This window comes from Acinonyx jubatus, chromosome C1, assembly GCF_027475565.1.
Source record: "Acinonyx jubatus isolate Ajub_Pintada_27869175 chromosome C1, VMU_Ajub_asm_v1.0, whole genome shotgun sequence".
NCBI lineage: Eukaryota > Metazoa > Chordata > Mammalia > Carnivora > Felidae > Acinonyx > Acinonyx jubatus.
Window position 1 is genome coordinate 161919654 of NC_069381.1, and position 135379 is coordinate 162055032.

At 40.9% G+C, this 135379-nt stretch overlaps 1 long non-coding RNA gene across 1 annotated transcript; it reads left to right on the forward strand.

The window, feature by feature from the left end:
• The first annotated feature begins 19233 nt into the window (after nt 1-19233).
• Nucleotides 19234-112317, forward strand: LOC106988871 (uncharacterized). The gene is made up of 4 exons (XR_001432411.3): nt 19234-19689; nt 21353-21442; nt 101218-101437; nt 112067-112317. It is a non-coding gene; the product is annotated as an uncharacterized LOC106988871 (long non-coding RNA).
• Nucleotides 112318-135379: the final 23062 nt, after the last annotated feature.

Consider the following 135379-nt stretch of genomic DNA (forward strand, 5'->3'; position numbering starts at 1 on the left):
ACAGGATGGTTAGGGGCCTTGATACATACAGGCCTACAACACCAGCCAACAGTCGCTGCCATGATGGAGGGCACATTATGAACGGGTAGGAAATACATGGTTACTTTTATGGACTTCCTGACCTTTTTTCTGTGCCTCACCGTTTAGAACGTGGTTTCATGTGCATCTTCACAGCAATCCTGTGAAATAGGCAGAGAGGGTAGTGCTACTCTCCCAGTATGCAGGTGAAGAAGGAAAGGAGGTTGCAAAGAGGGGAAGTGAATTGCCAGAGGCCATCCAGCTGCTGAGTGGGAGTCCCACTAATTTCCTCAGATTCCCAGGCCTGTGTACATTTTACCAATCATTCTTTACAGAGTTACATTTTACTGGGCAGCGTCTGAAGTACCCAAAGCATTTTTAACAATGCGGCATATTTCCTAGTCACTGAATTGATAACTAATGCACTATTTTGACTCATTATTAAAAAGCATGAGAGTAGAAGTCTACGCCTTTGGAATTGGGATAAAGACTTGGTTGGCCACATCTCAGCAGTTGACCAGTGGTGTGCTAGTAAAGTGGCTCTGGGGGCAGGGGTGAGGGGTGGTTGGGTGAGTGTCTGGGAACAAATGTAGCATTTGCTCATTTCCATCATGTAAATACTCCCACTGTAGCCAATTTTAAGCCACCAACAGTTAAAGATCTACTTCCGGGAATTCCTGAATATTTAACAAAAGGCTCTTAGCCGGTGAGAAGCTAGCCCGCTGCTGACAGTGGTCTCTTCTGTCTTTTCTACTCTTATTTTTGGACCTAAGAAGCATCTTGAGAGAAAATTCTGGACCTGACTTGAAAATCTTGAGTCCAGTACTGTGGTTATGCTTTCCCTTCTTTATTTGTGCCTGTCCATTAGGATACAAATTCATATTCTGTATCTCATTGATTTTTTAAAAGTGGCTTGACTTTATCTGTCTGACATACACAAGCTGACTACATTATTGATAATTACTTCTCCTTTTTAATTCTTAAAGAACAATGTACTCGTGGATCTGAAAGTCAGACTTCTGGGACCGATAAGAAAGACGTGCTTTCATTTAAATGTTCTTCCTTTCCTCGTCACCAGCAACATTTCTATATAGGACTAATCCATTTGAGATCTCCACCTTTGCTGAATTTAATGTAGCTCAGTGTCAATGAATGTCTAATTCCGGGTTTCTGACTTTCTGGCGTTCCTTGCCTTACTGGCACTACCTTACCATGATTAAGTCAAAAGACCAGCTTTATTCACGTTGCTCTGAAAATCTGAAGTGCAAGGTATCCATTCAGTTTTATTTCTCCCTGGTGGGTACAGCTCTCATTGGCTACTAATGAGAATTACAAATGTGGCTTAAGGAGAAACTAGTGCCTTTGGACTTGAGGGGCTGGTTATTTAAAGATGTATGGCCATGGCACTTAAGGAAAATGATTTATCTGTTTTGTTTTGTCCTCCTATAAATCAAGAATACAGCACAGCATTAAACATTCCTCAATATTTATGCTAATATAAATTTGGGTTTACATACTTGACACTAATTCGGGAGGAACAGTGGTGTTAGAATAATGGCTACCTGCGACAGGGCACGGGTGTTCCTGAACGGCCACTTTAACTCTTTATTAGGCTGTGGATGTTCCCTTGTGGAGCAGACACGGCAGGTATTCCCCGTCTCAGGCACAGTTTCTCTGGTAGGTGCATTCTGACCATGCTTTCGGTTTTTCATTTGGTTTAGTTCGGGGCATTAGGTCAGCAACTGTATTTATAAATGTCTTACTAAGGAGTCATCCGGAACAGAGTGAAGCGACAGGACGAGCTCTGTGGGAACTCGGAACCCAGGAGGTTTGGCTGTGTCTGTACATCTTGGAACAGTCTATGGATCCGGCGAGCCAACACATACAGTGCAGACATTTCTAAGGACAGGTTTCATGTCCACTAACCTAAAATTCTTTCCTGTTGTTGTGTTGGCATCACCTGGAGGTGACTGACCCTCTCCAATTCCTCAACGCCTTTGTGCTTCAGTTTCCTCACAAGTAAAGCGGGAATACTCACAGGACTCGCCTGGGGAGGATTGCTGTGACAGCGGGCGACACCAGTGCAGCACATCGCACACGGCGTATGCATGCAGAGGTGGGCTCGACACAGGTCCTCGGGCTTGGCGCTCGCCACGTGCGGGTGGAATCCCGATTGTGTCTTTGCACTCTTGGTCCCACTGGAGTACTTGTGAAAGTCCATCGGACCCCAACAGTCACAGGCAATCTTCTGAGATGTTTTGTTAGAGCTTCCCCCAATTAGTCCGAAGGAGGAGCTGAGAGCCTGGCCGGGGGTCACTGCGCTGCGAGTGTCTTCAGTGCCTACCTGCCCTGTGTGAATCGGGCCAGTCTCCGATCCGCTGCCCGACTGGCCTTTGCGGAGAGAGCCCCGCAACTCTACTGTCCGCATTTCTTGGTGTCTGAGTGCATTTTTGATGTTACGTATCTGCATGCATCCCCCCAAATGCACACATTTAATTTGGTAATAGGTTTCCTTTGAAGATATAGCGGATGTGGACTGACCACCATATCGCCCATGAAAATTTGGGACTTCTTTGATTACTTTTGATGCAAAATACAATGAGAATTCAAGGCCTTATTATTATTCTTGCTAACCAGGAGACACGCCAGGTTTAAAGTCAGATTTGTTTCTGTGTTAATAATACATTTGTATTACCCTTCCTTGCAGTCCCCGTCTCTTCTCCTGCTATCTTCACTGTGAGTTTGCACTTGTCAAAATGAATAATATGCAGCATCAATTCAAACTCCACTTTTCCAGTGTGTTCAGCCGTAATAGTTTCACTTTGCCTTGATTCTGTTGATTGCTATTAAATCCTGGATTGCTTTAAATTCCGTGAGCTAGTCCTCAAAGTATCGCTTATAAATTGTGTGCATTTATTAGAATCTTGCTTAGAACAAAGAGCATCCAAGCTTCTGGAAACACTGCCTTCCACTTCTGCTCTCTGTGTAGAAGAGGCTATAGAAACACATTTTATCTTTTGAGAAACAAATTGTGCAAGAAGTGAATATAATACATTGTTGGAGGTGGGATTTTTGTTTGTCTTGTTTTATTCTTTTATTTTCTTTTTTATCTGGTGGAGGAATAAAATAATCCAAACCCAACACACTTTAGAGAAGAGTGTGGACTGGGGCCAAGATTCATAATAAATTTCTTTGCGTCCATCTGTACAATATTGATGTAAATGAGGTGTTAGTTGAATTTATTATGGGGCATTGTTCCTAGGTAATTCATCTGGGTTTCAAAAGCCAACCTCCAGCTCTTTTATTCTTAGAAGTATGGTTGGTATAGACTACATTTTAAGAAATCCTGTCAAATAAGAGTGTTGCAAATACCAAGTCTATTTTTTTCTGTTTTAGAGAGTTGGACCTGCTTCAAACAACAGCTCATCCAAAGTGGAGTTAAGTCAAGCTGAGTGAGTATGGTAAATAAAATGTAGTGCCTGTCAGGTGTTGGATAATCACACTCTGCAAGTATAGCTGTGTACTGGGTGCTGGGCATGTAGCCTTAGGAGGCATCGTCCTAAAAAAACACTATGTGGGAGGAAGAGAAGAACAATGAAGTTTGCCATGATGCTAATGAACTTTAAGCTTTAGGGTCCCTCATTGGTAAGCTGCTCCATCATCAGCTCCAAGACCCTGGGTAGGGTCCAGGTAATATGCTCACAGAGCTGCATGTTTTGTAAAGTTTGGACAAGTAAGATATTTAAATGCAATCGGTTAAGACCCCCGTCTTTGTCTACTCCGGCTTCCCCTCGATGCTTCCCCAGTCGGTAGCCAGTGTGCTTGGAATGGCCACCAGTAGTTTGGAGATGTAGTTGAGGGAAATTGGGTTGGGACAACATTTAGTTTGGGTTTCCTAAGATATACTTATGCAGCCTTCAGTCACTTCCACGTTTCGTTCAGTTATTGCTAACCACCCCAGTGGAGAAACTGTCCCAGAATACTTTTACTGCCCGCTGTACTGATTCATTCACTCAGCATCAGGACACAAAGATGCAGAGTCCAGAAGTCATATCACAGTATCAACATGCTTTACAAGGCGTGGCATTAAAAATAAGTGAGCGATGAAGGACACAAGAGGTTTGAAATCTATAGAACCGGAAACTAGTGTCATCAATGGCTAATGAAAATGAAAGTTCTTTTCTGTCAGGCATACACTCAGTGATGAACCATAGATCACTCTTCATAAAGCTATTGTTTGAGGTGAATTTTTGTGTCCCCCCACCCAAAATTCTTAAGTTGAAAACCTAGTGCTCAGTGTGATGGTATTAGGAAGTGGGGCCTTTGTGATATGATTAGGTCATGAGGGTGGAGCCCTCACAAATGGAATTAGTACTTTTATAAGAGACCTTGGAGAGCCTCCTTGCCTCTTCTGCTATGTGAGATGTGAGATCGCAGTGAGAAGATGTCCTCAGTGAAGAAGTGAGCTCTCACCAGACACTGAATCTGCCTTGATCTTGGACTTCCCAGCCTCCAGAACTAAGAGAAATAAATGTTCGTTTTTTAAGCTATTCAGTCCATGATATTTTTGTTTCAGCAGCTCTAATGGGCTAAGATACCCCCCAATTTATTTTTTCTTTTCTGACAAGAATGTGTGAAATAGAACTAATCATGATTCTTGTATTTGTGCAAACGTCTAGCCATATAATAAACAGAGATATGTCTGTGTGCAATGCTTATTGAATCCTAGCTATCAATAATAAAAAGTAAATTTAGTTCAACCAAGGTAGAGCAAAGATTGAAAAGTCTTTTTACCCTTTCTATAAAAAATATATCACAAAATCATTGCCATATAAAGAAGTTATCAAGACTGCAGCCAAATAATATAGGAAAAATATTATAGAGGTATGCCGGGCAATTAATTAATAAAAATATTGTGCTGTTTTTCTGGATTGTATGATGCATGTGGCATTGGCAAGTTAAAAATGTGTAATCTGTGGTGATTTCTTTTCTCCTTCTACATAAATACTCACTTTTATTTTGAATGTAATTAATTTGTGAGCAAGCATTGAATCTTTACTGACTCTTTGCATTGTTCAAGAAAATAGGTGGCTCAGTCAGTTGAGCACCTGACTTCAGCTCAGCTCATGATCTCACCGGTTCATGAGTTCGAGCCCTGCATTGGGCTGGCTGCTGTCACCCTGTCAGAGCAGAGTCCACTTTGGATCCTGTGTCCCCTTCTCTGATGCTCCACCACTCATGCTCTCTCTCTCTCTCTCTCTCTCTCTGAAAAAAAAAAATTAAAACAAAGAAAGAAGGCAGGGAAAGATAACTAAGACGTGGTCCTTTTTTGGCCAAATAAAGTGTGGCATGCGTATACTATAGGACCACATGCAGCCATTGAAAAGAACATGGTAGTTTTTAAAGGTACTATATGGAAAATCTCCATGTTTGAGTGTTAAGTGAAAAAAGCAAGGAGCAGAACAAGCATGTATGGTGTGCTGTTTCTAAAGAAGAGGAGGAGACATGCATGTTTGTATTCATATAGGCAAACTCTGGATGAATACACAAAACACTGGTATTCTAGTCTTTAAAGATTGTTTTAATGACTGTAAGAATTCGAGTCCCCAGAAAATATGGATCCACCAGGCCCTGGCTATGTGATATAAGCATATTAATCTTACTTAAGGTGCATCATAGCTGGGCATAATAGAATATATTCATCCCTTTTCCTAAGGAGCAAACTGAGCCTCAAAGAGGTTAAATCACTTTCTTAAAGTGAATTGGCAAGGCCTGGATTCACACCCCGATTCACAAGTCTTTCATGCTATTGTGTGATTTCTTACTCAAGGCTGCCTTTGATGTTTTTGACAGGTCCCCTCTGAGCTTTCTCCTACAGCCCTCACAGGAGATTTTCCGTAACTTATGACCTCTCCCTCATTTTCAGCAAACATTTTGTTGTTGTATTTTATTTCACATGGCAAGTAGAAGTGAGAATTTCTCCAACCCTTCCCCTCCGTCTGCCCCCTTCTCCTCATCTCCTGTCCCCTCATCTTAAGGGGGTCAGGACACCCTTCTGACCCTCCCACAAGCTAAGGGTCCTCCTGACTCCACCCACTCACTCACCTCTGTCAGTCAGCCCCAAGACTTGCAGAATTCAGCTCCCAACACCTCTCACCCCCTGTCTCTCCTCCCTTCCCCTCTGCTCCATCATCAGCTCAGGCCCTCACCCTACCTGGCCTCCTTGGTCTTATTCTTCTTTAATCTGTTCCCAACTGTGCTGCCATCTGAACAGTAATCTGATCCTGTTACTCTCCTGTTGAAAACTGTTCGAATTATTCATTCATTCATCTGTCTGATGAATCCTTACTCAGATGCTACTCTGACTTAGGCAATGAGGATCAGCAGAGAACAGAAAAAAGTTCCTGCCTCATGGAGCTCACGTTCCAGTCAGGGCTGGGGGAGACAATACATAACATAAGTAAGTTAATATATATGTGTGAGTATAAAATACAGAAATATCTATGTCATAGAGTGATAAATGTTAGGGAGGACAATCAGCAGAATAAGGGTGGTAAGAAAGGGTGGGGGGGAAGGGAGTTTGGCATCTTATACATAGTCTGGCTTTGGAAGACCTCACTGCTAAACAAAATTTGAGCAGGAATTTGAATCAAGTGAGGGTAGCAAGCCACGTGTGTATGCAGAAGGTCATTGTAGGTGAGGAAACGTTGGGAAAGAACATGGCAAGGAGGGAAATGTAGAGAAATGGCAAGGAGGGTAGAATAGTGTTGCCCAGTGAGAGGGGGGCACGGAGTAATGGCATGGTGTTGGTGTAACATCACCGAGGGCCTTTGGGCCACTGAGATTACTCTGGTTTTTAGTCTGAGTGGTCAGGAGAGCTGCGGGGGGGTTTTGAGCAGAGGCATGATATGATCTAAGTTATAGTTAGCAAGATCACTCTGGGTGGTGTGCTGAGAAGATTTTGGTGGGGCAAGAGTGGAAGCAGAAACAATCAGGAGGCCATCAAAATGGAGGCAAGAGACGACGGTGGCTTAGACCGGATAGTGAGAAGTGGACAGATGCTGGATATCTTTTGCATGGTTCTCCGTATCCTTTAAGAGCAAATGCTGCCTGCGCACCATTTTATACAAGGTTCTTCATGATCTGCCTGCCCTGTACCCCTCAGGTGCCCCAGGGCTTTGCACCCGGAGTTGCCGGCTACTTTCTTCAAGGTGCACACAAGTGACTCCTCCATTATGCCCCTTCTTCCTCCAAATCTAGGGTGACTATTCCCCCAGCTCCCTGTGCTTAGCTCCACCCCCCTGTGTCACAACTGTCTCTTTAGTGATCTGTTTCCCTTCCCCACAGTGGACTGGGAGCCTATCGAGAGAAGGAACAGTGCTGTTCACCACCATCCCTGCCTTTTTAAACCAGTGCTTGGCACATAAGAGGTGCCCAATAAATACTGTGTCATAGGTGAATATGTTCATTAACCTGGTTTGGCTTTAACTTTCTAATTCCCCAAGGAATAGCCCTCGAGCAGGCTCTCTCTGTGTAGGGACATACAGGGACAAAAGCCCTGGTAGGACTTACCTTTAGAACCTGCCACTTCGGGGAGCTTCTGGAGTAAGGCAGGGTTTAAGCAAATAAATTTTAAAGAATTAACCGTACAGGCAAAAGGAGCGAAGAGTTGGTTAAAAGAGCAAAAATAAAAAGAGTTACTATTTATAGAGTACCTACTGTGAGTCATAGCCTCTCCTAGTCTACAGAATCAGAGACTACAGTGGAGACTTATGGGGCACCGTGAAGCCAGTTGCCTGTGATAAGAACTCACCCATCCTGAATGGGCAGCGGTGACAATGACATTTGAGAAAGAATGTGGAAAACGGTAGAAAGAGGTGGGGGCCCTTTGCCCGTGCTCCGTGTCACCATATGCAGGCACTACAAAAGCACCCCATTCTTGGCCGACATGACTGCTGAGTGTCCTGAGTGGAGTTCACTTCTGTTAGTCTTCTCCTCAGGGTTTGTATCTCCTTGCCTCGAACGCTTCATCTGCATTGCCTCCTCCCTGGAGCACCTTTTTCTCTAGCTGCTGCTACTATAATTAGCTTCACGCTGGCCAGATCAGACAGCGCCTCACCTCAGCTACACCGCAGACACCTTGCTTCCTGCCCCCGCAGACATCTTGCTTCCTGCCCCGAGGCCCTTTTAACAACCGCGGGGAGAGAGATGCCTGCGGAAACCTGTTCGTGAGCACACAACCTGGAAGTGCCAGAGGGCAAGGCCTCACAGGCAGCTCCTGTTACGGGAGCTGGCCCAGGCAGGTTAATTCTTAGGTACATTCTTGCGGTTTCTCTGAAGGTCCTGGTGAGGGTGAGCTCCAGTCACCCACAGGATTGACCAACTGGACAACATAAACTTTCCTCGGCTTTCCCTCCTGTCTTATTGCCTGCAGGGTCTCACTCCTGTTTCCTGGGTTTGCGTCTCCACCAAAAGCAACCCACTACCTTAGGCTCTGCTTGGAAGTGGCAGCTTGGGGTAAAAGGTTGATGGGGAATCCTGGCTCGGAAACCCATGCTTAGTACTATTCAGTCATCTGGCCATTAGGGCTCCATCTTGAAGCCGCATGACACATCAGCAGACAAAATTCAGAAAAGCCACAGGGCAGAGAAAGCAAAATCATCAGAATGGCTGCCCCAGCACCTTCTGTAACAGCATTTGTTTTCACTAGATATTCTAAAAGTTACCTTCCAGCATCAATAGGTCAATCCATTCCTTTTTTCTGTAATATGGACACAGACCCCACTGAGACCACCTTTTCTCAGAAACAAATGACCTCAAGCTGAGGATCCCTGTAAGGTGATCTGCCACCTTATTACCTGATAAATGGCCTTTCACGTGAAGATATCACGGATTCTGCCACCAAGAATATTTTTAAAAAGAAATATTTCTCACTGTGAAATATCCTGTGAAGGCAGTTATCACAATTTTGCTATGAGCTGTTATAGCAAACAACTGTTTTAGAGTTGATGCAGCATTATTTTGTCCAGGCTTTTCATTTCTTAATTATTCAAATGAGGAGGGTTCCAATAGTATTAGTACTGTGTTTCTAAAATGTAGTATTTTCTCATAGGAATTTTCCTAGGGGTCAGGAATCAGGAAAACATCTTCGAGTTTTGTATAAGATGGCTTTGTGTAAACAAAAAGAGAGATTCCAGAACTCACAAATACAAGACTGCCTTATTATCTCGGTGTGTCCCTTTCATTAAAAAAAGCACACAGGAGCAAAAGTTACCATAACGTCAAAATGTTCATTAATGTTATTCATTTATTTATAAAATTAGCCATCACCTAAAGGCGTCTTTCCCATTTCATGCTAGACTTGCCAATTCCTTTGACAAAATAATATAAATCTACTGCAAAGTGAAGTTGCAAGTCTTGTAAAAGATGCGGGATTTTGTGAAGTTGATACAACGATGTTGACAATTGTGTGAATCACACACAAAGCTACTGACAGATGGGAATGGAAGAAATAGAAAAATTAGCTGTAAGTAAAAGGGAAAAAATCAAGAGGAATGTTGATGGGGTAGTAATTCATCAGAGATGTTTGAAAATCAAATGAGTCAGAGGGCCCCTGAGAAAATAATGAAGTTCTAAAATATTTTACTATTTTTACGAGAGTAATGAATATCACAATGTGGTATTATACTATCATAAATTTGGTAGAAAAATCATGTGAAGAAAATCCCCCGTGTGTTTCATTCTTGGTTCTAAAAAGTAATTTATGCAATTATAACTCCCAACTTAAAATATGATGAAGTTAACCTCTTTTAATAATTTTTAGTTTTGTTTTTCAAAGTCAAGTCTCATTCAAACCTTACCCAGGCTCTGACATTTTTAGTTTCTGCCTTAAATGGATTCACTTGAAGATTTTCCCCATTACAAATGATTCGGTGTGTTAAATCATAGAAGCTTGGATCAGGTGTTTCAGAACGTGGAAAGCATTTTTGAGTAACCGCCTGCCTCTATATTCTGACTTTGCAGTTGAACATCTGAGAAATTGGATGACACAGCTGATGATTAGGGGCGTGGCAGGCAGAGAGGAAGGGACAGGGTTCTAAGACTCACGACACCCATACCGTTTCCTTACACTACGCATGTGCGACTTTGTCCAAACCACCTCGCTCCTCCGCATCTCAGATTAATCATACTTGACACGTGATGGCTGAGAAAAGGTGCCATCAAAAATTTAAATATGGTCAGTTACCCTTGATCATTTGGGTTTCTGGATTAGGATACAAGTGCAGATAATTGAAAATAAAAACTATGAAGGCTTAGAAATATTTTAGCTCTGTTCTGTTTAAAATACATGACTTATCTTCAAAATTACACTATACTTAATTTTTACTCTGAACATTTTGAAATGGCTTTTGGCCAAAAGCATTAAAAGTCTGACTCAATAATTTCAAACAACAGATAGCTCAGAAAGCATTTATGTTTAGCTTTCCAACACTTTAGAGAATATTTCTGGTGGTGAATTAATCTTTTTAAAATATATTTAATTTGGGGAAAATGTTAAAATTAGTTTATCTTTCTTGAGTACAAATCACTAATAAGGGGTGGCTGAGGAAGTCAGTTTTAAATTAAAATTTTGTCTTAGATGATCTACCCAGCCAAGACTTTGCACATGGATGTTATGAGTTGCTTGTATTCCAAATTGTAAACCCATTTGTTTTCCAGAAACTTCTCAGGTGCTTAGTAAAATAGTGTGAGGTTTTCCCAAATTTAACATTTTTAAGACATCAAGAAAATCCTCAAAATCTAGAAAGAAAATTTTAGACCATCAATAAGTAAAAAATACTTATTATCAATAGGGAATACAAATGGAAAAGAACTCATCTTGTTATTAAATTCATTATCCTTCATTCCCTCCCCTCTTTCCTTCCTGAAATTACAGCTGGTAAACAGATGGTAGGCACAAAAGTTGCAGAAATAAGCAGACACACACACACACACACACACACACACACACACACACACATCCCCTCAATGGGGGGACCTATTTGTTGGCGTGACCAGTGAGGACTTCCGGCTGAGGGAGACCCAGTTGTCAGGCCTTAGTCAGAGCGCTTGTGGAGAGGGAAGTGTTGAAGATATATTAGCTCTGCACCTGTGTCTCCCAGCAAAAGACCTTGGTAAGTCACACATTCTAAGTCCCAGCATAGTGGAGGCTTCTTTCAATTCCTATGTCCTTGAATTTTTCTTCAGGTTCCTGGGAGGCAGAAAAGCCTGAATCGTTTGGAGCAGGAGGGTGACGGGATCAAATTTGAAAGACTGCTCTGGCAGCAGTGAGGTGAACAGACTCTGCAGGGGAGTGGGTGGGAGTGGGTGGGGAGAGATGGAAGAGGGAGGGCGTAGGGGTGGAGAGGAAACAGGGAGACTAATAGCTGCCTTTGGCAGTGGTTGAGGTGAGGGGGATAGAACCTGGGCTAGAGAAGTGCCCAAATTCCAGAAAAATGGAGCTGAATCAATAGGACATGGTGAATTGGCAGTAGGAGGCAGAGGGAGGCATCAGGGAAAACTCCCCAGCTTCTGGTTTAAACCTTTGCTTGGGTGGTGGAGTCATATGCAGAAATGAGAAGGTTGAAATCGGTGGAAATTTGTAGGAGAAGATCAAGAGATCCATTTTGGACATGTCAAGTGTGAGATACCAGTAGAACATTCAGGTAAAAGTGTCAGATAGGCCACTCAGAGCTCAGAAGAGAGGTGTGGAGTGCTGGAGGGTACTTCGTGTCGTTCAAAGCACCGATACACGTTTAATCTCATTTGATCATATAACAGTCCCTTTATGAAATCAACAGAGCAGCCATTGTTATCCTATTATTTCGCAGACGGGAAAATTGAAATAAAAAGATGTTCATAGACTTGGCCAAATTCATGTCCCCAAATTCCGGAGGCATCCTCTGAGACATGATCTTTTGGTCCTGTTCTTCCATCTCTAAGTTTATCAAGATTTTTAGTCTGATTTAAGGCTTCTTTTCTAGTTTTTTATAGGCGGAGCAAGAAGCAAGTTTTTCTCCCTTTGCAGACAGTCCCAGACTCCACAAGTATTAATAGGGTGCAAGTTAAGTTTATTGCTGTCTCTTGTCTTGAGGTCCAGTGAGAAAAGAAAGAGGATGATCGCTGGCTCAAAAGGGGACTTCAGGGCCATGGATTCCATCAATCCAGACCGAGGGGACACAGCAGAAATGGTGGCAGACGTATAGACTGTGGGCTTTAAAGAAAGCCGGTCCTTCTGTGTCCAATGTAGTGACAGCTGTACCATCCATTGGGTCCCAGAAGAGACAACAGCAGACCCATAGACTAAGAGCCTGTTCTGCTGCTGTAGGTAGTTCTAGAGAAGTCTCAGGCTCTCCCTCTTATACGGTAGCCCAATGTGGTCCTGACTTACTGAGTGTCAGGGCATCCAAGAGTTCAACCACTCAGGCACAAAAACCCACCAGTTCTTTTAAGACATCTAGCTAAAAGCCAGTCACATTCAAACTTATCTTTGGTGCTTATAAGACACCTCTGTTATGATCAAGGTGCAATAGCTTCAACTTTTGACGGAAAATCATATGACAAAAGAGAGTCTCATGAAAAACACTGTTTGCTAAGTGAACCCTATGTCCCCAGGGAGGTGCATGTGGCAGAAATAGTACTAAGGCTTCAGATCCCTTTGCCTGTTGTCTCTGGCCAAAGCCCCTCTAGCTTTAACAATTATTTTTTCTGTGCATATTTGAACATTCCCTCCTCCTTTCAGCTCCAACATACCTTTTTCTCCTTTTATTAACTTGACATTAAACATGTCTCCTCTCAGCTGCTACACACACTCTGTTTTCAGTAGAAGGTGAACGTGGTTGCACTTTGGGTTCATCTAACATCTTGAACTATTTTTCAGATGTTGTGGGTAAAGCCAAACCCTAAATAACTTTAGCTGAACACTTTCCCCTTAATTTCTAGCCTCAAATGTATTTAAAGGCAAATATATTCCACATGTTTCTGATTTCATTTATCCCTAATTCCTCAAGAGGTTGAGACACGGTTAAGGTTCCAGAAGCCTCGTGAACCTTCTTTCCCCCACTCAGTCAAATGCATCTTTCTCAGGCTTAGAAGTCCACTTTGAACCAAGGGTCAGTGACTTGTCACAGTTTTCTTCTGAAATAGGTTTACTTTGGAAATTATGGTCCAAAAAATGTCCACAGTTTTCTTCCTATCTCCAATTTTCCAAGTCTTCTTTGGTCTATGTATTTAGGGCATTAAGAACTGCACACACATGCAAGATTTACTTTTGACTTAATCTTTCAGATTTTACTTAGTTTCCCCTCTGGGTCCAGTGCTGAGAGAGGGGCTGGGGGATGTGGATTATAATAAAATTAATTTTGAACAAGATGCTTTCACAATGTCTGGACAGTCGAGGGAGGTATCTGTGGATAGAGGACAGGTGTGAGGACAAGAGGACAAGTGAGAGGTCCTGAGACCAAGTGGCTCCAGGGGATCAGGGAGAGAGGGGGAGGAGTCTAAGGGGAGAGTGCTGGCCACACCAAGGGTTGGGAAGGATGGGGAATAAAACCTAGGAGACTGGTATAGTGGGAGCAGGAGTCCTGGCTCCCCAGATAGGAGCAACTGTCTTTTGAGATTACAGGTTACTGTGGCAATAGGAGGGGTCCACTGATGGAAGTCATTTTTCACCTATCAGCTGATTTCCCAGCAAAGCAAAAAGCAGGCAGAGAATTTCTTCAGAACTCACATCCCCATAGGTCACTTGGGACTTGGGACATGCACTGCAAAAAAGTTAGACGAATTAGGTTTCTCTTTCAAAAAGATATTCCTGAAAGAATAAGCAAACTCAAGCAATAGCACTACATGCTCTAATGAGTCAGGTGGCAGCTATTTCAAACACACAAACACTTAAGAAACTTGGGGCGGTGGGGGGACTGAGGAAATTCCAGGAAAGAAAAGGAGAAGCCCTTGAAAATAGGTGGGGTTCATTTCCTCCATGCATAGAGTTTTTCCCAACCGTTGCCTCAAGGCTCAGTGTTTCTGGTATTAATAATTCACAGGAAAAGGTAATGAAGTCACCCCAGCCGACTCAGGAATGGAGGTGATTTAGAGCCTGAATGAAGCCTGTACCTTACAGGGAGTTTCCCCTCTGGCGTTGTTATACTTTCCCCTAAAACACCCTATTGCATTTGTTCTGACTCAGGTGTGGTTTCATCGATGATACAGAATATATTAACGTTTTGCAAAAGAATTACCACCTCAAGCTTGGGACAGCTGCTTATAGATCAATTCCATTTCCACAGCCAATTTCTGTTGAGCGTGATTATCTGAAGGCAGCTCTTGGCCCATGTATACAATTAGCAGGGTGAAATGAAGATTTAATCACTCAGGGTTCAGTTGTTTAGTTTTCAGTATACCTACAATTCCAACTAATCATTCTAATGCACCCTACTTGGAAGGGACCAGTGTACGTGGGACCTGTTCTCATGGACATGATTCAGGTACTTGAGGGCCAGAGATGGTGTCCTTCTATAGGGAGTGACTCAGGCAATGTGAGAAGTCAGGGCTGTGGCCGTCTTACCCAGAGTGGCCCTGACATAGTGAGTGTGGACTTGGAGCCATTGTTATTATTATTATTATTATTTCTAATGTTTACTTTTGAGAGAGAGAGAGAGAGAGAGAGAGTGAGCGGAGAGGGGCAAAGAGAAGGAGACGCAGAATCTGAAGCAGGTTCCAGGCTCTGAGCTGTCAGCCCAGAGCCCGATGGGGGACTCGAACTCATGAACCACAAGATCGTGACCTGAGCCGAAGTCAGATGCTTAACTGACTGAGCCACCCAGGTGCCCCAGCATTATTAAAATTCTATATCTCTCTGTCCTTACCCTGGTCCCATATGGTAGAAAGAAGGGAACCAAGACCAAAGACCAGGCCCCCTGGCCAAATCAATGAAGTGAGTTCATGACCGGAAGGGATGAACGCTGTCAGCCCCTGCCTCTAGCATGCTGCTTATTTCACTGCCTTAGCCCCTTGCTTTGGGTCCTGATGTTCCCCGAGAAAACCTGCTGGCCTACCTTTGCGGTAACAGAGCCATCTTAGTAGAGGGTGACTGCTTTCTCCCATTTGCCCCCAACAATGACAGCACCCTGTGACAGCAAACAGAGACGCCCCCTCCCTCCCTGCCTCCCTGAGTCCCATGGCTGTAGAGCGGCCGGGGCTGACTCTGCTAAAGCCCATGCGGCCTCTGGGTAATGTTACGTGACTTATACATATTTTATTATGTTTGGCTGTTGGTGATGTTTAGATGAAAATTATTTCCAGATTATAATGAAGGCCGCCCTCTATTAAAGGAGTGTGGTTAGATCACTGACCATATTAACATCCTCAAAATTGGGAACTATATATCAAAGCATTGAGGAAGCAGGGGTTTCAAAGGTTGGGGGCGACACGGGGAATCCAACAACCCACATGTAGTGTTCTTGGCTCAAAAGAACTGCTGAACCTTGGAAAAGATTTATACCACATTTATTATGATGCTGCAGCATCACCAAGGATATAAACCAGTCATTGGCACTCTCTCAAAGAACACATCATTGTAACTCGTTATAACAATACTGCTGTGATATGTGCTCGTAATATTTATAAAGGCTAAGCTATGAAAACAGTACATGCCAACTGTCAGCAGTGATGTATCATTTAAAAAAAAAGAGAACGTACACGACATAATGGTTTAAATGAACTCTGTAAAAATATGCTGCTCTGCTGAAGCCGTTTGGCCGACTGGACCTCCGGTGTCAAGCACTGCTTTCCAGGATTCGCTGCAGCTTGGCCTCCGGGAGCTTTCTCCTCTTCCTGTAGCTATTTTCAGAAATTCTGCAGTGTTCTTAGCAAACCTTCCCCCCTCCAGTATCTGGTTCCTTAGTGCCTAGCAGAGTGCTCTGCTAAGAATGCTTGCAATTGACATCTGTGGGCTGATTTCATTTTTATGCAAATGCGGGATACTTGTTGGCCAGTCAGAAGGTGGGGCAGATGCTTTTGCTTCCTTGTGCAAAGAAAAGTGATTGAGGCCGGCTCGAAGGGGCAGTCACGTGGTCTGGCTGATGCTGTGGCTCCTGACTTTGGGCCTGCTGGTAAGATACTCATCGAGCTTTTCAGAAACCAGTGTGATGTGAGGAGCCAACAATTTCCCGGTGAGGTGGCTACTGCTCCACAGCGGCAACCACGGGAGCAAGGAAGAGAAGGGACATTTAATAGTCCACCTGGGAACTAACTATGGGGGATTGGCTTCTGAGGGGTGGGTAAGGCGCTTAGTCCACAGATTATTCTATTTGGTAAAAAGCCAACATAGTTGGTAAAATCCCTCCCACCACTGCAGAAAGGAGAGGGGGGGGTGCTTTGTAAAATCTGAGCTCAGAACGTGTCGGCACAGAGCTTCTTGTAATTAGTTGATCAGCAAAAAATGCGGAAGAAGACCATCCCCTAATGGTGAAGAAGGTGAACAAGACTGATATTGTTTCCTTTGACTAGTATGTGCTAGAGGGCCCAGATATGGAGGTAGTTAAGATACCAAGCATAGGAAAAACTCTAACTGGAGCTTTACATGCATGTATGAACACATGCATATATATGTAAATGATCTATTTAGAGAGCTATCCATAGTGCAGGTTTATTTGTCTCAGCTAAAACTTTGTTCTTTGTCTTAGCCATAAAAGTCTTGAGTCAAAAACAACCTATGGTATTTTGAAGAAGCAATACTTAAATGATTTGGGATCAATCAACACTTACAGTCAAAATACTTTGTCCAGAATTATTAGCTGCTCTTCTGGAATGATGACAGACCCTCTCCTGCTTTACAGAGCCACTAGCCTTAGGTGCACCAGTCACACAAATGAGATGCAAATGTACCTAGAAGGGCGGTGAGGTAAGAGGATGGAGGAAGGGGGAACAGACTGAGTGGGACCATGAGGCCCTGCAATCGGGTGGGGCTATGGTCCACGTGAGAACCTGGCAGGACTGGGACGGAAACCACTTATGGAGGTGGTCGACCTAGGAGATCAGAGAGCTCAGAGAACATATTTCACAGGCTTGTTCTGGAGGTTTTAGCTATGGTGATGGCCTTGCTGGCTTCTGGCTGATTAGAATGCAATGACCTGGTGACCCCTAGCTTCAGCAAGGTACCATTCCATTACAGAATTCCTAGAGAAATTTCCACTCCTGCGAGAGGCTTCTCAGCAGGGAAGGAAGCTGGGATTCGCGCTTTGAGGACTCTGCAAGTTAAGACGTTGTCTGGGAATGTCATGTCACTCCGGAGAAAGAAGGGCCCAGTTTCTCACGAAGCAATCATTCCTGGAAGCTGACTTGCTTTATCCATGCTCTATCAATCTGCCACCTTTGAGGAGACCTAAATCTAGTCCAAACATTTTTATAATGCTATTTGATAGTTTCAAACCAAGTCATATTTTATCAGACCCACATTGTCATAGTTCCAACAGAGAGGCTAAAGAACTGCCCTCTAAACATGAAGTTTAAAAAAACCTGTGTTCCTCATTAGCCACAGACTTTAAATTTCATCACTGGAACCTTCTCAACTTAGACAAACATTAGGTGAAACAGCCTTAATCGCGGACATTCTCACAACTGTTAAAATTTGATGTGCGTAACTGAGAAGTGGTCTTGCCACAAAGTTGGGTTTGTGTCTGTCCGTTGTCCTCAAACTCCAAAACTAACACAACAGTGAAAAGAGGACAAAATACGAACAAAAAAATTAGAGGCTCAGAAAAATCAGCTACATCCTGGCAGGGTTTGTTACTGGAAAACCCAAGGATTCTAAAGTCTAAGAGCCTCTTCTTAGTGCAGGAAAATGGTTTCCTCTTGAACAGCAAATGATCTCACCCCATAGTTCTCCCTGGTTGATTTCCATGCTGGGTCTCAGAGGTGACATTGCCTTCTCACTTAGGGAGCATTAACTGTTTTAGATGTGACCTCATGTAACAGTGAATTATCAACATTAGAAATACAACATTTGGAAATGGAGATTCAGGTGGATTAAATGCTGTGTTACTTCACTCTCGTCCTTTAAAAATTTGTACTTCGTGTTCTTCACCCCATGATTGCATCGTATGTTTAAATAAGGAACGTTCCTCTGCAAATTCCTGAACAGAGATACCTGTTCTAATTTTGGAACTGGAAGGTACCTTGATCCAATCCTTCAATTTTACGAATGAGGAAAAGAAGACCAAGTAACGCACCCATGCTCGTATGAAAGAAATGGTTTGTTTTAGGAGTTAAGGGGCTCAACGTAGGTAAAATGAAATGAACTAACCAAGTACCTGCACCATTTCCTACTGTTCCCTGAATGGAGTTTACAACTCAAAGCTAGTGTTTAAAACCCCGAGTGACCAGACTCCTATTGCTTCTCCCCCACTTCCAGACTAAGGGAAGTAGGGCTGAAAATGTTCTTGGTGACCTTTATTCCCAGGGTCACGGTCAGTCTTCCCCTCTTTGGTGTCATCAGCAAATGTCCAGAATTGGCTCTGACTGTAGAAGGACACAGGCTTTACAATTCTATAGGAATACTGGGCAGTCTGGCTGAAACGGAGAGGAAGAAAGCATGACAAGTGAAGAAAGTGGCCATGGTCCCAGGAACTTGCTCAGCGTTGCTAGCTGGGGAAAAAACTGTGTTCTTATCACTTTTCCCAAGCCTTTGATCACGGAATCTCTTCTGGGATAGCCTGACACTCCACAGATAAGCTATTGCAACCCTCTGAGGGAAGTGTTGGCTCCTTTCCCCAGGAAGGAGGATCCCTGGGAAGACCAGCGCCTGCCTATCTGTCACGTTAGTTATACCTACAGACCCATCTGTCTGCTGCTGAAATGAGTGGCTCACTCTTCCTTACCAGTCCACAACTACCCAACGGCAGGGACCCTCTGAAGGACAGTGCCTCTCCCAGGGGACTGCGTTCAGCTTAGACTTGCTGCGTTGAGCTGCCCTTTCTCCCTCCTCTTGCTCTCTAGTTCTATTGTCTCTCTCTCTCTCTCTCTCCCCCTACCCCCCACCCACCCGCACACACGCTGCCCCACCCCCTCTATAACCCCCTCTCGCTCGCGCTCTCCCCAGGCTTTGTTTGGCGTCCCCCGCCCGCTCCGTCTGCACCCCCGGTGTGTCCCCGTCCCCATCCCCTACGCGCGCAGGGGGACGCCGCCGGCCAGGAGGGACGGGACCGCGTCGAAGGCCGGACGTGTGGGAGCACACGGAGGCGCCCAGCCCCAGACAGCGAGAGTGCCCGCCGAAAAAGCCCGAACGCGACTCGGACTGCCAAAGACGCGGGTCCTTCCCACCGCCGAGGGCCCGGGCGCGTCCCCCCGCCCTTCCCGGCAGCCGCCTGCGCTCCCCCGGCGCCGCGGCGCGAACAAAGGCCGGCGGGCTCGCGGCGCTCCCCCTGGCGGCGGCTCCTCCCGCGGCCCGGCGCGGCCTTCCAGGGCTTTCTCTGCCGCTCCGAGGACGCCGCGGCGACCCCCGCCGCCCAGACGTGCGCCGGGCGCTGCGTTTTCGCTCGCCGCCCTCCCAGACGGTGCCCGTTCTGACGTACTTGTAATCCAGTCAGAAAAGAAGCCATTCACGAGCCCACATAGTTTCCTCAGTGAGACAAAGAAGTGAGTGATTCCCGTCACTTAGGGGATGGGAAGGGGTTCAGAGTTCGCGCTTCCGTCCTTGCGTTTGGGCGCTGCCGGCGGAGGGGTCACTTTGTCATTTATTTGCTGGAGCTGGAAGCGGGGGCTCAAAGGAAACCCTTGAAGAATTTTTTTTTTTTTTTTTTTTTTTTTCTGGAAGGGTGTCAGAATCTACCGGATCGGGGCACGCATGCCACTTGTCAGAGCGGGCTGTGAGAGCCCGAGAAAGAGTCATGGGGAAAAAAAAAAAAAATCGAAACACCAAACAGAAAACCCCTCCCACCCGGTAACCCCTTTGAAAATGCTGACCGCTGTTACCAACGCCCCTGCGGAGGGTTCTCGTGGCTACAGAAGGGATGGCCCCGGGGACGGTTCAGAAACTGTCCCGAGCAGCCTGTGGGGGTCAGTCTCTGGGGGTATCGGAGGTGACCCCCCCCCCCCCCCCAAGTAACCACCGGCGGAGGAAGAGCAGAACCTCCCATCTGCGGGGTTCTGGCTTGTGAAAATGACTCCACTTGTTTTTGGGGAGGGGGGGTGGGTGGTGAACTTGAAAGTGTGCAGCCCAGATGGGAGGTTTAAGATCCCGCTCGGCCTGACACAGCTGTGGTCTCCAAGTTGCCTTTGGACTGAGCCGGGCCACACCCACAGCTGCAGCCAAGCAGTGCTATTTGAAACCCCCCCAGGGCCAACTGCTGTGAAAAGAACAGTTTATTACACAAAATAAAACAAAATGCCAGCTCATCTTTACAGTTTCACGGTCTGCCTTGGGGAGAAGAAAAGGAGTTTTAGTTTTCACCCCTTGTGCACCAAGTCTTGGGGCCAATTCTGGGAAGATCTGGAAAGTTCGCCCTTATGCTGTTGACTCACTGTCTGACCACGGGCCTGGCGTTTCACTCAACTGCTTCTCTTTTTTGGGAAACGAGGAGAATGACATTCGCCATTCACCTCGCCATTCGCCATTTACCTGGCCGGGATGCTATAAAGTGCCCTGACCAGGAGGCTAGACTCAGATGACAGGACTGATATTCGAACCGTTTTTCTCCGTCATTTCGAGCAAAGATAGCTGAGATTGGGCCAATTTATTTGCCCCAGTACTAACTTTAGGAAACCCATGCCACTGGACTCCTGTTTTTCAAGAGCAAGCTTTCAAAGAAACAGATGAACCTGCCTTTATAAAATTGAGATATTTGAAGCAAATATTAAAGTTTTTCTCCTCCGAATGCAACACAGATAAGAGACAGTGAAAGAATCTTGTCAAATGAAGCATCAGAACAATTGGACTAAAGATGAAAAGTTCTCTTCCCGTAATATTTCGCTAAGTGGGCTAACTGTTACTTATTTAGTGTTAAGAGGAAAACAGCCCCCTTGTCCCTTTATTATCTCTCAGGCCTCCACTATACCGAATTGGACTCTTTGAGCCTAGAAAAACTAGTTTGCACTCTACAATGGAGAATCCAGCCTGTGAGTGGGTATGAGAGCATTTCTATGGTACTCAAGAATCTGAGAGAAACATGAACTAAGTTGATCAACCAGATGTTTTGTCTACACAATACTAAGCATTAAGATGTTTCCCCTATACGTGGGTACTTGGTGTCATATAGATGAAACACTTGGATGGATAATTGAGTTTTTTTTCTTTGTTCAGATATTTATGATATGCTGAAACAGCTGAAGAAGCGTTCAGTTCAAAGCTTCAGAGGGAGGAAACAGAAACAGGAGAAACAGGAGACAAGAGGTAAATAAAAGCAAGGACCAGGACCTCCCTGGCTTCTGTGGGGTCACAGCCCTCTGGGTGCACAAGCAGAGGGCACTTTGTGTGAGGAAAGAGGCACTGCTTCCTAATGACAGCAACTCCATGCCAGAGCATGTGACTTTGCTGTCAGAGCATGGACTGGATTTCAGCTGCATTCTTCCCTCAGCTCTAGGCTTTTGTGCAGTGCACTAACCATGTAACTGTATTTTGTAGCCCTGCCAAGTCATCAAAAAGAGTAGGAAGGATGTTCAGTATTAAGGGCCAAGTGGACATGAAGAAAGAGGGATAGAGTTTTACTTTGCTCACAGGTTTTCCCAATGTGCACAATACAGAGGACACCCCTGCTAATGTCAGTTTTGGCCCAACCAGGAAAATATTTGCACACACCCCCCGCCCCCCGTTGTTGGTATGTGTGAATGTTTGTTTGTTTGTTTGTTTGTTTATTATTTTTAAGTTAAGGAAAGGCTTGCAGTTAATTCCAGCCATGTATTTACTGCCTTTTCTATGTGGTACCGTGTCTGTCAAGTTTTCACTTCCCTGGAATTTTAACTCCCATCTCCCTCCCCACCCCACTCTCATGTCTGTAACACAAATGCCTTTTTAAATTTTTGCTAGTTTAATTAGCGCATGAATTCATTTTGATTGATGAATTGATGTGGCTTATTGGCATGAAGATTTTCCTTCCCTCCCAGCACTGTGTGTAATAGAAACGGCTTGTGTGGGGGGTGACACCTGCTTTGATGCTGCAGGCATTCTGTTTGATGCGGAAAGGCCAGCCATTCAGCTGTGATTCTCTAGTCTCTGGGGAGATATTTTTTCATAGCTGTTGGTGGTGTGGGGGGAAGGTTGGTGGTGAGTAGGAGGAGAGAGTGGTGTGGAAAGTGATGGCTGAGAAACAACATAGCTAAGAATTTAATGTTTATATTTTATTGGGCTGATTTTGAAATAGTCATTGTTCACACCCTGGACCCAGGAGGAAAGGAGACCTTGACTTTCTGCCATCAGTAGTAAGGCATTGTGAATTAGCACAGCGAGTTGAAAATTTCCAAAGCCTCTTGCCAAAGAATTAAGCTGAAATTAGCACACAGTTGGTAACAATTTGATTTCTGGTCTCACTTTAATCAGTGAGGATTAATGGTTAAAATTTTTATTTCTAATCTCACTTTAGCCTGACTAACAAAAGCTGTCATTTTCATGAAAACTGCTAAATGAAGAGGGATTTATAAGCTCTCTGAGAGAATAAAAGCTAAAGTGCTAAGGCCCACTTTTCAGACCATAAAATTTTCAAATTCCCCCAATAGTCCCTCACATACTGCTAGAAGAGCTGGCTGCTGCTGGGCTCAGTGATGTTTATTGCTGGACAAAGGTGGTGGAAGAATTTGAGTGCATTCTTAATGGCTTCAGAACTCCAGATGGAATGCACTAATCTTCTTGGGGAAAATGAATATTACAGAGCAGAGTAGGAAGTAGGATTTGAATTGTAAAGATATATGTATACATATACATATACATATATATACATACATATATGTATATACATATACATATACATATACATATACATATACATATACATATACATCTTTTTCCTTTTCCTTTTCTCACCTGAGTAACACCTTTCTGTGACCTCCCCTGCCACTTGGGTTCACAGCACAGTTGTACAACTGGTGGAGTCTGTTCTCACTCTACCAAAATTTTCCCTGAGTCTCCTTTGAACAGTTTCTCATTGACTCCCATCCCCCTGGAGACCCGCGTTGTAGACCCTTGTTGAGACTTTACCCTGTTTTATCACCCCACTTTCCACGAAAACTGAGTGTTGTTACAAACGTTTATGCACTCATTTCTCACTTTTTCATTTTGAGGCTCTGCCCTCACATCCCGTTTGTGACACTGTACCCACATAGTGCCTTGTATGCTGAAGGCGTGCTCAAGTCAGAGTTCGAGGTGCAATGCTGGGATGCTGGGGAGAGGATTTTAGCATCACATGTGTAGTGGAGCAGACTCTTCAAGAGTCCCTTCCACCCCCCAGTTTGATGATACTAAAGCCTTACCAGAGGGGCAACTGGCTTCCTCACTCCTTTTCTCTAGTTTGATCAAAACCAAATATGAGCCTTTTCTCCAAGGTTTAATTATCTTCTGATAAATACGATCCTTAGTGACTGGGTTGCTCCCAATGATTATAATGTAGAACGAACAGCTCTTTAAACAATGGGCTGGGCAATAAGAATGAATTCTCCAACATGAAGCTCTAAGAACCATCAGCTCTCACAATTCTTTGTGGTTTTTTTCCCCCCAGCCATATTAATTCTAAAGTTCTCTTTTTATCAAAATGAGTCCAGTATTGGTTATTTTGGATGGCTTCCTCTACCTCTAATGAATTAACAAGCATCTGAGAATTTAAGTGGTGCCAGGAAACCTTGAAACACCACAGTCCTAGCTCATGGTGGCCTTAATCTTTCCAATGAGGCTTCTACTAAGTGGGATGCTGTCCAGCATTGTCAAGCAGTGCTGGATAGGGTGACCCACAGAGCTGCCTTCACAGTTTTCCCTCACCCACCTCAGGCCACACATGGTTCACCCTGCTAACTGTCAAGGTCATGGTCTTTACCACCTGTCCACTACGTGGTCTCCCTGTGGGAACACAGGTCTTAATCACTTGAGGAACTTGTCACATCCTCTGCCTCCCATCTTGCTTTGAGGGAACCCTTCTGTCCCCTGGATTGGGCCTCATCTACCTCCTCTAACTCTTGGGGTCCCTATCCATCTTGTACAATTGAACTCATCTTCTCTATGAACCTTGGACAAGAAAAACCTCCCTGTTCTTTGTTAATTCTTGCAGCAGAGAAAAAGCCACAACTGTGTTAACTTGTAGAGGATGAGGAGAAATTGGGTAGATTAGTGACACCCTTCATTTCTACTGAAATGAAATCTGTATCTATCTACCATCTATCTCCGTGTCTACATCTATATATTTAAGGTTGATTCAATATGGGACTGTAACTTCTTTGAAAAACACTATTCTAGTCCACCTTGTTCAATGGTACCATACATGTGTTGCCTGGGATTTCACGTGATTGTATGCAGCGGAAACTTGACTACAGTAGCTTAATACCAAACGCGGGTTCACTTTTCTTATGTAATAAGAAGTCTCAGGATAGGCAGTCCAGGGCTGGTGCTATTGCTCCCATGTCCTCACTTCCCATGCTTAGTGAGCTCCTTTCATCCATATAATTTAAAGTTGGCTGCTTCCAGACAGGAAGAAGGGAGTCAAGCAAAACCTTTCTCTTCATGAAGCTTTGTCTTTTTATTTAGGAATAGGAGTCTTTCCTGGGGACCTTGCCTCTATCTGTGACCAGATCCATGAACCCTAGTTATATGGGAAGCTGAGTAGATATGTTAATTTCCCAGCCCTTCTGGTAGAGGGCAGAGGAAATCGAGGGAGGACGTAAGGGATGGAGTGCGTACTGAGTAAGTCATTCTGTAGTACCTGTCAAAATGCATGACTTGTCCTACATTATTTTAAAAAAGAAAGAAAAATCACAATTTGTATCTGTGTGTGACTGTGACTACAAAGACACATGCCTACCCAAAGATTACAGTTGGTGTCATTTTTGAATTAAATGATGTCAGTGAAGATTGACAGCAGGTGTTAGGTCATAGTCAAGGCACAGATAGTTGGGAGGGGGTCCTTCAAGGAAGATAGCTACAGTCAAAACCACTGTTTACAAAGGTGGGAGAGAAATCAGAGCTCTAAGCTGCAGTGAGCCTTGTATATTGTCCTGGGCATCACAGTGGGGGAGTGGAATGGGGAAGTGCCAGTGGGAGAAAGAAGGGAGAACATCCATCATAAAGGCCCCTTGACCCTGGCTATATGCTGGAATCACTTGGGAAAACTGTTTTTAATTATGAACATTTTTTAAAGTATTTACTCTTGAGAGAGAGAGAGAGACAAGGAGAGCATAAGTGGGGAGGGTCAGAGAGAGGGAGACACAGAATTTGAAGCAGGCTCCAGGCTCTGAGCAGTCAGCACAGAGCCCCGACGTGGGGCTTGACTCACAAACTGCTAGATCATGACCTGAGCCGAAATCAGACGCTTAACCGACTGAACCACCCAGGTGGCCCAGGAAACTGTTGTTAAAAACTACTACCTCCTGGGACCCATCCCCAGAGATTCTGATTAAATTGGTCTAGGATGTGGTCTGGGGATTAAGATATTTCAAAGCTCCCCAGGTGAGATTCTGATACATAGCCAGGGTTGAAGCTCACCGTGCTGTATAATTCTGAAACACAGTACCTGGCCTGTCTTAGAATCATGCTTGCTCGGTCGGGCCTTGCCTGATGCCATAGCAAACAGTGAAGGATGAACCTGCCTGAAGGAACCCTGGATGCCTATGCTGCAGGGATGCTGTTGGGCATCAGCCTGCATCCTCTTCATGAGATGCCACAAGAAAAATGCTCCCAGGTCTGGTTCAGGAAATGTGATTCTCCTGTACATTTGGTTTGTTTCTGTCTTGTTGACATGCTGAATCTTATAAATGACTCTGTTTCCCTCTTTATTTTGGCTCTGAGGAAGCTTGGGAGCAACTCTATATTACCATATGGTCTACATTCCTCTCTGCTGATATCACTCTTGGAGTTGATATTTTCTCATTTAAAATTTTTATTTAGGCTCCTTCAATTTTCAGAAATCATTTCCTATTTCTCTAAGCTCTCTTCAAACTTTGGTAGAGTGGGGGCAAAGGATTAAAAATAAATAAATAAATTTTAAAAAGCCTAATCCCTCACCATCATCCAAGCAAAACTTTTTTAATCCTTCTACTTGCAATTTTTCCAACATTTGAATCTCTAAAATTTTACCTCTTTTCAAAGTTGTGCTTAAAATTTATTTTAATCTGGTTTCATCTGTATAAAACTGTTCTTAGTTGGAACTTGGGTGGTAGTATCCCAGAGAGTAATTTATTTCTGGGTCTTCACCCTCAACGAATGGCCTTAATTCTTTATGGGAGTACTTTGCTTTTGGAAATTAAAAATATTAAAATTTAGGGAATTGGACATTCTGTTTACACTAACAGAGCTACTCAGCAGATAGTGTAATAGGTGTTGTTAGAGAATGGCTGTATTTGTATTTTTGCCTCCCATAGTTTTTTTCCTGGGTTTATTTTTCCAGGAGTTGTTTTTAATGAAAAGGAAAGCAGGATATGACAAGGATAATGAAAAGGATAGCAGTCCACAGTGAGACAAAGAACCAGAAAGCAGTCCTTATTTCATTTCACAAAGACAGCAAGCACTTAAGCTTTGATTTTCACTGTTGTCCAATATCAGTTATTTGTTTACCAGACATGCTTTAGATAGCTACAGCCCATTTGTAAGTCACTTATTTTGTACATTATGGCCTAATGTCTGGCAAAGTGTTTCCAAGTTGCCTATTATCATAAAAGTTAAGAACTCTGACAGAGATATTAGGAATCATAATGATACAATATTTATGAGGCAAACTACCAGGTAATTTCTAGTGATGGAAAAATAGCTAGCAAGCATTTTCAAAATAAGTTTGCTATTAGTCAGCCATTGTTAACTCATGTATAGTTAGAAACAAATCAGATGTCCGGGATTAATTTCTAAGCCCTTGCTATGTATCTTTGGGGAGCACACTTAACCTTTCTGGATTCCAGAGCTCAAGGAGGACAGTTTAAATAACATGGGTATTTTAAGGTTCAACTAAGAAGACAGAGTATTGAACTCACTGTTTAGTATTCTGAATTAAAAAAGGATAATTAAGAACAGATGCCAGATTCCTCTGCTGTTGACTTAGATGCTAATATGAATATGGCCCTGAGGGGAGGTAGCCTTCCTTGAGCAGACCACAGGATCCCTTGCGTCTCTTACTTCTTTTTAAAGGCATTGGCTAGTAAGAAAGGACAGATGTGGGCAGAAGGGAGGCATTCTATCTTTTTCCCTCCCCACTTTCCAACCTCTCAGCTACCACCATTTATATGTATTTTGGGGAGGAGGGCACTAGGGGTGGAAAATTTGGTTCCTGCACTTCCTCCCCCAACTTTTTTTTTTATTCATAGAAGATTCTGGAAAGTAGAAATCTGTGATAGTAAACATTAGTTTTCAAAGTATGAAATCATGCTATGAAAATTGTAGAAGTCTCCAAAGTATAGCACGGACCATGGCCTTTGTGTAAATTAGATTCCTAGCTTTCAGGGCAGGGACTGTTTCTTGCAGAGTTTTGTCCACCCCTATCGTCATCTCTGGTAAGCCACAATATTTGTTCCAAGCACTGCAGCTTCCCGTTGCCTGAGAGTTCTGTCAAGAGGAAAAACGGTAATTGTTACACTGAAGTTATTGCATTTTTGTGACACTAGCAAAATGACTTGCCTTATAACCAAAAGTAAGAAGACAAAGAAACCCTTTAAATTCCAAAATCCTACCCAATTCCAAATAACATTTTTTTTCAACATCAGTCCTAGTAGTAATTTAGTAGCAAAATCTCTTTGAGATTTTTCCATTGCATTTTCCCCTACCATGTACCAAGGGAATGTAGAGAGACTTCAACTCAAGTAAAACAAGTCCTCTGCTCAGTCTCCATCCTCTTGCCTCTTACCTTGCCCACAGCTTCAGGTTTCTGGGTTTTCTATATTAAAGAGCCCAGGAGCTCAGAGTTTCCAGTGGTGAGGCTGCCTAGATGGATAAATGTGGATAGAACGCCCCTCTCTTCTTCCCCCTCCCTGCTAGGTTAATTCCGTCTTGGGGCACATGTTGCTTTGCTAGTCACCGAGACATGACCCAGCCCCTGGACAACCCAAGCCTAGTTTTGAACACATGGAACCAGAAGGGGGACAAGATGGCCACTTAGCTTCCCTGGCGTCATTAAGAAACACGCGGTATATATGGTGTGAGATTTGAAGTGTACTCTGGGAGAACTGCAGGCTGTGGGGTGGTTCCTAAAGAGAGGAAAATTACACCACCCTCTGAAACAGACAAATGATTTCTCTCGTGCAGATTATTTGCACAGGATGCTGCCTGGAAATCTCTGATGGCACGAGAGTAGCAACTGCTAATGGACGCATCCTAAAACCCATGGTCTCTTTGGATTTAGCTTTAATACCTTGGAGGTTTTTAGGTATAAAGAAGTGTCCTTTCTACGGCTGACAATGACCCCAACCACCAGTGTTGCTGGAGCATCTGAATCTATTTCCCAAGCACCATGGCATAGTAGTTATGAATTTGGGCTTGGAGCCAGATGTGGTAAAAATGTGAATCCTGGAACTGGGAGGTGGGGTCAAACTACACCAGAATGGGGAAGGAGCAGCTCCCCAAAGGAAAACTGAGGTTCCCAGAGAGGAAGGAGTAGCAGTTCTGGAATCGGTCAGTCTAGTTCTCTCATATTCTGGTGCTCTAAACTTGAACGTGTTATAGAGCCTCTGTACGCGTCAGCCACAACATAGGGTTAGTAATATCTTTTGGAGTGTGTTCTTGAAAGCACTCAATGAGATCAAATTGTCAAAATGTATATAAAGTACTTGGGACATAGCAGGCTCTCAAAAAAGGGCAATAGAAAAAAATAGATCTAGCCTATCTTTCTCTCTCTTCATATTAGACATTTTCTAAGGTTCTTTGGACTTAGTTCCCCCTTTCCATTTCTTTGAGCCACTGAGGTTTCCTAAACTCAACATAGAGAGCCCCTTCCAGTTATAGCTTTGAATCTGGCCAAGGAATGAAACAATTTTTTGTATGTGTTTATTGTTGTGGTTATGATTATTATTAATTTGCCATCAAAAGAAAGTGCATCCTTAATGAGTCAGTCTGCATCTGACTGCATCTCCGCATTTCCAAATCAAAGCCCTGAAATGTACAACTCAGCTTGCTGGGGAAGCCTTTAGAGTTTTGTTCGTGTAACTCATGCAAAAAAATGTTCTCCATGATCTGCCTCCCTAATAATTCTTGCGGGTTGAACTTATACTCCGATAGTTACATCTGGTTCTATAGTTAACAAATAGGTCAGAAGGAAAGGGAGGAGTGAAAAAACCATCCAGGCCCCCGTCCCTCGTTTTTTTCTCAGTGTGAAGTCATTTGCTTTTCTTTCTAACCCGTACCAAGTCCTCAGAAGTTGAGCCAGGCAGATGGTGAGGTTATAGCTTGGGCAAAATGTGTTCTAATGTTATCAGCTTTAAAGGAGCACATGGAGCAGAGAGGAAAGATGGTTTGTGGTATTTTTGTTTATTAAATTTGATGGTTGGATTATGACATTTATATTTATTAAATGTACAGAATCTCATCCATCACTGTTGACAGTCAGAACATGTCCTCTGCGGTTGGCATAGCTGTCTTTTCCTGCAAAGAGATCTAACATTTATTCTTATTTGGGAGACTCAGAAGAGGTGGAGAAGAAAGGAGATCCGCCCTTCAGTGCCACCACCCTGGGGAGATGGGAGTATGAGATAAGTGTTATTGTGTTTGATTCTGTCATGTTAAGACGCATTTTCCTTGTTTGGGTTGTGAGCCGGTTTTGATGGTGCTGTGGAGAAAACCTTTGGCAGCATGGGAGCAGCAGAGCCAGTGAGCCCAGTGCAGGAAAAATACATAGAAAGAGGGCTCTCAGCTTTGCCCCATTAAAATCCTGGCATCGGCAACAGTTGAAGAAAATGTCGCAATGGCTTTGTCTGGTGGCTAGAGCACTTTAGCAGCCAGGCATCTTCATTCCACTCTGGATTTTATTACCTACCAGATGTGGGCTTCTTGGATATTTTATTAGAGCACCAGGTGAGCTGATGAAAGGACAGCACTCCAACTGCCTTCCAAATGACTCCCGGTTCGCTTGAGTTTTGTTTACACGTAAGAGGAGACAGGAGCTGGCAAGGCTTAGAAACAAGAAGGCACTGTCACCCACACAGTTTCTCAGTAGGTCTTGAGGTGAAGGAGATGGTGTGCTGGCTTAAGGTTTACAGATCTTTTCCAGAGTATAACTTAAAGATATTTTTACAGCCAATGTGCAAATGAATGAGACACATGGGTTCAATCTCTTTAGCCACATATGAGTTCACAAATAAAAGGTTCATTTAGGTTTGAGCAATCCCAGTACATTTGGAAACCAGTTAACTCAACATGTTGACTGCACAGCCTGGAAATCATGAATTATAAGTATCTAAGATACTAACCTGGTGAAGAGATTAAGTCCTTTTCCTTTCTCCCTTCCCACCTCCCTGCCTCCCTTTTAGGAGTTCTAACTCTAATCAATAGTGTCCTAGTTGACATTTTCTAAAGCAGGCCCATGTGCAGTTGCTGTGTCTAAGAAAGATTTCAAGCAGTAGCAAGCACTTATGTAGGCTTCACACAGATTTTGACCGTCAGGTATTTCCCTTCTCTTCAGTTGATTTAGGACCTGGGAAAAGGTTTATAAGAGTACCATATACTAATCTCATTCTTTTTTCAACCAGGAAAGTAACTGTTCAGAAGTATTATAAGTCATTAGTAGAACATCTTTTGGGTACAGCTCTCGTCTATGCATTATGGGGGATATTAAACAAAGGTAAATGGCAGTTTATCTCTAGAGAGTTTAAACAAAACATACCAAAAGCCAGACCTCTACGAAGAAACATAATTTCCTGTTAGTGTGTATGTGGGTGTACACGCGCGCGTGCATGCGCGTGCACACATCTGATTACATAAGCAGACTGTAAACATTTCCAGGGGTGGGAGAGAGTGCAGGTCCTGGGTGTTAACAAGGCAAAGGTCATGAGTGCACTCCCCACATGGACCACTTGGCTCTGCTCCATCCCACTGCTACAGAGGGCCCCTCGGAGCGGGAGCTGCAATCCCTCTGACTATTCTGCAGTTCACGTGAGTGAAGCCAGAGTCCATTTATGGAGGGGGGTGGATACCCTAAGTCTTTTCTGTCTCTTTCTTGAATGAAAGCAATACTGTGCAAGATATGATTTTAATTGCACGTCCAGTATAATTCTAATCTGCTACTTGAACCAATGGAGTGAATATTTGTGAGCACATACTATTGCAACCTGTGTATGCATATATATTTTTTTCTCATTTGATTCTCACAACAAGTCTCTGAAGTAGGGGTTTAGCATCACCACTTAACTGCTAAAAGATCTTAAAGATCAGGTATGTAGTAGGTTGCTCAATAAATATGTGTCGAATGAATAGATGAATGAAACTCATATTAAAAATCTTGCTTTTGCTCATAGCTGTAGAGCAGGCAAGAGGCAATGGTAGGATTGCAGCGTAGTTCCTGTGGCTCCAAAGCTTGCTCTCATCTTGGCAGTGCACAGGAGAGATAGTGCTATTAGGTTACCGCACTGCCCAGGAAACAGAAGCACATCTGAGAAGATGTCTCCATCTCCCCACCTGAGTGTTGTGTTGAAGACGTAGCCATAGCTGTGGATCTCCCGGCAATTCCTTCTTCAACTGGAACCCTGGCTGTGGAATAACAATCAAGAGAGTACTGTGCTGGGAGCTGGTCTTCTTCTTGGAAAGACTTGCAGCAATGCCAGGTGAGGGGAAGGAGGTACTGAGGGCGTGGCGGCAGAGGTAAGCGTTGTGGACCCAGGAGCAATCCTGAAATCTTTGATCTGTGTTTGGCTCTGCTAGGGACTAGACTTCTGACAAGCAGATTTCAGGGTTCTGTAGGTTGAAACACAGCGATTCCACACTTGGGAGGGAACTGCTATTTTATTGCCCCAATTAACTGCTTTATTTGTTTATAAATTCTTCCCTTTTCTGTTTTATGATGCAGTTGTGGTGTGTTTAATGGAACTGCAAGATTAAGACTGGCAAGATGACTGCATGTTATGTTTCCAAAGCTAATAAATGGTTTGAATCCAGAATGTTTGTGGCCCTTTCCAAAAATATTTGGTTTCTCTAAAAAGCAACAGCTGTTGGGAAATGGATGGAAGTTTTTACTGTAGTGTGTATAGCATTTTATTTAATGCTTTTATTCCTGTGGGGAATTTGACTGCCTGATAGCAGATGAAACAACAGGGACTTAGCAAAATATAAAAATTCATGATGTTAAAAAGCAGCAAGTTGGATGTTAAATTTAAGAGTCACACAAGAAAACTAAGGATCTCTTTCTAAAAATACTTCTTGCTGAGTGGAAATTTTTGCTTCTGTGAGAATAAGTATACATTTAAAAAATTCATTTTCCACTAATATTTCTATCGTATTTTGTAGTTTACAAAGCACATATATATTTAAAATTTAGTTTTACTACAATTCTACTAAGCCGCTTAAGGATAATGATTTTCCTTTTTATAAATGATACAGGTAAGGCCTGGAAGGAAGAAGAAACTTGCCTAAAGTCAGGCAATTCACCAGCAGTATAACCAGGGTTAGATAGAATTTTGCAATGACTTGTTCAGGAATCTTTGTCATATTATTGCCTAATTATCAAGTAGTACCATTATAAAGTGAATGATATTTGGACAATGTCATCTGGCCAAGATATCATTGCTCCTCCAGATCTTGTGGCCCAGCTACAAACCCATCACTCCCCCTGCTCCCTTATCCCAGTGGTGGAAACATCAATTGGTGAAGTGTGGTCTTGTGCTCAAGTCTGGCAACCAGAGGTGGGGCCAGAAGAGCTCTCTTATGCCTGAGCTGCCCATGGGATTCAGGCACTATGTCCCACTAATACAACACATAGGGAACGGTTCGTCCCACACAAGAGAGAAAGTTAGATGCTGGATAGAGCAAAATGGAGTGATAGTGCACCTGCCCGATAGGGCAAGTACATACCAAATTGAACGAGGCAGACCAAAGTGATGAAAGACGTTTTTTGCTCTCTCCCCCTCTTCTTTCTTCCTTTCTTTTATTCTCCCCCAATTATCAACCAAAAGGATTATGAGAGAAAACTACAGGAAAAGAGTTTTCCAATTTTTGTGACCCAAAGAATCACTGGGGAGCTTAATGAACATGCAAACCCCAAGGCCACAGCCCTGAGATTTTGATTTCATAAATGTTTTTAACACTGGTCAAAAGCAGAGGTGGTTCCCTAAACTAAAATAGCTTGGATATTCTACAATGTCCATCCCATTGTTTTTTTTTTTTTTTTTTTCCCTTTCCAAGGTTTTGTTTAAATTCAAGTTAGTTAACATATAGTGTAATAATGGTTTCAGGAGTAGAATTTAGTGATACATCACTTACATGTAACAGTGCTCATCCCAACAAATGCTCTCCTTAATGCTTGTCACCCATTTAGCACTACCCCCACCTCTCCTCCAGCAACCCTCAGTTTGTTCTCTGTATTTAAGAGTCTCTTATGGTTTGTCTCCCTATCTTGTTTTTATCTTATTTTATTTTTCGTTTCCTTCTCCTATGTGCATCTGTTTTGTTTCTTAAATTCCACATATGAGTGAAATCATATGGTATTGCTTTTTTAAAGACAAACACAACAAGCTGGTGTCCTAAAGGCAATCACTCCTGACTTGGGCAAGCTGCTAAAATTGTAAGTCTGGAGTGGGGTTCAGCAATCTGAGTTTTTAACATGACCCGAGGTGATTATGACCCAGGTGGTCTACAGACTTCATTTTGAGAACCCCAACCTAATGAGTCAGAAGGTTCACATAAGGCAACTCTGCTTAATTGATAGCCAGACAAATAATTCAGCTCAGCTTTGACCCCTATTTCTGTGCTCTATTAAATGGGCTTAATCTCACCCCAGACTGGCAGGCTTTGCCTTCCCTTGTTGCTTCCTAGCTTCTGTAGGGAAGTAACCCCAGGCATCAACACCATCAGCTGCTGTGGCCCCCTGCCTTGGCCGCCAGTGGCATCGGTGACTCAGCAATGAGTCAGCTCAGGGGAATTGACAGATTCACTGTGCTCCGGTGGAGAGAACTGGACCCAAAGGAAAGAAGTTTAGTGCTTTGAGTTTTGTGTGTGAAACCTGCCACTCTGCCATGTGAGGGGTTGAAGGATAGGTGAGAATAAACAAAGAAGAGTAAGATAATGTAATTCTATCTTTCGTTACTTTATGATTTATGTAGAGTTCTCTGTCCTTCAGAGAGTTTCTAGAAAATGATGGATGTACAGTGAAAGGTCCTGGGCAAAAAAAAAAATTAGATGAAGAGCAGAAGAGGAATGGATGAAACCATAAGAGACAAGAAAGCATGCTTGGGTTTTCACAACATTGTGTGTCCTCTTGTGAGATTCACTGTGGCAGCTCGAGGTCCTGGTAATGCCCCCCAGCTCCCAAAAGAGGGAAATTATAATATCAGATAATGATAGATTGTCAAATGTACAGTGGGTCCCCTGAGTTGATTATGAAGTGTGAGTCCAGAACTGTTTGTTTTATAAATTTAAAATCCTGCAAAATTGTTATTATCATGGAAAATAAGCACCAACAGCTACCATATACAGGTAACCTGTGATACCACCCTCTGCTCCCAATTCTCTTGATTCATATTGTGCCTTCCAATGTTGTTTCTCTAAAAATTGTTCTAGTTCTTCTGGCATGAGATGGAAAGCAGAGGGCCAGGGGTCCAGGCCCTGTGCCCATCTCCTGGGCTTGACTGGCAACTTGCAGTGTGACCTTGAAAGACTCACTCAACATTTTTGGTTTCAGTTTCCTCATCTGTAAAAAGAAGTGGTTGAACTAGTAATTTCCATACCCCTTCTACATCTAACATTCTGGATTCCCTTAATATATTCAGGATACTTTCAAAAGAACTTGCTACCCTTTACACGAAAGACAGAATAAAAGGCCACTATTTAGAGCAAATGAGATCTTTATTAGACATGAGGAGAATTCTTCTAACAGTAAATGGGCTAATGGGTTTGCTCTCTGTATTAATTTGCTAGAGCTGTATAACAAAGTACCATAGACTGTGCAGACTGTATGGTTTAAAGAACAAATTTATTTTTTCATAATTCTGGAGCCTAAAAGTGTTAGTGGGGTGGTCCTTTCTGGTGCCTCTCTCCTTGGCTTGTAGATGGCTGTCTTCTTACTGTATCTTCACCTGGTCTTCCATCTCCGTGTATCTATTCTAATCTCACTTTCTTATAAGGATACTAGTTAGATTGGATTAGGGCCCACCCCAATGACCTCATTTTATCTTAATTGCCTTTTTTAAAGATCTCATCTTCAAATACAGTCACATTCTAGATACTGGGGCTGGGACTTCAGCATATGAATTTAGGGGAGCAAAATTAAGCCCATAATGGTTTCCAAACTGTGGGATCTTAAGGAGTATGGAGAACATTGCCTTCCTTGGCTGGCTTGGGTAAAGCCCTAGATTAGATGAACAAAGAGGAGGATTCGATGAACTCTTAAAGGTTTTTCCAATTCTAAGAATTTGTGACATTGTATAAAGCTCCTCAAAATCAACACCTCCTTACCAGGAGCATGAATTAAAAAGGGGGCACAAAGAGCAAGGCTGCAGGAAAATAAAATAAAACAGTGAATGATTTGTACTTCAGGGAAAGCAAAGATGGAAAAGAACTTTGAAGCATTTTCATTTGAGGCAGTTTCATTACATCATGAGGGCAGAGGTGCTTTATCACACAGCCATTATTGTTTGATCTGTACCTGTAGGTGAACTTTTAGAGAGAATAAGAGTCTATTTCTCATAAATCCCACTTGAAGCAAACACAAAAGCAGGATCCTGCTGAGGACAAAGGAAAAATTCATGATGCAATTGCGTGTATCCTCATGGGTACCTTTTATGGCTGAGAAGGGGGAAGAAGAATTCCTTTCCAACATCACTATGAAGGAATACTTACAGATTACTCTTTCTGATTATTTGGACAGTAAAAGCAAGTAATGAGTCTCACACCACAGATCTCTGGCTTTTATTGCTCCAGTAATCCATTTGTTTCCTTAGGTATGTTTCCAGCAGCACAGAGTACTGGAAAGAGAATAAATGCTTACTATGTTCTGGTGTTCAGGACTGCATCCAGGTCATTCCTCCCTATGGCTTCTTATGGCCAACAGTCCACCGATGATCAGCACCTTTGTTTTCCCATTGGGTGAAGATGTACATGGTATTCACAGTGAATTTCTCATTAGACTTTCGAGGTCAACTATCCTCATCTGCAGAAAATTATACATCTTCCTCAAGGAACTCTAACTACTCCCCAGTGAAAATGTATTTCTTTAATAAAAAAAATAGCCCGCTGTATCCAGCTTTAAACACACACACACACACACACACACACACACACACACACACACACACACACCAGAGTTTGGATGATTATCTTTGACATTTGCTTGTTTGAATATCATTAACTTTTCTGGAAACCATTTTTTAACCATACTTTCAGCTCACTCTAGTAAGGAGCCATGAGCTCTATATCAGTTTTCTATCACTGCTATAACAAATGGCCACAAATTTAGTAGCTTAAACAACCCAGATTTATTCTCTTACAATTTTATAGGTCAAAGGTCCAAATCAGGTCTCACTGGGCTTAAATCAAAGTGATGGTAGGGTTAGGGGAGAATCCTTGCCTTTTCCAGCTTCTAGTGGCTACCCACAATTCTTGGCTTATACCCTCTTTCTCCTTTTTTGAAGACAGAAAGGCTATATCTTTCTAACTCCTCTTCCATAATCACATCTGCCTCTGACTCTCTGATTTCCTCTTTTACTTGTAAGGGGACTGGGCCCACCTGGATAACCCAGGATACTTTCCCTATCTCAAGATCCTTAACCTTAATCATATCTGCAAAGTCCCTTGTGCCATGTGAGGTTACATAGTCACAGGTTCTGGAGTTTAGGATGTGGCTATCCTTGGAGGGCCATTATTCTGCTTACCACAGCCTCTGACCATTTTAGCTGTGCATTTCGACTTCTTCATTTGGAAAATCATGGGAAGGGATGCAATTTCAAGGCAGATTCTTCTTCTTGAACGACTCATTTTCCCTCTTCTATTTGCTCAAGGTGCAGTGATGTTTCAGATGATGGAAGGAGAGGGAGAGGGGCTTACACTTAGAGCCCCACCAGATAGGGTGTGGAGTCTGTCAGAGATCTTTTCCTGCCCATCCAAACATGCAAGCCAGTGGAAATCTTGATGTCACTTTAGTCATGACGTCTGATGTGAACCAAATATATATGTGTTTATATATGTATATTTTATGTATTTAGGCAAAGCCTTGCCTGAATCTCCTTGGCCCCCTGAAACTGGTCAGGTGTCTCTTGGGTCTCATATCACCCAGTCAGTACACCTCCATTAGAGTACTCATCCCACTCTATTGTATTTGCCTGTTTTCTCATCTGTTGAGCTGAGCAACTGGAGGGCAGGAACTCTTGAACTCCCTGTGCCTGGCACAAGGCCTGGCACATGAGAAGTTTAATAAGCATTTGTTGAATTCATGAAAACTCTACAAAAAAGTTCCTACTCAAGGTTTTTCAAGCCCAGCCTCTGAGGTAAGTGGGTGGCCTGGCAGACATATTAGAGATAGAGTAGAAATCTGAAGACAATTTGTTTTCCTAGAGTTTTAATATTGGATTAATTAAATTATAAAAATTCAGAATTGTTGTTGCTGCTGTTGTTGTTGTGAAACAATTAGGCAGACAAATTATATATATTCAACAATTAAATTTTCAACACAATATTAAAACTTACCAATGGTAAACCAGGGATGCAACATAGTGTTCAGGAAAGCACTGTAATCTAGGACTTAGAATACTTGAGTTCTGGTTAAATAAGTAGCTGTGTGATTTGGAGTAAGTCATTTGCTATCTCTGAGATCCTGTCCTTATCACTAAATGATTCTGTTTGACACTTAAGAGATACTGTCCTTATTGCTAAATGATTCTGTTTGACACTTAAGTGATGGCCAGGTGCTGAAATCCTGTCAGGGTCTCTTTTTTCTAATGTGATATGACTCAGTCTTTCCTAAAGTGTGGAATATGGAATGAGGACCACGAGGGGGGTGTAACATGATTTTATAGGTGCATGAATGAATATTTTAATTTTAACAACTGTTAATTGAATTCATTGAGCTGAATAAATGTACGAATTTATTGAGCTGAACACCGTAACATACAATTAGGAAATAGCATTGTTTTTATTCCCTTACTATCTTGCTGCTTGCTCTGTCAGATCTTTCTTGTGCTGCTGGATGATATTCTAGACTAATTTCATATTTTTTTTTTAAGTAGGCTTCATGCCCAGCATGGGCCCGATCAGGACTTGAACTCACAACCCTGAGATCAAGACCTGAGCTGAGATCAAGAGTTGGATGCTTAACTGACCGAGCCAACCAGGCACCCCTTATAACTTTTTAAATTCCTTTCAGATTAGTTTTTTCATTAAGAAAACAGTCTCATGCTCACGTCTTAAAAATTCCAGTCACACAAAAATACAAATTTCAGTCTCTCATCCAATTCAGAGTTTTTATGCTCCACCATCTGACCCTTGATCCTGAAGACTATTAGTAGGAAAAAGGAGTGATGTTTTATTTTGCTCACTTTGACTCTCAGATTCCAATTCACAACATTGCTCTGACTCCCAGAGCCAAGGCTAGAAGGAGGAGGAGGATTAGAGGAAAATAGAAAAACTGGCTTGTTTGGAGCTGTTGTAAGCTTGTGATCAGTGCCTTCCTAATGACAGAGGCCCAAGCTGGCCCCCACTGGGCATATTTTTGGAGATGTTTCCACCACCCTAATAAGACCATTCCTTGATGAGCTGATGGACTCTTTCTCCAACTTTGTCTGACACTCCTTTGGCTTCTGTCTTTTGGCAGTGTATCCCAATTAGCCTTTTTCCACTGGGGTTCTCTCACCTCAGCAGGTAGATCTTGGGCAGCAACCTTTCAAGAGAGCTCTAACTCCTGTACTTGGTGGCACATCAAACATGTGACTCATAGGCATTCACATATCTTGCTCTGTCTGTCATTGATAGAAGTGCAGTTTGCTCTGCTTGGCCCTCTCTCCTTGTACTGATGTTTGGGGCAGCACCAGCTAATCTCTTGCTTTCTGAATTCTTCAGTTTCTCCAAGTTCCAGGGAACACAATTTGGGGTTCTCCCAAGAATTTGCTAATGCTTTGGAGCTGCCCAAAGCTTGCATCCAGCTAAGGGTAAGAGGCCAGCCTGTATGTGTGACAAGTATCATCAGTCTCTATGAGTAGTTTTTTTGAAGCTCTGTTTCTTTGCTTAAAGTGGAGGGAAAGGAGCCTTGAGGAAAGAATCAAGATTCCATAACACTGTCTACTCTAATGGGGTATCTCCTCTTGATGAATCTTCAACCTTCTTTTGATAGTCTTAAAAAACCAGGTTGGCCACCTATTGACACCCTGCTTTAGATTGCTGGGGTCATTCTCATCAGTTTTTTAAAGCTTTGAAGCTTTAGCCAAAATTCTGAGGTGCCAGAAGATGTCCCCTTTTGTCATGTCTCTATTAAAAGTATATATAACTTATCAAACCTGTGATGTTGTAGACATTATTGTTGAGGATTAGAATAGTTACAAAAAATAAGAATCTTTAAGAAAAATTAAATAATTAATAGCATAAGTGGCTCACAGATATGGCAAAATCCATCATGGTTATATTCTTAAGCCATCATGTTAAGCAGGAGAAAGGCTGAGGCAGCACATTCTCTCTCTTTCCAGCCCAACTGTGACAAAAACAATGCTTATTCAGTATTAAGACCAAATTTTTACTCCATTGTAGCTAATCTATGATGGAACATTTCCTTTATCAAATTCATAGTCAGTCCCTCGAAGGTTCTGAGTAAAAGTGAGAAGATGCTAATTTCTAAGAGAGCAATTTGTTTACTCTGTCAGAGTCAGAAATTATTGTAAAGTACAAAATAAGTGCTAAAAAAAGCCCTCTATAAATAATTGAACTACAAAAGAAAATAATTGAATTTTTAAAAGTTTGATTTAAATGGTCTTTTTTCTTGATTACTTAAGATAGTATAAAGCGACATATTAAAAATATCAAGGAAAGATTTAAAAACCTAGATTTCCATGAAAAAGAGGCTTTGTAGGTGAAAGAGCACTGAATTTGGAATAAAAAAATTCCAACACTGCAATCTACCTACAGATAGTATGATCTTGAGAAGTCCCTTGACCTCCCTGAGCCATGTCTTTATGGAATCAGACCTCAACTCTACCCTGAATGTGCAAGGGTCAAGTAAGATAATGTATGTGAAACAGAGAACAATCTAGAGTCCAGTATAGTGCTTCATCAGTCAGTAGATGCTAGATATTAATTAAATTTTTTTTCATTTAAGTGTAACATACATACAATAAAATGTACCAGTTTTTAAAAAAAAAATTTTTTTTAACGTTTATTTATTTTTGAGACAGAGAGAGACAGAGCATGAACGGGGGAGGGGCAGAGAGAGAGGGAGACACAGAATCGGAAGAAGGCTCCAGGCTCTGAGCTGTCCGCACAGAGCCTGACGCGGGGCTCGAACTCACGGACCACGAGATCATGACCTGAGCCAAAGTCAGCCGCTTAACCGACTGAGCCACCCAGGCGCCCCAAAATGTACCAGTTTTAAGGTACAATTGATGTGTTTTGACAAATATATATCCTCATATGTCTGACACCACAATGATGTTATAGAACATTTCCATCACTCCCCAAATTCTGTTGTGCCATGTTAACATCACTTCCCTCCCATTAAATCCTTGCTTTACTCTTTTGTACAATTTTATATAAGTGGAGTCATGCAGTATGTAGTCTTTTGTGTCTGGATTCTTTCACTTGGCATAATTCTTTTAATATTCATTGATAATGTTGCCCATATCAGTAGTTCCTTTTTATTACTGAGTAGTATTCCATTATGCGGATATATAACATTTTGTTTATCAGTGGACCAGTTGGTAAGCATTTGGCTTATTTCCAGTTTCTGGCTATTATGAAGAAAGTTACAATAATCATTTAATTACAAGTCTTTGTATGGGTATGTTTTCATTTTTGTTGGGTAAATACCTAAAAAGTAGGATTGCTGGGTTGTATAATAAGTCTGTGTTTAATCTGACTAAGAAACGGCTACACTGCTCTGTAAAGTGGCTGCACCATTTTCCATTTCCACTATCCATGTATGAAATTTCTAGTTGTTTCATATCCTCAGCAATACTCAGTATTGTAGGTCACTGTAAATTTTTTTTAATATAGTGGCTGTGAAGTGATACCTGTTTTAATTTACATTTCCCTCTCGATGAATGATATTCAGCATCTTTTTTTGTATGACTATTTGTCATTTATATACCTTCTTCAATGAAGAGTCTGTTCAAATTTTTTGCCAATTTTTAAAATGGGACTGTTTTCTTACTATTGAGTTCTAAGAGTTCTTTTATATGTTCTGGATAAATGCCTCATTGAGAAACATGCTTGCAAATATTTTCTCCTGGTCTGTGGCTTGCCTTTTCATTTTCTTAACAGAGTCTTTTGAAGTGTAAAAGTTTTGGGTGGTTATCCCATAGAAATAGGATCGATTCCTGTCCACCAAATTTGATTTAGGTGTTGAGACCACGCCAGGAAGGTAGGAAAGGATTATTATGCAATTATGAGACTTTCTGGGGAGAGCAGGGCAGGCTCCTAAGGAGGAACAAAAATGGCTTGAGAGAGCAGGGAAAAGAGGCTGGTTTTGTTTGTACTGTGTTTAGGGAATGGCGCTGGAGTGAGGGTTCCTGTGCTTGAGAGGCAGGGCTTGCATGTTTTGAACTTCCTTTTGGCAACAAAGGTAGGAGCCCCTGGGCTTTCTTATCAGCTAGCCCAGATGTGGGGCAGAAGGAGAAGGTGGAATGGTGGGATTTGAAAGCTGTCAGCAGTCAAAATCAAACATCAAAATGGAGTCAGGCTCTTTATTACAGTTTAATTTTTTATGAAACTCAATTTATTGTAGTTTTTCTTCTGTGGTTCACTTATTTTTGTGCGTCTTCCTTAAGAAACATTTTCCTAATTCAAATTAAAATGTTTTCCCTATATTTTCTTTTAGAAGTTTTATCGTTTTAGATATTACATTTAAGTAATCTATTTCGAGTTAATTTTTGTATATGGTGTGAGGTGCATTCTAGAAATTTTCCCCCCACAGGATCAATTCTTCCAGGATCTTTTTACTGAAAAAGACTATCCTTCATCCCACTGAATTGGCACCTTGACACATTTGTTGAAAGTCAATTGGCCATGGATATGAGGATTCATTTCTGGATTCTGGGTTCTATTTCATTGATCTATATGTCTGTATTCATCGCAATACCACACCATATTTACTACTATAGTTTTATAATAAGTCTTGAAATTGGGTAGCATAATTACTCCAAATTTGTTCTTCTTTTCAGAATAATTCCATTTCCTAGATCTTCATTTGCATTTCCATATTAAGTTTTAAAATCATTTTGCCAATTTCTATTAAAAAAACCTGCTGGGATTTGGTTGAAATTGCACTGAGTCAATAGATCAATTTGGGGGAGATTGACATTTTATCAACACTGTGTTTTCTGATAAACACGGTTTATCTCTCCATTTATTTAGGTCCATTTTAAATTTCTCCCAGAAATGTTTTAGAATCTTGAGTATATAGATTTTACACACACGACATTAATTTTTCCCTAAGACTTTTATATTTTTTGATGCTATTATAAATAGTATATATTTTTAATTTTAGTTTCTAGTTGTGCGACTTTGTTTCCAGCCAAGATGGAGTAACAGGGCCTGGATCTGTCCTCTCAACTGAAACAACTAAAAAGCTGAACAAGATATATAAAACAATGGTTTTTAAGCCATGGGATGTCAGGCAATGGAAGACAGTGATTTCTGGGTGATAGAGAAAAAAATATAATAAGGCGAGCCCTATCACTGCTCAGCTCATCACCTGGAGAGTGTTTCTAGGCCACAGCAGAGGAGGCTGCAATTCAGACAGAGTCCTGAAGTCTTCTTGAGTTGAAGAAGGAGAAGTGGGAGTTCAGGGAGGCCAAGATAGAGTTTGTAGATTAGTGTATTGGAGAGACTAGAACTGCACCGAGAGACTATGTCAGAGGTCTACAGAGTCCCCATAACTCTACAATTGATCACTGCATGTTGCAAAGGAAACTATCAGAGAGCAGGGAAAGAGTCACTCAAAAAGTGTAGAGTAAACAATACTTAGAACTCACATAGTGTCAATAATACTTTTGTTCCTACTGGTCAGAGGAGAAAAACCTCATAAAATTCATAAGCCCTAAGCTAAATGCCGCTTTGGGCCTTCCTAACAAAGTTTAACAGCAAGACCCAAATGGATCGAAATGTTTCCTAGTAGTATAAATACATTAAAGAACTAAACTCAAGAATATTTGAGAGTGAAAAAAAAATCCAGTACTCAAGAAGGTAAAACTCACACTGTCTGGAATCCAATAAAAAATTACTGGATATACCAAGGAGTAGAAAAAAACGTGACCTATAATTAAGAGAAAATTTACCCAATTGAAATTGACCCAGAAATGACCCAGACATTAGAATTGGTAGGATAAGGACATCAAAAGTTTTTATAACTCTATTTCATGTGTTCAAGAAACTAGAGGAAAGATGAAAAATGTTAAGTAGTGACATGAACAATATAAAATAAAATACCCAAATTGAACTTCTAGTGATAAAAATAATGCCTGGGTGGAGAAATTTATTAGAGGGAATTAATGGCAGATTGAACACGGAAGAGGAAAAGAAATTAATAAATTTGAAGCAATAAAAACTATCCTACATGAAACTCAGAGATAAAAAAACTGAAGAAAAAAAACCACCTAAAACAAAAACAGAGCATCGGTGAGCTAATGAGTCCTAATAAATGTGTTATAGATTACTTGAAGGAGAGGAGAGAGGGGAGAATATAAAAGTATTTGAAGAAATAATGGTTGAATACATTTTCAAGTTTGATCAAAATTATAAACCTACAAATCCAAGAAGTTCTAAGCACCCCCAGCAACAACACGGACGAACCTTAAAATAATGTTGAGTAAAAGAAGCTAGGCCAAAAAGGGTACATAGTCTATGATTCCATATATTTAAAAATCTAGAAAATACAGATTAATTTATAGTAACAGAAAACAGATGGGGGTGGAGAAAAGCCATGGAGGGGTGAGAGAGAGAGATTACAAAAGGACAAAGAAAATTTTTGAGAATGATGGATACATTCATTGTCTTGATTATGGTGGTAGTTTCATGTATATACACATACACACACATGTATAGACATATATGTATGTATAAAAACTTATGTAAAAACTATATGTATATATAAAAACATATATATGTAAAAACTTATAAAATTGTACACTTTATTTTTCACACTGTACACTTGAAATATATGCAGTTCATTATATATGAATTGTACCTCAAAAAGCTGTTTAAAAGGTCTAATAGTTTGTTGCTAGTGTATAGAACTACATTAGATTTTTATATATCTACCTTGTATCTTGCAACTTTGCTAATCTCACTTGTTCTAGTAATGCTTGTTATTGGTACTATTATCATCGCTGCTGTGGTTAAAATCAACAGCATATTAAAGGAAATATTTAATGCATGTGCTACAGCTTTGCAAACTGTGAATAAAACTATTTTAGCTGTAATAGAGAAATCAAGCTTTTAATTCAGTTGCCTAAGCAGAGGGAGTTTTTCTGTAGATGATTGAGGCCTGGATATGCTGAGATCCTGGTGATCACATGAGAATAGTAATGTACACAGGACTCTAAATACCCAAGGGCCAGGCCACCATCCTTCTCTAACAATCGCAGGAAACGGACTCAGATCCTTTTTCCTTAGAGCTCGTGTGCCAGCTCCTCTGGTGGGGAAGCCCCTGCATCCTGTCTGTTCAGTATTTGATGCTTGGTGATAACAAGCCTGTGCTCTCCAAGAGCTGGGAACTGCTCAGAACAGAAGTATTTATGGGTTCCCTGGAAATGCCTCCTGAACGCACCCTGGGGCCTGGCGGGAGAGCTTTCCCCTCACAGGCATGCTAGCTGCTGCTCAGCTCTTGGGCTCCTGTCAACACCAGCAGAGCAGGGGAGAGACTTTTCTACAGAACCCAGTTCATTTTCCTGGCTTGCTATCCATAACCTTCTCCAAAAAACCTCCATCCACTGGGCCTGCCACCACAGTTCTGCTGTTCTGTGTAACAGGAGTTAATGTTAGAATAACAAATCCTATTTATCCTTTATGAGGAATTAATTATTCAATGTTGGTAAATATATTAAGGGTTTTCCATGGGCTGCCAACAGCAGAGGATTATGCTCGAGAGCAAATAGGATGGAGCTGAAATCCATACATTTTATGTTCCATTGTTTTCTTAGCATTATGAACAAATAATATTTCATATGGACATCACATTTCTTTTGAGTCCTGTCAAACATTTGATGTGCATTTGAGCTTTTTCTTGCTCTGTGGATGGCAATGTGACAAGTTGGGCTTCCAACTATTCCTCAGGGGCCCAAGCTAAATTCACATACCCCAGTTTCTTCTGCAGCTCTGATTTCCCCTCTTATGGAACTCATCTTTGCTCCAAATGTCTTCTTTAGCAACACAGAAACTTTAGTAATGGGTGAACTCATTTTCTCCAAGTTCAGAAATTATTCAGACTTCAAGGATTTTGGAATTTAAAGGGGATTCTTGGTTTCTGCATCAGGTCACCCATAACACAGTGCAACTTCTGTTTTTAAGTGGGATAAAAACCCTTTTAAGAAGCTTATTGAAAGGGCTCATATGATTTTGTGGACATCAAATAGTTTTTACAGGACAATATTTTGATGGTTTAATTATAAGAAAATAGGAAACATGCAGATTAAATTGACCCTAAAACACACATGGTTTTAAAAATTAAGGGCAAAGAATTCTGGCAAAATACATTTTTTGAATCTAAAACACATGAACAAAATCCAAAGGCCTGATAAATTCAGATTATAACAGTTGGACTAATGTGATATGCCATATAGAATCCCAAGGAGACCACAGGCCACTTCTCCATGCTGCTTCTTGTCACTTGGGATTAAGTTTCACACATCATTTTTTGCCTCTGAAAACATACTAAATCTTTTCCTCTTGTGTGTGATTTTTGTTTTTGTTTTTATTTTTTTAACGTTTATTTATTTTTGAGAGAGAGACAGACACACACACACACAGTGTGAGTAGGGGAGGGGCAGAGAGAGAGAGAAAGACACAGAATCCGAAGCAGGCTCCAGACTCTGAGCTGTCACTACAGAGATTGATGCGGGGCTTGAACTCACAAATCTCGAGATCATGACCTGAGCTGAAGTCCAACGCTTAACTGACTGAGCCACCCAGGTGCCCCTTGTGTGTGCGTTTTTAAGATTATAATGAAGAATATGTGCTCTTTGAATTCCTCACACATATAAAGTTTTCTTCCAAGTAGTTAAGTTTCTCACCCAAAGGAATTTGTTGTTTGGCTTCTTAATTGTCAAAGATGGCCATGCTGAGTCACGTAATTAAGAAAACCCAGGGTTTATCTTCCCCCAAATACCTCAACAGGTATTTTAATCTTTTCTAGCCAAAGAAACTTTTCATCAAATATTCAGTGGATTAAAGGGCACCTGCTCTCGGGGGTGGGGCTGGTGTCTTCTCCTCTCCTAGTGATCCTTCTCTGGAGCAAAATTTTGGGATATGCGGCAGATAACAAATTTGCTCATGGTGTCTGTTTTAGTATGTTTGGTAACTTTTGTGTATGTACTTGTCATTGTCTTTAAAAAATTACTGGTGGGAACGTTTGGGACTTTTCACAAAGGCACATTCTCCAGAGAGGTTTTGCTTCTGCCAGACACTTGTGGGCATTACCAGTCCTCTACCACTTTCAATCAAGTTCAGAGTTTGAGGTTCTTTGAAATTTCCAGGGAATGCAAATCCACACAAGGGTTGGCCTATGGGTGCGACATCTCTCCCCTCTCCCACTTTTCTTCCCTTCTCCACAAATCAGCACAGCAGAGGCTAGTTCACTTCCGATTGACATGTTCTTTGAGGGTGTAGTCTTTGGGCTCCATTTAATGTGGGGAAGGATTTTTCTTAGACTCTGCTCTTGCACTGGCCCTGAGCCTTGCCTTTTTGTCTATCTCTGTATAAGGCCAACAAAACTCAGAAATGTCTTCTGGATAAAAGCATCTGTGATGCTCAGGTCTTGCTTTCTTCTGTAGCTTCCCTTTTCCCCTTAGATTTTGTTCTGGTGGTTCCTTGTCAGCTTATTGATACATTTATGAGACTTTTTATATTAGTATTTTATCCAATATTTTTGGTTCTTTTTCTGCAGGAAATCTGGTCTGAAAAAAACCTAACCTACCATTTCTGGAAATAGAACTTCTTTAGATATAAAATTGAATTGAGTGCCTGGGTGGCTCAGTCGGTTAAGCATCCAACTCTTGATTTTGGCTCAGGTCATGATCTCACAGTTGTGAGATCCAGGCCTATGTAGGCCTCCATGCTGACAGCATGGAGTGCTTCTCCCCCGCTCATTCTTTCTCTTTCTCTCTCAAAATAAATAAATACACTTAAAACTTGAATTGAAAGTTTCTAAGCATCTGATAGTTTAAAAATCCTACCTCAAGATACTGCATTAAGTCAGAGTTTCAAGGCTTAGAACAAGAAGACCACTTTTGGCTTCTATACTGGTTGGCGATGTATGTTCTACCATTTTACTTGAATAATATCCTGTGTCAGAGATTTCTTGAGAATCCTATTTATCTGAGCTCTACACCAGGTAGTACATATGGCGGTATAAAATGTGATTTATTTTCATACAGTTCTAAGGAATTTGGGATGTGGTCTATTTTTTTTTAAGTTCATTCATTTTGGGGAGAGAGAGAGAGAGAGAGAGAGAGAGAGAGAGAGAGAAAAGGGGAGGAGCAGAGAGAGAGAGAGGGAGACATAGAATCTGAATCAGGTCCCAGGTTCTGAACTGTCAGTGCAGAGCCCAACGCTGGGCTCGAACTTATGAACGATGAGATCACGATCTGAGCTGAAGTCAGATGCTTAACAGACTGATCCACCCAGGTGCCCTGGATGTGGTCTATTTTAAAGGCTAAATTTAATTGGCCTATCCTTTAGCTTGAAGGGAAAAAGCAATATATGTTGAAAGTGAGTTATATGACATCATTAACTTATCCTCAGTAGAAAACTAACTCTCTGATGAAAAAAATAGTATCAAATTCCCCAATACACAATTTCCCCACTTTGACTGAGCTGGTGTTAAACTTGGCTTCCATGCTCTGCCTTCTGTCATAAAAATGAAGAGTCAGAAAGACAGATGCCATATGATCTCACTTGTATGTGGAATCTAAAAAAAACAAAATAGAAACTGAAATGGACTAGGGATATGATGTGCAACATGGTGACTAAAGAACAATACTGTATTATATATTTGAAAGTTCTAAGAGAGTAGATCTTTAAAAGTTCTCATCACAGGGAAAAAACTTTATGTGGTAATGAATGTCAACTAGACTTTATGGTGGTAATTTTATGATTCTGATATATATATATCTGATATGTATATCTATATATCTATATATATTAGATTGTTATCTTGTACACCTGAAATTAATGCAATGTTATATGTCAATTATATCTCAATTAAAAAAAAAACAGAAAAAGGCAAAGATAGTCCAGCCTGATGTTGAGTGATGTGAGCACAAGCTCAAATGCCCACAAAGAAAGGAAAATTCAAATAGAAAAAGAATGCTCTTTTGCATGATGGTTCTTCATCTGATAATGGGCTTCTCTGTGGGCTCACCCCTGACTATGCCGGGAGTTCACAGAGCAGCTTCAGGGTCTGGCAAGCAAGTAAATGCTTTGTCATAGGTGCTCAGTGGAATATGAAGAATGAAGGAAGGAATGAGTAAATGAACAAATGAGCAGAATGTCCTATTCTTCCAGGTTGGCAATGTTCCCTTCTGTGCTTAAGAGAGCATTTGTCACCCTATTACTTTGTGAAATGCTCTGGACTTATGGGAAATAAATCTTTCTTTCTTTACAATTCATGCCCCATGGCAGTATTTTTTCGAAGTGTGGCCCATGGACCATCTATACCTGGATTACCTGGGATATTGGTCAAAACTGCAGATTCCCAGGACCCACTTCACAGCTACCAAATCAGAATTTCTGGGGACAGACTCAGAATTCACACTTTTAACACAACCCCAGGTGATTCTCTTGTACAAAAAAGTTTAGGAGCTTTGTATTATGTGAACATTATCACATCAGTAATAATTTATTAAGCAATCACTATGTTCATTCCATATTTTAGCCTCTAACTCTATCAAAATGATCTATAGGAAGTCTGTAATCTATTTTATCAGGTTGTTTGATGCTTTCCAGTGTTGAATATATCTGTTTGCCTTATTGTCACAATTGTCTTTATTTTAAAAAATCCATACACACATTGTGCCATGATGATGTTTCTATAGAATGAGAAAAATAGGTAAAAACATTTTCCTATAGACTCTGGACATTTAAAATCTGAAATATGATAGTATGGACATTAAAGATGGACAGTGCAGAATTTAAAGAGAGAGGAAGGGAGTTGTTCCTTTCAGTTTTCTATAGTTTGGAAATTCCTCCAAATAATAATTCATTTAAGCAAGTTTTGTCTTATCTTTGTCCAGTATGGCTTCATATAATATATGGAATTTCCTAATTAGCATTCCTTTCATGAATTGACACGGGATGAGTCCAAAGTATTTGGCTTGACTAATTCTCTTTGCTAAGGAAAATCCCATGGCTGAAAATAAACTGGTATTTTTGTTTTGAAAGGAAAAAAGAATTTCTGGAAATAGGTCCATGATCCTAAAAAGTAAGCTTGCGTAAACACTGCTCTTTTTGCCAGGTTCAGGAAATTTCTAATGCATGATAAAAAGGATCAGGTGACACACTGAAGGGAGGGATTTGAAGTTAACTGTTGCATGTGAACAGAAAGGCTCTCCCATTTCAACATAACATGCCATGTAAAAGAAATGTGGATTAAAAACACAATGATTTAGTGCAGTACATCCTTTGTTGCAGACAATAGGTAGGCAATTGATCAGTTGTTTTTTTTTATAAAACGGGGCAAGTCTCAGCTGAATTTCAAACCTCATGTTAAAAGCAATAGAAATACAAAGCAGTACTCATATACAGATCCTGGCAAAGAACCACATTGTGGCGGATTTACTACTTCCTTGGTATAGGCCTTAGATTGGAAATCAGCTGAACTTGTAGGTTTTGAGTCCTCATTCGTCATGTATGGTGCTGGCCTGCCAAAGTGAACTGTGTTGCTGCACAAACATGAGGTCTCCAGGAAAACAGGGTTCTGACACAGGCACACCCACGCTGAGCCAGGGAAATGCTTCAGGCGTGCCTTGCCAGGGAAATATTAAGAGCTGATTAAAAGAAAGGCTTCCAGGAGCCTTGTGAAGAAGAGGATATAAAGGTGCACCATTCTGGATCATTTCAGGCTCTTTCACCCTTAGATGAGAAACACTGTAGCTTCCCAGGTGGTGGGTACTCCAAAGAGTTCATTACACTTCTAAAGATAAAAGCCAATTTTACGAGACAGAGGTGAAAGGATTAAAATAAAACATACTATCCTTCAGTGTATGAAGGTGCATTGGTGGATCGTTGCCTGGTGTCGCTGAGAATCTTGCACCCAGCTATGAGGAATATGATCACTTGTCCAAAAAGAAAAAAAAAAAATTTGGTGGTCATTTAATAATTGCTCATTGCTCTAAATACAAAGAGTCTGATTTAGCTTCAACTCTCCCCTCTCCAAAGGCAAATAGAAGATAGGTTTATAATCATTTAAAATGAAATCTCCAGGGCAAGTTATGCATACTGCACATTTTATTCATGAAGAGGAAAATCCAAGGCATTTCCTGCTGCAAGTTTCAATTGTGTGAAGGCCAAAGCAACTAGGAGTTGTGTATTACCAGGAGGAGTGTAGCTTGTGTACTCAAATCAACCAGGCGTCCATAGGAAATGGGCTCCATTGATTAGGACTATTCTCTCACCTGAAAGCATCTGGTGGTTGGAAAATTTAAACATAAAAAGTCCATCCACCAGCTGCCAATTCATCTGCAAAACACACAATCTACTTCACATGTAAAAAGGGCAAAAGGAGAATCCTCAAATGGGGTAAAACAAATCTCACCATAGTTTCAAACAGGCCAAGTAGATCTTGCCTTTATCTCCTGGCCTGTCTTATATAAAGATACTGCCCCTGGTTTATGTCTTTGGTATTCTCTTTCATCTAGCAGTATTTGTGCTGTGTCTTAAGAGCTCTTCCGAACCATAAGTAGCATATTAATTAATTATTGGGTTAGTGTAACAAATTGCACATCAGTGTATTTTATAATTATTCTCCAATTAGATTTGGTTTATTGAGTTAGAGGAGGAGGAGAATGGGATTTCTGGTTAGACTAGAGGGAACAGCATGCAGGGTTATGTTCTGAATTGGGAAACATTTTGAGCTTTCTTATTAAATAAAATCAAGCAGTATGTATACGCACAGCAGCTGGAAGAGTATCGAAGGAGGGTGAGTCTAAAAATCGGATGCCATGTTCCTTCTTTGCAAGATTTCTCCAACTTTTGCAAAGTCTGGTGTTCAAGTATAAGGGCCACATACTGTCTGGAGAAGATAATGCTTAAAGAGGAAAGAAAGGGAGTTGACATGTTATTGGCATGGGGTCAAAATGCAAGGGGTCAGGAATTTAGACTATTTCAGATGGCATAATAATTTGGGGTCTGGGGTATAAAGGAAGGAAAACAGAGAAATCACTGTGGACATCATCATGTCCAAACTGTAATGTGCCACAGAGATACCGTTGAAGAAAAAAACATCCCTTAAACATTTGGAAGTATCCCACTTTTGTAATTCCTGGTGTATGTTCAGTATGTGTACTCCTTAAATCTCTAGATACTAATTTTGGACCCTTTTCAGTTATAAGCTTTTCTTCCCTACACCAGGGATCCTTCCTCAAACAACATCTTTTGCAATCCCTATAATGCTTTATCTAGGACATTTGTCAATGCCTTATATATTCTGGCCACTGACTCCTTTAAAATGTCACCCTCCCTGTGTCACTTCCAGGAGCCTCTTCTCAACCACTATCATCTGCCCTTTGAACACTCTTAACGCCATCCTGGGCATTTGCTCAGAGCATAGACCACTCGCTGCTTGATCCTCTGGCTCCTCTCCACTTGTCCAGATACTATCCAGCCTTCAAGGACCAGACAATCACTACTTCTCTCAGGAAGCCATCCCTGCTTTCTCTACCCCTAGAGCCCATGGTGCTTCTTTCTAAACCATTAGCTTGGCAATTTACTGACTGCCATTATATATATCATTGTCTTATATTGTCATTAACATTTCAAGGCTCTATGCCATGTCTCTCTTACTGGACTGCTAGTCCCTTGAGTGGAGAGGTTGGTTCTTCTAGGACAATTCCCACTATGTAGTTTGGACTCAATAAATGTATGATGATGAATTTGTAAACAACAACAAAGTTCTAAGAAATATTTATTTCACTCCTTTCTATTAATATTAGATACATTAAATTTAATTTTTTAGATGCTAAACTAAAAACAATAAATTATTAGCATTTAAAATGTATTTAATTTCTATTAAGGAGGATTCAAGACATGTGGAATATTTTATTTTTTTGGCATAATACTTGTGTTTTCTCATAAAATTAAATAGAATATTACCTTAAATAAATTACATACCTCATCACATTCACATATCTATTCTTTCCCAGTCACCTTCAGAGAATAACTGATAAACTTGCCATGTGACATAAATAAGAAAGGCAGAGGGAGACAAGGGTATCATACTGGCTTTCTGGGGTCTCCTGACAAAAAGGTCCCAGTTTTGACCTCTTTTCTTCAATTGACACTCACCTATTACTTCTCCTCTCCTTTTAACAGGTTAAGGCTAAGCAAGAAACAGTCCAGTGTGATGTTTCATTAAGTCGCTGAGCCATTGGAATAGGCTGAGCACCTCTAGAGGGAACTAAGTGGTTAATTGCATTTCATGGACCCAGCCAAACTAAAATGCAGCTCGTTCACCAAACCATCCTTTTTCCCCCCTTTCTCTGGATCAGTCCCAACTCTAATTAAAATATAATATTCTCCTTATGTGATTCCTTGGAAAAGTTTGTGGAATGACCACATAATACAGAGCAGGTTTTCCAGATGTTCCCTGTCTTGGCTGGTATTCGCATGCACAGCATCTCCACCCCCAAATTTTTCTTTTCTATACTTACCATATGACCTCCTCTCCCCTCCCTCTTCTCCTCTGCTGTCCCTGATATACTGTGCATAACTTCCTGAGTCTTATTGTTGTGCCTTCAGTGTATAAGAGCCATTACTGAAGTGCAGTGGGCCAAGAAAAAAGTAATACTTGCCTCCACAGAGCACTTTAATGCTATTTACAATGGAAAAAACAACTTTGAACTGCTTCCAAAATAACAGGCATTAAAATCACTTCTGTTTGCAGTTGAGATGGATTTTGTAGTAACCTTTCCAAACCTGCTTCCTCTGAATGTTTTTCAGTCCATAGAGTGGCTTTCTCAGTGAGAATTTAAAATGGTGCCCACATAAACACTTGACATATGCCTCAAAAGCTTATTTTCCAACATTCACTCAAGCAGTTTCTTGTGAAATCAGGGTTTGCAGTCACACAATCTCAATGAATATTATACAAATGCGGTGATATTAGGAATTACTGTTCCAAACTGTGAGTTAATAAAAGGGACCAGTATGACATAGCCATAAGGTTTAAGCCCACTTTTGATAATGTGATCACTTAGCACAGTTCCATACGTTCAATTTCCCACACTTTTTCCCACACATATTTTTCACAAACCTTATATACCCTCAGTCATTTGATCTGTGTTCATTAAATGTGAGGATTTCTCAGTGAAAGGTTACAAAATGGCATGCTGTAAGCAAAACCCATAGTTAAAAAAATCGGCATACTTCTTTCAAAATTCATGAATTAATAGCTAATGTTTTAGCTAAATAGCTAAAGTTGGAAATTTTCCCTCACAAGTTGGGATTCCTGGCTTTTCTTTAGTGAATTTAGAGATTTTTAAAAAACGTTTATTTATTTTTGCGAAAGACACAGAGCATGAGCGGGGGAGGGGCAGAGAGAGAGGGAGACACAGAATCCGAAGCAGGTTCCAGGCTCTGAGCTGTCAGCACAGAGCCTGACGTGGGCTCGAACTCACGAACCGCAAGATCATGACCTGCGCTGAAGTCAGATGCTTAACTTCTTAACCGACTGAGCCACCCAGGTGCCCCTAGAGATCATTTTGATGTAGCATTATTCTGCTGGCGTTTAGTCTAGTGGCTGCCTTGTCACATGGGACAGAAGCCATCTGCTCGCTGGACCTTCTGAGTCCAAGCATTCTTTCCCATCACCTACCTGATTTGACTTCAACACTTTGAGTCAGAATGTTTTCAGTTCAAGATTTTTAGAGACAGAAATTAAGCCAAGCAAGACATGTTTCAAGCCATATGTTGTTATTATTATTATTATTATTATTTTAAATCTAAATTCTTTCTCTGGAGTATATTTCCCAATTTGTCTATATTCTTGACACTGTTTTCCTAAGTAAACTGAGTCCATCATGCAGCATAACCTTATAGTTGAGGGCAAGGGCTTTGGAGTCATGTAGTCTTGACTGGTTTCTCACTATGTGGTATTGGTAAAATTGCTTAAAGTCTTCGTGCCTCAGTTTTCTTAACTCTAGAATGAGAATACTCCATAGCCTGGTGATTCTCAACTGTCCTGTGTGTCAGAAGGCTTGTTAAAACATGGATGGCTAGTCCTATCCCTGGAGTTTCTGATTCAATAGGTCTGAGGTGAGGCCTCTGAATTTACATTTCTAACACGTTCCTGAGTAATGCTGCTGGTCGAGGAACCTCCAGGCACTTTGAGAACAACTGCCTATTCCATTGGGTGAAGATTAAATGTGATAGTTGTGTAAAACATGGTACAGTGAGCTAGCCATTTGATCGAAATAAAAAGTTATATTTAATTTGTTAGCGATCCATAGCTTAATTCTTTGTAAAACCTGATGAATTACTGCATTTTAATAAATACCATCAATTAATGGATTCTAGATATGAATAAACTGTTTCGTTTCTGAAACCTATATATTTTCATACTGCAGAAGAGAAAATCCACACCTTACCTTATTTTGGTTTTGTTCTTTTACCACTGTAAGGGAAGAATTAATAGATTTGCCTAAGGCATTGGAAGGAAAGGTGAACAAGAAGGAAATCATTTTAGATTGCCATGAATAAATCACCTTCTGTTCTCACATTATCTTCTCTGTGCTCTTCCTGTGCTCTCCTGGAATCTAGACCCAGCAATGGAGCACAAAGCTATCCATGGTCCTGCATGGAACACAAAGCCATCTGTGGTCCACTGGCTGTTTGCTCCTTCCCCTGTCCCTGCATTGCCTCAGTGACGAGCAATGAGAAACAGGATGGCCCCACATCAGACTAAAAAAGTGCGGGAGTGAGTTCCATGCAGATCTAAAATCAATGGACAAATAATTTCCTCCCTCCCTCCCTCTCTTCCTTCCTTCCTTTCATCCTTCTTCCTCTCTCCCTCCTTCCCTCTTCCCCTTCCCTCTCTCTGTCTCTCCTTCTCTCCCTCTTTCTATCCTTCCCTCCTTCCCTCTCTCCCCTTCTTTTCTATATTTGGACATTAAACATCATAGGAATATGCTAGGAACATAGCATGTGTTTTGCAATACTGGCAACTAACTGACACCTATTTCAAAAAAAGACCCTAGAACTCAATCCAGCTTGCCTGACTAAAAAAAAAAAGTTCTAGCATGGTGTTCAGATATATTTCACTCATAAAAATAGCCTTGGTGCATATGCAACAAATAGACACTATATAAATAACACCTGGAGTGTAATGCATTATACCTAATTAAATATTTAAGAACTCCTAATTTTTGAAAAGCTTGACCAATACATTATACTCCACTTTCTTCTGTGGTAGACGAGGTGGGATTTCACTGGCCCTCGATATGGGAGAAAAAGGAATGAGTGTGAAGTGCAGAGGCTTGGGGAGGTGTAGAGAAAGTTTCCTCTAGGATTAGGCTTGCATAATGAACTTTGTTATCAAGGAAGTCTGTGGAAACCTCTTTTCTGAAGTTTTAGTGAATGTATAAGTCTGTTGCCTCTGGTTGATCTCTGGAAGTTCCTTTCAAGACTCTGATTTTGTGAATATTTTTGGTGTACCGGACTGCTCATGCTTGCTGGCCCTCCAGATGCTTATAAAGCACTGCATGTTCTCTCCACTGCAGAGCTAACCACCATGCAGTCTTTTATGGACAGTTCTCATAAAACACCTCCTCTAGAGAGGCAGACACCATCAGAGTCAAAAGTGGTTGTGACACAGAGCAACCTTTGAGGTACAAGCTCTCAAGTGGTGTTTAAATTTAATACTGCATCATAATTCAGGATGCTAAATCAGTATGTAAAAAAGGGATCAATACCTAGTAAAACTACAAGCAAGGCTGGCATGGACCACACAACTTCTTTTTCATCTAAACCCTCCCAACTTGTCTCCAGGTCTTCTTGACACTGCGTCATTTGACATTACTTAGGCTATAAAACTTTATGCATTCATAATGGGCAACAATAAGACTGGGCAGTTATTGTGGCATAAAATGGAGAAAAAAGTTACCAGACCGTCAATATGGCCATCGTTTTCTAGCCAAATGCTTTATTAATGATAAGTTAGTAGTCCCAAATTAACACAGATGTGATCAAATATCAACTCCATCGGTAAGTTTTCATTATGGGCTGTTCCTTCAGGCTCAAAATGAAAAGACTCAAATACTCCAGAAATCACTTCCAAATTCTGAATAATGTTTCATTTGTAATATGTAAATAGGAGGCATTTTAGGAACATCTCAATAAATTTCATCTGGAGATTTTTCTTAAGTAGACCCAGCTGGGTTGGACGACTCATAAAAATAGATTGATTTTTCCTGGTGCCATTTACAGATAGGCCAGGAAAAAAGCCACAAGAAGCACTTTACTGCTGACATTTTGAAGATCTTATATCCTATAGCTTATTTGACATCATCAGATGATGCAGAGTATTAGGAAAGTATGGGAGAGTGGTGAGAAAATGCAACTGGAGAAACAAGGGCGTATTTGTATCAAAAAATTGGAAGGAAGAGAACGAATTCTTGTTTTCATGCACCGTTCACCCCCCTTTCTTCCTGCTTGGGAGCCAAGTCAGTGAACAGCTCTTTACAAGACATGGAAGCTTAGAATTACATTACTTTAAAGTATGAGGGCTTCAGAACTGTGGCCTACCGGCTAATCAGTATCTTTTTCACCCTGAGAACAAGCAGTTTGGCAGATCTCTTTTCTAAACTAACTGACCCAAAGAGTTCTCCCCTCAGTGGTTTAGGCCCCTCCAAAGAAAGAAATGGTGCAGCGCAACAGTAGTGATGCCGGTAGTGAGAAACACACCCAGACCTTAGTATAAGATGCTTCTAGGAGACTTGTCCTGTGTCCTGTAATGATAGTTCAAGTTATGTGTTTTGACCTGTTGTTGGATTCAAACGCGTGTAATGAGTCATAGAATAACGGGATTTTATTGTCTTGGAATTGGTTTGGAGCAATCTCTCCACCCTCTTCCCTCCTTTATTCAGAGACATACCCAGGCCCTCTCTGCCTCCCACACCAGTACTACCTCAGAGCATCCTTCTCTCAGGACCCGTGTGCGTGAGTACTGAGCATACTCCCACTGCGCTGCATGGGCGGGGTTTGTGGATAACCTTCCAGACATGGTTCTAGCCCTTTCTGATGAAGCAGTAACAGCCTTGCAAGAGTTTTGCCAGAAAAAAAGGAAAAATGGACTGGACTTCACAATCAACCAGACCCAAGCATGAACAGACCCGTTCTCAGACCAAATCAACCTTTCTATTCCCGTCCTGACAACTATAAATTCAGAAGTCGCCACCACATAAAGTGCTTCACGCACAAATACTTGAACTCTGACTTCCTTTCAACAGCCTTAATGGTGCTGCTTACCATATCATTGTAATGTGCCCTGGTGTTGTAATGTCATAAATGACAATCTCAACTACAATTGTAGCCCTAGCTGCCAAGCCCAACTCCACAACACTTTTGTCATATAACATGTGGCCCTGACGGGGCACACACAAGGGACCTCCCCTCAAAGCCTTCCGCTGTCCCAAGCTTTCTTTCTCTATTAAAATAAGGAGGCCTGCAAGCCACCACTGCAAAGTATAGACATAATTAACCATCTCTTCTGTTCAGCGGTAACTTATATTCCCAAAGAGGAGGAAAACAGAGGAAAAAAGAAAAACAACAAGGCCTAGAGACCCACGTTTCATTTGGAACACTAGGGGTTCTTGGTAGAGATCATTAAAGTGTGGTTTGAAATATTTTCCTTTTCTCATCAAGTCACTATCCCTGTAATTGATGTCATAAAAAATATCTGTGTTCAGTTGCAGTGGGTTTCTTGGGTCCCTTCAAGTTATCAATTATTTACATCCCAGTGAAATGAAAGGGAGCTGTAAAGCAAGGTCCTGAAATGCCACCAAGGAGTCTGAGGGTGGCGTCGTTAATCTTGTGCACTGCACCCACGAAGAGGTTGTTAGTACTCTGTTTTGGAAAGTTCATTTCCCCCTCTCTGTCATACATTATCTGTATGGATTTTATTGCTTCTCCTCATAAATAGTCTCATTGGGCTTTTTGTTTGTTCATATCTTTCACAATTTATACTCTTAAGGATGAGAGGAAAAACACCACCAGTTCCTTCAGCTAACATGGGCCTCTTTTCCCTGGATCTCCGGGGCTTTATCCATTTCCTCCCTTACTCTTGTAGCATCCAGGGGGTTTTGTTCACTTACATAAGTTCGCCCAGTCCAGATTTGACAGAAGATTATATTTGCGAATGGCAGGAGTTTCGTGGTATTAGGAATCTTTTTCCTTCTCTTATTTTCTCCTGCTTTAACTTCCCCTCCCCAAAGTTTCTTTCCCAGGACCAAATTCCATACTGTTACTTGTCTTGGGGTGAAGCAACAGAAAACATTTGGTGATAGGTCTGAAGACCCAAACTTGGGCCATCATCTCCTTTAGTGATATATAAAGGCATCATGGTTAACATACAACCTTCCCACATTTCAATAAAGGACTTTACAGGGATTGCAGGTAAAATCTGATGCTGCACTTTTTTGCCATTTCATTATTTTCAGGCTTCTTTGGGATTGTGCTTTTATAGACCCCACTGTAACAACTTGAGACAGTAGATGGGATCAGAGTTACTTCTAAACCCTAGAGTGCAATAGGCTTTAGCTTTTCCATCACTCAAAATGCAGATTTGAATCTACACAAATCTGTTCCTAATCAGCCCATTTCTCTGATCTACAGAGCATGAATTAGCTTGTTATAAATGAGGTGGCAGGAAAATGCCTGAACCCTTTTGAGAGTGGCAGCAAAGCCCTTTCCAGGATTGAGGAAGGTATTATATATATTATTATTCTCCATCTGGTCAAAAGGGAAGTTTTGAGGAATTAGGGGACATGCTGGTTAGACAGGACTGCAGCCACGGTTCCTTCTTAATGCTGTAGTTGTGTGTTCTATATTTACTGTTCCCTAGATATTTAAACATCTAAATTGGCATAGGAGTGTGAGGAAATTCTGCCAACATCTGGATCCTGAAAACCTCAGCAACTTGATTAACTTTGGAGACTTGCAGTGCAATTTGCCAAGAAGCATTATGCCATCCATCCCAAGTTTCACAACGCACTGTAGCAATGTAGATACCTAATATTTCTCTTTCCTTAATTTCTTGAAAAGAAAAGACTGTTTAGAACGTAAGGGAATCTGTTCACTTAATGCAGCTCTAAGGAAGGAGAGAGGGACATTTCTGCAAAGTGATGAAATGCAGCTTACACAGTTAGGTGCCTGGGATGAAGGACCTAGTGGTTATGTGGATTCTGCTCACTGGTCCAGGAAACTGGAGGGGCATCACAGGGCTGAGAGCTCTGTGTTTCCTGTTCAGAGGGAGCAGAAGGGAGCCACAAAAAGAGGGAGTGGGGAAAGAAACAGGTGGGTAGGAGTACAAGGAGGAAAGAAGTCCTCTCTAGCTTTCCCTTGATCCCAACCAAGGGCCAATACTTGACAGTTCTTTTAATAGAATGTGGTCTTGTCAAGGACAAAGCAAGTGTGCCTGAAAGAAGCCTCCACGCGTGATTTCAAAGCTGAAATAAACCACTAAGCGGATAAACCACTCAAAATGTTCTGAAATGTGAAGAGAGAGGGGCTTGAATTTATAAGGAAGAGAATGGGTGCAGATACACCCGAATTAACTTGATTTATTCTTAGCTCTACAGGACCAGTGTTTTCTATTATAGGTCATGATGGATGCTTTCATTTGTGTTGACCTTAATGTTTTCCAAAGGGTGTTCACACACACATTTTGTCTCTTGTTCTTCAGGTAGATGGCCTGGTGGGTGTCCTGCTTCCCAGTTTAAGGCTCAGAGGGGTAAGGGAGTTGCTTGATGTCATGCAGTCCCCTCTTGGCTCATATTTACATCTGCTCTGGAGCAGAGGCTCAGTTTTCATAGAGTTCTCCATCCTTCCCTCACTCAGCAGGGCTCAGTGCCGGTCCCTGTTCTCGGTGGCAGCTTGGTAAACACGGATTGATGAATTAATTGGCAACGGTGAAAATGACTGCTCTCAAGTACCTACAACAAAAGTTGTTGTTTTCCTCAGGGGTCTGCCCAGCCCTGATGTACCTAGGGTTGGCATTAGAAAAATCATGAACAATATCAGCGGATATTAGCGACTGAGGAAGCAGGCTCCCATTTAGCTCTAGACGCCACACTGAGATTCACACAATTAGAAGTTTATAGTCAACTGTGGGATGATACAGTCCATTAATCTTTCTAACAGTTACACGGTTCCATTTGGACCAGGCTCAGCTCTTATAAAATGCAGACTCATTACACTGACTCAGATGGGAGCCGGGGGAACATATTCAAGGGCAATGCCACCGTTTGCAAGCATATTTGAAGAACTATTTTGGTATCTTAAACATGAAATAGAAGTTAGGCAAGTTCAACAGAAAATCAGCCCTTGTCCTTTCCTGGCTTGTTCTTTGCTTTCCTGACCCGCTTGCCTTGTCCATTAGGATTGAGGGTTCAAATACAAAGAGAAGAGAAGGAGAACGTCTGTATTCACCTTCTCAGAGAACACAGCCAAGGGATTTTACCAAAAAGAGTTTGAGATGGGAATTACCCTGTTTGTGATGCAGTGGAGTAGGCAGCCTGTGTAAATATATTTACTCTTAGCATGAATTGGGTAGTTTAGCCTCTCAAATTCTCTTTGGAGTTTGAAATATCCAGATGGACTATATTAAGGAAATGAATGTACAGTATTTGAACCTCCAGACTTAGAATAATTAGCAGAACCCTATTCCATCTAACCCAAAGAAATGCCTCTTGGTATTAAAACATTTGTGAGTATAATTTCATTCCTTATCCCCATTTTTTTTTTATGACTGGGCAACTACATCTGAGAAAAGTAAAATAACTCACCCAGAGCCACCCAGCTGTGAGGTGACCATTAAGGATATGTAAATGAAAGCCAAGCTTATTCTCAATAAAAGCCATGTTCTGAAAGTTACCTTGAATCTGGCTAGATGTCATGCGATAAGCTATTATTAGTCATTTTAACCTGGAGATTCAGAGGGAGAAGGGGGTTGAAGGAGACAAAATGGAAAAGTTGGGAGATGGAAATGACTCACCACCAACATCACCATCAGCCTGGACTGGTTGTGCTGTCAGAGATTAGGGGTGGGGTGGTTCTGGGATGCTTAGGGATGAGAATTAGGACTGATTTGAGGAGGTCATGTTAGCAAGTAAGCACCCTAATAATAATTAAGAATGCATGTGAGCCTGGAAAATATACTGGATCTAGAAGAGAATGTAGATGTGCTGTAGGGCTGTCCAGTACCAGGCATTATTACTACCCTGCAGTGGTTTTCACCCACATGGAATTCAAATGCATGTGCTACTGGTCTTTCCACTTAAAATCACTTCCAGGATCTTTTATATTGTCTTCTTATGTTTTCACAAACTATAACCACTATGATCAATATTTCCTATCAGTATATTCTGATCATTGAACACTGAGTCTCGCCTGAAAAGATGCTTCCTGAAATCCCTAACAGTGATGAAAGTTAATTCTTGATCATCAGCATACAGATTGTCCAAGGCCAGTTTTTATTACCAGGCTGACTTCTGTCTGCCACACAGATCCTTCCAAGCCAGCTCCTATTACATTCTGTCACTGGGTGCTCAGGGAGGGCACATTAATTTTAATATTGGCTTTAGTCAAACCTCATTAGGAAGGTCAATATACTGCCCAAACCCCATTAAATAACATGTTTAAAACACTAAATAAATAACACTGAGACTTTTCATAGTTTTGGATCATCAAGGCAGCTTTTTTCTTTCTTCCAGCATTGCTGCTAATTTAAGACTTCAAGGAAGAAGTTTTAAGCACATTATTTTTGGCTTAAGCCCAACAGTGTTGCAATGTGATATTTAGGGCTCATGAATCAAGAGACAAACATGTATGGCCAGGTGTGGTTTGACATAAAAATTTCTGCAAGACAATTGGTCTCCCTGTATGATAAATGGTCAAAAATCTCATTCATTTCTAATGTCTTTGCTTTAAACAGTAAGGTAAATATATAGAAAGCTTCATTTTCTTTGTGTGACATTTATCTTCTCAAGTGTGGAGGTCTGTCTGATTAATGTGTAGTCATTCAAGGAAAAAGATGTCATCTCTAAGTTGCATGAAACGTGGAATGATTAGGTCATGCTTCTGGGGACTTTTTACATTCAATTACTTAAACTTTTTTTAAACTTTTTTTTTTTTTAATTTTGTGTTGTGCCTGCTCCACGGAGACCCTTCTATTTCTGTGTAATTTAATAGATGAGGCTGTTTCCTGATGTGGGTTCTTCTTTAGCAGGAGTCTCCATCTGCTGGCAGTGATGGCTCTGAATTCTGGCAGTACTCAAGTACTTGTGGGTAAGGGTCTCATCCAGTTGGCACCCACATACCAGCCTAGCACTCATTCATACTTGCATTATGAAATTATGAAAGAAAAATGTCCTAATTTGGAAATTACATTGTTGACCGTTTATAACATCAAGGCTGTTGCCTTTTATTATATTACTATGTAGCCTGGGTTTTGATTTTGGGGTGTGTGTGTGTGTGTGTGTGTGTGTGTGTGTGTGTGTTGCATTTTCCCCTAGTAGACTACGACAGTTTCAAACATCATATAAATAACCCAGTTCTATTTGCTAGTTTCCACAATTCTTTAAAATCAAGATACCAGATAAAATAACGTTTTGATGGCTAGAGTCTATTATCAGCATATGACACAAGCCTGGTCTTTGAAAAGACATAAATCAGATAACACAGTTCCAGTGATGCTGTGCTCTTTTGATTTTTTAAAGCCTTCTGTCAAGGCTGCCTTTACCGGCATCTTTTGATAGTGAGAGAATTAGATCATTGGCGTCATCACAAGATGCATCTGGCAGCAGCTTTTCTTCATCATTATCATTACCAGGGGCTTGTGGTGTTGGATTTCCTTCAGTTCCATTTGTTTTATGTCTGTATGTTTCTGGGTTCTCACAGCCTCTATGTGTGTGTGTATGTGTGCGCGCATGCAAGCATGCATGTGTGGTGTGTGGGGGGGTGTGTAAGGAGACAGAGAGACTGGGAGAGACTGAAAGAAGTTGGGGGAGAGCCGGCAGCAGTGTGTGGAGGACTTCTTCTGCCCTAGTCACATCTCCATTCTTTATCTAGTAGACAACAGGCTAAGTCACCTACTTCTGGCCTTATAATTCTTAGCAGAGGGGAAGTGTGGCTTCCTTTGGAAATATTCTTCATTTTTCTATCCTTTCTCTGTCTATCTACTCACCCTCTTTAAGGATCAGAAGCTCTGGGATGTGTGGCATAGTGGATATCTCACACAGGGAAGCAAAGGTTTCTCTGCCTGTCTTTCAAACAGCACATTCTAGACTTAGTGGCACAAGAGGAAACACTTTCTCTTTGTTTCTGATTAAGTTGTTGCTCATTCTTCGTGGTATCAAAGGTTCTGCTTTTGTTCAGCCAAGACAAGCAGCAGATAATTTCTCATATAAAAATCCTTAAAGAGGATCTGACATTTAAGCATCAATATTCCACTTGGTTATAGACTGGATGACTCATTCATTTCTGGACCTCATTAATTAATTAAGAAGTTAAAATATTTGTTGAATGCTTGATATCTACTAAATTCTGTGCTAGATACTCGGGATGCAACGATGAAGCTAAACAGAAGTGGCTTCTGCCCTCACAGAGTTGACAGTCTAATGTTAACTTTCCAGGTTTAAATGGAAGTAAGCTTAAGCAGGAAAGTGATCTGTCAAAGAACATTGGGTAACCAGTGGAAAGATGTAAACTGGGCTCAGGAAGCGCTGTGGCGGGGGTCTAGGTAGTAGGGTACAGAGAGTAGGAAACACTTGGTGGTCTACAATGGTACCCTCTCTGAAGTGACCATACGGGCACCAACCATTTTCCCCACTCTAGCATCACTCCCCTCAAGATGCAGAGTCCTAGAAGTGAAGGCCTTTATGGCATATGTGGGTCACTTGTCACCTTAGCCAGAAGGTCACATGACCCCTTGGCTAATGGTTCCACCAGAATGTGTGTAATGCTGAAGGCAGAGTATGTAATTTTCCTTAAGAAAAGCAGGGTATTGCCATCAGAAGAAAAGGGAAGGGATGATACACTGCCAGAAAGAGTTCTTTATCATCCCCTACTGTACTTGGGCCCAGATTGAACAGAACCAGTAGATGATTTTCTCACATAGGCAGCACAAAAATGGCAAAGAAGAGGTTAGGGGGAAGTAGAATCTTGCAGGAAAGCAAAGGCACAAGTCCTCTTCATTCTTGGTGACCTGTTAATGTGACACGTCACATTAATTTAACTACATTGGGTGTTCACCTACTTCATAACTTTAGGTTTGATCCCTGTATATAAAATATTATTTCAACTTCTAAAAATGTGCCTGCTATATTTGCTAGACCCGAAATTCATAACTGTAGCGATGTAACAGGATGAGTGCAGATGCGTGGGAATTGTGTGATGCCACATAAAAGGTGGGTAGCTTGGGACAAGTGATTTAACTTTCCTGAGACTTCACTTTCTCCTTCTTTGAAAAATCTGCATAATAATGCTTTCTTATTGTTGTGAAGATTAGAGATTTAAAATTAAGAATATAAATGAAGAGGTCCCTCACATGTAGTAGATACTCAGTATATTGTAGATATTGTTGTTGTATTGTTATAGAAACCTTCTTCCTACACTTCTGTCAGCCTCTAACAATTCTATTGCCTTTAAGCCCTGTCTACTCCATTCAGGCAAAAGCAATGTAAACAATGAAATAATTTGTCATCTAAATAATAACTTGGAATAAATAAATGAAGGTGGGAGTAGGATAATTGCAAAGTTAATAAATTCAGCAATTGATTGATGTCATCAAGGCTCCAGGTTCTAACTTTCATTCTGCCATTCTGTGTTGGCTTTGTTTCTTCAGAGTTACAACATGGCTGCTCCACTCCAGCTATCACATCCTCACCCACGGTGGCCAACAGCAAAATAAGAAGTTTCTTCTTGTGTGTTACTTTTTGTCAAGGAGTAAAAATTTTCCCAGAACCACCTCCCATATACCCCAACTCCTCAACTGAAGAGTTTTCTTCAGGTCCTATTCACCAGGAGTGAATATATTCATACATGTGCTTTAATTACTAGAGAGATTGGGAAAGTGATTGTTGAGCATTTTCAGGCTCTGCCTGAAAGAAGAAGGGAAACGTTGCTAGGTAGGAAACCAATAGTACCTTTCACAGTGGCCACATCACCTGTTTCCATAAGGACTTTGTGTTGCAAGTTACCAAAAACACTTTCAAACTGGCTTTAACAAGAATGAAGTTAGTTGGCACAAAACTAAAAAATCCAAAGGCATCTGGCTTCAGGAGAGGATTAATCTAGGGGCTTAAGCAATGTCACCACAGATATAATTTCTCACCAGCTTTCCATTATGAATTTTATGGTGAAGCTTTATCCTTGGGCCCTATCTGGCAGCATCCCCACAGCTCTGAGATGTCTCCTTATGACAGCAAAGTGACATGGCAGTCCAAGATCTTACATCTTCACTCTTTTCTAGGAAAAGAAGGAGTATCTCTTGTACTGCCACCTGCTTCCAGATCCACTGTCTCTCTCTCTGTAACCTTGACAGGATCATGTACCTAGACTTGCACCAATCTGTGTACGAGGAATTTTGATACAAGACAGTTGATGTTTGCCTCTGAAATTGGGTGTGGACAAACCACATGCCTAAGAATGGAGACATTTCCCCACCTTAGGACACCATTTGGTGAGAGATGGGGAATAATGGCTGTGCTGGGGAAACAGCAAATAAATGTCTATTATACCACCCTTGTAGTAATCACTGAGCTTAGAGGACTTAGTAATTAAGGTTAGTCAATGTACTTCTCTGTACTATCTGTTATAGTCCATTTAATTAAAGTCAACCACATGTATCTGTGCCAACTTATGCCATGATTTGTACCTAGTGTTGGGCTCCCCAAAGAAAGCCAAATCCCTGTCCTTAAAGCTCAGAGTAATATTGTCTCGTATTATTAAATGGTGTCTGGGTATTTATCTTTCCATATATTATCTGTTTAACTCCTCTGTAATCATCTTGATGGCAACAACCTTGTCTGAGTCAGGAAGTGTTTACCCAAACCCTCCCTTCTCCTCCCACAGCACCTGAACCACACACATAGGGGTCACTCTGAAGATTTGTGGACTGTTTGATTGCTGGCCAACATTCACATGTGTTGAGTGGCCCCCAGTGCAGAACCCTGCCCATTCTCCAGCTCTCTTCCGGCTTCTTTTTTGGGGGTTGATCTCTGTATTGTGACAGAGATCACTAGTGTTCACCAGTCTTATTTCTTTCTCCTTCTGGAGCACACTGCTCAACTATTCTTCTTGCCCCTCTGGTGTTTCAGTGGGACCATGAGACTGAGTTGTGGCCAATGGCATGTAAGTAGAAGCTACTTGACCTACCACCAGGCTTGGCCATAGAACCTTCTATGGAATCTTTCAGGCTCTCCCCCTGGCTCTCCTTAGGGCCGAGAGTGAGATCCTTTGAGATCGTAGGAGATAGAGGATCCTCATAATGGAAGGTTCCAGCCTCTTGACTCGCTGCTTGGAAGAGGTGTTCCTTGGAAGCTTCCTTGCCAGGGATGTTCACATTGTCTCTGAGTGAGCAAGTGCCTGAGGTTTAGGGTGTGTTGTTACAGCTCCTAGCATCACACCCTGACTTTTTGTTTTTTAAGAGAGCAAATATGGTTCTGATAATTTTCAGAAACATCTTTTGATTTACAAGAAACTCTAGAAAATTGCTATTTTTGAAAAGAGACGTTTGAGCAAAACATTAATAACATCTTCAGATATAATATTCAACATTCTGAAGGATGGTCAATTTTCAAGCAAATGTATCTTTTCAGTAATAATCAAAACATTTGCATTATCTCCAAATTTGGGAAGAAATTATTATAAATGGTTTCATCTGTACATTCGCAAAATCCCTTAATCCCATTGTGTGTTTGTCACCTAACTGCTCATTTGCAGGTATTCAACATTTCCAATAAGAGTATTCCCTTACCTGCTTTGAAATCATTACTGTTTTTAAAATGGCTTCATTATTTCTTAATTTTCTTAATTTACTTTCTTACCTATTCTTGTTAAAAGCTGATTTTTGATGAATAATTTTAGCATCCCAGGATCTCTGGAAACAAAATGAATTTCAGGTTTACACTCATTTGTCAGTGAAAGCCAGAGGAGGAAGGCAGGATGGACAATTATAGATTAACCTCAACTGAATTTGATTATGCCCTTATGTCACATCCCATGGCACTCAGAATTTGGTAACATTAGAGCCAGGAGGGACTTTAGTGATCATTCAGTCCTCCATCCTCAGTCACTGATGAGGCAGCAGAGATCCACAGAGGGCTGCACAGTTGGCTAGTGATGAAGAGACGATTAATTCAGGGATAACGGTTTCCATTAAGTGACTTGTGTGGAATTAAACCCGGGTATGTAAGTGAGTTTTCACTCTCTGTCATCTGTCCCTCTGGTTTCCTCCTTTGTTCCCAACCTATGGGTACAAACTAAAGGCACTAACGAACACCACAGAATTACTAGGAGGTTGATGTCCCTAGATACTTCAGCCCAAACAGGGAGTCCAAATAATGCTTTTGATAATATATTTGTGGAAGTTTCTTTTTATCACCACTGTTCCATTCTCTGTTCCTCAGTTCACTGGCTGTTGTTGCTTGAACTGTCTCTGAGTAAAACAAGACAGGAAGGAACCTTTTATTTCCTGCAATGATTGAAGTATCACTCTGTTCTGTGTGGCAACCATCTTCTAATCAATTAGAAGAGTCACTATCATCCAGTGTACTTTTTCAGACACATGAGAAATTTCTTCCTCATCTCAGGAATATTGAACACTTGTCTTGGATGCTCCTCTAACTAGCTTTGTGACTTTGAACTAAACTCATCACCTTTCTGCCCCTTAGTTTCTCATTGGTAAAATTAGGGATAAGTTAAGAATGCCATTGTCACTTCCAGTTGGAATTAATTAACCAATGAATTCAGCAGTATTTGACAGCCTCTGTGGAAGGCCCTAGGAATTTCAAGGAGAAGGAGAAGGATGAGGAGGAGGAGAAGGAGGAGGAGACAGAAGAGACAGAGAAGGAGGGGGAGGAAGAGGAGGAGGGAAAAGCAGAGTGGAAGGAGGAGAAGGAGGAGAAGGAGGAGAAGAAGAAATATCTCCTGCCCTTGAGAAGCTCACAATCTGGCTTGAATCCATGCTTTTCCTGGATGGGGTAAAGAAAATGGACGTGTAAGTGGTTCCCATAGTCACACTGGACGATGTGGAGTCCAGGGACATCTGAACCTGTCTGAATTATTGTAATTTTATTTTATTTTATTTTATCTTATTTTATTTTATTTTATTTTATTTTATTTTATTTTATTTTATTTTATTTAAGAGAGAGAAAGAGAGAGCACACATGAGTAGGGGAGAGGGGAAGAAGGAGAGAGAGAATCTTAAGCAGGTTCCACGCTCAGCATGGAGCCAAACATGGGGCTTGAGCCCATGATTATGGGATCATGACCTGAGTTGAAATCAATAGTCAGATGCTCAACTGATTGAGCCACCCAGGCACCCCAACCTGTCTAAATTTTTAAGCTTCCACTGGCACTTCTTTTTTTCATCATCCTTCTACATCATGTTCTTGAGACTTGAATTACCTCCCACCTATATTAAAAATCTTTCTTTTTTTAATTTCATCTGTTCCTATCTATTTTTCCAGTTTTCTTCTGTGTAGATGGTCAACATTTAGGAATTAGGTTTTAGATTTTCTACACAGGTCACCCTTTGATGCACTTAACCTGGCCTCCAATTTTTCCCACACAGACCTTTGTTCTTTTGCATACACATGTATGATACACATGTATGAATTTAGTACACTAAAATTCTGCTTATATTTTTATTTTACAAAGCAATCCTTTCTTAACATGTTGTTACAAAACTGTGTGCGGTTGATCAAAGGAAAGTAGTTCTTTCTCTCTGCCTCTATTCAACTGTAAAATTCTGGATACTCGTGATTCATATCCGACAGGGGTCAGAAGGAGCTTGATGGAATGATGGAGGCAACCCAGGAAAGCCTGTCTATCAAAAGCTTCCTGGAAGTCTGTGCTTGGTCTACTGATATAGAACCTCTGCAGTCCATTGTGTTCTTTCATTGCAGACAGCTCTGATGCTCTGCAAATCCAAAACATGTCCACTGGCTGGTCTCCATTTATGTCTTCTCTTTTCTTCATTTGCTGTTGGCAGTGGATAAATCAGATATTACTTGTTTCAATTTAGACTTTAGTTTGTTAATTGTGTCAAATCATCTTAGCCTGGAGATGGTTTCTCCCCAGTATGACCACTGTAATCTTTCATGGGACACTTCTACCTCTGGCTGACTCTGTCTTTGGCACATGGATTCAGCAAGTGAAGGGTCGTGGTTCATCTGGGGCACAGATGGGAGTTCTTCTATATCATCTGCCAGAATGACAGACTCAGACTTCATATTCACTGGCCCACTATAGTTCATGCTCATTATTTTAGAGTGTGTTACTCAGGAATATCTTGGTTATAAGAGCCCAGAAACTCACCCCTAAGCTGACTTATGTTAAAAGAAAAAGAATTTAGTAGATAATATAGTAATTTAAAAATCTAGGTGCATTTAGGCATGGCTGGAACCTGGAGTTCAAATTTTTTGCACTCAGTCTCACTCTTACTTATTCTCCCGTTTATTGGTTTCACTCTTGGATAGATCCTCTTCATATGATGGCCCCCAGCTACTTCAGACTTATATCCTCTTCGATTCGTGTTCAGCTCAGCAAAGAGCTGTAAGGCCTGGTGATGACTGGTCAAACTGGAGTCCTGTGCCTATCCTTGAGACAATAATTATGGCCGGGGGAACGGAATATACTGATGGTAGAATCTCGGATAACATCTCTACCTCAGGAGTGGCAACGTACCCACTGTGCCCAACGTACCCAACGTACCCAATCTCACTGTGCCCTGAGATTAGGGGAGGGTGGTTTCCTCACAGAAAATTCAAGGTATGGTTGTCAGAAAAAAAGGAAAGGAAGTTCTGGGCCGGCCAGAAGGCCTACTGCATGAGGACAGTGTCTGACAACCTGTGTGCTTGATTCATGTCTTTTTATTGTTAAAATTATAGGTTGGGGTTATTGTCTCATAAACTTTCCTCTTGCTGGTTTTCCAGGTGTGTCATTACCTCTGGTTCTAACTCGAAGGCTTGATACAGTGGAGGGTGCCCCATTTTTTTAGCACTTCTACTTAGATTAAAAAAAAATCAGACATACCTTATGTTGTTTCCATTCTGTGAATCAGTGGAAGAAAGCCACTGCTGTGCAAGGTTTCAACTGTTTCTCCAATCTAGCGTGCACGCGGCAATGCCTTCGGTGTTTACTGGCTATTAACACAATATTATATTGTACACGAGGCAAAGAACATATTTTGTACTTCAGTTTCATAAACTCTTTTCTAATTTATCAGTTAACTTATTCTGTGTTCATCAAGAGACTTTTAACATTTAACCCTGGGAAAAAGCAGGCATGCCGCATCATAAAATTAGTAAGTTTGGTAAAACATGGGAAGGAAGACATTCATTCCCCTTCGCAATTGTGTAAATAGTCTACAGATGCTTATGAGCTATTGCCAACTGTATTTATTTATTTACTTGATTAATAATATGGGCTCAATGCATGAAAACATCATCGCATACATACCATAAAATATATTCCTATGTTAATCTGTTGGTTCACAATATCATGTTTTTTTACTATACTTCAAAATTCCTTTAGCACATCTCTGATACTCAGTATATATTTATTAATAGTGACTCTTCCTTATGATTTCACATAAATACCAAACAAAAAAGAGCAATGGGAGGTGGGGGGACACCTATAGAAATAGAGTTGTTATGTTATTCTTGGTCCTTCTCAATAGGCCAAATGGAAGTGAGTAGGTTCATCATCCCTTTTCCCTTTAAAGACATGATGTGATGTGTTCATCCATTCTAGGTATGGTTTCTAATTTTTACTCACTGATCTTACTCTTTATCTAATCAAGGATTGAGTTTCTAGTTCCAGAAGTGGAACTTGAAACAGGTTATTCTCCCTCTTTTTTTTTTTTTTTTTAATGTTTATTTGTTTTTGAGAGAGGAGGGAGGGAGGGGCAGAGAGAGAGAGGAGAACAGAGGATCCAAAGCAGGCTCTGCACTGATAGCAGTGAGCCTGATGCAGGGCTAGAACTCACAAACCATGAGATCATGACCTGAGCTGAAGTTGAGCACCCAGCTGACTGAGCCACCCAGGCGCCCCCAGGTTTTTCTCCCTCATAATGAACGGGCCTTTACCCAGACTCACAGACTCACAGACATAAAGCACAAGACATAAAGCTCCCGCTTCTCTCCCATGACCCATTGGAGAAGAGAGAATGTCTATTCAAAGAGAAACATGAAGGGTTTCTCACCATCCGGGCAGGGTACTGTGCATCCTGATGAGTTATTCCAACTACTTAGGTGCCCCCAGGAAACTGGGCCTTTCCTGTTTAGTCTAGGATGGATCACAGAAGGTATAACCGTAGCAACACAGGCAGTGCACCTCCTGTTGCCTCATGCTATCCCTGAGTCAGCCACCAGTTCCTCTTTCATGGGACCAGCTGAGTGTAGCTCTGACTTATACAGTTACCAGTCTTTCAAGTGTTAGATGGCCTAGGCGCAAAATCTAGCAAACCCTTTTAAAAAACAGTTAAAACCCAATCATGTTCATACATTTCCAACATGGCATACTACATTGCCATATTAAAATTAGGTTGTGTCAGCCAGTTTTATATTTAAAGCCCATGGGATTCGATAGTTTATAAGATAATCTTGTAGCTAAAAGAATAGTCTCATTACAAATGGCCTTTGCTTGGCAGCTTTGGGTCCCATAAAAGGGATTGTTTTTACCAAGATAGTCTCTTAGACTGAAAGAAAAGGACCACTGCTACAAATGTTTGCCTCAATCCCGAGTCTTTGATTTTATTTCCTTAGCTATAGCATTGTTATGGCAATGCTTATGATGAAATGTATTTAACCTCACAGAATGCTCTGCCAGCTGATGAAAAAACTCCCTAGGTCCCCTGAGTTCTTTGGCACTTCCCTAAAAAGCACCCAGAAATGAAACAGTGTCTGAACAGATATAAATTACACATATCCTCTCTTTGATTATATGAACAAATGTAAAAGACTCAGAAATACAGGAATATGGGCAAAAACAGAATCTACTAATCTATGGGGAATGTTTCTAGGCAACAAGCATTGCACGATATAGAGATCATTAAATCTGTTCTATTATTATGTCTGGTGTTCCCAAGGGGTTCAGAGATCTCAAAGCATTCCAAACATTTTACTGAGTCTTCCTTTAGCCTCATTAATAGGAACTGGGGACATTTTGGATGCAGAGACATTGCTAGTGCAACTTCATTGAAAGATAAAAATCTTACACATTTTGGGCTTAACTAGTAAATTAGCATTGTGATACAAATGCTATGTCTCCCACATTCCTGGAATCTCCAAATGTGTGTATGGGTGTATGTGTGTTTTAATTTCAGTCGAGCATTAGAATTCTCTTAGCTTATGACTATAAACTATGAACGTCCCTTCCATATGGGTATTATTTCCTGCCAAGTAGCACAGGTTGTCATAACCACCACATAGGCCCAGGGATTCCCCCAAGTGGCCTCTGCATCCCTTCATTTCAGTGGCTGAAATTTGTGAATTCTGGCTTTAGAATTATAAGAATTCTCATTATGGGGTCCAGACTTCTTTTGGCTGAAATTTTGATTTCACACGATTTCTGTTGGAATGCAGGCAGATGTCAGTCTTGTTCATCACAGGAGGTCTGATGAGTTCAGAAATCCTTTGTATTTCATAGTTTTGGACTCTGATTTACTGCTCCCAGTGGGCCAGATGTCCAGTGCCTGCAATAAGTAAATGCACATTCTCCTGTTTCTCTGGAATATGGTCTACTGCAATTCTCTGGCTGTTTTAAATAAGAGACTAGCTGTCCCCAGCCAGGAGAATTTAAGCTATGGGCCAGGATGACCTCTTGAAGTCCTTTCCAACTCTGTGTCTTTGTGATTCTGATTTCCTCTCTGGAAAGAAGATATTAACATTTTACCAGGTTCCACACTTCTTCACTTTTTCAGCTTTTATATTTCAAGTGTCTATTGATCGTGCAGTTGCACACTGTTCCTTTGTTCTTTACATCTTTATTGATGCAAAGCAGTGCCAGAAACTGCTTTTTAACAGTTATTCAATCCCTGATGCCCTTCATGTATCAGATTTGGGATTTCATTTCTTAGAACTACTGGGCTGGCCACACAATTAATTGCTTCTTATTAATAAGCCATTAGACTCACTTGACCAACCATCAACAGCTGAAGAAAAGAACGCCTCCCCCTCCTTTGCCCATATCTTGCTCTCTTTTGATGTTGAAGCTGTTCTTCTATGTAATGGGAGTCTTGCTGGAGTGTCTGGAGGTCTCTGGCTCATTTAAGTGACAGGAAATGTAATCTCCTGATAATAAACAGGTTTCTGTGGCCATCACTGTGACCTTTATCACTTCACCCTTCAGAGAGATCCCAGAAGGCCATTGGCACTTAACTCTGGGTAATCACATGGCTATTAAGAAAAGGAGTTGTATGTTTGTATTTGTGTGTGTGTGTGTGTGTGTGTGTGTGTGTGTGTGTGTGTGTGTGTGTAAATATCCAGCCACTGGCACCAGCAATCTATGTTCAGGAGGAAGCATAGCATACAGGGAGCAGGGCCACTCTGGGGACAGATAGATGTCAGTTTGAAATCCAGCTCCACCACTAATTAGGTTTGTAGGACCTTGGACAAGTTACTTCTCCGCAGTAAGCCTCAGTTTCTCCTTCTGAAAAATGGGATCAAAACACACCAACCCAGCTTGATTGTTTTGAGAATTAAACGAAGTGCCTGCATGTAGAATATATTCCATAGGAATTTGCTATAATTGACCTTTCTAGCCCTCAGCTTATTGACTTGTATTCAATGAGAGACTTCCATGTGTAATGGGCAATGAATGGGCTTTGGAGTCACACAGTTGGGATATGATCCCCAAATGTGCCATTGACTCTGTGATTCTTATTTTCTCTTCTCAAGAGGTTGATGTGAGGAATAAAATGAGGTAATGTTGTGCCTGGCCTGCAGCAGCCCCTCAAAAAATATGGGTTTCCTGGCTGGAGACCATCAGGGCCCCTTAAGCCTGCCTCTTATGAGAATACAGAGCTAGGTTCAGCCCCAGGCTGATCCATAACCCCCGATTGTGCCTGCATACCCCATATGTGCTCCATGAAGGTGGATGTCTTACCCAGGCTGTGGTCTCTGTGTTAATCATCCTCATACAGTCAGGAATACAATCCTCTTGACCCCTCCCCATGTAGATCCACAGTGTTTTATCCAGATCCTTGGGGCCAGATGTGTTTCAGAATTCAAAATTTTCCATAATTTCAGGAAGATAACTCAGTGCCATCTGTATTACAATGCCTAACACCCCAGTGGAGTGTGGGCAGCACTCTGTAATCAAACACATTAATATTTCTGCAATAAAGTATATGACTATTCACCTTGAAGTGAGATAATTGTGAATATTTTTACATTTTTTTAGATCAGGTTTTGCAGCCAAATGTGTTCAGGTCAAGTCAGAATTGACTGCCAAATAATTTAGGGAAAAAGGTTCAGTTTTCAGAGCTTTTTCAATTTTGGGATTTCTGACCAGTGGTTGCAGACCTGTACAAACCCTGAAGCTAGAATTGACTCCTCAGTCTCTGTTTCTGTCCCTCTAATATCTAAGCCATTTCCAAGTATTCTACTCCCCTTGGCTGTAATTATCCTTCCTAATCTGTGCCAAACAACAGAGTTCTCACTTTAAAACCATTTCTCCAGAACCCTCTCCTTGGTAGATTCATTCCATTCACCCAGTTAATCACCCCTGTCTTTTATTGGTCCTTTCCCCCCAAGTCTGAGCTTTTATCTGTCTTAGGAATAGATTTGTATTAGTGACCTTGGGTGAAAGAGCACTTCCTTGATTTGTCCTTAATGTATACATTTGCTTTTCCTCTCCCTCTATGTCCGATAGCCTGCAGAGTAGGGGATCCTGTCATCTGATTCCTTATTCACTTGCTACCCACACCTGGAGATTTCCACTGCTGATGGGAACAGAACAAAGAGGTCCAGACATCAACCCCAAACAGATGCCTTAGTCACTTCCATGACCATGGGCTGCACTCCCAACCTACGTTCAGCCTTCTTACAAAAGGGATTGAGAGTGAACAGACCAGTCTGCGCATCTGTCTTTGTTGCCATAAAAACCATTCAAACTCTTGTTCCATCACAGGCGAACATCATTTTTTAAAAATTTTTTAATGTTTATTTACTTTTGAGAGGGACAGAGAGAGAGAGAGAGCAGAGGAGGGGCAGAGAAAGAGGGAGACACAGAATCTGAAGCAGACTCCAGGTCCTGAGCTGTCAGCACAGAGCCTGACACGGGGCTCAAACCCACGAACCATGAGATCATGACCTAAGCCGAAGTCAGATGCTCAACCGACTGAGCTACCCAGGTGCCACAAAGTGAACATCATTTTAAAAAACAATGAAAAACAAAGTTTTCAATAGTGCCCTGAGTAGAGTTACTCTTGATGGTGATGGTGATGTTTATGTAGAAGAGTATACTGAGGGGAGCTTCTGACCACTGCTAATGAGTAATGGCGACTGAGGAGGGGTAGTTGGCAAGGGAAATGAGGTGTTGCCTATACTTGCTGGCTCCATTTTACACATGCTGGTTGCTGTCCAACTTGGTTTAATTTGGCTTCCCTCATCATTGGAAACAATTCTCCTCAGAGTCACCAGTGGCCTCCATGTGGCTAAATTCAAGGGCTATGTTTTAGTCTTCCTTTTAAGCTCTCAGAAGCACTTTATGCCATCGACAGTCCTTCCTGCATGAAATACTCTCTGCCCATGGCTTTTATGACACCACACTCTCCTAGTTTTCTCCTCTATTTTTTACTCTTTGTATTTAGTCTCTCTTGGAGGTTCATCCCTTACTACTTAATCAGGAAATATTGGTGTGCACAAGTTTATATTTCCAGTCCAGAGCCCGCATTTCAACTCCAGGCTTGTGTATTCAGCTGCCTCTTTCAGATCTCTTCATGAGTATCAGCATATCCAAAGTGGATCTCATGACTTCTAATCCCAAACCTGGTCTTCTCTCTGTGTGTCTGGAAACAGCATCATTATTTGCTCTCTTGCAAATGGGACGCCTGGGCATTGTCTTGGTCTCCTAGAGTGTCTCTCTCAGTCTCCATATTCATTGACCACCAACTCCTGCTGGTTTTACCTCTTAGGCAGCTCTCCAGTCCACCACACTGCTTCATCTCCATCACCACAAGGCTAATCCCAGCTTCTAGCAACCCACGTTAAGAACTGCAGTCCCAATGCTATGGAGGGAGGAAAGAATGGAAGTTAGAATGAAACCAATGGTCTCTGTTGAAATAGCTATAGATCCCTACCTGTGAGGGTAGTATAATAGTCAACATGTTCCTCAAATTTGCATGTTATTATTTAATAGTAGTCTATTTGGAAGAGCAAGGAGGGGTCTCACATCCTCAAGGCTTTTGGCAAAAGCATTCCTCATCCTATGTCTACCAGACCATAGTGGTGGTGGCACCAAGTCTATGGTGGGAGAAACAAGTGAAGCCTAATTCCCCTCTACAAGCCCCTTATGCCCAGGGATCCAGAGAAAACTGCTACCTCTTCCAGGTTTCTTGAGTGATGTATTGGCTCAGATTAAAGGATTCCCTCACCTCATCTGTGACCCTGCCCTTCAGTGTGGTGGTGAAGTTTGGACAAGTTTGTGAGCTGTTCTTTCCTGATATTCCCCTGATAGTTGCCCAGCAATGGATACTTACCCTGGAAGTAGATTACCAAGAGGATCCTAATCCAAGCCTGCAGTGGTAACCTACGTCCAAGAAGTCTGACTGGAACTGTGCTGGTCTTCGTGGTTTTTGTCCTTTATCTTCATCACCTACTGAATATGGTATGCATGATATGTCTGAAATCTCACCTCAGAGAATAGTCTCATGGTCAGTCTCAAGATCAGTCTCACAGAAGCAAGTACAACAGCAGTTCTGGACAGTGGCTCTCACCTCCCAATTCTGTTCCTTTGCTAGCCTTCCCCATTTTGTAAATGCCATATCTGGGCATGAGTTATTCACACTGAAAGCCAGAGAGTCATCCTTAATAACTTCTGCTCTCTAACCACTTCCCTCCACCTTTAGTGTATCACCGAGTCCTTTTGTTTCCACCTACAAAGGACTCCTGGAATCTGTTTACTTCTAACCTATTTTCACAGACACCACCCTAGCTGAAGCCACTGTCTTCCTGTCCCCTGTCTCCATGCTGGTCTTTTTGCATCAACTGTCACCCTCCCCCACCCCATTTATTATCTGTACAGAAGCTCCAGTGATATTTTATAAATACGAATTATATTGTGTCCTTTTTCTTTGCTTATCATTCTGTAATTCCACTCACTTCTTTCAGTTATTTTAAAATCAACATCCCCTTTCCTGCCTCAGGGCCTTTGCACATACTACTGTTTCCTCTGTCCAGAACTTTCTATCCTTGTGCTCATCTGGTTAACTTTTTACTCATTTCTAAGACTTAGATTAAGTGTCATTTCCTTAACCTCCCAAACTAAATTGAATTCCTCTCAGTTTTTCAAATTACCCTCTTAACTGTTGTATTTCACTGTTACAAATAATAGCTATACTCTTATTTTTATGATTAATTGTTTAATGTCTGTCACCCCAACAAGACCATAAGCTTCAAGAGGGCAAGGACCATATCTGAGCTGAACAACATTGTACAGCAGCAAGCAGTAATATCTTTGGCACAAAGTAGGAGCCCATATTAGTCAGCTCAAGTTCCCATAATAAATTACCATAGACTGGGTGACTTAAACAACAGGTATTTCTCTTTCTCAAGGCTGGAAGTCCTAGACCAAGGTCTGGCAGCTGATGAGACTTCTTCCTAGCTTGCAAAAGGCCACCTTCTTGCTGTGTCCTCACATGGCCTTTCCTCAACACAGGCTCATGGAGAGTGAGAAAGAGGAGTATCTCTTTTAAGGCCACCAATATTATCATATTAGGACCCTCTTCTGACCTCATTTAACTTTAATGACCTCCTAAAAGCCCTATTCTCAAATACAGTCATGTTGGGGGGTAAGATCTTCAATGTATACATTTTGAGGGGATACTATCCAGTCCCTAGCAGAACCCAAAAATGTTTGTTGAAAATATGAATATACGATATAGTATATTGTATATTCTAGTGAAACATTTCACAACTAGTGAAAAATTACTTCTGATAAATTAACGGTTGCTTATTGTGTTATGTTTCATGAATATGGAAGAATTTATATTTTGGAACTTTGTATTTAAGTGCAATCATCTTAATAAACATTTTGTGTTTACTTCTTTAGTTTTTCCTTTTCTGTGGTAGTTTCCCATAATGTGGAAGGGTATCTAGATATGTATGTGGCAAAGTAAAAAGGAAAACATTTTCCAAAAATTGATCAGATTTGAGAGGGGATTTTGAAAGTTAGGTTTCTTTGGTCACTTGAATTGAAGGCAGTTTAATTCTAAACTTCCCTTAGTTGCGTAATTGGCTTCCTAGACATATCATGAAATAAAGCTGGCCCATTAAAAGTACAAAAGGAATGAGAAATCTGTTGGATGATTCCATTGTTCATGCTTAGTGTCTGTCCTAAAATTAATACAATGAGAACATCCACAAAACATTTTGTGCTCTGATACTCGTTTTTACTTTATAGAGCCAATGATTCCTCTGGGTTTGTTTCCTGGGATTGCTTCTCCTCTTTTTTTTTTTTTGGAGGGGGAGGGGGTTATCTACTAATAGTGGCTTCATTCCAACTAAGGAAACTGGCCTCCCCACATCCATTAATGACAAATTGCAATACTGTTGCTGGACTAGAAACTATCCATTAGAATCAGTGCAGCTCCCAGAGTTATTAGGGAGCACACGTGTTTTCTTTGTCTCTCCCCCACCCCACTCCCACCCCTGCTCAGTGCCCACAAGCATTTTGTGAAGCTTCAGCTATTTTGTGTACAATTACACAACTGGTTTAAACTTATTTTGGCAAAAGCTTAGTATATATGTGTGTGGTGGAGAGTAGGCATTTAAAACCTCTTGGAAAAGATGTGTTTTCATACCAAGTACTGTTACGTAGACTTTCTGGAAGTCACTTTCAAGTAGATCACAATGAGAGGTCGATATATAGTCTCATAGAGCTAGGCGTTATGTGGAAATGAGACCGTAAGTGACAGAGATACGTCATGAGGACTTACCTGAGGTAGTGTTTAAAGTGTCAGCCAAGAGAGAGGCATGATGGTCAAGGGCCAGCACCTCCCAGCACCTCCCACTCTAGTATGCCTTTCATCCTTCGCCACAGTGTTTTGCCGTAATGTAGCTAGTGAGAAATCCCTCTGGGCAAACATTTTGTGGGTCTCTGACTTTGAGGAAGACATTTCACAAGTCATAAGATGGCAAAAAGTAGTCCAATAAGGAGAGACTGGGTGATCAGGGTCAGAACTCAAGCTCCAGTCTTATGACTGCCTGGATGAGTGACCATGGAGGCAGACCGCCACTTAGAGGCTCTGTGACCTCGGGGAAGCTATTTGACCTCTCTCTGCCTTAGTTTCTTCATGTATCATGGGAATAATAATAGTACTTTCTTCATAGGGTTGTTGGATGATTAAATGAGTTAATACTTGGAAAGCACTGAGAGTAACACCTAGCATACAGTTAGCACTCAATGTTAGCTGCTTATTTTCCTCTTTTCTTCATTTATTAAATGATTATCTCACTAACTTGCCTCCAGTTAAGTGTGGTTAAGAATAAACCGCCAATACTGCCCTGAGAAATGTCTAAAGCAAAGGACAGAAATGATCACTTTATGCATTAGCTTATAACATAAATGAGTAAGGAAATATTTTCGAGTATGAAAAATCAGGGGCCATGCGGTCAACTTCTCTCTCCATTTAAAAAAAATTCTCCTCTGGATGCTCATTAGGGATTTCTACCCTTCATTTGGGGTCTGTTCTCCAACTTCACTTCTATCCCAACTCCTGGTTTTCTTAAACTTTTTTTTCCTCTTAGGAAAGTGAAAGAATAACAGCTCCAGCTAGAGACGCTTGCCTGAAATAGCACTGGCACATAGCAGCTTCCTTTGTGGGTTTCTGCCAATGAGCCCAGCAAGCCTGTAGATCCTGGGTATGCCACTGGGTCCCTAGGAACAGGCCCCTGACCTTGAGGCCTGGCAGCAGGCCCGGGCTGTTCTGAAGAAAAGGACGATCTCCCTCCCGAGACCAGACAGGCACCACCCATCTTGCTATCGCTGGAGTCCTGTGCCAAGCAAAACACCAGGAAAATCTCTTTTTCATTGTTTGATTTTCCATGGGCTTTGAAAAAGCCATTTCCCATTTCTTGTAGCCAAGTCTAGAATTAAATTATACTTCACTGATAGCTGAGGGAAAAAAAATCCCATTCAACTTCCTGAGGCTCTTCCAACAGGCTTTGTTTGTGGCCTCGTGGATGATGTTTCTGACGTGCCTCAATAGCTTCTTCCTCGAATCCCCTTCACACATGCTGACCCTCACTCTGCTTTGTGATATAAATTATTCATCTAATTTCTTGAGCACCAGGCAGACATGACTGAGGAATGCTTCCCTTTCTGAACATGAAGTAATTGATGTTTTTCTGCTTTCCTGCCATGTGGCTAGGGAATTATTAAAATGGGCTTGTGTTTAATAGTCAATTTTTGTTGGGTATTCTAGCTCCATAGTTAAGCCACACACTTCCCATCTCCTAAAGTGATGTGATGGCCCGTGATTTTCTAAGAGCTCTATCTTCATACTTCTCTATTTCCTTTCCACCTCATCTCTCATAGCACAGATAAGCAAAATGGCAATAATATGAGCATTTTATGTTTAAAAACAATCTCACAATCCAAAAAAATCCCCTAAGAGATAGCTTTCAATTTCCCCTCCCCCTCCTTACAGCCCAGGCCACCACCAACAGTGACACCTAGTGGTCAAATATAAGTCAGTCCCTTCATTCTGAGTTGAGCCGCTTTTTACAAAAAATAGAATTTCCTTTGGAAGCAAATGGACTGAGCTTTATGTTTTTCTGTGACTGCACAGAAAGATAGGTTTCTTATAATGCATGGCTAAAATATATTACTTGGGGATGGGCAAGTGCATAATTTTCCTTAAGAACATTAGATCTTTTTATTACTTGTGTTTATGAAGTTCCTATAGACTTGTGCTTGTTTCTTCCCCCACCCCCACCCCCGCCTTAGGTAATGACCACTTGATTTTATTATAACTTTAATAGTTGGCAGCTGTTAGAAATATTTTAAATTTCAACACCTATAATGTATACTTAAAGTATTTTTAAGTGAGTGGTATTATAAATCAGTTATTTGCATAAATCTATCTCAAACTCATGGAACCACATTTACTGGCAAAAATGGTTTCCATTTAAATGATAATTTCCAGGAAGAGATGAGAGTTTTTCCCTTAATCTTTTTTTAATAAGTGAGGAAACATAAAAACATCTATATTATTAATGAAATCTTTCAGAGTTTATAAAAGTATGGGAAAACCATGAATCTTTTTTTACAAACTTTTTATTTTTAAATAATTTAAAATAATTTCTAATTATTTCAAAATATTTTAAGATAACTTATTTCATTTTATAATAATAGATGCCGAGGCACTTGCAAAAATAGTGCTGAGAGGTCCTCTGTAACTTCCCCCCAGCTTTCCCTAGTGGTAACATCTTACATAGCTATAGTACAATGTCAAAACCAGGAAAATGACATTGGTACAATCAATTTAATTTATTCAGATTTCATCTGTTTTACTGGCACTCAGTTGTATATGTGTGTAATTCTATGCAATTTTATCCTGTGTGTAGATGCATGAACCACCACAAGATATAGAACTGCTCTATCACCACAAAGATATCTCATGTTACACCTTCATAATATTAAAATAAATGATTGAGCCCAGACCTTGTCGATGGCAGGAAGAAGGCATTTGTATATCATTATTGTTATCACCCACATTTATTAAGCTCTATGGCCTGTGTTGTTTTAATTGCTTTATATAAATTATGTCATTTAGTTTTTGCAGTGATCTTAAGAGGTAAAGATTCTTTACCTTTTGTGTGTGTGTGTGTGTGTGTGTGTGTGTGTGTGTGTGTGTGCGCGCGCGCGCGCGCGCGCGCAACTGCATTCATTTAAAAGGACAGCAAGGGTATAATTAAATCAAGAAAAATGATGGTTCTCTGATCTTTTGTCCCCTAACACACCAGATAAAGTTTGCTCCAAGCTCAGTTTTAAATTTGATACAGACTCAATTCAATAAATATGGGTACTGAGCTAGGTGGTGAAGGGATTACAGGTGTTGACAAAGTACATTGCTCAAGGCCAGTTCTCAGTTCCCCAGGTTGGCCTTCTGAGATCCTCCTATTGCCAAGGCCAGCTTCAGCTCTTGACAGAACCAAAGACAAGGCTGGTTTCTCCTGAATGGCTTGGCATAGAGTCACTTTTGACAGGAATGGAAGGGAAACTGGGTTCAGTCTTTTCAATTACTCCTTCCTGGTTATGTTTTTGACATTTTACATTTTCAAATGCTTGAGTATCTGTAGAGTCATAACATGCTGGGAAATAGAACATCATGGACACCAACATGGTTTGAATTAGCTACTTTGGAGTAAGAAAAGCTGAAAGGTAACTTAATGATTGTCTTCATCTGTCCAAGTAGGCTATCTGGAAGAAGAGGGGACCGAGAGGATCACTGGATGGGGAGTTAGAGGTTTGCAAACTTCAAGAGTCGTGGAGTTCTCAAGTAAAAATGCGGGGATTCTGCAGATTATGGCTAATATGGATTGAATGTTTGTGTCCCCCCAGATTCATATGTTGAAACTTAATCCCTTGTGTGATAGTATTTGGAGTTGGGCCTTTGGGAGGTGGTGAGGTCACAAGGGTAGAGCCCTCATGAATGGGATCAGTGCTCTTATGAAAGACACTCCAGGAGCTCTCCCTCACTCCTTCCACCTTGTGAGGACAATGAGAAGATAGCCCCCTATGAACGAGGAAGCAGGCCCTCACCAGGCACTGAATCTGCCGACACCTTGGTCTTGGACTTTCTAGCCTCCAGGACTGTGAGAAATAAATATTTGCTATTTAAGCCACTCAGTCTGGTATTTTTGTAATAGGAGCCCGAATGGACAATGACCAAGGTCCCTTTCAATGCTATCTTTATAAAGTAAATGGTAAAAGGGTTTCTTGATGGTACAGGCTTCTAATTATTGGGTAGATGATAAAAGTTAATTAGAAATGTTCCGTGTGGCTTAAAATAGACTTCCATCTCAAATGGAATGCTTTAGAAGCTGTGGATTCTTGTAAATCCTTGTAAATCCTTTAGGGTCTTGACTCAGTCTTTACTCAACTTTGAACATTGGAAATTTAATGAAATTTATTTACTAGTAAGCAATGTGCAAATGCATAGCACTATTCTAACACATTTGTGGCAAACAGAAACCTTACTAGTGAGGGGATTGTGATGCTGAATTCCTAATTTAAATATGTCTCTTTCCAGCTGCATGATCTTCCAGTAATTCTCCTGACTTGTGTGAGTCTCATTTCTCCTTCTCAGTTTTCTGTCTATATACCAAGTTTTTAAAGCAATCTTTCAGGAAGCTTACTAGATAAAGCTGAGAATATAGGGAAACACTTTGTAGCTGAGGGCAAGTAGCATACTACCCCAATACTATCTATAAGGAAAACATAACTCAGATGTATAATATATTACATATGCAACAGAAAAACAGCCTTTAATAGACTTTGAAATATTTGTTCCTATCCACCAAAATTTAGCACTTACTTTATTAGTACTGGCCGTACCCTGCTTTGGGACATGATACATTTCAAAAACATGCATGAAATTGAAGTGTGTAAAGGTAGAACAACAGGCTTCCTATTTTGAGGGAGGGGAATATTCATTTCCAGAGCATTAGCATTTTTAATTAATTTAGTCAGTTGCTCAGTCAATATATTTTTGTTGAGCATATCCTATGTGCCAGACACTATTCTAGGCACTGGGGAAAAAGCAAAGAACAAACAAAACCTGTAAAAAATCTCTGCCTTCTCCTACATTATAGGGAATGAGTTGAGGAGAGAGAAGTAGACAAAGTAAAAGAGCAGAGTATTTAATTCATTAGAAGCTAATACTGAAAGAATCAAGTGTTGGAGGAGGATGGGGATGAGGGTATTTATGGAGGGTAAACAGACATGGAGCAGCTTGGGCAGGCCTCTGTGAGGAAGACATGCACAGGGGTCTGAAAGGCAAAGATGGCTGATGGATCCCAGTCACCTTATATGCAACTGTTGCAAGAAATACCAATTTCTGTACAAAGAAAGCCTCATACTGAGAAAGTCCCTAGAACTCAGACAGTCCCTACTCAGAAAGGAGCTGGTACTAAATCTAAGTGTTCTTTTTCATTCCCTGCCAAAGCTGGTTGGCCAAGCGAGGCTGCTAAAATGAGTTTCTCTTGTGGGGGAGCTCCAATGGATACCAGAGACCAAGGAATCCAAAAAAGGCTTGTAACTTAGTTAGCATAGGGGTGTTTTTGTAATACAGGGGAAATTAAATACTCGCTCCTCCAGCAATTTGTTTTCTCTTAGCTAGCCAGCTTGCTTGCTTGTTTGCACATATCCACCATTCTCAATACATGGCCTGTGGATCTCTGTCCAGTCAGGCAGTGGCCTGTGGTGCCTTCTGTTGTTTCCATCAGTCACCTCCCCTCAATTTCAGTAGATGTTGGGTTCCTGGCTCTGAATGATGACCAACCCATTGATGTTAAGAGGGAAAATACATTATTAGAACTCTGGGTCACTCTCTCGTCTTCTTTTCCTTATTGCACAGTCAAATAATAATGCCATTGTGCAGTACAAGACATAAAAATATAAAAAATGGCATGAAGTTTCAGCTGGTAAGAGCTGTAATCACAGTACTGAATGGTTAGCTCCAGGTATAACTTTTTCGAAATATGAGATCTGCTTATCCACCTTTACCACCTGGGAGCCTAGCCAGTGGTGCAGAATTATTTAGTCCCCTGAATTTGCTCTCCTACTTAATGTCATAGCCAGGACTAGCATTCTGTAAAGGCAATCTTGTGGTTTTTAGCATGCAGGGAATAGAGCTCCCTAACCTACTTCCTGAGGCCACTCATTCCATTCCTAGTTACCTAATATTTTTTAAATGTCCCCAGAGAGGATAAAAACTGACTTAAAATTATACTTATGTGTAAATGACTGATATCAAATAAGAGGAGGTTGTACAGAGAAAAAAGGCTAGATGAGGGTGGGAGGGAAGAGGCTCCAAAGGGAGAGGCTGGGGGATGGGACATAAGAAACAGTGGTGGCTGGAAGAACAGCATCGCTTCCTCAAGGTTTTGCCCCAATCCAGCTGTTTATGCAAGGCAGGTAGGAACTCTAATTAGAGGGAGAAAGTGACAGATTTTGGAAGGGAATGTACAGGGGATAGGGAACGTTAGTTCTGCTTCTTTTCCTCCAGGCCTCCTGGAGTCTGTAAGCTCCTCAGGGCACCTCAGAGCCCCATCAAGGATGGAGGTTGCACAGGACATGTCTCCGTCAGGAGCCTGGAAGTGAGGGGTGGGGGGGTGGGGAAGACAGCTCTTTAGTGCAACCACTGGATAATCAGTGCAAGTTTGCCTGCTGAAGGGACCAAAGGGGCTGAGCAGGGCCTCATGGAATGAGTCATGGCTCTGAAATCCTGTGTTGGGGAGCACAGGAGAGAGGGTTGTTCAAGCATGAGGAGTGCACCCAGGATTGTAATCTAGGAGGACCCAGTCAGGATGAGAGTCAGTGTTGTCCCTGGGACAACTGACAGGATATTCAATGTCAAAGAGTAAGGCTGAAAACAGGATGGAGCAGGGACAAGGAAGAGCCTGATGAAAAGATCAGAACTAAGTTGGTTATAAGAGACAACATGATAGGGTCTTTTGGAGAGTCAGGAAGAGGACAGAGAGTGAGTACCAGAATCTCTCCCAAAGACTTTTCACAGCATACTAGCCCAGTGAGATGAGGTGCTCCATCAAAAGGTTCCCATGGTCCCCCTGCTAAAAAGAAATTGAGAAGACCACAAGCTATACTCTTTTACACAGATTAATTAGCTTATTAAAAGCTTCAAGAAGTCCTACAACCTGTGTAGCTTTACTTAAGCCCCATTTTTTCCAACTAATCTGATCTTGGACTCCTTTTCATATGTTATACCTGATCTATTCCTAGGAACCCACTTTGGGAAATACTCTTCTATAGTTTTTTGCTCCAATCCAGTTACATTGGCCACCACCCAAAGTCTCCCTGGCCACTGAAGTGGTGTCCTGCAAAGCCCTTTCTGTAAAGCAGAAGTCTCTTCGCCTCCTGACCCACAGTCCACTGGACACCATTCATATCCTCTCTGGCCCCATGCTGAGAATGTTTGGGCATCTGTTGAAAGGTAGTTCCGAGAACATTACCAACCTGTTATATTGACTTGAAAACTATTGTAACTATACCCTGAACATCTTCAATCCACTAGGTGTTTTTCTTCTAGCTGGAGAGAAATGCCCTTTGAACCAAACTTCCCCTACCTGTACATTTCAACTCTGGAAGGTTTTTATTGTTGTTTTACTGTGAGGCTACCTCAAGGCACAGCTGTCAGTTAGTGGCACTTTATTACAAGCCAGTGCTAGCTAACAGACCATGAACCATTCATTGATAGCTAATATCCTTAGTTACACCTCACCCCTACTGAATAAAGAAGCCAGATTGCTAAATTTGTTTTTTCAAAGACATTGAGTAAAAAAGTTGACAAAGCCACTTGAATGCAATTTCCAACCGTCTAAAATGAAAAGCTTTCTCGATCTTCATGTCATAGACTGGAGAGAAGGTTTATTTTCCTACTGTGTATAAGTAATGGATTTCGCCTTTTCTGGGAATCCATCATCGAAGAGTATGTTGAATACTCAAACAATGGCAGTCTAAATTGTCTTGCAGTGACACTAACTAGCTGGAACTAATTCAGAAATGTGCACGGAGCATGATGAGGATAACTTCGTGTGCGGGATAAAAGCAGCACATCTCACCTGCTTCCATCATAGCTCATCTTAGGACAGATGCTGGCGGGCCCAGGCTGCCCAGAAAATATAGAAACCTTATTACAGATTACATCCAGCTTTTCTTTTTCTTTTCTTTTCTTTTCTTTTTTTCTTTCCTTTAAAGAGGCTCTTTGTCAGAGAGAGAATGTAAAAGCTCAAATACTTTTTACTCATTTTCTTGCTGAGAGCTGCAGGCATAACCAGCAGCGACCACCAGTAATTAATCATAGCTCTGGATATGGGAGCACACGTTCAAAGACACTTTCAACCCACTGAAACACGTCATGGGTTTAAAATTTTGCCATAGAGCAGAATCTCTGGAACAAAGCTTTACATTCTTTCTGATTTCGATGTACCTACTGAGTGCAGCCAAAGGCCACTTTTGTAAAGTCATCAGGAATGGCAGAATTCCTTCCTCCCAAGGAATCTAGGGCAGGCAAGCATCTCCGGACCACCCTGGAGACACACAGCAAGATGGGCAGAGGCAAGCCTGTGACACTGGGCAAAATATTAGGTGAGTGTTTGGGGAATGCTTTTTTTGTTGCCATGAACAGAGACTCAAATTACAGAGGCAATTTATTGCAAGGATGCTTGTGGAACAGCATTTGAAATAGAAAATGCTCAGGGCTAGAGATAGTTCTGGAAAACACCTATGCTCTCTGTTGCTCTCAGGAGCCACAGGGATGCCCTCTATTGGTTTATCTGCTTATTTTTGACATCTCTTCCATCCTGTCCTCTCTGTGGACTGACTATTGCTTAGTCATTACTTCCTCTTCCCTATAACTTCAGCTTGCACATGTTCCCCCTTGCTTCATCCTTTTAAAAACTTCAGCTCTTATTACTAACTGACTCATTCTCTTGGCATTTTCATGGTTTATATTCTCAAGAGAGCAAATTTAATTGGCCCGGACTACAGTGATGGGCCAGACCACATCGCTGGATGCTGGCCAGCCTATGGATGGCCTGCCCTTGGGTCAGGTGCTTACCCCTGGTCTTATCAGCTGAGACCAGGTGGGGGTAGGGTTACCCTGTTTAACACAGGCTCCTGTAGACCTGTCCCTTCAGCAGGGGGGCACTTGTGATTGGGCAGACACCATGATTGACGTCGGAGGTCACTGTTGTATTCCTGTTCCATAATTAATGATTCCTCTCAGAGCAGCCCATGCTTTTCTCATACACCAGCCCACACAGCTATCAGATGGCATTTCCACTTCTAAATAAGTCTCTACTCTGTTCAGATTTTTCATCCTCACTGCCACTACTCTTGTTCACATTGTAATTATTACCACCACTCACTGTCTCTTAAATGGTCTCCCCACTGACACTCCCATGTGCCCTTCAGTCTTGTACCCATCTTTCTACAGTTTAAATCTGATCACACCACCCCCTACTTATGACATTCAATGCCTCCCATTTGCCACAGGATAAAGTCTAATTCTTTGATGTGGTTTAGAAGGTCTTAAGGTTTCCATGACCTGGTCTCTGCCAGGCTCCTCTCCCATCATCTCTCACCATCCCTCCTCCGTTGTCTATGCTCTGGCTTTACTGGGCTCCTCTCAGTTTCTCTCGACATGCTGCGTTCTTTCTTGACTTGGGACCTTTGTACCTGCTTTTCCCTGTCTCCATCCCCAGCTCTCCCTCTTCTCAACGGAGACTTCTCACCTCTGACTTCTCTGACTCCTTCGACAAGTGTGGTGGGGACAGAGCACATCTGCTGTTTGCAGCTGTACCCCAGCCCTGGCCCTGGGGTGGCACTCCGTAGGGGCTCTGTAAACATTTTTTGTTGGTGTGTTGCTGAATCCCAGAACACAGAGAGGTTATTTCTGTGTGGAGATCAAAAGTGAAAAGTAAATAAAAGAGTGATTTGGACAGAGGAAGAGAGAAAGAGAGTACAGGGAAATAAAGAAGGACATGGTATAAGGATTTTGAAAAACTCACGGAGTATAGATAAACCCCTGAAGGAGAAAGATCTATGGACTTCGATTAGTGAGAGAAATCTGCAGCCCCCAGAGGGCCAGTGAGATCAAAAGACTTGCCGAGGAATCCATCTCAAGGATATCTGGCCATTAACAATAAGCAGGATTTAGGATCTGGATTAATTTGTTTAGCAGAGAGAAGTTTAACTCCCTTCTATTCCTTTGGAATAGCTGTGGTACTTCAAATGGGATATGAACCTGGGCATATCCTGGTTTATCCTGGGACAGTCTGCATTCCAAGGCGTAGCCTTCAGCTCCCTATGTGTTCCCAGCATCAGAGCTCTCTAGTGCTTCCTGATAAACTTTCACAGATGCTGTGACATAGTTTATTTGCCCTTTGAGAAACCTGGGCTATACTCTCCTCCTTGTGTCCTGCCCACACTGCCCCCACAGAGAGCTCAGGGGAGACAAAAGAGCTGGACAAACTTGTCACACTTCTGTGAAGGGTCATGTTCATCCCTCTCTGAAGTTAGCCTTCTCGGGGAGGGTCATGGAGTCAAGCAGCCACAGTTATCTCTACTCCACTGGCATCAGGTAGATGGTACGTTTTTACAGTGACTGCCAGAAGCATACAAGTGGCACACGTCTCCACATGTTTTAACGTGAGAGCTTAAATTTCAAGACACACTGAAAGCCAAAAAGAGAGTGGCCGCCTCCCTGTATTTAGCAAGTGAGAGATAGAGCTGGAAAGAGAACTGGCAAATGGCTAGTCAGCAATGTGGCATCAAGAAACTAGTTCCCTTCCAGCACACAGATTAGCTACAACCTCTCATGGAATCAGTTTCTGGCCGATAGCTGATGGTAACCAGGGAAGAACACAGGCTCTCCACAAACCTGAGGAAGGAAAGGATAGCCAAAGTCAATAGGCACTGCAATAACCTGAGGGCTCTCTTTCCCTCTGACAAGGGTCAAGGAGGGAAGAAATTGCTCTTGAAAGCTCACAGTAGTGTCATGGTCTGAATTAGAAAGGCTTGTAGATCACACCTTCACTACCATGTCTGTCCTAATGATCATGCAAATGTCCTGCCATGCCTGAGGCTTGGACCCAGATGTTGGTGGGAAGCAGCTCTTGTCCTCACATCCAAAGACAATGGGTGGCCCTATCAGAAAAGCAGGGATCTTAGTTATCTCTTTTCTTGATAGTTCAGTCTGAAGAGATGTAGGATTCTTACCTCCTGGCCGTCCAGTCTGAGACCGATATAAGTAAACATTATCTGCATCATTTAAGAGTCCCCTTCCCCATTTTCTCCCTCTGCAAAAAGCAAGCAAGCAAGCAAACAAACAAACAAACAAAAAACAAACAAAAAAAGCCCCAAACAGGCTGAGTTTTCTTGATCAAGGCACCTAACCTCTCTGAACCTGTTTTTTTCAGCTGTAAATTTAGGAGATTGGACTTTGTTGAAAAGCCCCTCTAATAAAAGTTATGACATTTCATATAAAATATTCAGAAGCCATAGGAAAGAGGGGAAAACACATTCTTTTCCTTGATGGGCCATCACATAAGAAGAATAATGAGTATTTGGGTGTAGGGTTCACAAGAAGCCTGACGTACAGACTTAAGATGCCTAATTAAATAGTGGCCTCCCCAAGGTCACAGCCTCCTTCCTGTTCGTGTGTCTCTCCACTCAGTGCCTCGTACTCCATAATGCTGTGCAGAGCATGGGCTCCCTGACAGCTGTTGCCTTAACTCTTAACAGACTTTCTCTCCAAGGTGGGTCCTAGACCCGTACCTAAGGCCCAAGGCGGTGGAGGCATAGTATTGCTGTAGACGTTTGCATTTGTTCTGTTCTCTTGCTCAGTGTTTGGACCAATGTGCCCGGTGGGATCTAGATTTATGAAGGACTGCTTTCGTTTCGGGTGCCTGGCTTCCTTGCTGACAGTCAGGCTGCCTTGGGATGTTGATTTTTGTTCTTTTGCTCATTGTTTCCCTGCTCCCTATTTCTAGTTTCTTTTTTTCAGAGGCTGACGCAGTTATTTCCACCCCAAGTGCTTGGCCCCACTCTCCAGCTCTGGGCTCTGTAACCCATGGCAACAAGAGAAGGGAAGCAGGTGATCACACACCACACACACATTATTTGCTCTCTCTCTCTCCCTCTCTCTTGTCTCTCTCTCTCTCTCTCTCTCTAGCTCTGGCAGCCTAGGGCACACAAAGGGAGGAGACTTAACTGGCTGCAGTGCCAATTAGAGACACAGGCCTCGTGGCTGGTGCTGAGCGCTCAGGGCTTCCGGGTCACGATGCAGCAGCTGCTGGGGAGCGGCGTGGCCTCTCCTTCTGTTTGCTGCAGCTCCTCGTATTTCTCCAGGGCAGCAAAGTAAAATCTGACCTTGCATACACAGTTAAAAATGTCTTCGCAGCAGTCCATTCCCTGCTAGCCCAGCCTGGAATCCTATTTTATGTCACTATGGAGACTGGCAGAATTGTGCCTATTAGTAATAAGTGAGCTTACATATATTTGAAATGAGAAGAAAGTCTTTCCACATAATTTTCCAAGTGGAAATCATAATTAAGTCATTTAAAATCTAAACTCTCACTCCTGCCCTCTCTCATATTGGTGGGTTGTAGGACGTTTCAGCCCAGTGCAACAATTTCTTTGTTCCTTGCCAAATTTTCTAGTTGGTTTGACCTAAGGATCAGAAGAGTCAAGTGATTGACCTGTGCTTAAGTGGTAAAAATCCCCTTTCTGTTCAGGGGCTAGAAATACATGGTAGACACATTCTTATTCTACTTGCTCAGAACTAGTAGTTGTAGGTTAATAAAGAAGTCTTTTAAATAGGCATCATAAAAGTGATACATACAAACACATGTAACATTTTATTTTCACTTAAAATTACAAATATACCTTAATTTCCTCACTCTTTTAATGTAGGGCCAAGGTCTGATGCTTGAAGGCCAACTCAACATTCTTATAGTATAAGCTATAGTAATAGTAATAATAATAATAATAATAATAATACATCATCTACAACTTCCAGTCTTGGTGCTGTAAGAATTTAAAGACATTGGAAAATCCATCTGAGCCCAGGATCTGTCTAGATTTTTATGGTTTTCTGCAATATTGAACAATAATCTCATTTCCATTTCATTTGAAGGCAAAGAAACTTGTCTATTCTATCCAAATAATTCAACCAGTTTTTTAAGAAAAAACTTCATTTCCTTTTGCATTCATATTGCATTGGTTTACATATTGTTTAATGAAATTATGAACGATAAAAAAAAACAGATGCAACTGGCAAAAAATGGTTTGGGAATAAATCCAAGTGCTCTTGATAAATTGGATACCCAACTGGTGGGAGCAGAGGTATGTAGAGCATACCTCAAGAGAGCAGCATCCAGCATCACAGAGAAACTAGGAACCTCTAGCCACTCTAGCACATGACAGTTGGATGTGATTACTAATATTAGAAATGTAAGAATGTGATTACTTATACTAGAAAGCTGGTACTGCTAATACCAGCATGGAACGAGGGAACCCATTGCACTGATTCGCTCCATACACACTCTCCTTAATCTGTATCTTCATTTCTAAGCTCAGTTCTTCATATTTAACATTTGGACAACTTCACCTGTCCCGTTCGCTTCTTAAATCCAGTGTGTCCAAAAACAAGCCCTTCTCTTCTTTTGAGATGAAACAGGACATGCTGGTTTTGCTAGTAGGAAAACTCTTTTGCTAAAGGAAATCTTAAGCTAGGTGAAAGCCAAGAAGGGACCCCAGAGGTGTAACCTCCTTCATGCTCCTTCAGGAGATCCCAAGGAGCCTCCGAGGATTTCTAGAATTCTTTAGAGCACAGATGGAAAATCTCTGGAATAGAGTATAAACTTTGGAGCCAGACAGAATTGACTTCAAACCCTCACTCTTTTCATATGCTGTCTATGTGACTTTGGGCAAATTGGTTATTACTGGAGTCCTAGTTTCCTCAGGAATAAAGTGGAAATAATATAGTTTCTAATAAAAATTGTGACTGTGGGATAAAATGCTGCATGAAAAGCATTTGACGTGCTGAGATACTCCACAGAGTTTCCCATCAGTTCCTTTTCTCTGTGGTCTGGATTTTTTTTAATGGCACCCAGTTCCCAAGGTTTGAAACCTCAGTTGCCCCCTGGCCCTTCCTTCCTCCTTAACTACCACCCTCCAACCACATCACCCAATTATCTGGGAAGTTTTGCATTTTCTAGCCCCTTAACACCAAATCCTCAGTTTAACTTCCATTTCATTTCATGTTACCATCTTCATTCATGCCTCCATTATCCCCTAACTTCCTGTTAAACTGTACCCACAAATTCAACCTACGCATTGATGATCAATGACCTTCTTGAATTACAGAACGGACTGGACAGACTGTGCTCAGATCCCCTGAATGGTGGGACACCCCTCAGGGTGTAGTCTACCACATAATATCTATATGGTAGAGCTTGGCATTCAAAGTGTTCCAAGCTTTAGGCTCTTTTCTCTTCCAGGCTTATCTTTGGGCTTGTCCAGCCCAAGCGACTTTTTTTCTGTTCTCTCACTGCAAGAATTTCATTCTTCACCAAGTCTGTGCTTCTGCGCCTGCTATTTCCTTCACCTTTCCCTCACCATATCTCTGGCGGGGTAAGTTCCACTAAGATTTCAAGCAGAAGTGGCCTTTTAAAAATAATGTTGTCTCATCATTTCCTCTTTTAAACACCCTCTTTTGGCTTCATCCCCTAAAGTTTGTGTCAATCTTCCTATATTGTTAATATTTGTAACTTTATTCTACTCTCATTTATGACATTATCTCTTCTGTGACCTTGACTCAGAATTTTGCCATAGTAAGCTTCAGAAAATATATCTTGGCTGAATACTTTTGATAGATTAAACATTTCAAGGTATAGATAAGATCCAAAAGAAAAACAAAAACAAAAGCAGAAACCAAGACTTACTGTAGGTTCATAGTGTATGTATGGTCGTCTCCTCAGTGGCCTCTCAAAAGAGGGCATTGCTACCCTTGAAGTTTTGATCTCCCTCCCAGGAGGTTGGGCATGAATGTAAAGACAGAAATTAATCCAAAGGAAACAGGGTTTTCCTTGACTCTATGTTTTATTGTTACAAGTTTATTCATTGTTTTTTGAAAAAAGAAAACAAAACTTCTGTAAACTACTACATTGCAAAGAAACAGAGGAAAACCCACATGTTCTTCCATGTGCTTTTTGCTGCCATTTTATTTTCTATCAAGCTTGTAGTGGGGTATCATTGGCCAAGATTTCCTGAACACTTCAACTATAGGAAATTCTTACAATTATAGGAAATTGTGATCCCAATAACAGTTTCTAACCTGTCTGCATCCAAACCCTTTTCTTTTTTCACCACCACAAATCTAAACCTTCATGTGATATTATTCCATATTATAACCATGAAAAATACAGAACAATGCAATGAAATAGTAGAAGGAGAACTCAATTGGCATTACAAACTGAGGAAGCTCAAGTTCTCAAGATCTCCCTTACCCCTTTTTGTTAAGCCGGACAGACTGTTAACAGAGTATGGGTATTGGGCTCTGACCACTGGAGGAAACTGCCATTATCAAACAAACATCTGCTTGCTTCCCTCTGTGGCCCCTACCAGCTGTAGCCAAGGCACAGTAAATTACTCTGCTAATTCTATTGGCTCATTCCTGCACTTTTCTAACGTAGAATATTGATTTGTGCCAGGGATCCTGGGCTTGCACGGATTCTAAATATGCAATGGGAAAAATCTGATATTTTTAACACCAGAAAAACCTGTGATATGGAGAACTGGTGCTGGAGTTGAAAGACACCCAGTGACAAGCTAAGACTGAAAACAATGCATCGGTTCATTGAAGGGGTTCCCTTTAAAGGTAAAACACTGGGAACCATATAGGAGAGGACCACCCTTTAGTCATTAATGGAAGGCAGGGTGATGTTGGCCCATTTTGAGGGATAATGGGAATGAGCTGGAGGATGTGATGAGGAAAAATAGTCGTCTTTAGCTGATTATTTGATATAGAAATTCTACTCATAAGGAAGAAAAACAATCTATAGCATGCCTATTCTTAGGCTGTTCTTGATTTTCAGAAGAATCAGGGTATAATAACAGAGAAGTTCAACTCTGGAATTCTCTGGTACTTAGTGGTGTGACTTTGGTAAGGCTGAAGTTGTTTCCTCCTTTCTAAATGGAAGTGATAACTCCCGTAGACCTGTGAGAATGAAGTGAAATATTACATGGAAATCATTCATCAGAGCCACAAGCTTATTGTTAATTGTTAGATGTACTTTCAGGGCTCTATGTCCTTCCTCCAGAAAGCTGATAGGCAATGGAATTCACTCTGAAGGCTTATGTAGGAAGAGCACACTGGGTGTTGGAGACGAGGACTCCACTGAGAAGAAACCACCCACCAGCATCCTCCAGAGTTTGATAAGCACTTGCTTCTCTGGTTGGATGGGCTGTGAAAAAGCTTACCCCAAAGGAAATTAACCCAAATATGTAAGGCCAGTGGGATTAATACCATCAGGCATTGAGGAGTTATTAAATTGCTTATGAAATGTGAGGGGCTTGACATAAGCTCCCCACCCACTCCACTTTCCAATTTCATAGCTATTGAATTTCAAAGAATTATTCTCCGTGTTTTCCTGGTGATTTTAAATTCTACTGTCCCTGGCAGAGTGAGGTGTGGAAACAAGATTCAGGATATCTTTCAAAGATGAAGCTGACATTGATTCAAAGCAGATGTTTGGTGGGATGCCCTCACCTATATGGACAGCTGGCTTGTGTTAGGTGTGGCTTCTCTGGAAGGTGCCCAGAAGCCCAGAACACTTAAAATCGTGGAGCATCTCAGAAGATTCAGTAAAACCTTAGGGTCCCTCCTTTCTCATTTATAAACTATTGACTTTGATACAGACCTTTGGGGAACTACTTTCATTAGGTGGGGACAAAGCCCTATATGAAGAACTATATGTGGATTACTCATCTAATCTACACAACACTCTAAGAGTAGATACCACAGTGCCCTTTACCTAGGTGAGGATACTACAGGAGAGGTAAAAGCATGTAACTTGCCTAAGCGTTCATAGATAATCAAGTGGTAGAACTAAGATGACATCCAAACATGCCCATTTGAGTTCAAAAACTATCTGAAATTATCTACATTACAACATGTATTAAGATACATGAACCACGTGGAATTGCTAAAGGTCAACCAATTTTGACCTACAAAATGGCAGTTTCATATGGTTTAACCAAATACTTCATTTGACCCACAGCATATATTTCATTTGACCTACAGCCTTAATCTAAACATAATGTTAACCAAAAAAGAATGCAAGTAAATGTGATTGGATTTGAATTTCATTTCCTCTTTTTTCTGCTTGCAAAATACAAGAGGAGCTGACTAATCCTACCTCAATGATTCATGTACTACTTGATGTTTTTCTAATAATTTTGAAATTAATCTTTGTATTGTATTTTTTTATTAGCTTTTTTGTATTCTGACCAACTAAGCTTATAATTGTGTTTCCCTCTTGTTGGTTGCTGAACTTCACACATTTTGCCATTATGACTTTTATATTTTTCAGTTCTTTCCATGCTCAGTAGATTTCCAGAATAATTATTGCTCTTTATACCCTCCAAACAAGACTACAGTTTTTTTGAAAAAAGCGTAAATTATATGAAACTTTATTAAATTGTCTGGGGTCTAGGAAATATTCTCAATGAGGACAAACCTGGCCAAAATTATATGTACCTAAGATGTACATGAATAGACATTTTATTTAAAAAACTATAACAGCATGAGAAGGTATATTTTACATTTATATGTAATATGTGTAGAGATGAATGTTTGAAAATATAAACAATTTGCATAGTAATGTTTATTATCTATGTTCCAATTTTAGTTAATTAATATGTGGTGAATTAAAATTCATCAGCTTTTCCCTCTTCTTCCCCCAGAACTCTGTAACTTTACCTATCACTATGGCCAGATAGTCTTTTTAATTTTTTAAAAAATGTTTATTTATTTTTAAGAGAGAGATAAAGTATGTGAAGGCAGGGGAGGGGCAAAGAGAGAGGGAGACACAGAATCCAAAGCAGACTCCTGGCTCTGAGTTGTCTGCACAGAGCCCGACGTGGGGCTCAAACTCACAAACCATGAGATCATGACCTGAACTCCTGAACTGAAGTCTTATGCTTAACTGACTGAACCACCTAAGTGCCCCAGATAGTCTTTTTTAAGGAAGTTCACCATCCTTCTGACGCATGTCTTTACCTCCCATTCTCCTCAATAAACCTTTTGCCCTTGTTTTCAGTGCTTTTGAAAGACATATTTTCTCAATATACACTTATTGAGACATTAATGAGATGAATCCAGTGATCTTTTTTCCAGCTCACCCAAGGAGAATGTTGGTGAAATGGTACTTTTCATTTGCTTAGCACTTTTTGCTTTTGCAGAGAATTTTCCACTGTCACTGGTATTTGTCATGAATATTGCGTGTATGTAGTAGCTATGCCTCTGTACATGCTTTTTAATTTAAAAAGTTGTCTGAGTGTTCAGCAATGTCTGGGTTAGACATTGATTTCTTATTAGGGGATAATTACTCAGTTTGGGGATCTTTTTGGTTTTCAGACTTTGAACCTGCTCATGAGAATGTTCTTTGTCATGTTTTGCTTGTTAATAACAACGCAATAGGATCTAGTACTCTTCCCCACTTTATACCTATGATACTATGGAAATAAACTTGTTCTGACAGATGCAAACATTTTTCCTGTATTGACAAAAACTCCTGCTACCGGGTATGCAGACCACATTGTAAGGAATGGTTACATGAGGAGCTGTAAATTTCCAAGAGGTCTGTCAAAGCTGAAATGTTTTCAGGTGGTCTAAAAGATCATTTAGATTTAGGTATTTGAGAAGAGTCTTCTAGAGAAAAAAATTGTTTTTTTTAAAACAAGCAAATCTCACCAATGATGGAGAGGTAGCCAGAGAACTCTCAAAGTCACCACCACTCCTGCAATAATTTTCACATCCTGTTTTTGTCTCTCTGCTCCAGCAGCCGCCTCGGTAGTTCCAAGGCGCGTTCCTGCCTGCTTATTGCAGGATGTCACAGCCATTTCCTCATTTTGTGTAGATGTTTTTATTAGGTTGCGGACAATGTGCACGCTGGTTTGTGAAGAGTTAACACTCAGCTGTGCTGTTGATGTGCCTTTACTCACAATATGTTTCCTTTGAAGCAAGGGTGCAGTGTTTCAAAAGACAATCACTATAATTCTATGCAGATTTTTCTTGATTAATGAATAGGAATTTTCAACTGAATCTTTAAATAAGTCAGAACAGTGTAAGAAATGGATATAATCCTTATTTCTTTTATTAAAAGTCATTTCAAATTTGAAAAAATTTAGGCATTGTATACATATCTGATTTATTGTCATATGTGTGTCTTGACTCGTAAAGCTGTTGTGGAAATTATATAATGCTTGCAAAAAATAGTGTGGTCTCTTTGTGAAGCTAAATGAAATAAAATATAAAGTTTGTGATACATTAAATCACAAACATAAATATGTACTTTATGGCCAGCTGTTATTTCTAAGTGTGCACATTTTAAAATAGAAACATTTACCCAACATGCTGATTAGCAGTTTCCCAGTTCCAAAAGGCTCAATCGCATTTAAGATGCAAAAGATTAAAATGCCTAAATGGATAAAGTTAATAGTTCATCTTCGTAAATGTTTTTATATGTTTTAAGTCTTACAGTCCCTTCCAACCCTGTAGACTCAAGAGCTGGAGCTACTTTGATGTGGATTTGTGTTTTATGCACATGCTTTCATTGGAATAGAATCTGACTGCGTCCCAGACACTGGGAGAAATGTTCTGCATATGAACGGAGGCCATGTGGCTCCATGCTACTTCATACTGTGTGTGCAGGTTCTCGGAGAAAGTGAACTGCTTATCATCATATCACAAAGAGTCAGCCTTAATTTTGGCTAAAGATCATCTCAGTTGCGAATGTTCCACTTCTGAGTGATTTTACTCTTCCCCCGCATAAAAACTGGTCAAGGAAGACATGCAAGGTTATGTTGACTCTAAATGCAATTCCCTGGGAGACCTCATTGGCTCGTCCATGTGGCATCTCCGCCTCTGTAGGTAGATCAGAATTGTTAAATGCCTCTAGTCCTTTAGAACACATTGGCAATTGGCAGTTCAAAAGTTCACATGATGCCATATGTCCTAATAATTTTTATCTACATCTAAAACAATATGAGACTGTCAAATAAAATCCTGCATGCAAACAAATGATGGAATGCAGGGGAACCCTCTGCTTTAGCCTTTTCTCCTTTGTCCAACAAGCTAATGCAATAAGGCCAATAATAAAAGGTTGTGTACTAGGCCTAAAGCCTGTGACAGATAAAAAAGAAATGTTGGAAACCAATGAAGCTTTTGCACAATTAGATTTTTTGAGGCTGTGCTGTAAGGATTGCCCAGAGCCTGTTCAGTCCTGATTGATGGTAAAATCATAACTACATCATATTAGCTGTAGAGTTCACTGACAGGTTACTACAGATTAATATTGCCACTGCTGTTCACTTACCATCAAACCAGGGAAATATGAATTGAGCTGTTCTTCTAACAAACCCTGCATATTAAAAGGTAAGGTGTCCTACTGAACAGTCTCCCCTGTCACTGAGGAAAGACACAAACAATGTCTATTTGAGAGATATGCAGATATGCTGCAGCATACTAATTAGTCTGCCAGGAGAGCCCCATCACATCCGGCTGGCTAACAAGCCTTCATGTGTGCTTGTTTCTTCAGAGCTCTTGGCTACAGGACTGCAAACGACACCCTAAAACGTGAAGCTGCAAACCTTGGTGATTTAAATGCGGGCTGCCAGGCAAATTGCAGTGACATAAATTTGGCCCATGTGTTTTGCATCGTGTGAATATGAAACAGGGGAAGCCATGGAGCCGAGTTTTGTTGGCATTGGACTCAGGAGGTTTGGTGGGCACTTTTCAGACATGCTGCCCACAGCAAGGTGAGGTCTTTTGCTTTACTTTGAAAATGTTGAAAATGCAGGAAATAAACATGTGCTGATAATAATGAGATCCTAAAATGAAATCATTTTAGCCTTTTAGTGCCCCAAGCCTTGGGTAAGAAGTCCACCGTGAAACAAAAACAGGACTCACTCTACAGGATGGGAAATGGAAGGGTGAGTCAGTCCTGACATAAGGAATGTCGATAAGGAACGGCTGGAGTAACAGACACTTCCACAGCGTGTCTGATGTGCTAAGAAGAGCCAGCCTGGAATCAGGCAGGAGACCTGTGCTTTTAGCCCTCAGTCAAGGCACTTGTTCTTTTGTGAGTTGGAATGTTGTGAGGGGTTTGAACTAGGTGATGTCCAAGGTCCTTTTCAGCTTTATTACCCCATTCTGCAGGCCCAAATGTCTTACATCCTAGGCCATGTTTCGTGTTTCCTATCGATCTTGCTGTTGTTTTATAGAGAATATGCAAAGAGCTAGAGAGTCAGCCAGAACCTGGAGAAGAAGATAATAGTGTCTTTTTATTTTTTAAGAGAAAATGGTGACCTTGGCAACTGTAAACCATAAGCTTCATAAACAATGTTAATGGACAGCTGACAGACTGGGAGAAGAATTTGCAATGCTTGAAACTATCTCTTAAAAAAATGACATTGGATTATTACATAGAATATACAAAGAACTCTTGCAAATTGACAAGAAAAAAAGACAGGAAACCTCAAAGAAAAATGCGTAAGGGATATGATGGGGTAGTTCACAGGAGAAGAAGCTCAAGTGGTGAACTGGTACCAGAAGGGGTACTCAAGTTCACTGGTCATGGAACAACACAGACCATTTCAGACACATTAGCATGTCACAACAGGAAAGTTGCATTATGCCAGGTGTTTACAAGTTATGGGGTTATGGGAACTCTTTGATTGTTGGGAGAAGAGTAAAGGAGTACGATCATTTTAGAAAGCAATCTGACAATCTTAATGGAATTAAGGCAAAGATGACAAGAGGTCCCGCTTAGCAGGAAGGCAGGGAAAACCTGAGGTTTGGGCATAATATACTACTAGTGCCCCCTTTACTTCCCAAAATGTTCCTCTTAGGAAAGACAATAAATTATATAGTCATCCTGCTTCTCCAAGCCCACTTCTGGACACGTCCCAGAGACATTTTCGCAAAGGGATAACACACAAAGAGGTCTTTTTAGCACTGTTTGTGGTAATTTGGAGTTGGAACTAACATGTATGCCCTTCATAAGACAATAAATAAGTAAGTGGGGCGGTTGCATTCTATGGAAAAGTATGCAGCAAACAGAGGCAATATTTTCAATGTTTAGATATGCAATATTTTTTTAGACATGCAATATTTTGATAATGCAACATGGATACATTTTAAAAGCAAAAATTTTGAGTGAACAAGTAAGAGAAAATGAGATGTACAGTGTAATGCCATTTGTCCAAATTTTAAAAAACAAATTCAAATTTGTTAAGTACAAAACAACACTAGATCTACAAAGATACATGCACATATTAACAACATCAGAATGCCTCTGTGGGGACGAGAGAAATGGTGATGAAGGTTCTGGGGTGAGGAGGAGAAAATAATGAAATGAGAGATGGGCCTTGTGGGAATAATGTGGCGATGTGCTATAAAGTGAGGTGTAGGATTATTATAGGCCTCTGCCCTTGAGGTCAAAAATGAAGAATAAAAGATGATAATTGTAACATGTCTCTGGGAATGTGATGGAAGGACCTTCCTTCAAATCAAGTATGATTGTTAGCAGGAAGCAGCAGTTCATAAATAGGAAGGCTTTTGAGTCTGTCCTATACAACCTGTTCACCAGATAATTCCACTATCTAATAATCTCCTGACTGACAGTATAGAGTCTCTGGCATTGTCATCAATGAATGACTCAGATTTCACAGCAAGATGTGTGGTAAATGGCAGCCGCAAAGCACATAATTGTAGCTCTCTCCCACAACTTTCAATGGCTCCCTATATAATATGAAGCCTAAACGCCTGAGCTTACAATAAAGGCTCTCCGCCGTCTAATATCAAACTGCCTCTCCCATTTTATTCCTACTTTCTTTACATCCATCTTTCACTCTCCTGCAAGTCCTTCTGCCTCTGTCATTGCTCACCCTGTGTGACCCGCCTGGTGGGTCCTTTCATTCCTCTTCTTGTCTAAGTCTTATCCACTTTCAGGACTAGTTTGAGGTGCAGCTCTTCTATAGAGGCTTCCTCTCCCATCTCAGACCCAAGGGACCTTGACTTTCTCCTTCATGCAGCTGTTAGAGTGCACACTGCTTGGCATCATAAGTATCTCTTTATACATGTGCTTTCTCTGCAGGGATCATGTTATATACTCTCAACTCTCATGAATATAGGCATACCTCATATTATTGCGCTTCACTTTATTGCGCTTCCCAGATACTGTTTATTTTTCTTATTTTTATGAATTGAAGGTTTGTGGGAACCTTGTGTCAAGCAAGTCTATTGGCGCCATTTTTCCAACAGCATTTTCTCACTTCATGTTTCTGTGTCACATTTTGGTAATTCTTGCAATATTTCAAAATCTTTTGCTATTATTATGTTTGTTGTGGTGATCTGTGATCAGGATGAGACAGTATATTTAGTAGATACATGCTGTGTGTGTTCTGACTGCTCTGCTGACCAGCCATTCCCCTGTCTCCTTCCCCTTGGGTTTTCCTATTCTTTGAAACACAACAATATTGAAATTAGGCCAATTAGTAATCCTACAATGGCTTCTAAGTATTCAAGTGAAATGAAGAGTCAATCGATGTAGCAAACTAATAAAGTTTCCTATTTTAAAATAGGGATCCTATTTTAAGAAATTGCCATAGCCACCCCCACCTTCAGCAACCACCACCCTGACCAGTGAGCAGCTGTCACCATTCAGGCAAGACCCTCCACCAGCAAAAAGATTACAGCTTGCTGAAAACTCAGATGATAGTTAGCACTTTTTAGTAATATTCTTAAGGTATGTACATGCCTTTTTTTTTTTTTTAGTTATAATGCTATTCCTCACTTGATAGACTACAGTATAGGGTAAACATAACTTTTATTTGCACTGGGAAACCAAAAAAATTCTTTTGATTCAGTTTATTGCAATAGTCACTTTATTGTGGTAGTCTGGAACTGAACCCCCAATATATACGAAGTATGCCTGTAGGCCTAAACCTTTTATAAAGTATCATAAAATAAACATTTATTGACTCCCCGCTTGGATACTGAAGGAGGATACAATAACCCCTGGATACTGTCCCTGACTTCAAAAGAGCTTACAGTCCATTGGAAAGGTGTGTCAATCCCCAGAGAGAATTAGAAAGTGAGCGATGTCAGGAGGTACAGGAGGAGATGGGCTGGAACTGGGGAAAGTGATGCCTGGAGCTGGTGTGAATCAAAGCAGTTTCTAATTTCAGAGCAGAACTTAGCCTCTTCTGTATGCTGTTGTCAGTCCAGGCCTGGCATGTGAGGTCAGGACACAGGAGAGTTAGGTATATAGAAATGTTTCAGCAAGGTCTGCTGGTGATGGTGATTATAGGATCATGAAGTCATTTCCCTACTAGAGAACCAATGCTCCTCTTTTCTTTCTGGTGTATTTTAGGGCTAAAATAATTATTGGATGAATCTGATCTTTGCAGGGGGAAATACTAACTGATGACTGAAAACAAAGAATGATGTGCTTAGCTAGTTAAGGTCTGAAGCCCTAAGCCTTATGGCAGCCAAATTTGTCAGTAGGTTGTGTTGCTGTATGAGATGGGAAGACATTGAGTCATAGGAGACCCACCAAAAAACGGGCTCAATAATAATGATATTTAACAATCTTATAAATAAGAATGTTTGGGATAGGGTGCTGCCATGAATGATTTAATGATAATCCTATTAGTGAGGACCCAGGTTCCTCCTCCACTTCAATCTGCCATCCTTAGCAAGTTTTTGTCTCATCCTCAAATTTATTGCCTCGTTGACATACAATGGCCGCCATACTTCTAGACTGTACACCTTCACAAAGCTATGCTCAAAGGTAGGGTGGTAAGAAAGCTTCTCTCCAAGATCACTGCCAAAGAAGTACTTATTTTCCAGAAACTCCTAGAGACTTCCCCTTACATCTTATTGTCTAGAACTGAGCCATGGCCAGAACTAACCACAAAGGAATATTGGGCTGGTTTAGCACTATTATAGTAGATAAGCTTTGCTAGCATGGAAGAAAGGGGAGGGGATTAGTGGTAGTGTAGGCAATGGAGAGTTTTCCACAGGCCACAAATGTATTGGGTATTCAATAAACTTTGAACTTTTTCTAAAATTTCATGAAGAAAAGGTCCATCTTGTGGAATAAAAATATGTTCATGGGCAGCAAGTTCTCACAACTCCCAGACCTGGAGCCTTCTTTCTTTGCTGGATCATAGGGAATTTTCTTTCATTTAATTTATTTTCTTTCAGCCATTTAACTGTCCAACTAATCATTCATCATACACTTATCGAGCATTCAGCAGAAGTTCTTAAAATTTCTTATGCTACAAGGGTGCCTGGGTGGCTCAGTTGGTTCAGCGACTGACTTCGGCTCAGGTCATAATCTCACAGTTTGTGAGTTTGAGTCCTGCGTCAGGCTCTGTGCTGACAGCTCGGAGCCTGGAGCCTGCTTTGGATTCTGTCTCTCTCTCTCTGCCCCTTCCCCACTCACACTCTGTCTCTCTCTCAAAAATAAATAAACATTAAAAAAATTTAAAAATTTCTTATGCCACAGACTCCTTCAACAGCCAGATGAAACCTAAAGATGCCTTCTTAAAGTAATGTTTTTAAGATCATTCCAAAAAATAGAATTACAAAGGAAACCAATTAAGTTGAAATGCAGTTTACCTTTGGACCTTGTGGCCAGAACCCATGCTGCTGCTGGTATATAAAATAATAGGAACTAAGCTGGGACATTATCCTTATGGGTAATGTCTATCCATTAGAACCCAGTGGAAGTGACAGCCAAGCAAAAGGCAATTTAAAGCTCTGATAGGAGAGGTACCTGGTGCCATGGCAACGCACGATGGGGGCCCAGGTCAGTTTGAGATGGTGTTGGAGGAAAAGACAAAGATTCCTGGCTATCCAAGAAGAGAGTCAAAGGAATTAATAATGAAAGAGTTAGTGGGAAGATAATTTTAGTGAGAAAGAAAAGTAAGTGCAAAGATGTACAGATGAGGGGGATTGTGGAGGTTTTGGAGAACAGTTACTATTTCACTATTGCTGGACACAGAGGTCAAAGGGGATAGACAGTTCTGGGGAGTTGAGCAGAGATGAGCTCATGACAAAACACTCCTAAAAGAGTCTGATGCTGTGCTGAAATCCACTCTGAATGAGTTTATTATATGAGGCAGCTTTGACCAGTAAAGACATGTGACCAGACTATAGTGACCTTGTTGGGTTTTTGCTCATTGTAGAGTCTGCAGGACTCAGCACAGTGCTGTATTAAATGAGGGTGAAATTAAAGGAACTCTAGTTCTTTGGGTTGCTAATTCTTAATGCAGCATGTTACAGCACTTTCTGTGAGGCACCCACTGCCTTGAGAACATGCTCAGTCAACCCCTGAAGCAGAGTCTTCTATGACTCTTATCCATCTCTACCACCATGTTCCTGGCCAAGAGTGGCTGCCTAGTTTTCTATCTGCAGCCAAAAAAGTCACATCCTGGCTGCATCTGTGGCGACTAAGATCTACAGGTATGGCTGGAGCTGGAATGGTAAGGGTCACCCAGGACAGGTGGGAGACTGAGTGTGGGCACTTGCCTCCCAGCCAGGGCCACCACGCAGTCAGCCAGGCTCTCTCTCACCTGACTGTCACCCACGCTCTACAGCACCATCCAGTGGCCGCTCCTTTGGACCAGTCCTTGGCCCTCTTGTTTCTTGGAAAGATATCAAAGCCACGATCTATATTTCTAGGATGACCTTGACCCTTCTATCCACAATCCCCACCAATAAACCCAAGAGTTCACAATAATGTGGCTTGTGATGTACCTTACACATCATTCTTCATGTGTCTCCCAATGTTCAAAAAATGAAATAAGGATGAATAGAGCATCAAATGGGAAACAGGAGACCTGGATATTCTCTGATACGAGGTAATGACTAGTTGGACATTATAGTTAGAAGGGAACTCAGAATATAGCTAGTAGAAACTTTTCTCCTTACTGAGGCCCAATTTATAGTTGAAATGATACAGATGAACTTGACCATGTCAACTGTGACCCTAATTAGGATTAAAGAAGTTAAGTTGTCTAACCTGTCAGAATTTAGCCTACTCATCCCTAAGGTGAATGGTTGGAAGTACATCTTTAAAAGTCCTGGCTAAATATAACTTCTGTGGTTTTGAATCATACCAGATTTTTTCCCTGTATATGAGTCTAATTCTCACTAAAAATGTAGCCTTCTCACTTATTTCTAAGATAGATTGACATATAGCTGAAATTTAAAAATTGACCTACTTTTTGTCATTTTTTAATGGTTACTCTATGATTCATGAGTCAGTCTGCCACACAAATCTCAGATAATGTAAGTGAATTATTCACATTTTGTAGCAGCAACATAGTAGTTTTTCACTTCCCATATCATTTAAACTATCTTGTAGATTCTATGTTTGCATTAAAAAAAATCTAAAGAGCATTCACATTTTTTTGTTGTTGTTGTTCTGGAGTGTGCTTGAGAACTTTTCACTGTGTGCAGTGTGTTTAAGAGAAATTAACTGAACTGGGTAGAATTCACATAACTTGGCATTCTCTGTCCCAGGAGGTAAGAAGTGGCATTCTGAATGATGGAAAGATCCTGATGTCAGTAGCCTCTTGATTTAGTTTTGTTGGAGTCCTAGCTCATCAGTTAACTTCACCATGTCTGATACTTCATTAGTAAAATGAGAGATAACCTATCTGACAACCAGATAAAGAGGAATAAAGTTTGCAAAGCACTTAAGACATCTACAGGATGATCTAAAGAGAAAAAGATAATAATCCACTTGGACTTTTTTTTTTGATAACACGGCAGATGGTCCTGATGACACAGTTTATAGGCCCCTTTCTTTGTCCACAAAGGGTTCTCAGGACCTGGGACAGTGTTTTCCTGGAACTGTACTAAATTTTGGTACACATCAGGCATTGGCCATAACCTAGATTTTGAACACAAAATCAAGTGAGACCACCAAAGTTCTCCTCTTCATTTATCTTCTGATAAATGCCACAGCACACAAACATTCAAGAACAAAACCATAAGAAGGTGTCTTTAAAGCAAACTGACATTTTGAAAACTTCATCCAAGAACGCTTGCAGATGGACACTGAATACAGGCAAGGTGAGCTGTTCTTTTGTAGCGCGGTTTATAAAACATCAATGAGAATATGTGTATTTTGAAATTACAAAGAGGGATTTTACAAAATCAGGCACATAAGTATGGGTTTCCAAAATATAAAAGTCATTGAGTACTATAGTGCAAAAATTCTACAAGTATCTATTTAAGTTTTTCGACTGTAGAATTTGCATTTGCCTGAAGCAAGAAGCCCAGCTGTTTTACAATGGGGTCTCTTGCCTCCTAGCAAGAGACAACACAGCAGACAATGTGTGCCTTAAACAGCAAATCTGTTCTCAAGAGCTACTTCTCTTGGTTGTCTATGGTTTCAATAAAATATATTCTGGACTTATTAATTAATGTTGCACAGCATTTATTTATTTTACTGTTTATTCAAAAATTTTGACCAGTATTAAGTTCTTATGGTTTTTATTTTTTGATGCATTATATTTAATTGGAACACAGGACTCCCATTTTGAGGATTGGGTATTTAAAAAAAAAAAGCATTGGTTTTTAAACTGAAAGGTTTGATGGAGTATTAAATTTGATGAATCATAGCAAGTGTCTGTGTTTGTTAGCTTTTATAGACCACATTAAAGCATTCATTAATAAAGTCACACTACATTGCTTTGAGTAGGTCCTAAAAGGTTAACGACTTGATGCAGGCTGGTGTTCTTAAGCCTTACAGTTTGAGAGCGTCATGTGTGAAACTTAGTTCACTTTGAAATTGGAATACAAAAGAGATTTTTATTTTCTCTCAAAGGAATTTCTTATTCCTCTTTCTCTTTTCCGTTTCTTCTTCTTTTCTTCAGCCATCACCCCAAATCTTGCTCACTCAGGTGTATGTATGAAGCCTGTGGCTTGTTAGCTGCAGGATGACCCTGAGGCGTCGCAGGAGAAAGTCACCCTCCCTCTTGGCTGCTCCTACGGTGACCTTCCATCAGGGAGAAGCTGACTCAATTATGAATCACCCATTTTGGAAAAGGAGTTGTTACTTGAGAAGTATATTTTTAACTGTTTGATTTCTTTCCCTCGGAGAGTCTGTTTTGGAAGATAGGATATAGAAATATTTGCAGTGTTTGAACTAGAATAGCTCATACAACCACCTATTATAATATTATGCATCCAGAGGACACGGATATTTATTTGTTGACTGACTGGATAACCACAAGACAAGGGTCAGGGACCCACATCTTCCTGTTCTGAGGCTAGGAGCACTTGGAGTAATATTACATTTGAATTGTTTACCCTGGATAATTTCTGAGTCAAATCTTTATTTTACATGTCAGAAATAGCATCAAATCAAACTAGATTGGAATTGTGAGCCTCCTGTGAGAAAATTGCCAAATTAAGGAATTGTGCAAATCCTTAATATTAAGTATAAGCTCTATAGACACTTCATGAAAGTGCATGAAATCTGTGTCTTTTCCAGAGGACACTTTCTTGGCAAAGTCACATTTTGTGAGGGTAAATTTTTCTTAAAAGGGGACTTTGGGCAGTGTCTTGATTCTGTGGGGAGTTGTTAGTAAAATAAATGACTCAAATTGGTTTTGTGTGGGAGACAAATCAAAGCATTTCCATGAGGCTGCAGGGCTGACCTGTAGTAGTTTAACCATTTCCTGAGCAAATAGAACCTGCTGGATTGGATGGATGATAGTTCCCGTGTTAGTCATTGTGGAGAGAAAAATAACAGTTCATATAAAAGAGGCCACCAAGGGTTATATGGCTGCAATTGTTTCCAGGCTGAAACAACTTTGTATCTGTTTATTATTGTCAGTATCTTGTTATATTGTTCTTTCAGAATCAATAAAAGCTAAACTCCCTCCATGATTTTACTACTAGACTCTCCTGGAAGGATGTATAGTACTAAAAGTCAAGAATGCCAGAACAGGGGAGGAGACAGAGCTAATGATGAGTCAAAGTTAAATCCACTTTATTTAACAATCTTTTTTTTCAGAGAGGAAATTGTTTCATTAATGTAAAACATATGGGAAGATTCTTGTTTTTTTTAACGTATGAGGAAAATTTTTTCTTTAGAAGGAAAAAGGAACAAACACACATACAGAAATATTTTTATTTTGATTAAAAAAGTTGTTTTCATTACTCTCAAGTAATGATTCATACTCTCAAGTTTTCCACACTTCTACAAAATCCTAGTTGTCAGTCATCACCACGTGAGGATCAATTTATCCTCCCTAATAGTAGTTTTTATATTTAATAAATTTAAAGAACCTTTTTTAAAGAAAAAAACTAGATTAGCAAGCATAATCATTTGAATTTTTCCTCCTTGGTATCAAATCATCCATTCCTATCTATTTAAGGCATGAGCATAACAGATACTATTCAAATATCTAATGATTGGTGTCCACAGAAATAACCTTCTCCAGCTTTAGGGCCCAGGGCTGAATCCATGGCCCTGTTAAACCCATGGTACTTGATAAATACATAGCAACCAGCTCCTGGGAAGGTAGGAGGAAGAAGCATTTTCACAGTGTTCGAAGTGTAAAAGTGCCATGCCTAATTTGATGCTACCAAAGTGGGAGGAGATAGGACCAGCTGACTCTGCCACCAGTCACACATCGGCTTCAGCACATTACCATAGACCCCTCTAAATTACATGATTCTGATTCTAGGATTGTTTAATAGACTGGGAAAGGAGGGCTCCATTTGGTTTAAAAAAAATTTTTTTTTTTTGCCCCAAAGCCCTGAGAGCAATTTTATCTAAGGCCCCTAGTTCTTGATAGGTGCTAACCTTATTCAAGCACTGCCAGAAACCAGTGCCAACATATTTCTTTGTCCGGAAGCTCTTGGTTAAAACCACTTTGTTTAACACAATGTTGTAGGGGGGAAAAATCCCCACGTGAGGAAAAATAGAATGGTAGATTATAATGCATAATCCAGTTGTGTAATTTTTTTGAAGTTTATTATTATTTTTTTAAGATATGGTTTCATTATTGGAATCTGAATCTCTGTAGAATGAGGCAGCTTTGCAGGACTCATTGTAGAGTCAGTAAACAATGGAGTGAGTCACTGAAATCTCTGAACCTTCCACACTGAAACGGGGAAAATAGGGTCCATCACATGTATATATATGGTTAATCATATCGCTAAGGTACTTTGAAGAAAATTATGTAGAGTAAGGCTTATCATTTGCAGCTGCTTAGGAGGAATGTCAGCAATGCAAGCAGGCCAGTTTTGAAGATAATAGATTTATGCCTTGCAGAAAGCCAAATGTGTGATCACTCAGACCAGAATCTGTTAAGTATCATGTTGCTATTTCTCCTCTTTCTTCCCCATTTCAGGTCACATCTCAAATATGAACGTCACCCAGAGGTTACCCAGGTGATCCTAGGCCATCCTGAGCATGCAGCTGTGCAGGGCTTGACCTTGAAGGACAGATGGCATCAGGGGGAATTCTTTTATACCTTGTATTGGCCAGGGCTCAGCTTCTGACATTTCTGTCTACAGACGACAAAAGGCTTTCATTGTAAGCTGCTTTCTGATGCGTGCTTAAAACCAAGTTGAACACATTAAAAGGGAGAAGAAGCAGAAACTTGCTCACTGTGCTCTGTGAAGAATTAAAAAAATTTTATGGAAGTCGATGAAAGGGAAATAGATTTTTGAAATCTTTATGCCCTCTCCCCTCAAAATTGGACTTAATATTTATTTCAGGTTAATTATAATTCTTCATTCATTCCAATATACATTTATATTATGTTCCATAATATATTTCCTTTAAAAAATTGACATTTAAAATGTTTCACATAAATTATATTTAGCTGAGTTTGCTTTCTATTTCTGATCTGAATAATATCAGGATTCTTGCAAACCTAAACCTTCCCTTAGTAAAATTTACTGTCACTGGGGTATGATATGCTTTCATGGGTTCCCCTCTAATTTTTTTCCTTTTTCAACTATAATACTTTCTCAGACCTCCTTCTCTATAATGTTACCAAGATTCTTTGAAGTATTATCTGATTTCAGAACTAAGGCTTAACCATTCTTCTTCAGGAGACTTTAAATAACTCTCTATCCTTCTAATTTAGTACTTCAGTCCACCATGTACCCACTTTAGTCCTCTTGACCCAGCATATTTCTGGAAAGTGCAAGGCAAAGTTTCTGAAATTTGGCTGTTGATCTGATTACATAGCGGCTATGTGCTTGAATGAAAAAAAAATAATAGCTAACATTTATTGAGTGGTTTTAAAGTCCCTGGCATTGTTCTAAATGTTCTTTCTACACGCATTCCTCACTTAATCTTCACAATGACCTGAGGAAATAGATCATATTATCATACCCATTTTCCAGATGAACAAAATAAGGCACAGAGACACATCAGTTGAATCAGGATTCTAATTCAGCCAGTCTAACTCAGGAGTCCTCATTTTTATCCACTATGCCGTCCTTCACAGAGCAGTCTTACAATTTGTTTTGAAAGCTATATTCACGGCTGCGTGTGTGGTAGAAAGAACACTGCACTAAGGGCCAGAAGATGGACCTTTAATGCAGTTTTGCCACTAATTAGTTGTATAAACTTGGACACGTTGGCCTCTCTGGAAAAAGCTAGGCAGAAATCCATTACATTAAGTCCTTTTATAAGCAGCTTATTTATTTTGAATAAATACTATGGCTCTCAGTGGGAGGCCATTTAAGCAGAGCCATTAAGGCCAACAGAATAGTTTCTGGGGCCAGACTGTGAGGTTGACACAGGGCTCCATGCAGGACTTCCTGGATTGAGTCCCTTTTCTACCTCTTACCAAATGTGAGATGGTGGCAAGTTTTTCAGCCTTCCAGAACCTCCATTTCTTCATCTGTAAAATGCAGATAGTAAATGGTTGTCCACCTAAGAGGGTCACTATGGGTAGATGAAGAGTGCACATAAAGCATTTAGTGTAGCATTTTATGTGATTCTCTATATGGTCCTATGAGGTTACCATTATTATCCCCATTACACAGACGAATAAAGCGAGGCCTACAGAAGTTAATTAATTTGTCCAAGAGTATTTATATTGTAAGTGGTAGAGTCAGGATTCTAACCCAGGCAGATGGGTATTTAACCAAACACCATCTTTTCCCCAGTCTAAGAGGATTCTCTGTGTCTGATACTGTATGTTATCTATTACCTGAGCTAACAGTCCCTCTCCAGTATATCCTCCACCCTCCCACGGTTCAGCAGCCAAAGCATTTTAACTGGTACTTAAGGCAGAGTTTTGGGATACTGCCGCAGCACTAGACCCACAGTTCATTCTGATTGGTCAGGGCCTGTCTCTGTTCTGATTGGTCGGCATCCCTCAACCCTCCTCCCCCCCACACACACATACTCTATCACCAAACATTGGTCTCTTTTCTGGAAGACAAAGAGGGAAAGCTGGAATACTCTCTCAAGTATTTTCTCTAGATGTCAAGTTCTATAGGCTTATTAGGCATCCACTCTCTCTGGTCCATCCCACTCCCCACATGCTCACATAAATTTGTTTTGCTAAGAGCTAATTTCCAACTTAACACGAAGTATTGAGAATTAAAGTTTCACAGAAAAACTACTGGTAGAAATAGATTTCAGATGTGTTGAAATTTACTTATGTCATATGTCAATTGATTAAGAAAATTAAATGTTGTACCCAGGAAAATGTAACAATGGACAGGCAAGAATAGCATGTATCTTTAGGACATGTTAGAATACAAGATAGTGCCCAGATTTTGCTATATGTTACAGGTGCATTTATTAAAGGCTTTGGAACTTTCTAACCTTGAACTACCATGCCCCATCCATAGAGAGATGAAAAGCCATTTGTGACATATAGTGGTTGCATCGGTTTCTCTGAAAATGCTTTTTCTTCTGGATTGATAGCTAAGATACTCATTTTCTCTGAATAGTAGGATTCCTATATTCTGATACTTGCCTGATTTCTCAAAGCCCCCCAAAGTGCCTTATCACTAATTGATTCTGAAAAACTTTGGTCTATTTGGGTTCTCCTTTGTTGAAGAATACCGGCAAGAAAAGTTACTGGTTAGCACTTTCGGGTGGACACCTTCCACCCAGGAAGCCATGTCAGTTTTGGGTTTTCCCAGTGATGCTGACCTGAGTCTGGGCTACTGAAAACATGGCTCTTTTGTCAAATGCCCTAGAGTCCTAGTCATCCCCACTGCTATCTCTTCTGCCCTGAACGTCTCTGGAGCAAAAACAGAGCTTTGTGTGGTGGGTCGGGTCCACAGAGTAGCAACACTCAGGTTTCCCCTCATGGCCTATGCAATTTATTTCTAGCTGGAGCTCTCTTCTTAACTCCCTGTTATCTTGCATTTCGAGAACGCTGCTCTTTCCTCTGTGCTGTGTGCCCTGGAGCTCGTTGGGGGGAGCACCCAGAGAGGACATCTTGAGCATCTGTTCTTCTCCATGAGCTAAAGATTCCCATCTTGACTGAGGTCTTCCAGTTTTCAATCTGGTGATTCTTGATAAAAAAATAGCAAAATAATATGAGTTGGTAAATAAATGTTAATATATGCTTCAAATACAAAAGCAGTTTCTTCTGCAGTAGATAATGTAGGAAAATATACAATGTTAGTATTTGATTTGCATCAGTAGGTGAGAGCCCTGAATCCTTCATTACGAGGTTAAATCTGATTTTTGTTTGTGACCAGCATGAACGCTGACCTCTGCCCTTTGAATGATCTTTCCGTCTCCCAGAAAGTTCATGAAAAGGTCATGGAGCTGCACTGACTTCCTCTGTGTGTGCATGGACGTGTCTTTGCTATTGATCTGGGAAAAGACCTTGCTTTGTCCATTCAGTGGTTTTGTTCACTTTATTTTTAATGGAAACCTGATCAGTGATTATAGAATTTTTCCGCAGGAATTCACACCTGAGTAAGTGCAGAAAGCTAACCTCTTTTTATGTTGGTTATTTAGTCTGTGTTTTACCTTGGCCATAACTCCCAATTAAATGCATTTCTTGAACTCTTAGCAAAGCAAAATATGGCACTTACTGGTCACAAGTTCAAAGCAGGAGAGAGAGGGAAAAAAAATGGCTTAGTAGCTGGAAATAAAAACACCAGTGAATTCCTCTTACGGATTCCTTCATGTCAAATTCATATCATGAGTGACTTTCAGTTTTCCCTCTAGATCATCTTGGCATGATCGAGGAGTAAAAATAAAAATGATTTCTAGTATATTCCTGAAGTGATTCCTTCTTTTGATGCTGCCTGTCAACGTAAAAGGGGTTATGAATCTCTGGAAACCTGCTCTACTGACACCATCTGCAGCATAGGCACCAGTTTTCAAATCAGCCTGCAGTAAGTGGGACAGTTGGAGGGTTTTAAATCTCCACTAGAAAACTATTGCCATTTACAAACAACAAGCTTTGTACTGAAATGGTGAAAAATGCACTTGCGTCATATTTAGAATGATTGTGGAGGGGGATATAACAATACTTTTCAAGACTGTAAGCAATACGTATATTCATATCTTGCGCTATTTATCTTGTAGATATACAGCACTGAAGTTCTTGGCTGCTAGCTGTTAGGTTAGCATCGAGAAGGAAAGATCCTGAGGTTTGTCACTGCTGTATATCACCGCAGCTGTGCCCTTTGATTACACTGGGGCACCACCAGTCATTAATAATGGGGAAAGCTTTTTGTCTGGCAAATGCATCGTCGTACAGTCCTTTCTTAACACCTAAGCATCTTGGTGTGGTAGTGAACGTAAATTAAAGGTGAAGATTGTTTATTTTATAGCCACACTTGTAAATAGAGGTGGCCTTTCCAGAGCCGTTCAAGAAAGTGTATTTTTCCTTGCTTTAAGACTTGAAATGTTCTCATATTTGGCAATTCGCTCAAGGGAACTCAGTCATTAAGTCTCACTCGAACAAACAATATGAGCACAATGTAATTACAATTTTAATTTCATCACTGTCACACTCTTGTGGCTACCAGAGGGTTACAAAACAAGCTATCATCCAAGACAACAATTGCTGTACAGACTTAAAAACCCAAGTGTGCCCACGGTTGAAGATTTCTTGAAGAGCATGATGTGAAGGGAATATGCAAATAGAAAGCTTTCCAACATAAAAAAAAATGCTCAGATTTGAATCTGATCGAATGTGTTGCTTTGCAAGGTTGTTGCCACCAGCCAATTTTCCCAGAAGTGCTGGTTTCCCATCAAAAGTCACCCCAAAGTTGACCAATTGCTAGAGAGCTCGATCACATTAAACTAACTCGCAATAAATGGATTTATAAATTCCACCGCCCTATGGGAAATGTTACAATGTTTTAAAGGCGAGTGTAATCACACTGTCAATTTTATCTCTATTTCGTTTCTATTGCCACTAGCATCCAGTAGGACCCATCATTTCTTGCTGGGATGATTACAATAGCCTCTTTTGTTGTTTCCTTACCACCAGTCCTTCTTCCCTTAATTCAGAAATATTCAAAGTATGAGTTTTTCACAAGCCAGTTCTGGGGGGGGGGGGGGTTGAAATCAATTTAGCATTCCACGATCAACATTTTAAAAAAGAAAAAAAGGAAAGACAACAACATGGGATAAAGCATACTGCAGCACGGTATACAGAGTAAGGGTGACTATTATTGCCTAAATTATCTTTTCTTTAGTTGTGTGTGTGTGTGTGTGTGTGTGTGTGTGTGTGTGTGCGTGCTCTTATTCTCATTGGCTCCAGATATAAAATGTGTTTCTTCTATAGGTCCTGATCAAAGAAGTTTTAAAACTCCCACTCTAATCCGTGTTTCCCAAAGTGTAAGATGCTGCCAGGCAATGTGGACTCATAACTGGGTCATGTGATCAGAAACTTATTGCCTTTTCTGTTCTTTACCCAGTTTATCTAACTGGATCAAGAAGAAAGTCTCATGCTGGTGCTAGTATATCTGTCACATCCATCCGACACGTGCTGAACTAATTTTTGTTCTTGTCATTTTTTTTTCAACTGAACACTCACTGTAGGCAACTGCTAAGTTCTCAAAAATACAAAGCTTGCTACACGCAACTTCACTGGCAAGGACTACAGAGACATACCAGCTATAAAAACAATTTTGTGGAAACATGTGGGAGAGAACAGTAATTTGGATGAAAGAAAAGAGACACTGGAGGGTTTGGGATGACTATTTCAGCAGAAGCAAAGGTTCAGAGGTGTGAAAATACAGTCCATGTGGAAGCCTCCTATCCATTAGCCCCCATGCCTTGAACTGTCTTTTTGCCTCCTCTATTTCTATTTTTCCCACTTCGTACTTTTAGCTTCTTCAACTCCCTCGCCTCTATGTCACCCATCTTTCTGCCCACTACAACTTTTCTGGGGAGCATTTTAGCGAAGCTACTTTGCAAGCGTTAAAAGACAAAATCAGAACAGTCTTCAGACTCAACACTTTTGAAAAGTATCTGGATCAAATTTTATAATATTATTTAGTTAATATGACTACTACTGTGTTCACTTTTAAGGCAAATGACACTGGCTTCTCACTTATGCCTGTGATATAAAGCTTATTTTAAAATAATTTTGAGGGGGGAAAAAGGCAGCTAATTAAAAGAAAAATATTAAGGAATTTAGAGTACAGGAGATACATGTTTAAGGACAAAGGTTGTGATTGGCATATGCAAATCACTAAAGTTTTTACTGAAGTTGAGATGACACTATTAATCAATTTTTAAAACTATTGCCAAAATAATCTTTCTAAAATGCAAATTAAATTAAATCTAACATGAGATAATTAAATTAAATCAAATTAAAACTACATAAAGTCCCTCAGCACTGTTCTACTGTCTACAGGATCTGACCCCTGCCTCCTTTTCCAAATTCATTTCCTGCTACAATCCTACTCACAACCATGCCAAATAATTTGTTCCTTTTCACTTCTATGCTTTTGCTCATTCTGTGCCTTCCTTGGGAATGCCAGCCACTCCCTTCCCCTGCCACCTATGAGGTCCTGCTCACCCCTCAACACTGAGTTCAAATATGAAGATCCCAAGCCCCTCCCATCAGCTGGCACTCTATTCTCCATTATTCTATGGTGACTCATTTATACCACTGAGATACCATTTATTACAATGACCTCTAAGTCTTTTTTTTTTTTTGCATTTTTATTTACCCTAAAGCACAAAGTGCTTTGTTCATCTTTGTCTCTTAAGCATCAAAGATAGTTCTTGGCGCATACACACAGTAAGCACACACAAAAAATTTGAGAATGAACAAATTCCTCATAATGAAGATATACTTGGCCCAAGGCCAGGACGAGACATACTGTAGGAGCCAATTACAAATTTTAAATTTGCTACATCAGCTCAGACAAGGCCAAAGGGGATTTGAAATGAGTAACAACAGTAATAATAATATAAACCAACATTTAGTAAGTGCTTACTAAGTTGAAGGCCTTCTACAATGCATTATCTCATTTAGTCCTTAGAACAATCCCTCAGGGTAGAAACTGAGGCTTGGTGAGGCTAAGTAACTTGTCCAAGGTCAACAGCTGTTCAGCAGTGGAACTGGGATCCAGAGCTAGGGCTGTCTGCCCCCAGAGCCTGCCCCTAGCCACCAAACAGTGTGAGAAGGATGGGTCAGTTGCTTTCTGTTCTCTAAGGACAGTGAGATTGGCATTAAGAACCTACTTCCATTGGCTTTGCCCCTGTTGGTCCCCACTGCACCTGTGTTTGGTGAGAACAGTCTGCATCTTTGCTTCCATCAAGCTCTGTGTCTCCCAGGCTTCCCTAGCACTCTGCCTCCCGGGCTCCTGGTCCAGAAGTCATTCCCCAAACTTGAATCTGCCCCATTGGCCTAACTGCCGGCTTCCCTCATAACTGTTTGGTTCACAAAAACAGCAGCAGGTCCTGGTCAAGAGCAGGAGTCTGCTGCCACACTGTTTGGTTTGTGCAGTTCAGCTGTTGACTGCAGGCAAGTTATTCAACCTATTTGTTTCCTCAAGATTAAATATGACTTATTATTTTAGAAGTGCATAGAATCACGCCTGGTACATAGTAAATATTATTGAGTGCTAATTAAATAAAGTGAAACCCCTCTGGATTATGCCATTTCCTACTCTTCCAGGTAGACATTTTGCTGCTGCTATTTCCTTGTTCCTTTTAGGTGCCCCGTAGAGGCTGTCAGAACACTTGACTGTCTTCTGATACGGCATAATTTCTTTTATTCTCAGACAATCCCCGCTTTGGGGCCGGCACTGTGCTAAAGGCAACAGGACAAGGACAGATGAAAAATGTAGTATTTGCCCTCAAAGAGCTTAAGATTGGTCACAAAACAAAACAAAACAAAGCAGAAAACATTGTCTCTGTCATATGGCATGCTGAGAGTCCCCAGTAGGGGCAGGAGAACAATTTTGGCCATGTGGGATGGGGTGGGCACTTGGGGGGGGGGGGCATGGGAGGCCTACAGACAGGCCCCTTCCTGGGGAGAAGTCAACAGTTTAATCTGCCCAATGCTAGAGGCACAGAAAGCTCAGATATGACCTGTATAGGGTCCCATTTGAGGGGTCTGAGCCAAAGGAAGGTGAGGAGGCAGATCCTGCCAGTGGGGACTCCTGAAGGGAGCAGTTCTTGGGTAAGGTAAGATCCCAGAGGTCTGATGAGGTTGGGAAAAGGCCAGTCATTACCCAGCATCCCTCCTATTTATTGGTTAGTGTAATGGTTAATTTTATTTGTCAATTTGACTGGGCCACAGGATGCCCAGTTATCTGGTTAAACATTATTTCTGGGTGTGTATGCAAAGGTGTTTAGAAAGGAGATTAGTAGTTGAATCCTTAAACTGAGTAAAGCGGATTGACCTCCTTAATGTGACTGGGCCTCATCCAACCCACAGAAGGACTGAATAAAACACAAAGAGGGAAGAAGGGAAATTTTCTTCTTTCTGACTGACTGTTTGAGCTGGGACATTGGTCTTCTGCCTTCAGACTGGAACTTAAACACCATTGATAGGATTTTCACTCCCAGGCCTTTCAATTTGGACTAGAACTTATGCCACAGGTTCTCCTGGTTCTTGGGGCTTTGGGCTTGGACTGGAACTCTACCACTGGCTTTTCTGGATCTCCAGCTTGCAGAAGACAGATCATGGATTTTCTCAGCTTCCATAATCATGTCAGTCCCTTATAATAAAGACATAAATATGCAAAGTATATAATATTTTTTAAAGTGAGAAATATTTTGTTTAACTAGAAGAGAAGCTACCACTATGTTTTTCATCTTATAATAGTATTAAGTATGTAAGTATTTTCATCTCATAATTGGTATTAGCTACTTTGGCAATGAATTATGAATCATTCCAATAACTGTGTATTGCATACTTACTGTGGAAAAGAAGGCAATGTGCCCAGAAAGCATGAGATATAAATGAGTATGACATAGTCCCTTGCCTGGAGGAACTCACAGTCTAGTGGGAAAAATGTTTACGCAAATAGACGAGGCAGTGTGATGTAATGGTTGAGAGGGCAAGCTTTAGGCAGTGGTGTACTGGTAGATGTCTAACAACGGATGGTCTGGAATAAAATGAGGGCTGTAATGGTTTGTGGCTCATGCCTTTTCCATGGTGTAGATATTCTCACTACAGCCTATGTTAAGCTACCAGTAGGACATCACCCAATGCAGAGCTGGAAGGAAATACTGTTGGCTCTCTCAAGCTGGTCCAAGCTGGCACCTGCACATCACTGGTTCTAGAAGTCATATGTCTATTCTTGAGTCAACCGTGGCATGTACTAGCTATGTAGTAGTTCATAACTCCTTTTGACTCCAACATCTTCATCTGGAAAGCGGAATTACAGTAGTACTTATGGAGTTATCTGAAGGCTGTAGGATAAGCTATGGACAATATTTAGAACAGTGTTTGGTGCATAATCTCAATAAATGCAACTTGTAATTATTATAATTAAATACAAAGATGATGGAGAGATGGCTTCCAAGAGGAAGACTGTAGGATTTAAGAAGGAGGTAATTTTTTTGTATAGTAGGGATGGTGGGGGTTGTAGAAGGGGAATCTCGAGTTGGGGACTGCATGGCAGAGCCAGGCAGGTAAGAGAGTATCAGACATATTCTGAAAATTCAATTCACTTTGGCTGGAATATAGTGGTTACACATAGGAGCAGAGACATCATGTGCTTAGGAATTAGGCTGAGCCATGTTGTGGTGTCCTGAGGGCCAGAAGATAGGGGCTGGGGGAGCCACTGGCTATTTAGATGTAGAGAGTGACATGAGGCCTGGTATTCTAACAAAGTTCTCTGATGAATGTTCTAATGAGCGTTCAAGTGAAATGAGGTGACTGCTTCAAATCAGTGCTTGGGAATCATTACACACTTGTTCTATCATTAAGACAAGTATTGACTGGCTCCTGCTAAGTCTGGCAGACCACTAAAGAACATCTAGGCAGACTCTCAGGTTCCATTTCTTGTCCACTACTCCATCTGGAAACACAATTGGGCCAATGAAAGTTTTTAAATGGGTATGTCTTCTATAATCTTGAACTCACATCAATGCAGTTTCATATCTGGCAGATATTACAGAGATTTATGATCTCACAGAGTGGGATCTGCAGTTCACAGAATCACTAATACAAAATAAATTGCTGCCCTTTAGAAATGACTTGCAAATAGAACTACCTCAAATATTATAGGGTAGGGGAAGAATATTACTTTCAACAGAGCCGATTGAGGGAAAAATTACTCTGTTGGTATTGTTTTCTAGAATATCACCTTGGTAGAAAACACTTTGTTTCAAAATGGTTCATTTGCTCTGGATCTAATTTTTATCATCTCCAGCTTTGTTTTGTAAACAATGTTCAAAGAGCCAAATTTTGTTTAACAGTTTACAAATTGCCCTATATCACACTATTTTTAAAATAGCCTTAACATTAGTTTACTGTTTACTAGCTTAAACGCTTACATATATTACCTCATTTCATGCACATAGTCACCCTATGAGACAGAAGTCATAGGGTTTTAGAGTTGGAAGGGAACTGTGAGATCAAATTTGAGATTTTCATTCTTCATTCATTCACTCAACAATTTTGTTGTATGTGGACTTGACAGAAACCATGCCAGAATTACCCATGGCGAATAACAGAGAAGAAATCCCTGTGCTTAAGAAATTTACATTCTCAGTGGGAGTCAGACAATAAACAAATAAATAAATTATCAAGATAATTAAGGGTCTGTGATATATGCTCTGAAGGGAATAAACAGGGTTCTATAATAAATGGGGTGATAGAGAAGGTTTGGGTGGAAGATTGTAGTTTAGATATCATTGCTAAGAGGTGACATCTGAACTGAGAAATGAACAATAAGAAGAAGCCTGTCACTGAAGACGTTGGGGCAGAACATTCTGAAGAGGGGGGCAAGTGCAAAGGCCAACAGTGAGCCTGAAGTAGTTAGGGAAACAAAGGAGGCCAGTGTGGCAGAGTGAAGGAACAAAGGGAAGAGTGGTACCAGATGATGTGGGAGACATAGACAAGGATAGATCCAGAAGACTTTGGTTTCAACCCAAGCCACTGAAGGTTTGTGAGCAGTGGAGAGATATGTATCTGTTAGATGGAGAATGGACTTGAAGAAGTAGCAAGACTGTAGGCAGTGAGACCAGTTAGGAAACTGAGGCCCAGAGAGGGAAAATAACATCATTGGTACCAGAATCAGTTCCAGAACCCAGGTTTTCTCCTCAAGGTCCAGTGTGCTTGTCATTTTTCAAATAAGAAAATGTCCAAGGAACTTTAAATTTTTTTAATGTTTATTTATTTTTGAGAGACAGAGAGTGTGAGCAGGGAAATGGCAGAGAGAAAGAGAAAGACACAGAATCTGAAGAGGCTCCAGGCTCTAAGCTGTCAGCACAAAGCCCAACGTGGGGCTCGAACTCACAAGCTGTGAGATCAGGACCTGAGCCAAAGTCGGCTGCTTAGCTGACTGAGCCACCCAGGCGCTCCTGTCCAAGGAACTTTAATTACTGTTTATACGGGAGCATCTGGAAAGTTTATCATCTTCGTAGTCTTCAGAAAAAACATTATGGAGAGCTTTGCTGTGTGTGTGTGTGTGTGTGTGTGTGTGTGTGTGTGTGTGTGTGTGTGTGTTAGAAAAATTGAGAGCATCATCTTTGCATCATCTATAACTCATTTCAACAAACACATATGGCAGAGTTACCAGGTACATGGCTGTGGCATACAATGCACCATCTACCTAATCTCTGGTCCTTTCCTTTCTCCTTGCCCACAGAACCTTATTTTGTTCATGATGGCATTATACTCTGTTTTCTACTCTCCTTTGCGGTTAAGGATAACCTAGTTTTGACGAAGTAGAATTTTGCTAAGGATTTCTGGGAAAGGTTTCCTTTTCCGAAAAAGGCTCCACTTCTTCCTACATCTCTGTCATTTTCTCCTTCCTTGATGAAACCCTGTGGATGAAAGCCACATGTTAAGATGGTGGAGCAAAGAGCTGGAAGGGGCCTGGCCCTTGATGGTTTAAAGTGAACATACCAATTGTGCAGATACTACTTGTGAACTTTGTGACATATGAGAAGATATTGATCAAACCACTGTATTTATATATTTTTTAATGTAGCTGAACACATCCTAACAAAGTCACTGTCTCGGTGGGAGACAGAGATAAATCAATATATGGTGGCTGCAACCCAATATCAATAGCTCATGAAAATGACATGGGATGTTAACTAAGTGCTAGGGTGAGGCAAAGGAAGAGTTGATTTTCCTAAACAAAGGGACTATTTTTCTAAATAAAGAAATGTGGTACTTTCTTCAGGAGTAATTAAGCCATCAACTTATACAATAAAATTTCCCACCCACATAAGGCCTGAAAATCAAGGAGACACGGGACAATGGGTATTTGAATTACACCAAGAGAGGGAGCTCTAGAGGGTGTCCATTTAACTTGCAGTCAATCACCCACAAATTAATTTGAAGAGGTGTCAGGAGATTGAGGCAAGTTAGAGCTTTCTTTGTGGATTGTGGATTTCTCTCTAAGGTTGCATCTAGAGTCAGCTCCAGGGGCTCTTGGTCCCTTTTTTTGGATTAGGTTCACAGCACATCTTCCTTCCAGCTTCTCACACCCGAAAGGGTGATTGGTCTTTGAAGTTCACCCCATTCTCAATCGTGGCATCTCCATGGCTAACCAAAGTAGATGTAAAGGAGAGCTTTCTGTGTCATTTTTTTTTTTCATGTCTACCTGAAAATACTGTCTGGCCCCATGAGAGGCTTTTAACAGCTTATTCAAAGGCATAATTTGAATCAGGAGCAAAGAATGTATTCATGTGCTCATTTTCCACATTAACATTGCTCTTAGAATCTGTATTTTCTCTCTTACACATAGACACACGGGGACATTGGACTGTCAACTTGAGGGAAAAGTCTATTTGTAATGATGACTATGTAATTTTAAAGCCCAGTGCAGCATCAGTATTATGTGTTATTCCATAAATACTCATTGTATTTCTGACTCATGGACTTAGATGGTGTTCTCTCACCTTCCATAGAAAAGGCCGGGTAACAGCCAACTTATTAAGTGACTTTATAGGGACAAGAGGAACCCTAAGCTCTCCATCCTCTTAAAATTGCCCCTAATGTATGACCACTGTATACCATCCATAACATCTAGTCTAACCTTGGACTAGATTGAGAAATCCAAGTGGGCATTATCCATAGTAATAAGTTCTGACGTGGAAAAGCATCTTACTTCATACGCTTCTGTTCTTCTTTTGTTATCCAGCCATCAATGCATCCAGGTGTAGCCCACATTTATTGTGTCCTGATTTCAGTTATTCTGAAGTGCTTTTAGCTTGCAAAGTATCTGGGAAAATACATTAGGAAGGTTACAAAGAAAGCCTGACTATGAATGAGCAGTCTCATACAGACACAGTCCTAGAGGCCAGACTGTTGTTCTGAGACATGGGGGTGGGGCATGGGGTGGCTGAGTTACTTTCTGGGGGGTCACAATGCTGATGATGAAACACCTTTATAGGTTCTGGTGGTTACAGTATTCCCTCTCAAGCCACTTACATTTTGATGTTAAAACATTATTTGTCAGAGATGTGAAAACTGGTCATGGCTCATGTTAGGGAATATAATCTTGGCTTCTTGTCCAAATGATGTCCTGAGGAACACTGGCTTTGTGGTCATTGCTGGTTCCAGGGTAGGGACTTGCAATGATTTCCAAGCTGGGTGGGAAGAGAGGAAGAAGAGATCAGTGAGTTTGTTACCAGGCAGCAGGGATATACTTTTCACAAAAGCACAGTGTCTTGAAAGTTTGGTTTCCCATCACCATTTATATTCCTGAGGAATAGATGTGTCTCTCACTCCGCAGCAGTGTTTCGTGACATTTGGATTTACAATGTTCAAGTTGAAGTCTCTAGCCCCTTGCAGTCTGTCAAAAACAGCTTCTTTGTCCATTTATTTTTGTCTTCCACACCCAGTCTGAATATCTTTTGTAAATTTATACTTGACAACCCTCGTATTTCAGTAGCTGGCTTTGGTTTCACAATCTACCTTGCTTGCTCAGTTACATTAGCTGAAACAACAAATTTAATCCATGATGTCAATAGTAAATTATAGCAGAGAAGTAATATATGTCTGACATCATAAAGGTCAAGGCCATGGTAAAAACACTGCAAATTCTGGAGCCATTGTGTTTGAGCAAGCAGTGGGCTCTTACTAAACACTAACATCATGAAAATCAGATTAGCACTAAAAGCTGCATTTGGCTAATCTTATTTTTTTTTAATATCTTCTTTTTTAAATGGAAAATTTCTAAAAGCAGAAAGCTCTTCTGCTCTACACTGGGCTGTGGATTTGTTCCCATGGACATTGGCTGTGTAATTATATTTTATATTTGGTAGTGGATAAATAATTAAAACTAGAATTACTTTTCTGAAAAGATTCATTTAGAGCACACGTTTTCTATTACCATAGCAGTCGGATGGGGGAGGGGACATCGCCTCCTACCTACCTAAACTACCTTGCCATTAAAGTATCTAAATTACCTCGGTGAATTCTGAGCGCAGAAGTGGTTGATGAATTGCTTTTGCATAAATGCACTTTCCCTTTGCTAGAATCTAATTTTATGAAACACACTCGTGTGTGTGTGTGTGTGCGCACACACGTACACACACACACACACACACACACTCACCAAGAGACACACATATACCAAAGCAGCCGCTGAACCCTCTCAAGAAGAAAAATTGAAGGCTGGAATTTTCTCTATATAATGAAGTTTTTTTAAACGTTGCCAGTAATATAAGCATCTCTGAGGAAAGCCCAAATGGTTTCATCTCCTATAGGGAAGAGCAGCTCATGAATCACTGTTTCCATGAAGAAGTGTTTCATTCCTTAAACTGGTGCTATCAATTGTACTGGCTGATTTTTTTTATCAGTATCAAAATTTGATTTTGGCTTAAACTCATTTATTACAAGTAAGGAAAAAATTCTTCTGCAGAGTGAACTAAAAAGCCATTCCATGGATACGAGTCTGAAAATCCCATGCCTTTTGTGGTTATAATGTGTTTAGATGGTTTGATCTATCATGGGCAGCCCCAGCAGCCAAGGAGGCCTCTTAAACAGCTGACAGCTCTCACTTGGCTCAGATGTATTTTCGTTTGTTAATTAGGAGCATTTATTTTAGTTTCTATGTGTTCTTGCTGTGTGTTAGACATAAGATCATGTATCTGAGTTCCAAGATACAATAATGTGGCACTAGGTATTATCTCCTGACAGAGTCGTTGCTGTTTGCGTCAGTGACAAGGGAGAAAATGTCATCACGCCCCATCTGTGCCCAGTGACAACCAGCACTTTATGAGACTATTTCTTGTGGGTCTGGAGCAATGGCTCTAAAGAATCGGAAGAAGACAAGCTGAAAAGAAAGTGGCCTCCAGTGAGGTCTGAAGATGCCCAGCCTCTCCTCTAGTCAGGCCTCTCTGTTTTGCCTGCCTCCATTATTACCTGGAGTGATGAGTTGGCCTTGGGCCAGGGGGGAGAAAGAGTGTGGAGGCCAAGGTGCCCAAATCCCCTATTTCTAGTCCAGTTTGTTTGCCTCACTTGTAATCACCACAAGCAAGCTGAAAAAACCTAGCCCTCAAATTGACCTTGGACTATATGAACACCTGCCTCAAGATCATATAGCACTTCGAAGAAAGAAAATGTCTCCTGAAAACTAAGGTTATTGCAGTGAAGAACTGTACATTTTTTATTTCCAAGATTTCTTTAATTTGGTAATTGATACCCATAAATATACCCTGGAGAACATGAATGAGATACAGTTCCTGCCTGCGAGAACCTTAAAATTGAAAATCATAACAAAAATACATAGCCTCTAAGTAATCTCTCAGCCTTTAATCCCTCTTTATGTCACACTGTTGCAAGGGAGATGGGAGCGTGGGGAACAGGTGCGCGTCATTCACAATGGGCTTGGGAAATCTCTCACGGTGCCCGTCGATACACTGGCGGCATTGTCGGCATTAACTTACAAGGACTTACACATCAGTGCAAGATTGTTGGTGTATGTTATGCATCGTGCCTTATATCATCAACATGTGATTGCGATATTTTCCCTTCATAATCAAATAGAAAAATGATTTTCTTTCTCTAATTTTTGTTACAAAATAAAATATTATCCTACAAACTAAGTTTTGATAATTTCTGAACAGTGATTAGGTTTTTCTCTATTAAAATTTGTTTATTTTATAGGTTTTTTAAGTTTATTTATTTTAAGAGAGACAGAAAGAGAGCATGAGCAGGAGAGGGGCAGAGAGAGAGAGAGAGAGGAAGAGAGAGAGGGAATCCCAAGCAGACTCCTCAGGCTCAGAGCAGAGCCGACATGGGGCTCAAACTCACGAAACTTGAGATCATGCATGACCTGAGCTAAAATGAAGAGTTGGATACTTAACCACAGAGCCACCCAGGCACCCCTTTAATTTTTATTTTAGAGAGAGAGCGAGAGTGGGGGGAGAGGGAGAGAGAGAAAGAATCTCAAGCAGGCTCCACGCTCATCCTGACACAGGGCTCCATCCCACCACCCTAGTATCGTGACCTGAGCCAAAATCAAGATTCAGATGCTCAACTGACTGAGCCACCCAGTTGTCCATTTCTCTACTTTAATCCAAGAGTGTATTTTGTTTCCTGAATGACTGAATAAGTGAATTGTGATCTGCCCACATAAATTAATGGACTTCTCTTTCACTCTAATAGTGACTAGAATTTGGAAAAATCTGCCCTCCTAGTTTGGCTTTAAAGACATGGCTTTTTGGCTTCTGGGCTATGTCGCTGCGTCTTTGGCCACATGTTAATGGTAACTAACAGTTGTTGAGTGTTCGTGTCCTAGGCACTGTGCTTGGCACTTCGCTTGCTGGATCTCAGACAGTACCTAGTCCTTTGAGTTAGGTATTGTTATTTTCTCATTTTACAAAAGAGAAAGTGGGACTTAGCAAGACTAGGAAGGCTACCCACACAATAGGTCAGTTGCTAGCCTATGGACTAATTTCCTTTGGGTTAGGGACCCAACCCTGCTCCAAAAATCTGTTCATGAATCCAAACCCAACTGCCTCCAAATGTCACATCCCTAACTTCTACTAATCCTGCCTTAGTGTGGGTTCACATTACAAAGGCCCCTTGTGTGGATTATTCTCCCTGTTGCTTCTCTCAGTCCTAGAATGACAACCGCACTTCCTTTAAAATTTAGAAAACAGTAGTTTCCTGGGCTCACCTCATCACCCCAAGCAAGCCTGTTAGCTGCTGCTCTTGGCAGGGGAACTGGGAACATGACGAATGATAGCGGTCTGCTCCAGGAATAAACAAACTCTTCATTATTCCATTAGCTATTTTCCATTTCCTGCTAAGCCTAACAATTTATTAGCACTATTTAAGTTAATGTATGGCTGTATTATTTTACGTATTTACTTTATATTCTTCACATGATGATATATTTAGGTGTTCAGATCCTCTGTGTGGTTTTTTTGAAGACTAAATTGGATGAGTTTGAGAGGGTAACTCTCCCAGTACTGGTAGGACCACCACTAATTCCTCTTTATGGAGCACATTTTTTTTTAAAGGGCTGAAAAGAGATTATCTCAAGGCCACTGGGAACCAAGTAGGTTTGGAATGTAATGCCATACGAGGAGAACACATGTACCCTTGCTTCTCAGTTATCCTATGCTGCAGGTAAATATTGTGTGTGTGCTGAGAGCAGCATTAGACAAGACTCAAGAAGCCCTGATTTCCAGCCTTCTACTATTTGGGGTTTTGTGAAAATCAAAAGGGTATGTAGGTGGTTTCTGTTAGGCTGTTTGGATGAGGAAGAAGAATCTCTGACTCTAGCAGAAAAGACATTTATTGCAGGATCACATGTGGACAGATAGATTGGGAGGGAAAACAGAGTCCCAAAAGACAGAGGGCACTGTAGGGTCACTTCTGGCCATTTCTTTCTTGCTCTTCTCTCACACGCAGGTGACATGGTCTTGCCCTCATGGTATCTGTTCTCTGTGACCTTGCTGTTCTCTTGGTGTACCCACTGCTCTTTCCACACCAACTGGCTTCTTCCTTCCCTGTCCTCCAAGGCTTAGAAAGTGGAGGCCAAGAAGCCAAATACAGAGTGAAGAAGTGCTTTATTTGACTACCTCAAACATTTAAATTTTTTCACACTTCTTTATTTTTGAGAGAGAGAGAGACACAGCATGAGCAGGGGAGGGACAGAGAAAGAGGGAGACACAGACTCTGAAGCAGGTTCCAGGCTCTGAGCTGTCAGCACAGGGCCCAACGCAGAGCTTGAACTCATGAACTGCGAGATCATGACCTGAGCCATAGTCTGATGCGTAACCGACTAAGCCACCCAGGCGTCCCTGACTACCTCAACATTTAGATCAAATTTTGAATATGAATGTTTTTTGGCAAAGCATGTGCTATTGTCATATAGTTACAAGTTCACACAGTTACTTCATTCAGATGAAAACATTTGAGTTTGCAGCCACTGTCCTCTGTATATATTTTCTGTACTTCCTTCTGCTTATTCATAATTTTTTTCTGTCTCTTAACTTTAACTTGGTTTTCTATGACTACTCATGCCCTTGACCCCTATCCAAATAATATGCTCTGCAATTTTTTTAGCATTTACTGTTTACCTTCATATGATCTGTTTATCTCCATTTACAGTCTTGAGAAAGAACCTTCCTATACCATACTACATTAATAGGTCAGTCCAAGGTACCTCTACTGACATGTTTATTATAAGTGAGAAAGTACTTTGTAATATGGACAGTGGTATACAAATGCAAGGTGTCCGTTATTATTATTGTTATTTTGTGACAGTATATATAAGGGTCATATAGATAGATCAAACTATCACAAAAAATTCTCTCCTGGCACATGTGATGATTTATTGCTTTGGAGTTTATCCAAAGACCTTAGCTAAGAAACACAGCAGTTAAGCTATGGACCAATTTTCTTACTGAAGTGAGCATACCCATGGGTCTTCTCTAAGCATCTATGGGGGAATAATTTCAGATTCAGACAAATGGCTCAGAGTCTTGGTTGAGTTGTGTAATGTGTAGGCACAGTCAAGGCACCCTGGAGAGACGTGGGCAGGAATGGGTCATTCAGGGGCACCTTAAAAAGAATTTGTCATTTTTGGGTACTACAAAACCATCAATGTTGAAAAACGTCAGGTGGCCTTCACTTATGCTTACAAATTTGGTCCTTTCCTTATCTTTGATACACTCAACACCTCTAATGCCATGGCAATTTACCTGTTTCACTCTGTTCCAATGTCTGTCGCCCACAGAGGTTCCAATTAAAAATAAATAACAGAAGACAAAATAAGGAGAAGAAGCTCTTCTGTTTCCCGCAAGCTTTGGGATTAAGGCCGGATCTCTCTCTCTCTCTCAATATCTCCTTTTAGAAAGAGATAAAAATAGTCATTATCAAGGAAGCCAAACTAATAGATTAGAAGATTTTGTAAATATTTAGACTTAGCTAATAAAGTAGCATATATTAACAAAGAATATACTCTTAGAGATCTCATAACTAGAACTAATTAAGGTTGGTAATTAACTTTGGAAAGAACCCAAAAACAAAGAAAACAATTAGACAAATGATCTGTTAGTTTAGAAGATGCAAAACTTTGAAAGTGCCAATGACTCAGTCGAATGTCTCTTAAACTTTCTACCAGAAACATTGGAAACCTGATGGGCTAGATCCTGGTGTGTGTGCTCTCTGCTTTAGCCCTTTCCACAGGGATGTCGTGAGGATAGAGACCATAGACATGAAGACACATCAAGCATTAGAAACAGAGATGCAAAATATACCCAGGTTATTATTATCATTCTTCAGGTTGATTGTTCTAGCAGGACTTCTTCATAAAGGATACTATGGCATTAGATCCATTCATAAAAAGCCCAATAAGCAAAAGACAGAAAACAAAAATCAAAACAAAAACAACACAAACAAAGCAAATGGCAAACACCTGGAGTAAGTTCCGGAGTGCCCAGCCAAGCATCTTTCAATGGGTGGGGGAGCTCTGGCCTGTGAAGGCTGCTCAGGGCTGGGCACAGAGCTGAAGAATAGCATTGCAAGGGGACTAAATCACTGGGCTCATGAAGTTGTGTGTTGTGTGTCTGGAGGGTTGTCAATCAAACCGTTCTGGTACTCACAAAATGATTCAAAGAGCCCTAACATGAGAAGGACTGAGTCTCTGTGGATGCTGAGAATTGTAGGTAATACTGCCAACTGATGTCTCCCAGGTCTTCAGATGGTAATGCTTTTATGCCAACTCCTACACCTTTCCCTCCTTCTTTTCTTTCTCTCTCCTCTCCTTTTTTTCTTTCTACCATATCATGTTCCTGTCTTCAGCTGAATTTGTCATCTATTACCATCTAATGTTTACATGATTTACTGCCAGGCCACTGTCTTCACCTGGTGCAATAGATTGAGCATTAAGGCCTCCCTGAAATCACCATGTTGAAACCTAATCTCCAGTGTGATGGTATTTGGAGGTAGGGTCTTTGGGATGTGATTAGGCCATGAGGGTAGCACCCTCATGAATGGGATTTGTGCCCTTATTGAAAAGACTTCAGACTTAAGTCTGATAATACTCCCTTATCCCCTCCGCCATGTGAGGATACAGTGAGAAGACAGTTTTCTACGAACCAAGAAGGGGGCTCTCACCAGACACTGAATATGCCAGTGCCTTGATCTTGGTCTTCCTAGCTTCCAGGAATGTTAGAGATAAATGTTTGCTGTTTAAGGCACCCAGTCTAGGGACTCCTGGCTGGCTCAGTTGGAAAAGCGTGTAACTCTTGATCTTGGGATTATGGATTCAAGCCCCATGTTGGATGTAGAGATTACTTAAATAAATAAAACTTAAAAAAAAAAGTCACCCCGTCTATAGTATTTTTGTCAAAGCAGCCTGAACCGAGACACTTGGATTTTTCCAAAAGTAGAGTCTGAGACAAGAACTTGTGTGCAGAACTTGTGTGGCTGGGACCAGAAGCGAGAACCAGGGAGCATGAAACAGAGAGGAAAGAAAAGCCAATCAACGGTGCTTTATGGAGTGGTCCAGGCAGCAGGCAGCTGGGACTGCATCTTACTAGGGCCATCTGAGACTGTAGAATGCTGACCAGAATTGCTCACAATGAAAATACTGACAAGCAAATTTGTCCATCAGCTCTTATTTCCATTGCTATTGCATGTAACCTGAGCAGTCTTCTCCCAGTGTGGTTCCTAAGCATTGCAGGGCAGAAAGGTGGGTTCTTTACAGAACTGCAGGTGGTCTGCAGTGTCTCTAAGGACATGTGCTGCCGTAGTAGATGGTATTAGAGGTGAAGCTGGAAGGATATGAGGTGATCCCAAGGGACTCTGATGTGCCAGGCCTTCCTCAACCATCTTTTCTATAATTGACTCATGTTAATCTATCTGATAGAGTGCATAACTTGTTCTGGGAACATGCTTGTAATCCAAAGCACCTGTATATCAAAGTGAATTTCAAGAACCATTGGCTCAGTGATCATGTGATGTTGGGCATCACGTACTACTGGTATGGCAAGACATCGTTCGTTTATCAAGTTAAAATTTATTAGAAATATTTGTTCATCTTGTGGAACACTCACAGAATAAGCTACTCACAACCCAAGGTTTTGACATTTATTCCTCTTAAATTTCATAGTATTGATTTTTTACTAGCAAATTTGCCTAGAGAATACTTTAAATATTCTGTTTCTTTCACTTACAATTGTGCCAGTCATGGTGAGTTGGAAGGTCTGGATATGGAGTGGGCTGGCTTGAACTCAAATCCCAACTCCACACTAAGTAGTGCTAAGTAGTAACTTCCTTGAAGAAGTTACTATAAACCATAAATTGGGGATGATTGCAGTACCTACCCAACAAAATTATTGTTCTAAAATTTAAATAAAATAGGGATGTCTAGCTGGCTCAGTCAGAAGAGTGTGTGACTCCTCATCTTAAGTTATGTGTTCAAGTCCCATGTTAGGTGTACAGATTACTAAAAAAATAAATAAAAATTTAAAAAAAAGACTGAATAAAATACTAATCGTAAAACAGTTAGCTTGGTATATGGGTCACACAAACTAGTGCTTATTATTTTAAAATATATATGTACACATATGTACATAAGTCAGATGAGTATAACTTCATACCTTCATCTAAGTCATTGGTAAAAATGAATTAAAAAGGTTCAAATGAAGAATGCAACAGCAATTTTCTGAGCCTTCCCTTTAGGTTAACATCAATGCATGGGATCATAAAATCTCAGGGTTCTTTTTCATTTTTTTTGTTTTTTTCTTTCAAGTTTTATTGAAATTCCAGTTAGTTTACATATAGTGTAATGTTAATTTCAGGAGTAGAATTTAGTGACTCATCACTTACATATAACACCCAGGGTTCATCACAACAAGTGCCCTCTTCAATGCCCACCCCCCATCTAGCCCATCCCCCCACCCACATCCATTCCAGCAATGCTCAGTTTGTTCTCTATAATTGAGAGTCTATTTTATGGTTTGCCTCTCTCTCTCTTTCTTTTCTTTTTGCCCCTATGTTCATCTGTTTCATTTCTTAAATTCCACATATGAGTGAAATCATAATGTATTTGTCTTTCTCTGATATAATACACCCTAGCTTCATCTGTGTCATTGCAATTGGCAAGATTTCATTCTTTTTGATGGCTTAGTAATAATATTCCATAGTGTGTGCGCGTGTGTGTGTGTGTGTGTGTGACATTTTATTTATCCATTCATCAGTTGATGGACATTTGGACTCTTTCCATATTTGGCTATTGTTGATAATAATACATCAACCCTGACACATCAGGGTGCATGTGTCCCTTCAAATCAGTATTTTTTTATCCTTTGGGTAAATACCTAGTTGTGTAATTGCTGGATCATAGGGTAGTTCTATTTTTAACTTTCTGTGGATCTCCATACTGTTTTCCACAGTGGCTGCACCAGTTTGCATTCCCACCAATAGTGTAAGAGGATTCTCCTTTCTCTGCATAATCACCAATATCTGTTGTTTCCTGTGTTGTTAATTTTAGCCATTTTGATAGGTGTGAGGTGATATCTCATTGTAGTTTTGATTTGTATTTCCCTGATGATGAGTGATATTGAGCATCTTTTCATGTGTTTGTTAGCGCTCTGT